The sequence below is a fragment of the Eleutherodactylus coqui genome, chromosome 1 (genome assembly GCF_035609145.1).
Source record: "Eleutherodactylus coqui strain aEleCoq1 chromosome 1, aEleCoq1.hap1, whole genome shotgun sequence".
Taxonomy (NCBI): Eukaryota; Metazoa; Chordata; class Amphibia; order Anura; family Eleutherodactylidae; genus Eleutherodactylus; species Eleutherodactylus coqui.
The window spans coordinates 332,696,955-332,837,978 of record NC_089837.1 but is presented as its reverse complement, the minus strand read 5'-3'; the positions used below and the strand labels follow the sequence as shown (position 1 = coordinate 332,837,978).

Genomic DNA, 141,024 nt, shown 5'->3' with positions numbered 1-141,024 from the left:
GGGGACCGTCGCCAGAAAAGGGGCCGGTCCCGCCAAAAAGCAAACAGGGATGCGGGCGGAAGCGGGGGACCGTCGCCAGAAAGAGGGCCGGTCCCGCCAAAAAGCAATGAGGGATGCGGGGGACCGTCGCCAGAAAGGGGGCCGGTCCCGCCAAAAAGCAAAGAGGGATGCGGGCAGAAGCGGGGGACCGTCGCCAGAAAAGGAGCCGGTCCCGACAAAAAGCAAAGAGGGATGCGGGCGGAAGCGGGGGACCGTCGCCAGAAAGAGGGCCGGTCCCGCCAAAAAGCAAAGAAGGATGCGGGCGGAAGCGGGGGACCGTCGCCAGAAAAGGAGCCGGTCCCGACAAAAAGCAAAGAGGGATGCGGGCGGAAGCAGGGGACCGTCGCCAGAAAAAGGGCCGGTCCCGCCAAAAAGCAAAGAAGGATGCGGGCGGAAGCGGGGGACCGTCGCCAGAAAGAGGGCCGGTCCCGCCAAAAAGCAAAGAGGGATGCGGGCGGAAGCGGGAGACCGTCGCCAGAAAAGGGTCCGGTCCCGCCAAAAGCAAAGCGGGATGCGGGCGGAAGCGGGGGACCGTCGCCAGAAAAGGGGCCGAAACCCGCCAAAAAGCAAACAGGGATGCGGGCGGAAGCGGGGGACCGTCGCCAGAAAGAGGGCCGGTCCCGCCAAAAAGCAATGAGGGATGCGGGGGACCATAGCCAGAAAGGGGGCCGGTCCCGCCAAAAAGCAAAGAGGGATGCGGGCGGAAGCAGGGGACCGTCGCCAGAAATAGGGCCGGTCCCGCCAAAAAGCAAAGAGGGATGCGGGCGGAAGCGGGGGACCGTCGCCAGAATAGGGGCCGGTCCTGACAAAAAGCAAAGAGGGATGCGGGCGGAAGCGGGGGACCGTCGCCAGAAAGAGGGCCGGTCCCGCCAAAAAGCAAAGAGGGATACGGGCGGAAACAGGGGACCGTCGCCAGAAAAGGGGCCGGTCCCGCCAAAAAGCAAAGAGGGATGCGGGCGGAAGCGGGGGACCGTCGCCAGAAAAGGGGCCGGTCCCGCCAAAAAGCAAACAGGGATGCGGGCGGAAGCGGGGGACCGTCGCCAGAAAGAGGGCCGGTCCCGCCAAAAAGCAAAGAGGGATGCGGGCGGAAGCAGGGGACCGTCGCCAGAAAAAGGGCCGGTCCCGCCAAAAAGCAAAGAAGGATGCGGGCGGAAGCGGGGGACCGTCGCCAGAAAGAGGGCCGGTCCCGCCAAAAAGCAAAGAGGGATGCGGGCGGAAGCGGGAGACCGTCGCCAGAAAAGGGTCCGGTCCCGCCAAAAGCAAAGCGGGATGCGGGCGGAAGCGGGGGACCGTCGCCAGAAAAGGGGCCGAAACCCGCCAAAAAGCAAACAGGGATGCGGGCGGAAGCGGGGGACCGTCGCCAGAAAGAGGGCCGGTCCCGCCAAAAAGCAATGAGGGATGCGGGGGACCATAGCCAGAAAGGGGGCCGGTCCCGCCAAAAAGCAAAGAGGGATGCGGGCGGAAGCAGGGGACCGTCGCCAGAAAGAGGGCCGGTCCCGCCAAAAAGCAAAGAGGGATGCGGGCAGAAGCGGGGGGCCGTCGCCAGAAAAAGGGCCGATCCCGCCAAAAAGCAAAGAGGGATGCGGGCGGAAGCGGGGGACCGTCGCCAGAAAAGGGGCCGGTCCCGCCAAAAAGCAAAGAGGGATGCGGGCGGAAGCGGGGGACCGTCGCCAGAAAAGGGGCCGGTCCCGCCAAAAAGCAAACAGGGATGCGGGCTGAAGCAAGGGGACCGTCACCAGAAAGAGGGCCGGTCCCGCAAAAAAGCAAAGAGGGATGCGGGCGGAAGCGGGGGACCGTCGCCAGAAAGAGGGCCGGTCCAGCCAAAAAGCAAAGAGGGATGCGGGCGGAAGCGGGGGGCCGTCGCCAGAAAAAGGGCCGGTCCCGCCAAAAAGCAAAGAGGGATGTGGGCGGAAGCGGGGGACCGTCGCCAGTAAAGGGGCCGGTCCCGCCAAAAAGCAAAGAGGGATGCGGGCGGAAGCGGGGGACCGTCGCCAGAAAAAGGGCCGGTCCCGCCAAAAAGCAAAGAGGGATGCGGGCGGAAGCAGGGGACCGTCGCCAGAAAGAGGGCCGATCCCGCCAAAAAGCAAAGAGGGATGCGGGCGGAAGCGGGGGACCGTCGCCAGAAAGAGGGCCGGTCCCGCCAAAAAGCAAAGAGGGATGCGGGCGGAAACGGGGGACCGTCGCCAGAAAGAGGGCCGGTCCCGCCAAAAAGCAAAGAGGGATGCGGGCGGAAGCAGGGGACCGTCGCCAGAAAAATGGCCGGTCCCGCCAAAAAGCAAAGAAGGATGCGGGCGGAAGCGGGGGACCGTCGCCAGAAAGAGGGCCGGTCCCGCCAAAAAGCAAAGAGGGATGCGGGCGGAAGCGGGGGACCGTCGCCAGAAAAGGGGCCGGTCCCGCCAAAAAGCAAAGAGGGATGCGGGCGGAAGCGGGAGACCGTCGCCAGAAAAGGGGCCGGTCCCGCCAAAAGCAAAGAGGGATGCGGGCGGAAGCGGAGGACCGTCGCCAGAAAAGGGGCCGGTCCCGCCAAAAAGCAAAGAGGGATGCGGGCGGAAGCGGGGGACCGTCGCCAGAAAAGGGGCCGGTCCCGCCAAAAAGCAAACAGGGATGCGGGCGGAAGCGGGGGACCGTCGCCAGAAAGAGGGCCGGTCCCGCCAAAAAGCAATGAGGGATGCGGGGGACCGTCGCCAGAAAGGGGGCCGGTCCCGCCAAAAAGCAAAGAGGGATGCGGGCGGAAGCAGGGGACCGTCGCCAGAAAAGGGTCCGGTCCCGCCAAAAGCAAAGCGGGATGCGGGCGGAAGCGGGGGACCGTCGCCAGAAAAGGGGCCGAAACCCGCCAAAAAGCAAACAGGGATGCGGGCGGAAGCGGGGGACCGTCGCCAGAAAGAGGGCCGGTCCCGCCAAAAAGCAATGAGGGATGCGGGGGACCATAGCCAGAAAGGGGGCCGGTCCCGCCAAAAAGCAAAGAGGGATGCGGGCGGAAGCAGGGGACCGTCGCCAGAAAGAGGGCCGGTCCCGCCAAAAAGCAAAGAGGGATGCGGGCAGAAGCGGGGGGCCGTCGCCAGAAAAAGGGCCGATCCCACCAAAAAGCAAAGAGGGATGCGGGCGGAAGCGGGGGACCATCGCCAGAAAAAGGGCCGGTCCCGCCCAAAAGCAAAGAGGGATGCGGGCGGAAGCGGGGGACCGTCGCCAGAAAAAGGGCCGATCCCGCCAAAAAGCAAAGAGGGATGCGGGCTGAAGCAAGGGGACCGTCACCAGAAAGAGGGCCGGTCCCGCAAAAAAGCAAAGAGGGATGCGGGCGGAAGCGGGGGACCGTCGCCAGAAAGAGGGCCGGTCCAGCCAAAAAGCAAAGAGGGATGCGGGCGGAAGCGGGAGGCCGTCGCCAGAAAAAGGGCCGGTCCCGCCAAAAAGCAAAGAGGGATGTGGGCGGAAGCGGGGGACCGTCGCCAGTAAAGGGGCCGGTCCCGCCAAAAAGCAAAGAGGGATGCGGGCGGAAGCGGGGGACCGTCGCCAGAAAAAGGGCCGGTCCCGCCAAAAAGCAAAGAGGGATGCGGGCGGAAGCAGGGGACCGTCGCCAGAAAGAGGGCCGATCCCGCCAAAAAGCAAAGAGGGATGCGGGCGGAAGCGGGGGACCGTCGCCAGAAAGAGGGCCGGTCCCGCCAAAAAGCAAAGAGGGATGCGGGCGGAAACGGGGGACCGTCGCCAGAAAGAGGGCCGGTCCTGCCAAAAAGCAAAGAGGGATGCGGGCGGAAGCAGGGGACCGTCGCCAGAAAAATGGCCGGTCCCGCCAAAAAGCAAAGAAGGATGCGGGCGGAAGCGGGGGACCGTCGCCAGAAAGAGGGCCGGTCCCGCCAAAAAGCAAAGAGGGATGCGGGCGGAAGCGGGGGACCGTCGCCAGAAAAGGGGCCGGTCCCGCCAAAAAGCAAAGAGGGATGCGGGCGGAAGCGGGAGACCGTCGCCAGAAAAGGGGCCGGTCCCGCCAAAAGCAAAGAGGGATGCGGGCGGAAGCGGAGGACCGTCGCCAGAAAAGGGGCCGGTCCCGCCAAAAAGCAAAGAGGGATGCGGGCGGAAGCGGGGGACCGTCGCCAGAAAAGGGGCCGGTCCCGCCAAAAAGCAAACAGGGATGCGGGCGGAAGCGGGGGACCGTCGCCAGAAAGAGGGCCGGTCCCGCCAAAAAGCAATGAGGGATGCGGGGGACCGTCGCCAGAAAGGGGGCCGGTCCCGCCAAAAAGCAAAGAGGGATGCGGGCGGAAGCAGGGGACCGTCGCCAGAAAGAGGGCCGGTCCCGCCAAAAAGCAAAGAGGGATGCGGGCGGAAGCGGGGGACCGTCGCCAGAAAAGGGGCCGGTCCCGCCAAAAAGCAAAGAGGGATGCGGGAGGAAGCGGGAGACCGTCGCCAGAAAAGGGGCCGGTCCCGCCAAAAAGCAAAGAGGGATGCGGGCGGAAGCGGGGGACCGTCGCCAGAAAAGGGGCCGGTCCCGCCAAAAAGCAAAGAGGGATGCGGGCGGAAGCGGGGGACCGTCGCCAGAAAAGGGGCCGGTCCCGCCAAAAAGCAAACAGGGATGCGGGCGGAAGCGGGGGACCGTCGCCAGAAAGAGGGCCGGTCCCGCCAAAAAGCAATGAGGGATGCGGGGGACCGTCGCCAGAAAGGGGGCCGGTCCCGCCAAAAAGCAAAGTAGGGATGCGGGCGGAAGCGGGGGACCGTCGACAGAAAAGGGGCCGGTCCCGACAAAAAGCAAAGAGGGAGGCGGGCAGAAGCGGGGGACCGTCGCCAGAAAGAGGGCCGGTCCCGCCAAAAAGCAAAGAGGGATGCGGGCGGAAGCAGGGGACCGTCGCCAGAAAAAGGGCCGGTCCCGCCAAAAAGCAAAGAGGGATGCGGGCGGAAGCGGGGGACCGTCGCAAGAAAAGGGGCCGGTCCCGACAAAAAGCAAAGAGGGATGCGGGCGGAAGCAGGGGACCGTCGCCAGAAAAAGGGCCGGTCCCGCCAAAAAGCAAAGAAGGATGCGGGCGGAAGCGGGGGACCGTCGCCAGAAAGAGGGCCGGTCCCGCCAAAAAGCAAAGAGGGATGCGGGCGGAAGCGGGGGACCGTCGCTAGAAAAGGGGCCGGTCCCGCCAAAAAGCAAAGAGGGATGCGGGCGGAAGCGGGAGACCGTCGCCAGAAAAGGGGCCGGTTCCGCCAAAAAGCAAAGAGGGATGCGGGCGGAAGCGGGGGACCGTCGCCAGAAAAGGGGCCGGTCCCGCAAAAAGCAAAGAGGGATGCGGGCGGAAGCGGGGGACCGTTGCCAGAAAAGGGGCCGGTCCCGCCAAAAAGCAAACAGGGATGCAGGCGGAAGCGGGGGACCGTCGCCAGGAAGAGGGCCGGTCCCGCCAAAAAGCAATGAGGGATGCGGGGGACCGTCGCCAGAAAAGGGGCCGGTCCCGCCAAAAAGCAAACAGAGATGCGAGCGGAAGCTGGGGACCGTCGCCAGAAAGAGGGCCGGTTCCGCCAAAAAGCAATGAGGGATGCGGGGGACCGTTGCCAGAAAGGGGGCCGGTCCCGCCAAAAAGCAAAGAGGGATGCGGGCGGAAGCGGGGGACCGTCGCCAGAAAAGGGGCCGGTCCCGACAAAAAGCAAAGAGGGATGCGGGCGGAAGCGGGGGACCGTCGCCAGAAAGAGGGCCGGTCCCGCCAAAAAGCAAAGAGGGATGCGGGCGGAAGCGGGGGACCGTCGCCAGAAAAGGGGCCGGTCCCGCCAAAAAGCAAAGAGGGATGCGGGCGGAAGCGGGGGACCGTCGCCAGAAAAGGGGCCGGTCCCGCCAAAAAGCAAACAGGGATGCGGGCGGAAGCGGGGGACCGTCGCCAGAAAGAGGGCCGGTCCCGCCAAAAAGCAATGAGGGATGCGGGGGACCGTCGCCAGAAAGGGGGCCAGTCCCGCCAAAAAGCAAAGAGGGATGCGGGCAGAAGCGGGGGACCGTCGCCAGAAAAGGAGCCGGTCCCGACAAAAAGCAAAGAGGGATGCGGGCGGAAGCGGGGGACCGTCGCCAGAAAGAGGGCCGGTCCCGCCAAAAAGCAAAGAGGGATGCGGGCGGAAGCGGGGGACCGTCGCCAGAAAAAGGGCCGGTCCCGCCAAAAAGCAAAGAAGGATGCGGGCGGAAGCAGGGGACCGTCGCCAGAAAGAGGGCCGGTCCCGCCAAAAAGCAAAGAGGGATGCGGGCGGAAGCGGGGGACCGTCGCCAGAAAAGGGGCCGGTCCCGCCAAAAAGCAAAGAGGGATGCGGGCGGAAGCGGGAGACCGTCGCCAGAAAAGGGGCCGGTCCCGCCAAAAAGCAAAGAGGGATGCGCACGGAAGCGGGGGACCGTCGCCAGAAAAGGGTCCGGCCCGCCAAAAGCAAAGAGGGATGCGGGCGGAAGCGGGGGACCGTCGCCAGAAAAGGGGCCGGTCCCGCCAAAAAGCAAACAGGGATGCGGGCGGAAGCGGGGGACCGTCGCCAGAAAGAGGGCCGGTCCCGCCATAAAGCAATGAGGGATGCGGGGGACCGTCGCCAGAAAGGGGGCCGGTCCCGCCAAAAAGCAAAGAGGGATGCGGGCGGAAGCAGGGGACCGTCGCCAGAAAGAGGGCCGGTCCCGCCAAAAAGCAAAGAGGGATGCGGGCGGAAGCGGGGGGGCCGTCGCCAGAAAAAGGGCCGGTCCCGCCAAAAAGCAAAGAGGGATGCGGGCGGAAGCGGGGGACCGTCGCCAGAAAAAGGGCCGGTCCCGCCCAAAAGCAAAGAGGGATGCGGGCGGAAGCGGGGGACCGTCGCCAGAAAAAGGGCCGATCCCGCCAAAAAGCAAAGAGGGATGCGGGCTGAAGCAAGGGGACCGTCGCCAGAAAGAGGGCCGGTCCCGCAAAAAAGCAAAGAGGGATGCGGGCGGAAGCGGGGGACCGTCGCCAGAAAGAGGGCCGGTCCCGCAAAAAAGCAAAGAGGGATGCGGGCGGAAGCGGGGGACCGTCGCCAGAAAGAGGGCCGGTCCAGCCAAAAAGCAAAGAGGGATGTGGGCGGAAGCAGGGGACCGTCGCCAGAAAAATGGCCGGTCCCGCCAAAAAGCAAAGAAGGATGCGGGCGGAAGCGGGGGACCGTCGCCAGAAAGAGGGCCGGTCCCGCCAAAAAGCAAAGAGGGATGCGGGCGGAAGCGGGGGACCGTCGCCAGAAAAGGGGCCGGTCCCGACAAAAAGCAAAGAGGGATGCGGGCGGAAGCGGGGGACCGTCGCCAGAAAGAGGGCCGGTCCCGCCAAAAAGCAAAGAGGGATGCGGGCGGAAGCGGGGGACCGTCGCCAGAAAAGGGGCCGGTCCTGCCAAAAAGCAAAGAGGGATGCGGGCGGAAGCGGGGGACCGTCGCCAGAAAAGGGGCCGGTCCCGCCAAAAAGCAAACAGGGATGCGGGCGGAAGCGGGGGACCGTCGCCAGAAAGAGGGCCGGTCCCGCCAAAAAGCAATGAGGGATGCGGGGGACCGTCGCCAGAAAGGGGGCCGGTCCCGCCAAAAAGCAAAGAGGGATGCGGGCAGAAGCGGGGGACCGTCGCCAGAAAAGGAGCCGGTCCCGACAAAAGCAAAGAGGGATGCGGGCGGAAGCGGGGGACCGTCGCCAGAAAGAGGGCCGGTCCCGCCAAAAAGCAAAGAGGGATGCGGGCGGAAGCGGGGGACCGTCGCCAGAAAAAGGGCCGGTCCCGCCAAAAAGCAAAGAAGGATGCGGGCGGAAGCGGGGGACCGTCGCCAGAAAGAGGGCCGGTCCCGCCAAAAAGCAAAGAGGGATGCGGGCGGAAGCGGGGGACCGTCGCCAGAAAAGGGGCCGGTCCCGCCAAAAAGCAAAGAGGGATGCGGGCGGAAGCGGGAGACCGTCGCCAGAAAAGGGGCCGGTCCCGCCAAAAAGCAAAGAGGGATGCGCACGGAAGCGGGGGACCGTCGCCAGAAAAGGGTCCGGCCCGCCAAAAGCAAAGAGGGATGCGGGCGGTAGCGGGGGACCGTCGCCAGAAAAGGGGCCGGTCCCGCCAAAAAGCAAACAGGGATGCGGGCGGAAGCGGGGGACCGTCGCCAGAAAGAGGGCCGGTCCCGCCATAAAGCAATGAGGGATGCGGGGGACCGTCGCCAGAAAGGGGGCCGGTCCCGCCAAAAAGCAAAGAGGGATGCGGGCGGAAGCAGGGGACCGTCGCCAGAAAGAGGGCCGGTCCCGACAAAAAGCAAAGAGGGATGCGGGCGGAAGCGGGGGGGCCGTCGCCAGAAAAAGGGCCGGTCCCGCCAAAAAGCAAAGAGGGATGCGGGCGGAAGCGGGGGACCGTCGCCAGAAAAAGGGCCGGTCCCGCCCAAAAGCAAAGAGGGATGCGGGCGGAAGCGGGGGACCGTCGCCAGAAAAAGGGCCGATCCCGCCAAAAAGCAAAGAGGGATGCGGGCTGAAGCAAGGGGACCGTCGCCAGAAAGAGGGCCGGTCCCGCAAAAAAGCAAAGAGGGATGCGGGCGGAAGCGGGGGACCGTCGCCAGAAAGAGGGCCGGTCCAGCCAAAAACCAAAGAGGGATGCGGGCGGAAGCGGGGGGCCGTCGCCAGAAAAAGGGCCGGTCCCGCCAAAAAGCAAAGAGGGATGTGGGCGGAAGCGGGGGACTGTCGCCAGAAAAGGGGCCGGTCCCGCCAAAAAGCAAAGAGGGATGCGGGCGGAAGCGGGGGACCGTCGCCAGAAAGAGGGCCGGTCCCGCCAAAAAGCAAAGAGGGATGCGGGCGGAAACGGGGGACCGTCGCCAGAAAGAGGGCCGGTCCCGCCAAAAAGCAAAGAGGGATGTGGGCGGAAGCAGGGGACCGTCGCCAGAAAAAGGGCCGGTCCCGCCAAAAAGCAAAGAGGGATGTGGGCGGAAGCGGGGGACCGTCGCCAGAAAGAGGGCCGATCCCGCCAAAAAGCAAAGAGGGATGCGGGCGGAAGCGGGGGACCGTCGCCAGAAAGAGGGCCGGTCCCGCCAAAAAGCAAAGAGGGATGCGGGCAGAAGCGGGGGGCCGTCGCCAGAAAAAGGGCCGGTCCCGCCAAAAAGCAATGAGGGATGTGGGCGGAAGCGGGGGACCGTCGCCAGAAAGAGGGCCGATCCCGCCAAAAAGCAAAGAGGGATGCGGGCGGAAGCGGGGGGCCGTCGCCAGAAAAAGGGCCGGTCCCGCCAAAAAGCAAAGAGGGATGTGGGCGGAAGCGGGGGACCGTCGCCAGAAAGAGGGCCGATCCCGCCAAAAAGCAAAGAGGGATGCGGGCGGAAGCGGGGGACCGTCGCCAGAAAGAGGGCCGGTCCCGCCAAAAAGCAAAGAGGGATGCGGGCGGAAACGGGGGACCGTCGCCAGAAAGAGGGCCGGTCCCGCCAAAAAGCAAAGAGGGATGTGGGCGGAAGCAGGGGACCGTCGCCAGAAAAATGGCCGGTCCCGCCAAAAAGCAAAGAAGGATGCGGGCGGAAGCGGGGGACCGTCGCCAGAAAGAGGGCCGGTCCCGCCAAAAAGCAAAGAGGGATGCGGGCGGAAGCGGGGGACCGTCGCCAGAAAAGGGGCCGGTCCCGACAAAAAGCAAAGAGGGATGCGGGCGGAAGCGGGGGACCGTCGCCAGAAAGAGGGCCGGTCCCGCCAAAAAGCAAAGAGGGATGCGGGCGGAAGCGGGGGACCGTCGCCAGAAAAGGGGCCGGTCCTGCCAAAAAGCAAAGAGGGATGCGGGCGGAAGCGGGGGACCGTCGCCAGAAAAGGGGCCGGTCCCGCCAAAAAGCAAACAGGGATGCGAGCGGAAGCGGGGGACCGTCGCCAGAAAGAGGGCCGGTCCCGCCAAAAAGCAATGAGGGATGCGGGGGACCGTCGCCAGAAAGGGGGCCGGTCCCGCCAAAAAGCAAAGAGGGATGCGGGCAGAAGCGGGGGACCGTCGCCAGAAAAGGAGCCGGTCCCGACAAAAAGCAAAGAGGGATGCGGGCGGAAGCGGGGGACCGTCGCCAGAAAGAGGGCCGGTCCCGCCAAAAAGCAAAGAGGGATGCGGGCGGAAGCGGGGGACCGTCGCCAGAAAAAGGGCCGGTCCCGCCAAAAAGCAAAGAAGGATGCGGGCGGAAGAGGGGGACCGTCGCCAGAAAGAGGGCCGGTCCCGCCAAAAAGCAAAGAGGGATGCGGGCGGAAGCGGGGGACCGTCGCCAGAAAAGGGGCCGGTCCCGCCAAAAAGCAAAGAGGGATGCGGGCGGAAGCGGGAGACCGTCGCCAGAAAAGGGGCCGGTCCCGCCAAAAAGCAAAGAGGGATGCGCACGGAAGCGGGGGACCGTCGCCAGAAAAGGGTCCGGCCCGCCAAAAGCAAAGAGGGATGCGGGCGGTAGCGGGGGACCGTCGCCAGAAAAGGGGCCGGTCCCGCCAAAAAGCAAACAGGGATGCGGGCGGAAGCGGGGGACCGTCGCCAGAAAGAGGGCCGGTCCCGCCATAAAGCAATGAGGGATGCGGGGGACCGTCGCCAGAAAGGGGGCCGGTCCCGCCAAAAAGCAAAGAGGGATGCGGGCGGAAGCAGGGGACCGTCGCCAGAAAGAGGGCCGGTCCCGACAAAAAGCAAAGAGGGATGCGGGCGGAAGCGGGGGGGCCGTCGCCAGAAAAAGGGCCGGTCCCGCCAAAAAGCAAAGAGGGATGCGGGCGGAAGCGGGGGACCGTCGCCAGAAAAAGGGCCGGTCCCGCCCAAAAGCAAAGAGGGATGCGGGCGGAAGCGGGGGACCGTCGCCAGAAAAAGGGCCGATCCCGCCAAAAAGCAAAGAGGGATGCGGGCTGAAGCAAGGGGACCGTCGCCAGAAAGAGGGCCGGTCCCGCAAAAAAGCAAAGAGGGATGCGGGCGGAAGCGGGGGACCGTCGCCAGAAAGAGGGCCGGTCCAGCCAAAAAGCAAAGAGGGATGCGGGCGGAAGCGGGGGGCCGTCGCCAGAAAAAGGGCCGGTCCCGCCAAAAAGCAAAGAGGGATGTGGGCGGAAGCGGGGGACCGTCGCCAGAAAAGGGGCCGGTCCCGCCAAAAAGCAAAGAGGGATGCGGGCGGAAGCGGGGGACCGTCGCCAGAAAGAGGGCCGGTCCCGCCAAAAAGCAAAGAGGGATGCGGGCGGAAACGGGGGACCGTCGCCAGAAAGAGGGCTGGTTCCGCCAAAAAGCAAAGAGGGATGTGGGCGGAAGCAGGGGACCGTCGCCAGAAAAAGGGCCGGTCCCGCCAAAAAGCAAAGAGGGATGTGGGCGGAAGCGGGGGACCGTCGCCAGAAAGAGGGCCGATCCCGCCAAAAAGCAAAGAGGGATGCGGGCGGAAGCGGGGGACCGTCGCCAGAAAGAGGGCCGGTCCCGCCAAAAAGCAAAGAGGGATGCGGGCAGAAGCGGGGGGCCGTCGCCAGAAAAAGGGCCGGTCCCGCCAAAAAGCAAAGAGGGATGTGGGCGGAAGCGGGGGACCGTCGCCAGAAAGAGGGCCGATCCCGCCAAAAAGCAAAGAGGGATGCGGGCGGAAGCGGGGGACCGTCGCCAGAAAGAGGGCCGGTCCCGCCAAAAAGCAAAGAGGGATGCGGGCGGAAACGGGGGACCGTCGCCAGAAAGAGGGCCGATCCCGCCAAAAAGCAAAGAGGGATGCGGGCGGAAGCGGGGGACCGTCGCCAGAAAGAGGGCCGGTCCCGCCAAAAAGCAAAGAGGGATGCGGGCGGAAACGGGGGACCGTCGCCAGAAAGAGGGCCGGTCCCGCCAAAAAGCAAAGAGGGATGTGGGCGGAAGCAGGGGACCGTCGCCAGAAAAATGGCCGGTCCCGCCAAAAAGCAAAGAAGGATGCGGGCGGAAGCGGGGGACCGTCGCCAGAAAGAGGGCCGGTCCCGCCAAAAAGCAAAGAGGGATGCGGGCGGAAGCGGGGGACCGTCGCCAGAAAAGGGGCCGGTCCCGCCAAAAAGCAAAGAGGGATGCGGGCGGAAGCGGGGGACCGTCGCCAGAAAAGGGGCCGGTCCCGCAAAAAGCAAAGAGGGATGCGGGCGGAAGCGGGGGACCGTTGCCAGAAAAGGGGCCGGTCCCGCCAAAAAGCAAACAGGGATGCGGGCAGAAGCGGGGGACCGTCTCCAGAAAGAGGGCCGGTCCCGCCAAAAAGCAATGAGGGATGCGGGGGACCGTCGCCAGAAAAGGGGCCGGTCCCGCCAAAAAGCAAACAGAGATGCGGGCGGAAGCGGGGGACCGTCGCCAGAAAGAGGGCCGGTCCCGCCAAAAAGCAATGAGGGATGCGGGGGACCGTTGCCAGAAAGGGGGCCGGTCCCGCCAAAAAGCAAAGAGGGATGCGGGCGGAAGCGGGGGACCGTCGCCAGAAAAGGGGCCGGTCCCGACAAAAAGCAAAGAGGGATGCGGGCGGAAGCGGGGGACCGTCGCCAGAAAGAGGGCCGGTCCCGCAAAAAGCAAAGAGGGATGCGGGCGGAAGCGGGGGACCGTCGCCAGAAAAGGGGCCGGTCCCGCCAAAAAGCAAAGAGGGATGCGGGCGGAAGCGGGGGACCGTCGCCAGAAAAGGGGCCGGTCCTGCCAAAAAGCAAACAGGGATGCGGGCGGAAGCGGGGGACCGTCGCCAGAAAGAGGGCCGGTCCGGCCAAAAAGCAATGAGGGATGCGGGGGACCGTCGCCAGAAAGGGGGCCGGTCCCGCCAAAAAGCAAAGAGGGATGCGGGCAGAAGCGGGGGACCGTCGCCAGAAAAGGAGCCGGTCCCGACAAAAAGCAAAGAGGGATGCGGGCGGAAGCGGGGGACCGTCGCCAGAAAGAGGGCCGGTCCTGCCAAAAAGCAAAGAGGGATGCGGGCGGAAGCAGGGGACCGTCGCCAGAAAAAGGGCCGGTCCCGCCAAAAAGCAAAGAAGGATGCGGGCGGAAGCGGGGGACCGTCGCCAGAAAGAGGGCCGGTCCCGCCAAAAAGCAAAGAGGGATGCGGGCGGAAGCGGGGGACCGTCGCCAGAAAAGGGGCCGGTCCCGCCAAAAAGCAAAGAGGGATGCGGGCGGAAGCGGGAGACCGTCGCCAGAAAAGGGGCCGGTCCCGCCAAAAAGCAAAGAGGGATGCGGGCGGAAGCGGGGGACCGTCGCCAGAAAAGGGTCCGGTCCCGCCAAAAGCAAAGAGGGATGCGGGCGGAAGCGGGGGACCGTCGCCAGAAAAGGGGCCGGTCCCGCCAAAAAGCAAACAGGGATGCGGGCGGAAGCGGGGGACCGTCGCCAGAAAGAGGGCCGGTCCCGCCAAAAAGCAATGAGGGATGCGGGGGACCGTCGCCAGAAAGGGGGCCGGTCCCGCCAAAAAGCAAAGAGGGATGCGGGCGGAAGCAGGGGACCGTCGCCAGAAAGAGGGCCGGTCCCGCCAAAAAGCAAAGAGGGATGCGGGCGGAAGAGGGGGGCCGTCGCCAGAAAGAGGGCCGGTCCCGCCAAAAAGCAAAGAGGGATGCGGGCGGAAGCAGGGGACCGTCGCCAGAAAAAGGGCCGGTCCCGCCAAAAAGCAAAGAAGGATGCGGGCGGAAGCGGGGGACCGTCGCCAGAAAGAGGGCCGGTCCCGCCAAAAAGCAAAGAGGGATGCGGGCGGAAGCGGGGGACCGTCGCTAGAAAAGGGGCCGGTCCCGCCAAAAAGCAAAGAGGGATGGGGGCGGAAGCGGGAGACCGTCGCCAGAAAAGGGGCCGGTCCCGCCAAAAAGCAAAGAGGGATGCGGGCGGAAGCGGGAGACCGTCGCCAGAAAAGGGGCCGGTCCCGCCAAAAAGCAAAGAGGGATGCGGGCGGAAGCGGGGGACCGTCGCCAGAAAAGGGTCCGGTCCCGCCAAAAGCAAAGAGGGATGCGGGCGGAAGCGGGGGACCGTCGCCAGAAAAGGGGCCGGTCCCGCCAAAAAGCAAACAGGGATGCGGGCGGAAGCGGGGGACCGTCGCCAGAAAGAGGGCCGGTCCCGCCAAAAAGCAATGAGGGATGCGGGGGACCGTCGCCAGAAAGGGGGCCGGTCCCGCCAAAAAGCAAAGAGGGATGCGGGCGGAAGCAGGGGACCGTCGCCAGAAAGAGGGCCAGTCCCGCCAAAAAGCAAAGAGGGATGCGGGCGGAAGAGGGGGGCCGTCGCCAGAAAGAGGGCCGGTCCCGCCAAAAAGCAAAGAGGGATGCGGGCGGAAGCAGGGGACCGTCGCCAGAAAAAGGGCCGGTCCCGCCAAAAAGCAAAGAAGGATGCGGGCGGAAGCGGGGGACCGTCGCCAGAAAGAGGGCCGGTCCCGCCAAAAAGCAAAGAGGGATGCGGGCGGAAGCGGGGGACCGTCGCTAGAAAAGGGGCCGGTCCCGCCAAAAAGCAAAGAGGGATGGGGGCGGAAGCGGGAGACCGTCGCCAGAAAAGGGGCCGGTCCCGCCAAAAAGCAAAGAGGGATGCGGGCGGAAGCGGGGGACCGTCGCCAGAAAAGGGGCCGGTCCCGCAAAAAGCAAAGAGGGATGCGGGCGGAAGCGGGGGACCGTTGCCAGAAAAGGGGCCGGTCCCGCCAAAAAGCAAACAGGGATGCGGGCAGAAGCGGGGGACCGTCGCCAGAAAGAGGGCCGGTCCCGCCAAAAAGCAATGAGGGATGCGGGGGACCGTCGCCAGAAAAGGGGCCGGTCCCGCCAAAAAGCAAACAGAGATGCGGGCGGAAGCGGGGGACCGTCGCCAGAAAGAGGGCCGGTCCCGCCAAAAAGCAATGAGGGAGGCGGGGGACCGTTGCCAGAAAGGGGGCCGATCCCGTCAAAAAGCAAAGAGGGATGCGGGCGGAAGCGGGGGACCGTCGCCAGAAAAGGGGCCGGTCCCGACAAAAAGCAAAGAGGGATGCGGGCGGAAGCGGGGGACCGTCGCCAGAAAGAGGGCCGGTCCCGCCAAAAAGCAAAGAGGGATGCGGGTGGAAGCAGGGGACCGTCGCCAGAAAAGGGGCCGGTCCCGACAAAAAGCAAAGAGGGATGCGGGCGGAAGCGGGGGACCGTCGCCAGAAAGAGGGCCGGTCCCGCCAAAAAGCAAAGAGGGATGCGGGCGGAAGCGGGGGACCGTCGCTAGAAAAGGGGCCGGTCCCGCCAAAAAGCAAAGAGGGATGCGGGCGGAAGCGGGAGACCGTCGCCAGAAAAGGGTCCGGTCCCGCCAAAAAGCAAAGAGGGATGCGGGCGGAAGCGGGGGACCGTCGCCAGAAAAGGGGCCGGTCCCGCAAAAAGCAAAGAGGGATGCGGGCGGAAGCGGGGGACCGTTGCCAGAAAAGGGGCCGGTCCCGCCAAAAAGCAAACAGGGATGCGGGCGGAAGCGGGGGACCGTCGCCAGAAAGAGGGCCGGTCCCGCCAAAAAGCAATGAAGGATGCGGGGGACCGTCACCAGAAAAGGGGCCGGTCCCGCCAAAAAGCAAACAGAGATGCGGGCGGAAGCGGGGGACCGTCGCCAGAAAGAGGGCCGGTCCCGCCAAAAAGCAATGAGGGATGCGGGGGACCGTCGCCAGAAAGGGGGCCGGTCCCGCCAAAAAGCAAAGAGGGATGCGGGCGGAAGCGGGGGACCGTCGCCAGAAAAGGGGCCGGTCCCGACAAAAAGCAAAGAGGGATGCGGGCGGAAGCGGGGGACCGTCGCCAGAAAAGAGGCCGGTCCCGCCAAAAAGCAAACAGGGATGCGGGCGGAAGCGGGGGACCGTCGCCAGAAAGAGGGCCGGTCCCGCCAAAAAGCAATGAGGGATGCGGGGGACCGTCGCCAGAAAGGGGGCCGGTCCCGCCAAAAAGCAAAGAGGGATGCGGGCAGCAGCGGGGGACCGTCGCCAGAAAAGGAGCCGGTCCCGACAAAAAGCAAAGAGGGATGCGGGCGGAAGCGGGGGACCGTCGCCAGAAAGAGGGCCGGTCCCGCCAAAAAGCAAAGAGGGATGCGGGCGGAAGCAGGGGACCGTCGCCAGAAAAAGGGCCGGTCCCACCAAAAAGCAAAGAAGGATGCGGGCGGAAGCGGGGGACCGTCGCCAGAAAGAGGGCCGGGTCCCGCCAAAAAACAAAGAGGGATGCGGGCGGAAGCGGGGAACCGTCGCCAGAAAAGGGGCCGGTCCCGCCAAAAAGCAAAGAGGGATGCGGGCGGAAGCGGGAGACCGTCACCAGAAAAGGGGCCGGTCCCGCCAAAAAGCAAAGAGGGATGCGGGCGGAAGCGGGGGACCGTCGCCAGAAAAGGGTCCGGTCCCGCCAAAAGCAAAGAGGGATGCGGGCGGAATCGGGGGACCGTCGCCAGAAAAGGGGCCGGTCCCGCCAAAAAGCAAACAGGGATGCGGGCGGAAGCGGGGGACCGTCGCCAGAAAGAGGGCCGGTCCCGCCAAAAAGCAATGAGGGATGCGGGGGACCGTCGCCAGAAAGGGGGCCGGTCCCGCCAAAAAGCAAAGAGGGATGCGGGCGGAAGCGGGGGACCGTCGCCAGAAAAGGGGCCGGTCCCGACAAAAAGCAAAGAGGGATGCGGGCGGAAGCGGGGGACCGTCGCCAGAAAGAGGGCCGGTCCCGCCAAAAAGCAAAGAGGGATGCGGGCGGAAGCAGGGGACCGTCGCCAGAAAAAGGGCCGGTTCCGCCAAAAAGCAAAGAAGGATGCGGGCGGAAGCGGGGGACCGTCGCCAGAAAGAGGGCCGGTCCCGCCAAAAAGCAAAGAGGGATGCGGGCGGAAGCGGGGGACCGTCGCCAGAAAAGGGGCCGGTCCCGCCAAAAAGCAAAGAGGGATGCGGGCGGAAGCGGGAGACCGTCGCCAGAAAAGGGGCCGGTCCCGCCAAAAAGCAAAGAGGGATGCGGGCGGAAGCGGGGGACCGTCGCCAGAAAGAGGGCCGGTCCCGCCAAAAAGCAATAAGGGATGCGGGGGACCGTCGCCAGAAAGGGGGGCGGTCCCGCCAAAAAGCAAAGAGGGATGCGGGCGGAAGCAGGGGACCGTCGCCAGAAAGAGGGCCGGTCCCGCCAAAAAGCAAAGAGGGATGGGGGCGGAAGCGGGGGACCGTCGCCAGAAAAGGGGCCGGTCCCACCAAAAAGCAATGAGGGATGCGGGGGACCGTCGCCAGAAAGGGGGCCGGTCCCGCCAGAAAGCAAAGAGGGATGCGGGCGGAAGCGGGGGACCGTCGCCAGAAAAAGGTCCGGTCACGACAAAAAGCAAAGAGGGATGCGGGCGGAAGCGGGGGACCGTTGCCAGAAAGAGGGCCGGTCCCGCCAAAAAGCAAAGAGGGATGCGGGCGGAAGCGGGGGACCGTAGCCAGAAAAGGGGCCGGTTCCGCCAAAAAGCAAAGAGGGAAGCGGGCGGAAGCGGGGGACCGTCGCCAGAAAAGGGGCCGGTCCCGCCAAAAAGCAAAGAGGGATGCGGGCGGAAGCGGGGGACCGTCGCCAGAAAAGGGGCCGGTCCCGCCAAAAAGCAAAGAGGGATGCGGGCGGAAGCGGGGGACCGTCGCCAGAAAGAGGGCCGGTCCCGCCAAAAAGCAATGAGGGATGCGGGGGACCGTCGCCAGAAAGGGGGCCGGTCCCGCCAAAAAGCAAAGAGGGATGCGGGCGGAAGCGGGGGACCGTCGCCAGAAAAGGGGTCGGTCCCGACAAAAAGCAAAGAGGGATGCGGGCGGAAGCGGGAGACCGTCGCCAGAAAAGGGGCCGGTCCCGCCAAAAACCAATGAGGGATGCGGGGGACCATCGCCAGAAAAGGGGCCGGTCCCGACAAAAAGCAAAGAGGGATGCGGGCGGAAGCGGGGGACCGTCGCCAGAAAGAGGGCCGGTCCCGCCAAAAAGCAAAGAGGGATGCGGGCGGAAGCGGGGGACCGTCACCAGAAAAGGGGCCGGTTCCGCCAAAAAGCAAAGAGGGATGCGGGCGGAAGCGGGGGACCGTCGCCAGAAAAGGGGCCGGTCCCGCCAAAAAGCAAAGAGGGATGCGGGCGGAAGCGGGGAACCGTCGCCAGAAAAGGGGCCGGTCCCGCCAAAAAGCAAAGAGGGATGCGGGCGGAAGCGGGGGACCGTCGCCAGAAAAGGGGCCGGTCCCGCCAAAAAGCAAAGAGGGATGCGGGCGGAAGCGGGGGACCGTCGCCAGAAAAGGGGCCGGTCCCGCCAAAAAGCAAACAGGGATGCGGGCAGAAGCGGGGGACCGTCGCCAGAAAGAGGGCCGGTCCCGCCAAAAAGCAATGAGGGATGCGGGGGACCGTCGCCAGAAAGGGGGCCGGTCCCGCCAAAAAGCAAAGAGGGATGCGGGCGGAAGCGGGGGACCGTCGCCAGAAAAGGGGCCGGTCCCGACAAAAAGCAAAGAGGGATGCGGGCGGAAGCGGGGGACCGTCGCCAGAAAGAGGGCCGGTCCCGCCAAAAAGCAAAGAGGGATGCGGGCGGAAGCAGGGGACCGTCGCCAGAAAAAGGGCCGGTCCCGCCAAAAAGCAAAGAAGGATGCGGGCGGAAGCGGGGGACCGTCGCCAGAAAGAGGGCCGGTCCCGCCAAAAAGCAAAGAGGGATGCGGGCGGAAGCGGGGGACCGTCACCAGAAAAGGGGCCGGTCCCGCCAAAAAGCAAAGAGGGATGCGGGCGGAAGCGGGAGACCGTCGCCAGAAAAGGGGCCGGTCCCGCCAAAAAGCAAAGAGGGATGCGGGCGGAAGCGGGGGACCGTCGCCAGAAAAGGGGCCGGTCCCGCCAAAAGCAAAGAGGGATGCGGTCGGAAGCGGGGGACCGTCGCCAGAAAAGGGGCCGGTCCCGCAAAAAAGCAAACAGGGATGCGGGCGGAAGCGGGGGACCGTCGCCAGAAAGAGGGCCGGTCCCGCCAAAGAGCAATGAGGGATGCGGGGGACCGTCGCCAGAAAGGGGGCCGGTCCCGCCAAAAAGCAAAGAGGGGTGCGGGCGGAAGCAGGGGACCGTCGCCAGAAAGAGGGCCGGTCCCGCCAAAAAGCAAAGAGGGATGGGGGCGGAAGCGGGGGACCGTCGCCAGAAAAGGGGCCGGTCCCGCCAAAAAGCAATGAGGGATGCGGGAGAGCGTCGCCAGAAAGGGGGCCGGTCCCGCCAAAAAGCAAAGAGGGATGCGGGCGGAAGCGGGGGACCGTCGCCAGAAAAAGGTCCGGTCACGACAAAAAGCAAAGAGGGATGCGGGCGGAAGCGGGGGACCGTCGCCAGAAAGAGGGCCGGTCCCGCCAAAAAGCAAAGAGGGATGCGGGCGGAAGCGGGGGACCGTCGCCAGAAAAGGGGCCGGTTCCGCCAAAAAGCAAAGAGGGAAGCGGGCGGAAGCGGGGGACCGTCGCCAGAAAGGGGGCCGGTCCCGCCAAAAAGCAAAGAGGGATGCGGGCGGAAGCGGGGGACCGTCGCCAGAAAAGGGGCCGGTCCCGACAAAAAGCAAAGAGGGATGCGGGCGGAAGCGGGAGACCGTCGCCAGAAAAGGGGCCGGTCCCGCCAAAAACCAATGAGGGATGCGGGGGACCGTCGCCAGAAAAGGGGCCGGTCCCGACAAAAAGCAAAGAGGGATGCGGGCGGAAGCGGGGGACCGTCGCCAGAAAAGGGGCTGGTCCCGACAAAAAGCAAAGAGGGATGCGGGCGGAAGCGGGGGACCGTCGCCAGAAAGAGGGCCGGTCCCGCCAAAAAGCAAAGAGGTATGCGGGCGGAAGCGGGGGACCGTCACCAGAAAAGGGGCCGGTTCCGCCAAAAAGCAAAGAGGGATGCGGGCGGAAGCGGGGGACCGTCACCAGAAAAGGGGCCGGTCCCGCCAAAAAGCAAAGAGGGATGCGGGCGGAAGCGGGGGACCGTCGCCAGAAAAGGGGCCGGTCCCGCCAAAAAGCAAAGAGGGATGCGGGCGGAAGCGGGGGACCGTCGCCAGAAAAGGGGCCGGTCCCGCCAAAAAGCAAAGAGGGATGCGGGCGGAAGCGGGGGACCGTCGCCAGAAAGAGGGCCGGTCCCGCAAAAAGCAATGAGGGATGCAGGGGACCATCGCCAGAAAGGGGGCCGGTCCCGCCAAAAAGCAAAGAGGGATGCGGGCGGAAGCGGGGGACCGTTGCCAGAAAAGGGACCGGTCCCGCCAAAAAGCAAAGAGGGATGCGGGCGGAAGTGGGGGACCGTCGCCAGAAAAGGGGCCGGTCCCGCCAAAAAGCAAAGAGGGATGCGGGCGGAAGCGGGGGACCGTCGCCAGAAAAAGGGCCGGTCCCGCCAAAAAGCAAAGAGGGATATGGGCGGAAGCGGGGGACCGTCGCCAGAAAAGGGGCCGATCCCGCCAAAAAGCAAAGAGGGATGCGGGCGGAAGCGGGGGACCGTCGCCAGAAAGAGGGCCGGTCCCGCCAAAAAGCAAAGAGGGATGCGGGCGGAAGCGGGGGACCGTCGCCAGAAAGAGGGCCGGTCCCGCCAAAAAGCAAAGAGGGATGCGGGCGGAAGCGGGGGACCGTCGCCAGAAAGAGGGCCGGTCCCGCCAAAAAGCAAAGAGGGATGCGGGCGGAAGCGGGGGACCGTCGCCAGAAAAGGGGCCGATCCCGCCAAAAAGCAAAGAGGGATGCGGGCGGAAGCGGGGGACCGTCGCCAGAAAAGGGTCCGGTCCCGCCAAAAAGCAAAGAGGGAAGCGGGCGGAAGCGGGGGACCGTCGCCAGAAAAGGGGCCGGTCCCGCCAAAAAGCAAAGAGGGATGCGGGCGGAAGCGGGGGACCGTCGCCAGAAAAGGGGCCGGTCCCGCCAAAAAGCAAAGAGGGATGCGGGCGGAAGCGGGGGACCGTCGACAGAAAAGGGGTCGGTCCCGCCAAAAAGCAAACAGGGATGCGGGCGGAAGCGGGGGACCGTCGCCAGAAAGAGGGCCGGTCCCGCCAAAAAGCAATGAGGGATGCGGGGGACCGTCGCCAGAAAGGGGGCCGGTCCCGCCAAAAAGCAAAGAGGGATGCGGGCGGAAGCGGGGGACCGTCGCCAGAAAAGGGTCCGGTCCCGACAAAAAGCAAAGAGGGATGCGGGCGGAAGCGGGAGACCGTCGCCAGAAAAGGGGCCGGTACCGCCAAAAACCAATGAGGGATGCGGGGGACCGTCGCCAGAAAAGGGGCCGGTCCCGACAAAAAGCAAAGAGGGATGCGGGCGGAAGCGGGGGACCGTCGCCAGAAAGAGGGCCGGTCCCGCCAAAAAGCAAAGAGGGATGCGGGCGGAAGCGGGGGACCGTCACCAGAAAAGGGGCCGGTTCCGCCAAAAAGCAAAGAGGGATGCGGGCGGAAGCGGGGGACCGTCACCAGAAAAGGGGTCGGTCCCGCCAAAAAGCAAAGAGGGATGCGGGCGGAAGCGGGGGACCGTCGCCAGAAAAGGGGCCGGTCCCGCCAAAAAGCAAAGAGGGATGCGGGCGGAAGCGGGGGACCGTCGCCAGAAAAGGGGCCGGTCCCGCCAAAAAGCAAAGAGGGATGCGGGCGGAAGCGGGGGACCGTCGCCAGAAAAGGGGCCGGTCCCGCCAAAAAGCAAAGAGGGATGCGGGCGGAAGCGGGGGACCGTCGCCAGAAAAGGGGCCGGTCCCGCCAAAAAGCAAAGAGGGATATGGGCGGAAGCGGGGGACCGTCGCCAGAAAAGGGGCCGATCCCGCCAAAAAGCAAAGAGGGATGCGGGCGGAAGCGGGGGACCGTCGCCAGAAAGAGGGCCGGTCCCGCCAAAAAGCAAAGAGGGATGCGGGCGGAAGCGGGGGACCGTCGCCAGAAAGAGGGCCGGTCCCGCCAAAAAGCAAAGAGGGATGCGGGCGGAAGCGGGGGACCGTCGCCAGAAAGAGGGCCGGTCCCGCCAAAAAGCAAAGAGGGATGCGGGCGGAAGCGGGGGACCGTCGCCAGAAAAGGGGCCGGTCCCGCCAAAAAGCAAAGAGGGATGCGGGCGGAAGCGGGGGACCGTCGCCAGAAAAGGGGCCGGTCCCGCCAAAAAGCAAAGAGGGATGCGGGCGGAAGCGGGGGACCGTCGCCAGAAAAGGGGCCGGTCCCGCCAAAAAGCAAAGAGGGATGCGGGCGGAAGCGGGGGACCGTCACCAGAAAAGGGGCCGGTTCCGCCAAAAAGCAAAGAGGGATGCGGGCGGAAGCGGGGGACCGTCGCCAGAAAAGGGGCCGGTCCCGCCAAAAAGCAAAGAGGGATGCGGGCGGAAGCGGGGGACCGTCGCCAGAAAAGGGGCCGGTCCCGCCAAAAAGCAAAGAGGGATGCGGGCGGAAGCGGGGGACCGTCGCCAGAAAGAGGGCCGGTCCCGCAAAAAGCAATGAGGGATGCAGGGGACCATCGCCAGAAAGGGGGCCGGTCCCGCCAAAAAGCAAAGAGGGATGCGGGCGGAAGCGGGGGACCGTTGCCAGAAAAGGGACCGGTCCCGCCAAAAAGCAAAGAGGGATGCGGGCGGAAGCGGGGGACCGTCGCCAGAAAAGGGGCCGGTCCCGCCAAAAAGCAAAGAGGGATGCGGGCGGAAGCGGGGGACCGTCGCCAGAAAAAGGGCCGGTCCCGCCAAAAAGCAAAGAGGGATATGGGCGGAAGCGGGGGACCGTCGCCAGAAAAGGGGCCGATCCCGCCAAAAAGCAAAGAGGGATGCGGGCGGAAGCGGGGGACCGTCGCCAGAAAGAGGGCCGGTCCCGCCAAAAAGCAAAGAGGGATGCGGGCGGAAGCGGGGGACCGTCACCAGAAAGAGGGCCGGTCCTGCCAAAAAGCAAAGAGGGATGCGGGCGGAAGCGGGGGACCGTCGCCAGAAAGAGGGCCGGTCCCGCCAAAAAGCAAAGAGGGATGCGGGCGGAAGCGGGGGACCGTCGCCAGAAAAGGGGCCGATCCCGCCAAAAAGCAAAGAGGGATGCGGGCGGAAGCGGGGGACCGTCGCCAGAAAAGGGTCCGGTCCCGCCAAAAAGCAAAGAGGGAAGCGGGCGGAAGCGGGGGACCGTCGCCAGAAAGAGGGCCGGTCCCGCCAAAAAGCAATGAGGGATGCAGGGGACCATCGCCAGAAAGGGGGCCGGTCCCGCCAAAAAGCAAAGAGGGATGCGGGCGGAAGCGGGGGACCGTCGCCAGAAAAGGGGCCGGTTCCGCCAAAAAGCAAAGAGGGAAGCGGGCGGAAGCGGGGGACCGTCGCCAGAAAAGGGGCCGGTCCCGCCAAAAAGCAAAGAGGGATGCGGGCGGAAGCGGGGGACCGTCGCCAGAAAAGGGGCCGGTCCCGCCAAAAAGCAAAGAGGGATGCGGGCGGAAGCGGGGGACCGTCGACAGAAAAGGGGTCGGTCTTGCCAAAAAGCAAACAGGGATGCGGGCGGAAGCGGGGGACCGTCGCCAGAAAGAGGGCCGGTCCCGCCAAAAAGCAATGAGGGATGCGGGCGACCGTCGCCAGAAAGGGGGCGGGTCCCGCCAAAATGCAAAGAGGGATGCGGGCGGAAGCGGGGGACCGTCGCCAGAAAAGGGGCCGGTCCCGACAAAAAGCAAAGAGGGATGCGGGCGGAAGCGGGAGACCGTCGCCAGAAAAGGGGCCGGTCCCGCCAAAAACCAATGAGGGATGCGGGGGACCGTCGCCAGAAAAGGGGCCGGTCCCGACAAAAAGCAAAGAGGGATGCGGGCGGAAGCGGGGGACCGTCGCCAGAAAGAGGGCCGGTCCCGCCAAAAAGCAAAGAGGGATGCGGGCGGAAGCGGGGGACCGTCACCAGAAAAGGGGCCGGTTCTGCCAAAAAGCAAAGAGGGATGCGGGCGGAAGCGGGGGACCGTCGCCAGAAAAGGGGCCGGTCCCGCTAAAAAGCAAAGAGGGATGCGGGCGGAAGTGGGGGACCGTCGCCAGAAAAGGGGCCGGTCCCACCAAAAAGCAAAGAAGGATGCGGGCGGAAGCGGGGGACCGTCGCCAGAAAAGGGGCCGGTCCCGCCAAAAAGCAAACAGGGATGCGGGCGGAAGCGGGGGACCGTCGCCAGAAAGAGGGCCGGTCCCGCCAAAAAGCAATGAGGGATGCGGGGGACCGTCGCCAGAAAGGGGGCCGGTCCCGCCAAAAAGCAAAGAGGGATGCGGGCGGAAGCGGGGGACCGTCGCCAGAAAAGGGGCCGGTCCCGACAAAAAGCAAAGAGGGATGCGGGCGGAAGCGGGGGACCGTCGCCAGAAAGAGGGCCGGTCCCGCCAAAAAGCAAAGAGGGATGCGGGCGGAAGCAGGGGACCGTCGCCAGAAAAAGGGCCGGTCCCGCCAAAAAGCAAAGAAGGATGCGGGCGGAAGCGGTTGACCGTCGCCAGAAAGAGGGCCGGTCCCGCCAAAAAGCAAAGAGGGATGCGGGCGGAAGCGGGGGACCGTCGCCAGAAAAGGGGCCGATCCCGCCAAAAAGCAAAGAGGGATGCGGGCGGAAGCGGGAGACCGTCGCCAGAAAAGGGGCCGGTCCCGCCCAAAAGCAAAGAGGGATGCGGGCGGAAGCGGGGGACCGTCGCCAGAAAAGGGGCCGGTCCCGCCAAAAGCAAAGAGGGATGCGGGCGGAAGCGGGGGACCGTCGCCAGAAAAGGGGCCGGTCCCGCAAAAAAGCAAACAGGGATGCGGGCGGAAGCGGGGGACCGTCGCCAGAAAGAGGGCCGGTCCCGCCAAAAAGCAATGAGGGATGCGGGGGACCGTCGCCAGAAAGGGGGCCGGTCCCGCAAAAAAGCAAAGAGGGATGCGGGAGGAAGCAGGGGACCGTCGCCAGAAAGAGGGCCGCTCCCGCCAAAAAGCAAAGAGGGATGGGGGCGGAAGCGGGGGACCGTCGCCAGAAAAGGGGCCGGTCCCGCCAAAAAGCAATGAGGGATGCGGGGGACCGTCGCCAGAAAGGGGGCCGTTCCCGCCAAAAAGCAAAGAGGGATGCGGGCGGAAGCGGGGGACCGTCGCCAGAAAAAGGTCCGGTCACGACAAAAAGCAAAGAGGGATGCGGGCGGAAGCGGGGGACCGTCGCCAGAAAGAGGGCCGGTCCCGCCAAAAAGCAAAGAGGGATGCGGGCGGAAGCGGGGGACCGTCGCCAGAAAAGGGGCCGGTTCCGCCAAAAAGCAAAGAGGGAAGCGGGCGGAAGCGGGGGACCGTCGCCAGAAAAGGGGCCGGTCCCGCCAAAAAGCAAAGAGGGATGCGGGCGGAAGCGGGGGACCGTCGCCAGAAAAGGGGCCGGTCCCGCCAAAAAGCAAAGAGGGATGCGGGCGGAAGCGGGGGACCGTCGCCAGAAAGAGGGCCGGTCCCGCCAAAAAGCAATGAGGGATGCGCGGGACCGTCGCCAGAAAGGGGGCCGGTCCCGCCAAAAAGCAAAGAGGGATGCGGGCGGAAGCGGGGGACCGTCGCCAGAAAAGGGTCCGGTCCCGACAAAAAGCAAAGAGGGATGCGGGCGGAAGCGGGAGACCGTCGCCAGAAAAGGGGCCGGTCCCGCCAAAAACCAATGAGGGATGCGGGGGACCGTCGCCAGAAAAGGGGCCGGTCCCGACAAAAAGCAAAGAGGGATGCGGGCGGAAGCGGGGGACCGTCGCCAGAAAGAGGGCCGGTCCCGCCAAAAAGCAAAGAGGGATGCGGGCGGAAGCGGGGGACCGTCACCAGAAAAGGGGCCGGTTCCGCCAAAAAGCAAAGAGGGATGCGGGCGGAAGCGGGGGACCGTCGCCAGAAAAGGGGCCGGTCCCGCCAAAAAGCAAAGAGGGATGCGGGCGGAAGCGGGGGACCGTCGCCAGAAAAGGGGCCGGTCCCGCCAAAAAGCAAAGAGGGATGCGGGCGGAAGCGGGGGACCGTCGCCAGAAAAGGGGCCGGTCCCGCCAAAAAGCAAAGAGGGATGCGGGCGGAAGCGGGGGACCGTCGCCAGAAAGAGGGCCGGTCCCGCCAAAAAGCAATGAGGGATGCAGGGGACCATCGCCAGAAAGGGGGCCGGTCCCGCCAAAAAGCAAAGAGGGATGCGGGCGGAAGCAAGGGACCGTTGCCAGAAAAGGGACCGATGCCGCCAAAAAGCAAAGAGGGATGCGGGCGGAAGCGGGGGACCGTCGCCAGAAAAGGGGCCGATCCCGCCAAAAAGCAAAGAGGGATGCGGGCGGAAGCGGGGGACCGTCGCCAGAAAAGGGGCCGGTCCCGCCAAAAAGCAAAGAGGGAAGCGGGCGGAAGCGGGGGACCGTCGCCAGAAAGAGGGCCGGTCCCGCCAAAAAGCAATGAGGGATGCAGGGGACCATCGCCAGAAAGGGGGCCGGTCCCGCCAAAAAGCAAAGAGGGATGCGGGCGGAAGCGGGGGACCGTCGCCAGAAAAGGGTCCGGTACCGCCAAAAAGCAAAGAGGGATGCGGGCGGAAGCGGGGGACCGTCGCCAGAAAGAGGGCCGGTCCCGCCAAAAAGCAATGAGGGATGCAGGGGACCATCGCCAGAAAGGGGGCCGGTCCCGCCAAAAAGCAAAGAGGGATGCGGGCGGAAGCGGGGGACCGTCGCCAGAAAAGGGGCCGGTCCCGCCAAAAAGCAAAGAGGGATGCGGGCGGAAGCGGGGGACCGTCGCCAGAAAGAGGGCCGGTCCCGCCAAAAAGCAATGAGGGATGCAGGGGACCATCGCCAGAAAGGGGGCCGGTCCCGCCAAAAAGCAAAAAGGGATGCGGGCGGAAGCGGGGGACCGTCGCCAGAAAGAGGGCCGGTCCCGCCAAAAAGCAAAGAGGGATGCGGGCGGAAGCGGGGGACCGTCACCAGAAAAGGGGCCGGTCCCGCCAAAAAGCAAAGAGGGATGCGGGCGGAAGCGGGGGACCGTCGCCAGAAAAAGGGCCGATCCCGCCAAAAAGCAAAGAAGGATGCGGGCGGAAGCAGGGGACCGTCGCCAGAAAGAGGGCCGGTCCCGCCAAAAAGCAAAGAGGGATGCGGGCGGAAGCGGGGGACCGTCGCCAGAAAAAGGGCCGATCCCACCAAAAAGCAAAGAGGGATGCGGGCGGAAGCGGGGGACCGTCGCCAGAAACGGGGCCGGTCCCGCCAAAAAGCAAAGAGGGATGTGGGCGGGAAGCGGGGGACCGTCGCCAGAAAAGGGGCCGGTCCCGCCAAAAAGCAAAGAGGGATGCAGCGGAAGCGGCGGACCGTCGCCAGAAAGAGGGCCGGTCTCGCCAAAAACCAAAGAGGGATGCGGGGGACCGTCGCCAGAAAGGGGGCCGGTCCCGCCCAAAAGCAAAGAGGGATGCGGGCGGAAGCAGGGGACCGTCGCCAGAAAGAGGGCCGGTCCCGCCAAAAAGCAAAGAAGGATGCGGGCGGAAGCGGGGGACCGTCGCCAGAAAGAGGGCCGGTCCAGCCAAAAAGCAAAGAGGGATGCGGGCAAAAGCGGGGGGCCGTCGCCAGAAAGAGGGCCGGTCCAGCCAAAAAGCAAAGAGGGATGCGGGCAAAAGCGGGGGGCCGTCGCCAGAAAGGGGGCCGGTCCCGCCAAAAAGCAAAGAGGGATGCGGGGGACCGTCGCCAGAAAGGGGGCCGGTCCAGCCAAAAAGCAAAGAGGGATGCGGGCGGAAGCGGGGGACCGTCGCCAGAAAAAGGGCCGGTCCCGCCAAAAAGCAAAGAGGGATGCGGGCGGAAGCAGGGGACCGTCGCCAGAAAAGGGGCCGGTCCAGTCAAAAAGCAAAGAGGGATGCGGGCGGAAGCGCGGGACCGTCGCCAGAAAAAGGGCCGGTCCCGCCAAAAAGCAAAGAGGGATGCGGGCGGAAGCGGGGGACCGTCGCCAGAAAAAGGGCCGGTCCCGCCAAAAAGCAGAGGGATGCGAGCGGAAGCAGGGGACCGTCGCCAGAAAGAGGGCCGGTCCCGCCAAAAAGCAAAGACGGATGCGGGCGGAAGCGGGGGACCGTCGCCAGAAAAGGGGCCGGTCCCGCCAAAAAGCAAAGAGGGATGCGGGCGGAAGCGGGAGACCGTCGCCAGAAACGGGGCCGGTCCCGCCAAAAAGCAAAGAGGAATGCGGGCGGAAGCAGGGGACCGTCGCCAGAAAAGGGGTTGGTCCCGCCAAAAAGCAAAGAGGGATGCGGGCGGAAGCGGGGGACCGTCGCCAGAAAAGGGGCCGGTCCCGCCAAAAAGCAAAGAGGGATGCGGGCGGAAGCGGGAGACCGTCGCCAGAAAAGGGGCCGGTCCCGCCAAAAAGCAATGAGGGATGCGGGGGACCGTCGCCAGAAAGGGGGCCAGTCCCGACAAAAAGCAAAGAGGGATGCGGGCGGAAGCGGGGGACCGTCGCCAGAAAGAGGGCCGGTCCCGCCAAAAAGCAAAGAGGGATGCGGGCGGAAGCGGGGGACCGTCACCAGAAAAGGGGCCGGTTCCGCCAAAAAGCAAAGAGGGATGCGGGCGGAAGCGGGTGACCGTCGCCAGAAAAGGGGCCGGTCCCGCCAAAAAGCAAAGAGGGATGCGGGCGGAAGCGGGGGACCGTCGCCAGAAAAGGGGCCGGTCCCACCAAAAAGCATACAGGGATGCGGGCGGAAGCGGGGGACCGTCGCCAGAAAAGGGGCCGGTCCCACCAAAAAGCATACAGGGATGCGGGCGGAAGCGGGGGACCGTCGCCAGAAAGAGGGCCGGTCTCGCCAAAAAGCGATGAGGGATGCGGGGGACCGTCGCCAGAAAGGGGGCCGGTCCCGCCAAAAAGCAAAGAGGGATGCGGGCGGAAGCAGGGGACCGTCGCCAGAAAGAGGGCCGGTCCCGCCAAAAAGCAAAGAGGGATGCGGGCGGAAGCGGGGGACCGTCGCCAGAAAAAGGGCCGGTCCCGCCAAAAAGCAAAGAGGGATGCGGGCGGAAGCGGGGACCGTCGCCAGAAAAAGGGCCGGTCCCGCCAAAAAGCAAAGAGGGATGCGGACAGAAGCGGGGGACCGTCGCCAGAAAAAGGTCCGATCCCGCCAAAAGCAAAAAGGTATGCGGCCAGAAGCAGGGGACCGTCGCCAGAAAAAGGGCAGATCCCGCCAAAAGCAAAAAGGTAAGCAGACAGAGGCGGGGACCGTCGCCAGAAAAAAGGGAAGGTCCCGCCAAAAACAAAGAGGGATTCGGACGAAAATAGGGGACTGTCGCTGGAAAGAGGGCAGTCCCACCAAAGACAGAGAGGGTTGCGTATGGAAGTCGGGGACCGTCGCTAGAATATGGACCTTCTGATTTAATATTCAGAGCCAGTGTAGAAAATCCACCTTGAATGCAGGTACTCTTACGTAGCTACAGGCAATATTTTATCAACGACAGCAACAACATTTGTAGAACTGCGATAAAAGCACAAATTCTGGAAAGACGCACAGTTTTTGCCATGTGGTCATTCCTGCTACACCTTCACCGTTTCATGTGTAAATGTGTACCTTAGGCTATATTCACACTGTGTTTTTCTGAAGTGTAGAAGAAAAAAACATGCTTTTTTGTTTTAAATAAACTTTTTAAAAAAACACGTGTTTTTTTTTACTGCAATTTTTTTCACTGCATATCAGAAACGCATGAAACAAGACACAAAAAATGCTCAGTGTGACTGCAGAATAAAGCAATTACTGTACAATCCCCCCATATAAAAGGGCTTCCCATAATATCTAACAATCAGCTGTTCAGTATATAAACATGAAGACACAATTAGTCTAGACAGATGTGAAAAATAAGACGCAGGAAGAAAAACACTTATCTGCGAACGTCCACCTAGAGCGTCCAGGAGCTCCTCTCGCCAGGGATGATGTATGCGGCTATCAGCTGTTATATCCACGTAACGTCCACCTAGAGCGTCCAGAAGCTCCTCTCGGACAGGGATGATGTATGCGGCTATCAGCTGTTATATCCACGTAACGTCCACCTAGAGTGTCCAGAAGCTCCTCTCGTACGGGGATGATGTACGTGGCTATCAGCGAGTATCAGCAGTTATATCCACGTAACGTCCACCTAGAGCGTCCAGAAGCTCCTCTCGGACAGGAATGATATACGTGGCTATCAGCGAGTATCAGCTGTTATATCCATGTAACGTCCACCTAGAGCGTCCAGAAGCTCCTCTCGGACAGGGATGATGTACACAGCTAACGATGAGGAGATGTTAAGGTGTAGCAGAGGCAGCAGAGCTCAGGTGACTGTTGTAGTGCCGATGCTGCAGGAACTGCCTGTGTGGATGGGTTCTATCTGCATCTAGAACTGGAAACCACTGTGACCTCATAAGGTCTCCATGGAAATAGCTGCACAGTGGGCCTGTACTGTCCGGAGAACCCCCAAAACCAGCAAATTTCTATACACATTTTAGGCAAATTTCACACAAATTAAAATTTTGCACTAAAATCCACAACAAATTCTGCACATGATTTTTGTGAGGATTTTGGTGCAGATTTCACTCGTGTTGAGATGAATAAAATACACCCTGAAATATCCACTACATACAGAGCATGCTGGGAATGCGAGAACCGCAGCAAGATGCCAATCCACGGCAGATTTTCCACCCTGTGAGTGAAATCCCCATTCACCAGCATTTTACTGTGCAACCAAATTGATGCAACCAGCACACAATGTGTTAAACCGGACTTCATCCAATATTTGTCTAGAAGTACTAACGAAGTGTTCCATATGTAGACCAGCGTTATGCAATTTATGTCGCCAATTCTGTCAGAATCCTAAAAAACGCAACACTGTGGGGTTTTCACCATTGCAAGATCAGATCCGCATGACAATTCAGGGTAACGCAATCTCATAGGCCAACGCTGCAGGGGGATCACAGCGCAATTTAGCACAAACAGGTGATACATTAAAACAGTGGAGTTTTCGCTTCCGGTGCTACAAGCGTCCTCCACCGCTCTCCTGCCCCCTGATGCCAGCGCTACCAACTTCCCCCACCGCTCTGTTGCCTCCCGATGCCGGCACTACCAAAGTCCTCCACCGCTCTCCTGCACCCTGATGCCGGCACTACCAACGTCCTTTACCGCTCTCTTGTCCCCTGATGCCAGTGCTACCAGTGTCCTCCACCACTCTGCTGCCCCCGATGACGGCGCTGCCAGCATCCTCCACCCTTCTCTGGGATCAAAACTGTCTAAAAGAAACTCTGTCATGGTTGCCCATAGCAACCAATCACAGCACAGTTTTGATTTCTGAAACTGCTCTAGTAAAATGACAGCTGCGCTCTGATTGGTTGCTATGGGCAACAAGGCCTGTTTGTCTTCTAGATATATTACATAAATGAGGCCCTCTGTTCTTCTTGACATGTCCACACCACACGTGACCTCTGCATCCATGCTGTATTGGTGACATGTCTACACCACACGTGACCTCTGCATCCATGCTGTAGTGGTGACATGTTCGTACTACACGAGACCTCTGCATCCATGCTGTAGCCATGGCATGTCTACACCACACGTGCCCTTTGCATCCATGCTGTACCGGTGACATGTCCGTACCACACGTGTCTTCTGCATCCACGCTGTACCGGTGATTTGTCCGTATCACACGTGTCCTCTGCATCCATGCTGTAGCGGTAACATGTCTACACCACACGTGTCCTCTGCATCCATGCTGTAGCGGTGACATGTCCGTACCACACGTGTCCTCAGCATCCATGCTGTAGCAATGGCATGTCTACACCACACATGTCCTCTGCATCCATGCTGTAGTGGTGACATGTCCATACCACACGTGTCCTCCGCATCCCTGCTGTAGTGGTAACATGTCTGCACCACACAAGACCTCTGCATCCATGCTGTAGCGGTGACATGTCCGTACCACACGTGACCTCTGCATCCATGCTGTAGCGGTAACATGTCTGCACCACATGTGTCCTCTGCATACATGCTGTAATGGTGACATGTCCACAGCACGCGTGACCTCTGCATCTATGCTGTAAGAGTAATAGAGAACGGCCGGGGACAAGGGACGTATTGGCAGAGGAGCGGCAAGTATTAATCCTCTTGTTATTTTACACCATTGTAGACTGCTCTTTATTCCTGGGATTGAACAACCCGACTATGGTGCCCACATACCCACATACGATGCGGCGACCCGCAGTAATGGCCAAACCTGCAGGATGCTGCGATTACAAAATAAAGCCTCTGACCCAAGAAACATATGACTAAAGAAGAAAAACCCCAACAGAGGATCCCTGTATTGTTTATGGTGTTCCATATTTCGCTGTTGATCTGCTGCTAACATCCGGCCACAAGGTTTTATGGCAAAAATCACCCAGAAAAACGTCACTGAAAATGCACCTTTAATATGCTGGTGTAAAAGCGTCCTTAACGTGTCTTCACATGTCGCAGTCACAGTGCGGCTGAGAACCACATCAACGACCGCGTGTAGTTTTGCTGTGGTTTCGCGATGTCATCATTTACTTTAGGTTTCATCTGTAAAAATTATTTGGCCAAAACCACGTCTCACATCTGCGGTGAAACTGATGGGATTCTCAGATTTGGTGTGAATATACCCTTACACACAGCGCTCCGCACCACGTACTTTACACTGTATTTACACAGGCGAGTGCGATATAGGTCAGAGAAAATCAAATCTATATCTCAATAGTAAACCTGTGATTTTCAGGCTTCTGTGATACGTTTCCATGTTAGAAATTTGATAATCGCATCACTGCACGTACGTTTTTACGCATGTGAAAAAAAAAACCAACGTGTTCAAATAGCTAAAATAGGAAAAAAGCATTGCACTCACATGCAAATAACATAGCATGTGAGTGTAATGCTTTTTTTTTTCACGCTCCCATAGAAAAGCATGAGCAGTGGAATCGCCCCAAAATAGGACATGCTGCAATTCTTCGATCTGGCACTCAAGTGCACCATGAGGTTTTAACCAGTACATGCGCAATGAGTAACACAAACCTGTCCACGATTACAAAGATACCAAAATTATTATGTTTTGTTTTTCCACTTTTGCATTTTTTTTACCTTGTTGCATTCAGAGTCCCATAACTTTTTTATTTTCCATGGACGGAGGTCTGTGACAGGGCTTATTTAGACGACCGTATATTGGCCGGGTATTCACGCTGGCCGAAAAACGGCATCTCTCTCTGCAGGTGGAGGAGGCTGGAAGAGTCGGCAGCAGTGCTCTGAGCTCCCGCCCCCTCTCTACTTCCTCTCTGGGAATTAGCTCCACCCCTGCCCCACCTCCCCTCATTGCAAATACTGCAGAGGGGCGTAGAGGGGGTGGAGAGTTGGCGGAGAGGGGGCGGGAGCTCAGTGCACTGCTCCCAACTCTTCCAGCCTCCTCCCCCTGCAGAGAGGGACGCCGTATATCGGCCGGCGTGAATACGCAGCCGATATACAGTCGTCTGAATAAGCCCACAGCTTGTTTTTTCATTGGTACCATTTTGGGGTCAAACAGCTTTTCTGACCACTTTTACTGTGTTTTTTGGAAGGCAAAATGAACAAACTAAGCATCTTGCCTCATTTTTTTAGGGTTTTTGTACAGGTCATTATGGATATGATGATACCAAATATGTAAAATTTATTTTTTTATGCAAATGGGAAAGTGCGCAACAAGGCTTTTTGCCGAGTGTTTTTAATCGTTTTTTACATTATTTTTAACTTTTTTTTTTAACATATTTTTATGCCCTTGCAGGGAACAAGAGCTATAAAAGCTCTGATCACTATGATAATGCTTTGCAGTACTTGAATAGCAAGCACAGTCCATGAAAGGCCCAGGCACTAGAGTATGGTGTTTGTTTACCATAGCAACCCATCAGCCCTCCGTTTTCCCACTTTGAACTCTTTAGATGCCACAATGTACATTGATTGTGGCATGCAAGGGGTTGGAGGTTGGGGTTGTGTGGCAAGAGAAGAGACTGGTATTCATAAATTCCTGCTGTAGCAGTGGGAGGCTGGCTATTAGTCACAGCTTGCTGCCACTGTGGTATGGCACGGGATTACTTCTGAACCCGCGCCATCCACAGGACGGGAGCTTACATCCTGTCGCGTTAACTGCCACTCTGTCAGGGTGGAAACTTGGAGTTTTGCCCCCTGTGGTGTTAAGGGGCTAAACTCCAATTACTAAGATATATAACTGTGGAAAACAGAGGACCGTCAATATTATAGAGTTGCTCTTGGATTACTTTACTGAAATGTAATGACAGGTTCCCTTTAAAGGGGTTGTTCCCAATTCTAGCTGTTTGCTGCAGGAAGCAGACTGCTCCGTACATTGTACAGTGGCCCAGGTAGGTACTGCAGGCTGAGACTCATTCACTTCAATAGGGCTCATCCTGCAGTACCAACTTGGGCCGCTGCACAATGTACAGAGCGGTCTGCTTCCTGCAGCTAAACAGCTAGAAGTGGGCTAACTTTTTTAAGAGTGAAAAGCAGCCTAACCGTACCGAGATGTCAGAGTCTGGTGTATTGCAGGATGTGTCTGTGACTTGGCGTACTTTTATATGGAGCGATTATTAGCTGGAATGAGTGAATGACGACCGAGTTATTTGCTTTCAAACATCTGTTTACAGGCGCAGATCATCGTTAAAAATTTTTTTGTAATTTTCTCGTCATAAATTGTTCAGTCAATTGTTGGTCTTGTCTGGGAAGTCTGGGAATGGCTGAGAATCAGGGGCGTAACTGTATAGAGGATGCAGGGGATGCGGTTGCACCCGGGCCCAGGAGCTTTAGGGGGCCCATAAGACCTCTCCTCTCCATATAGGGAGCCCAGTACTATGAATAAAGCATTATAGTTGGGGGCCCTGTTACAGGTTTTGCATCGGGGCCCATGAGCTTCAAGTTACGCCTCTGCTGAGAATGGTCTGGGAACGACTAAATGATAGCCTTTTACACAAAAAGACAGGCAAACGATACATAATTTGTACGTTTACGTAAAATGAACAATATGTGAACGAATTATGGTTCATTATTCAATTGTTGAACAATAATTGTGCAGTGTAAACACGGACGTTTTCGCATGACTCAACGCTTATTTGAACAATAATCGTTCCATGTGAAAAGGACCCTGATTTGGCGCCCCGTTCATCGGCAAGTCTCTGTGTAGTTGCAGGAAGGCCAAAGCTATGAGACAAGATGTTGCCGGCAGCTCCTCCTCAGCATCTGCTCAATGCTGCTCTGCGCTCTGATGCTGCGGGTAGTAAAGATGGGGGACAAATGACTTATTGTAGTAATAAACTATTGTGGTGACCCGAGCGGGAGGCCCGCCGCAACAACCATGGGGAAACAAGATGGAATGTCACAGGTGGCTCTGCGATCTCTCCCATTAGCGGTGCCAGCTTGGCCTAGCTGTACATAAACGTAGTATTAAAGAATTGAATGTCACGTGACGCCAGCACCTCTTTTAGGGCTGTATTCATACGGTGCAAAATAAAGAGTCCACAGTCCAACAATACGTTTTCCAGAAAATCAACCGGAGGTACATGGTTCTACTTTACTCACAACTTTTCAGCTTGGATTCTCCAACAAGTCGTATTGTATTGTGCAGACATCACAATCTTCTTTACAGATATTCACTTCTCTTCCACACCTTCAATGTTACAGGCTTTTTAAGAGACACTCTTCCCTCGAAGTTTAGATGTCTTCAGTCTCAGTTATCTGATAGACCATCCGTGGGGTATGCACTCCCGACTCATTAACAGCATTCACTCAAGTTTTCTATTTGGTTCTCAGACTTCTTAAAGGGGTTGTCCGCCGCCGAAACTGATTTTTTTTCCCCCCATGAATGCCCTGTAGAGGAGAAGCATCACACACTACAGCTTTACCAATAAAAAACTATATTTTGCTCACCTTTTTATTCCTTTCCTTCCCTATATAAAGCTTGCCTGAAGGATTTTTCAAAGATGGCGCCGCTGGGTAGTTCCCATGATGCACTGCTGCCTTTCTCTCCTCAGTGCGCGCTCCCGATGACACCGGTCACATGACTGGAGGACCAGTGTCATGCATGCTTCACTGCTTTGAATGGAGCCGGCCGGCCCCATTCAAAGTAATGATAGGGCAGGGAGAGCAGTGCGATCTGCTCCTACTGCTCTGACAGCAGTAGCAAGAGTTTCCTTCATCTCCCCGGCATGTCCCCTCATCACTGGACACTGTGACAACAGTGTCCCAGTGTCCAGTGATGAGGGGACATGCTGGGGAGATGAAGAAATCTCCTGCTACACCTGTCACAGCAGTAGGAGCAGATCCTGATCTCTAGCGGCACTTTCAATAGCAGACGATGGTCTGCTATTGAAAGTGAAAGTAGCACCAAACATGCCACACACACACACACACACACACACACACACACACACACATATGCCCACCCCCCTTACAGTGCCCCCTCCACAGTGTCCCCCTCCAGTTCCCCCCCCCCCACAGCCCCCCCTTCACAGTGCCCACACACAATGCACCCCCCCACAATGACCTCCCCACAGTGCCACCAGCACCCCCCTACCCCCACACACACACACTCGGCATCTGACAGCCCGGCCGCCGGCACTACTAGCACCCCCCCCCTCCCCCTTTCCCCACTGCATCTGACAGCCCGGCCCCCACCAGCACCCCCCATCCCCCCAAACCCCCCCTTCAGGTTCTTACCTTACCAAGAAGATCAAGCAGCAGCACGTCCCCTGCAGGCAGACCAGAGCTTCCCAGCCGCTGAAGCTCTACTGCACATGCGCAGTAGAGAGAACAACCAGGAAGCAAGAAGCGCGTCCCCGACGTCCCGTCAAGACATGGAGCCGGCCCGACAAGAACAGAAGACTTGTCGTAACCATGGACGACGGAGGAGCAACACGGGGGGCACCCCTAAAGGTAAGTCAATAACTTCTGTTTGCATCATTTTCCATGCACAATGTATATTAAAAAGTGCATGGAAATGGGCAAACAGAAGTAATGAGATGTAATGTTTCTGGCCGGACAACCCCTTTAACCTGGAAAGAGGTTTTCCAGGACTGAAAGAAAACATCTAAAGGGCAAGACTGGGAACACTCAATCACTTACCCGCTCACTTACCTAATAAATAACCAATGTCTTACAACTTCTTGCTGAAATTGTGGGGTAGGCCACAGCTTTATTTATTAAACGGTCTCAACGATAACTTAATTTAACGATCGATCACTATCCATGCTGTCCGTGTTAATTCTTACAGTTCGTAAACCGTCCACTGAGGACGTTTGTAAGCCCCGTTCCTTCGGCTTGCAAACCTTCCTCTATTCCTTAACAGCATGGACAAATTCCGGGCCAAAACCAGCTGTGACAACTTCCGATGACTGTCCTCTCTAACTAGCCCACCTCCTCTCCCTCCCTGACCTTACGGGCGGGTGGGCGGGTGTCTCTGCTCTGTCCTTCTCTCTTCACCGCTTGACTCCTGACTGAAGCTCCTTCCGCTCCCCCCCCTTCTTTCCTGTCTAAACTCCACCCCTTATGCTCGCTCTGCTTAACCCCTACCGTGCCTGTTCCCAGTCATGTGCCGCCTCCTTAGTTAGCTCGCGGCATTCAGGACTGGGAACACTCAATCACTTACCCGCTCACTTACCTAATAAATAACCAATGTCTTACAACTTCTTGCTGAAATTGTGGGGTAGGCCACAGCTTTATTTATTAAACGGTCTCAACGATAACTTAATTTAACAATCGATCACTATCCATGCTGTCCGTGTTAATTCTTGCAGTTCGTAAACCGTCCACTGAGGACGTTTGTAAGCCCCATTCCTTCGGCTTGCAAACCTTCCTCTATTCCTTAACAGCATGGACAAATTCCGGGCCACACGGGATGTGCCGCGTTACTGCGGCTCATTCCGTCCCCACCCCACCAACCCGAGCTAGAGCTTTCTCGACCCCATCCTGCAAGCCGGATAGGAACGTATCCAACCCCACCTCGTTGAGGTGAACACCGTCCCTCCTCAATGCCCCCTTCTCCTTCTCTTCCAACTCCCAATGGCGAACCGCCACCCCTCCAATAGACTGAACAAACTGAGCTATTTTCCTGTTCACCAGCCTCCTGGCTCTATCCACCGCTTCCAGGTTTCTTGCTCCATTCCAGTGTCTCCGTGCCACTATGTCTGACCAAACGATGATGCCTCCATTAAAACATTCCCGAAAACGCAACAAATCCTGTTTCATAATGACCAACAGGTCGCGAGTCTTTACTTTCCCGAGATCGTTTCCCCCGGCGTGAACAACCAAAACCACTCTCCGGGGGGTACTTCTGGCAATGTCCACCACCAACTTCCACATGTCGGGCCATATCAGCACCCGGACTCCGTGCCAGGTTACGGATGTTCCGGTCAGGCCTAGCTCCGATCCTAAAGGCTGAACGGCTGCCCTCCTTTCCGCCCAGTAAATGTAGGAGTGACTGATTATATGCACTTTCCACGGCTCAGCTGCTGCGAACAAATGAAAACCAAACGAGGGCAAAAACTTGAAAACACACGAGCCTACCGCTAAAACAGAAACCGGGATACCGGGTGCTAACTTAAAGGAGATGTCCCGAGGCAGCAAGTGGGTCTATACACTTCTGTATGGCCATAATAATGCACTTTGTAATGTACATTGTGCATTAATTATGAGCCATACAGAAGTTATAAAAAGTTTTATACTTACCTGCTCCGTTGCTGGCGTCCTCGTCTCCATGGAGCCGACTAATTTTTGGCCTCCGATGGCCAAATTAGCCGCGCTTGCGCAGTCCGGGTCTTCAGCTTTCTTCTATGGAGCCGCTCGTGCCAGAGAGGGGCTTTGTGTAGCTCCGCCCCGTCACGTGCCGATTCCAGCCAATCAGGAGGCTGGAATCGGCAGTGGACCGCACAGAAGAGCTGCGGTCCACGAAGGTAGAAGATCCCGGCGGCCATCTTCAGCGGTAAGTATTGAAGTCACCGGACCGCCGGGATTCAGGTAAGCGCTGTGCGGGTGGTTTTTTTAACCCCTGCATCGGGGTTGTCTCGCGCCGAACGGGGGGGGGGGTTAAAAAAAAAAAAACCCGTTTCGGCGCGGGACATCTCCTTTAAATCTCCCACAGTTAGATCGGGTCGCACATATGACTTATATTTTTGTGACTTCCATCTCCCAAGCCGTTTCACACCATCTTTGTTCATCCCTCCCGCATCTGCCGACGTTGCCGCTCCAATTCTAAAAGAATGGGTCCCGAATTCCTTCGGGTCGAGGCCCATAGTCCTCAAAGACGATTTTAACCCCGCCGAAACTTGAAAACGAGTGAGGGGGAGGCCGGACGCATGGACCAGAAATTGCTCCCCTGCCGGCCTTGATGCCATGTAACTGGCTGCCGTATCTACTGAGCACCATCCTGAGCCTAATCGAGTGATCGGCACCCACTCACCCCTGCCATACACGTCGGTTTTTGATTTTTTAATCCTGACGCGTAAACCGTCATCCACCGCTACCACGTCGTCAACCATTAATCCTCCCGGCATAACAACTTGCTCTTCGGCACTAACTCGCCGATCCTGAGCGCCGCAAAAAACGCCAGTAAGAATGCCGACCTGAACAGCAACGCCTCGTGGTCGTTGTAACACGTGACTTGTAAAGAGTCCAATAATTTACACAACAACTGATACGTAATCGGGCGACGGGGAATTTGAACCGACCTTTTCTTTCTTCCACCCGCGCACTATCTGGCGAAAAACGAACTCTGTTGTAACGTCCTTAAAACCGTGCAACTTTAATAAAAATGCCACGCCCGCGAGGTGCTTTTTGCCGAATCTACCGACGCCCGTCTCACCCGCAGAGACGCCAACATATCCAGGGTCGCTGAACGGGCCTTCTCGCCCCCAGCCACAGAACCGTCCACAAAAAAAACAACCATTTTTGCCACACCGTGTTATAATTTTCCAGGTTCCCCACCGCTACGGATGACTCGACAAGCTTCAGCAGCTCTGCTCTACCAGTTACCACAAGAAATGCGAGCAGCGTACCCCCAATGCATCCGCCTGTGGGTGCCGCTCTCTGAACCGCTCCATCTGCGAACGAGAGAGCGCGTCAGCTGCCACGTTTTTATAACCCGGTACATGTTTTGCCAGTAAATATATATTAAGCTGTAAACATCTCAGAACCACATGTCTCACAAGCGCCAACACCGGTGGGAAGATGATGACTGCCGGTTAATAATTTGCACCACTGAAGCATTATCGAACCAAAAAAAACACACCTTGTGGTCTTGTAACTCCTTGCCACCACCAACGGGAAAAACCTCCAACAGAGTAATGTTTTGATTCCATCGTTTCTCCAACCAGGATACCGGCCAGGGTTCCCTGCACCAGTGATTCCGGAAAATTACACCAAAAACTTGTTGATCCCGCTGCGTCCGCGGACAGGCTAAGACCTGTATCCGACCACTCCTCTTTGAGGCACACCGCCTGCCCATTAAAGGCTTCCAAGAAGATTTTCCATATGTGTAAATCCCCTCGTATCCCTGGTGTGACTCTAATGAAGTAATGTGGCTCCTTTATAGAGACAATCTTCTAGAAAAACGGGACCCATGAGCCTGCATGTGACGCAACGTAACTTTTTTACATTGTACGACATCCAATGAGTTCTTTCAGACTACAAAACATCTCATGTGAAAGAACCCATTGGAAACCATGGGCTTCACACACATGACTTTTGAAGTGATGTCGAATTGCTACAAAATCGTACGATTTTCGTAGCCCGTTTGAACGAGGCCTTAAGGCCTCATGTCCATGGGTGGGTCGGATTCCGTATGTAGGAGCCTGCAGCGTAATCCAACCCTGCCCACGGCCGGTGACCCTGCGTACCTATATCTGCAGGCAGCAACCGCGCGGACCTGTATTCTTCTGGAACATCTGTACTGCAGATGGTCCACACAGCTCACTGTTAAAAACGCGCAGTACAAATTTTTTTCCCGCAGATGGGTCGCGAATCGGACTGTTTCCATTGACTTCAATGAAAGCCGTCCATGCGGTAAACGCAGTGAAATGGAACATGCTGCAATTTGTTTTCCGCATCAAAAGATCCGCCAAACAAATCCGCATGCTCTAATTCAGGTGTGGACGCCAATGCTTTTCTATGGGCAGCTTGAATTGCAGATCTTCCGCAAATCAAGTCAACCCATAGACATTGAGCCTAAAACCAACACGTGTAATCTCTACCACTACTTCTTCCAGCATCAGCCCTACAAGTACTCAAACTGCCTCTTCTGATTCATCGTCTCACACGGTTTTTAATTTGCAGTAATTTTATTTGCACATGATATAAAAATGCCCCGTAGAGGCGAGCGTATTAGTGCATGAACCACGGGTTTGTTTTTTTTCCCCTTTGGACTATTCACACACACATAAGTTTGAAAAAAGATAGTGGGAAGATAGGTCCGGCCTTATCTTTCTCGCAAGTAGTATTAACGCGCAAGAATCCTGATAGTGAAAATGAAACCAGTGAAATTAATGGTTTCATTTCATTCCGTTATGCAGCCATGGTTTTCATAGCTGTATAATGGGACTAAAACACGCTCATCTGTTTAAACCCTAACCTCCATAGAAGCATCTCCCCCTGTACACCCAGATCTGTGCTGGCGAGGGCACTGCCCATTGTAACCTATGGTAATACACATCATATATCTGGATAATGAACACTTATAGAATGGAGCAGATAATGACCCTCACAAGGCTTTATTATTCCTAATATTAGTACAATTTGTGGTTTGTTCCTCTATGGGGACCATTTTAATTGTCACACAACTGCAAGTTTCCTAAAACTTGAGCAGTTTGTGATGAACTATGGGCACTGCTGCCAACCCAGACATGAAGTGCCATCCCTGCCCCATCTACTAATATGTGACACTAGCAGAACCAGCCATGAATTTCTCATTTTCTCTGGGCACTAGACCATCACTCATGGTGCCCACATCACTGTGTATATGGCAGAGCAGGGTACTGGCAAGCTGATGTCAACATCAGCTTCAATGACCTTTGACCTCCACTCGGCCAACTGCCATTTCCTTCCAACTGTCAACGGCAGCGATTGGATAGAAAACTGCAGATTGTGAAAAATGGCGTCCACTGGACACAGAGGATATGGCGAAAAACGTAAACGAGAAGAAGAGAGCGTGAGCGGACTCATAGAGATAAAGAAGAGGAAGAGCGGAGAGGATAGGCCTGAGGATGAGGAGCCAAGACTGGGCACCAGCCAGGACCCTGCGCCATCACACCACAGATTTGACATCAGCTGCTTCACCGCCCTTCAGATATTGGGTAGAGGAAGCTTCAGCAAGGTGAGTTTTATTTTCAGTTACCAGCCATTTAATCCACATAGAGAGGCTCAGGATACATTCACACATTATGAATTTTGGTGTTGATCTACACCAAAAAAACGCATCCAAATCCGCTCCAATTCCACTACATGTGAACATAACATTAATGTAGTTTTACAGGACGACTATCGAGCACTTAAGCACCCAACAGCCGTCTCAACGATTACTAAATGTAGGTGGAGCGCGCTGGGGATCTCTTCTAGCCATTCAGAGTAAACAGGTAGTCGCTCATAGATGGACAACTCCCTGTTTAAACACACAAAAATATATACATATCTTTCATTAAAGCGTATAATTAGCATATTGTGCCAATGCTATATGCTGTCTTTAGGCTGGTATGACAGTATAAATCAGACAGTGTACATAGTAGTATATATTCATATGTCCATTATTTTGGCTCTTTATGGTGGTTTTTGGCCAATTTAATATCATTTTTGTGAGATCTACATTTCCCATCTTCCTTGACCGTTCTCGCTGGACTTTAAAAAAAAAAAAAAAAAAAAGTATTTGAAAGTGGATCTCCCAAATATGATGTGAAATCAGCCTTATTGGGTTATAGAATGCCAATGCTGTTTGCTTGGGATATTATTTCAACAATATCCAGTATGATGATAGTCTTTGCGTGGTATAATAGTATTATTTGAAGGATGTATTGTGGCGTTATTTGAGCAATGGATAGCGCTGTCTTTTCTGCATGGTATGATGGTATTAGTTAACATAGTATAGCAGTATTACATGGGAACATTGTGGCGGTATTATTTGAACAGCATACGGTACCATCAGGTGAACAGTCTATTTTATTATTACATTTGTATGGGGAAAGTTATTGTAGGTAGCTATGCATTTTGCGCAGTGTCATACCCTTCCCCTTGCACATTTTGAACCTCCCATAGACTTCATATTGTCTTTTACACAGTAATGGAGCTCTTACACAGTAACTAGCCCCCTTTATGGTTTCCGCACAGTAATTAGCCCTCCTTGTTGCCCCCACACAATAAACAATGGCATACTGTAGCTAGAGGGGGCAGGTGGGCATGTGTCCTGGGCGCAGTAAGGACTGAGAAGGGGAGGCACCAGTCAACAGTTTAAGACACCAGCTGATGCTGCGGCTACCTGGCCCTTTTTTTACAGTAAATCAGTCACCTGTAATGATGAGCAGCAACTACAATATCAGATGATATCTTAAAACGGTATTACGGAGAGGAAAAGTTTTCAGAATTTTTCACCCATCTGCTACATATAGATAAAAAAGATCAAACAAATGCGCGTGTTTTAGTCCTGTTATGTGGCCATGAAAATCACAGATGCATAACGGGAGGAAACAAAACCATCAATATCAATGGTTTAGTTTCCACTGTGGGGCAGGGATGGCACTTCATGTCTGGTTTGGCAGCGGTGCCCATAGTTCATCACAAACTGCTCAAGTTTTAGAAAACTTGCAGTTGTGTGGAAATTAAAATGATCCCGATGGAGGAACCTTTTACATTAATACTACATGTGAGAAAAATGGTGCAGCACCTATCTTCCCACATTTTTTATACCTGCATGCACTAGCGCAGAGTTTGGATAGTCAAAAAAACGTACATTCAGGTTTTGACGCACATTTGCTGTGTGAAACTAGCCTTGAGGCGAGGAATAGCCAGAAGCCCCTACTGATAAATCCCCCATGTAATACATGGATATGATTTCCCCTCTGGCCACTGTCAGTGATCATTTCCTACTTGCTCTCCTCAGGTGGTCCTGGCATCATTCCCCGAAAGAAACACCTTCATGGCCATCAAGGTTATCAACAAGGAAAGAAGCGAAGAACACATCTTAATGAGAGAGAGACGGATACTCCTGAAGGCCCAAGACTGCCCCTTCATATGCCAACTGTATGCCGCACAGCAGTCTGCCAGCCGAGTCTACTTCATCACGGAGTATCTGTCCGGCGGAAGCCTGGGGGCAATGATCAAGATGTGCGGCTGCTTGGACATCAGCAATGTGAGGTGAGTAAATGACTAATCAGGAGACGGGAGGGAAACTCTGAGGGTGACATGACAGGTCAGACATAGAAGAATGGAGGGCGTACAGGCTGCGACAAACAGCGCCTCCTCTCTTCTAGTGCTGACAGACACTTTGATGGTGACATGATGTCATGGAACTGATATCATGTCATTGATACTACACTCTTCTCTCCGTCAGATTCTACACAGCGGAGATTGTATTCGTCCTCCAGTTCCTGCACCGACGCAGCATCGTCCACCGGTAAGCACAACTTTCCCACATTTCTCTGCTTCCTTGCACAGGTGGAGATAATGGACGCAGCTTTCCCAGAGTCCGGAATTAGGACTGGTTTTGCTGCGGTCCATCCCTAAGTCTCCTGCATCACTGAACTGATTTGCATCTTTTCTTTATTGCAGAGATATAAAGCCAGAGAACATCATGCTGGACAGATCTGGACATATCCGCCTGATTGACTTGGGGCTGGCCCAAGACGGCGTCACCTCGTCTAATAAGATCAACGGAATGACGGGCACATTTCAATATATGGCTCCAGAGGTGCTTCTTGAAGAGGAGTACGACGCAGCAGTCGACTGGTGGAGCCTGGGGATTGTTGTATCCTGGATGGCGGCAGGACAGTCCCCTTTCTACCACGGCCCCATCAGAAGAAAGCTCATCAAATCCGTCACCAGAAAGCAGCCCAAATTTCCATCTTGGCTTGATGCTGATGTGAAGCATCTTCTGGAGAGACTGCTGCGAAAGAATCCTGAGAAGAGGCTGGGTGTCTATAAGAACATCAGAGGTCACCCTTTCTTCAACACCATAGATTGGGAAGAACTGGAATGGAAGAAAGCACGGCCGCCATTCAAACCATACAGGAAAGTTCTGGAGAATCGAAACCTGCAGTGGCCGGAAAATAAGACACCCCTTCACCCCATAGACGGATTCTCGTACACTTCACCAAGCTGGACCCGGTAAGATCTTCCTTCTCTAGGGATGATATTCTTCAGTCTGACCTCTGTGTTCATCATCATTGTTCCTCTGGTGTCAGACAGCACAGGAGGTCATATAATAATCTATATTCATGTCCCCATGTCAGTTCCAGGGTCTTCTCTCCCCTCAGCTTAATTATTATTAACTATGTCTCTGCTTCTTCTTAGGATGATGAGAAGAATCCGATTGTGAAGGAAGCGACAACCATCTGGTAAGTACCTTCTATACACACCTACACATGCATATCTGTACACCTAGACATACCTATACGCATAAGACATCTACCATTATAGCCATACATTGTAACAAAACTTCACATACATTAGAAAGTTTAATATTAAAAAAACGTTTCCTCTAAAATAAGAAAAGGCTTTGGGAAAAATATTAAGACCGGCATTTGAAATGCCGGTCTTGTTATTAGCACTGGTGCTAGATGCTCCTAATATATGAAGAAGCACATCGTTCTTCATATATTAGGTGCCTCTCAGCTCCTCTGTTTTCGTACAGAGAAATGTATGCCAGGTACAATCAGGCATACATTTCTGGCATAATTTACACCAGCTTCTGGTTGACAAGTTATGTGGCCTCAATTATGGCTACCAGAATTACAAAACCCCTAATATCAACTCATAATACAGAAATTCACTCCTATTTATATCAGGTTCAAATCAGATCCTGATATAAGTCGTCATGTTAGAGTAGTTCACTTGTTTATATCCACAGCAGGTAAAAGTAACATTTCTCTCATGTCTTGTAGGCTGAGCCTACGCCAACTGTCTCCTGAACCCAAGACTCTGCTGCTGTAGAAGACCTCGGCTTGCCCAAAACATCCTCTCTCCACCAACTGTATGATGCATACTTCCACCAACCCCTGAACCTTGACATCCTCCGGCTGGCATCGGACATCATCCTCTCCTGAAGACACTCTACACCGCCGGAGCGGCCTGTGCTTGATTGGTAACTGGTGAGTTCAGGAAAAATAGCCAGAGCGGCTATTATCCCTGAACTCCTGGTTGCTAGTAAGACCTCAGCACAGGCCGGGTAAGTAGCCCACACCGCATACATTAGGATTAGACACAAGTATAGACACAAACACATACATAGACACAAACAGATACATAGACACAAGTACACTCAGATAGGCGTAGATGTCGGCTTTGATCCTGGGACTTGTTCTGATTGCCATATTTGGGGTCAGGAAGGAATTTTTCCAACTTGTGGACAATTGGCTCATACCTCAAGGAGGTTTTTGCCTTCCTCTGGATCAACTCACAGCCTTAAATAGGTTTAGCTTTTATTTATAGGGAAGTAGCCACATAAATAACGTAATACATACATATAAAAAATAATAAAGAACTTTAGCTTTGTAGAATTTCTAGCTGACATGACATGTACCAGGGAGGTGAGCTGCTGGCGTTTGATCCTGAGATTTATTCTGATTGCCATATTTGGGGTCAGGAAGGAATTTTTTCCCCCTTAAAACAGGATAATTGGCTCTTTCCTAAAGGGGTTTTTTGCCTTCCTCTGGATCAACAGTCTATAAGTAGGTTTAGTTCCTACACTTTATAGTTCACACAAACATATAGTAAATAGTAAGAACAGATTTATTTATTTAGATTCATGAAAACAATAATAATATAATATTTTGGAGAGTCAGATAGGTCAGATGGCGGTTTTGATCCTGGGACTTGTTCTGATCGCCATATTTGGGGTCAGGAAGGAATTTTTTCCCCCTTAAAACAGGATAATTGGCTCTTTCCTCAAGGGGGTTTTCGCCTTCCTTTGGATCAACACAGTCTATAAGTAGGTTTAGTTCCTACACTTTATAGTTCACACAAACATACAGTAAATAGTAAGAACAGATTATATATTCAAATCTATAACTAGAAAACAATATACTTTAAAAAGTCAAATATCGGCTTTGATCCTGGGACTTGTTCTGATCGCCATATTTGGGGTCAGGAAGGATTTTTTCCCCTAGGGTACGTTCACACGTAACAGAAATGCTGTGGATATTCTGAAGTGGAAAAATATGGAACATTTCTGCATCAAAATCCACATCATTAGGGCTTCGACAGACGACCGTGTTTGCGGAAGGTTTTGTGAGCGTGAAATTCACGGCCACAGAATGTGATGAAGCGAAGCCATTGATTTAAATGGTTTTGTTTTCATGAGCGTGTTTCTTGCGCAAGAAAATATAGGACTTACCCTATCTTTCTGGCACATATTTTTTATATATGGGAAAAAAAGATCGATCCTGCCCTATCTCTCTGCTTTTTTTTATGCGTGCAATAGAGCAGAGTTTAAACTGTTAAAAAAAAAAAGGCCGTGGACTTTTCATTCGCAAATATGCTCCGTAGCGACGAGTGTATTTGCGCATGCATTTTTCTGCTTAAGCCCTTAGTGTGGATTCTGACTCGACTTGAGCTGCAGATCCCCCACTGATTTCCATCTGTAACGCCACCCCTCTCACCTTGGAATACTGAGCTCTTACTACAGTCACATCCTTCACACAGCAACCACTACTGAGCCCGTCGCCACCATCGCCATTGGTCAGGGAGTGCGCCCACTCCCACATCACCTGACCAGCAGCGCTCAGTAGCGGTTTCTGGGTGAGGAATGTGCATTACGGTGAGGGCTCAGTATTCCGAGGTAAGAGCGGCGGCGTTGCAGACTGAAATCAGCTGCAGATAAAACTGAGTCTAAATTCGCAATGGTGCAGATTTTGCTGATGTGGAAATGCTGCACATTTTTTCATGGATTTTCTGCCAAGGAAAATCCGCCAAATTTCTGCTACGTGTGAACATACCTTTGACAAAGATTGGCTCATACCTCAAGGGGATTTTTTTCCTTCCTCTCGATCAACTCAGCCTCTAAATTCCCCATTCTAAAATCTACTATTGCCTATAACTTGAAATAAAATCTTCTTTCCCCCCTTATATCTTTGTGTCCGTGTCTTCATTTCCACTGGAAGTCTATGTAGTTTTCCCATGAATGGGCCAAGCTCCCCGATGGTTTCTACTACAAAAGTCAGGTATATGCTCTCCACAAAACCAGCGCCTCTCCATGGGTCGTGTCCAGTCTGTTCTGCAGCTGCTGCTGTCCTGGGCACTGATTCTGTTTAGGGCTTAGACAGATGGCCATGATTTTGTCCCGTTTTGCAGCCATTATAATCACGGCCACATAACGGGGCGAAACGAAACCATTGAGTTCATAGTTTTGTTTTCACTAGCAGTATTCTCGCCCGTTGATACTATGTGTCAGTAATATTGGGCAGGACCTATCTTCACGATTTTTTTTTTTCAAACTTGCATAGAATAGTGCAGAGTTCAAAAGGTTAAAAAAACAAAATATTTCTACTTCTATTCATGCTGAAGCGCACTGTGTAGCAGGGAGCATGAACAAGGTACGCCTGTGTAAAGAAGCCCTTACACCCAGTTTTAGAAATTGAACCCGATTCCTCTTTTTATAGTACATTCGCACAGCATACTGTGACAAATGTGTGAATGTGCTCTTATTTAGGATGGGTTCATTGTAGTCGTACCTCTACCTCAAGGTGTCTTATAAGGGCTGAAGTAGATGGCTGTGATTTCCTTATGTTTTGGCTCTTATTGCGAGAAAAGACAAGGCAGGACCTATCGTCCTGCTTTTTTTTAACCCGTGCACAATAGCGCAAAATTTAAAAAAGTTTAATACATAGCTGTGAGCGTATTTGTGCATGCGCCAGTCTGTTTCAGCCCTAAGTGACCAGCTGTAGTTCGGATATTTGTCTGTAGGGATCAGTTCACTCTACACAATGGAGAAGCAGAGCCCAACCTGCAGAATCCAGATGTTCTGGCACTATAACTCTAAGGGCGCCTTCACATGAGCGTATTTGTGCGCCAAAAATATGCCGAGAATAAAACCCATTGATTTCAATGGGTTCATTCTCAGTACTCTTTTTTATTACCACAGTATGCTCTATTTTTGTGCACTTTTGCACATCAAAAATCACCATAGAAGTCTATGAGAGGTGCAAAATTGCGCAATGCGCTGCACAATTCCTCGGGAAAAGGAACATATCTGGAACTCGTTAGTCTAATTCGCCTTTAACCCCTTAAGGACCAAGCTGTTTTGCACCTTAAGGACCAGACACTTTTTAGAGATTTTACCCATGTGGCGGTTTTACTGCTCTATTTTATTTCCTTTAACTACCAAAATTATTTTTACTGCGTTTTTTTTTTCCATGACAAATAGGGCGACTTTTAAAGTATCTTTTTCACTTACTTTTTTTCCCATTTTTTAGTCTTATTGGGGGTAAAATGCTAAAAAAAAAAGATTTTTTTTTTACATTTATAGATCTTTTTTTCTATTTAGTATATTTATGCTAAAATAAAGTATGGGAACGGGTTCCTCTATTTGCTTTGATATATAGTATGTATGGTTTTGGTTTACAGGCTGCATACGGCACCCCCCCCCCCCCCTTCCCTTCCACTTTCACTTTCAGTACACAGTGCTCATTGAGCACTGTGTACTCGGAGAAGCAAAAGGCAGAAAGGGTTAAAAAACCCTCCTGCCTTCTTCTCTGGATTTTCAGCTGTCACTAAGAGCTGATAACTAGAGATGAGCGAGCCTTCTCTGCCACGCCCCTTTTTCGCCCGAGCACCGCGATTTTCGAGTACTTCCGTACTCGGGCGAAAAGATTCGGGGGGCGCCGTGAGTGAGTGGGGGGTTGCAACGGGGAGTGGGGGTGAGAGGGAGAGAGCTCCCCCCTGTTCCCCACTGCTACCCCCCACGCCGCCACGCCTTCCCCAGCCCCCCGGCGCCCCCCGAATCTTTTCACCCGAGTACTGAAGTACTCGAAAATCGCGGTGCTCGATTGAGTAAATACTCGAAACGAGTAGATTCGCTCATCTCTACTGATAACCCGTTTCTGCCTCTGATTGATTGCAGAGCCAGGAGTCTTAAAGCGCCGCCATAATTTTACTATTGGCGGTGCTTTAAGCCCAGGACCAGGCTCTGTAAATTTACTGTGCCTGGTCCTTAATGAGTTAAAAGCACAGTGGGGGTGAACTGGACCTACAAGTGAAAAAGTCCAAGAGTATGTACAAAAATGCACAAAAAGCGATCGTTCATGGAGCAAATTAGGGGCCCTTATATGTAGGCTTTTGGGGTGTACTGAATGCCTCCCAACAGATATTCAGCCACAGGCTGCACACCACTGCCCCCTAGTGTAGCACACAGACAACTGAAGTGCAGTTCTCACTTTTATAAGGCGGCCCAGCTATAGGAACAGCTTTATAATAAAGTGGGACATGTGTGTTCAGGCTCAGCTGTACAAGGAAACATATTGGCTTGGAAGGATGCTGCCATATCGGTATAAACAGGCGATGGAAACCCGGTGAAATGAAGAAGAAACCAGACAATATTACTGGTTATAAAACGGAAACCTGTTTCATGTCCCTCTGAAAGGAGCCCGACAGGAAATCTGATAATGATTCCTCAGGGCTTAAATACATGGCTGTGATTTAGGGCTTATTTACACAAGTGTATATCGGTTGTGTTTTCATGGCCGGCCGATCTACGCTTCCATCTGAGCAGTACCTTCCTTCCCTCCCCCTCACCGACTCTCTACCCTCTCTCCTCCCCTCCAAACAATTTGCAATGGGAGTGGGCGGGACAGGGGTGGAGCCTGTATTAGATCATGAACATTTTTTTTTAGACTCATTGCTCTGCTCCCAGCCCGTCCCACCTCCTCCCCCTGCAGAGCGAGACAGCGTATATCGGTCGGGTGTGAAAACCTGGCTGATATACGGACGTCTGAATAAGCCCTGATATTAAGTATGTGTGAGAAAGGTAGGGGAGGTCCTATCTTTTTTCCCCATGTACTATTAACGCGCAAGAATCCCGATAATGAAAACAAAACCATTGAAAGCCTAACGAGGTCCGGCAGTCTTGTTTTCCTGCGTTTCTTGCAGTGTTTCACGCATCCTCTTGCTTATTTGCATGCCTGCCATGGACTTCTATGGCAATTTCGCTGCGTAAAACACAGGAAAAAAAGAGGACATATTTGTTTGTGAAAGCAAAATTTGCGCGTGCAAAACATACTTATGAGAACAAACCTAGTGAGATCAATGAGTTCTTTTCTCTGTTTAGAGTGCGCAGATTTTATGTGCACAAAAACCTGCGCAAAATCAATCTTCTGGAGGGCTTATTCACAGGACAGTATTGTTCATCAGTATTTGAGCCAAAACCAGGAGTGGAGAAAAAGTATAATAGAGAGATTTTCAGGTCTTCCTGGTTTTGGCTGACAAATACTGATAAAAAATCCTGACGTGTGAATAAGCCTGAAGGGCGGTTTAAGACGAGCGTTAGCGTAAATACTGTCGCAGCAGAGCCGTGTACTTGCACCTGATTGATGTTTGAAGAGCCTGGTAATCAGGGTGATGCACGTCCCAGCTCATATTATTTGGACTTCTTGCACACTCAGGGACAGTTCACACACGCACAGGTCACTGCCTTTTCATGGGGTTGATTGACTATTAAAGCCAAATAATGTCCATTGTTCTTTTCCTGTATTTTGCGCAGTATTTCAGCTTTCCCCTTACATGGTTACGCACCTGTAATAGACTTCTATGGCAGTTTCACTGCGCAAAGTGCAAGAAAGTAGGGTCAAAACTATTTTTTTTGCGCACACAAAATCTACGGACACAAAACATAGAGGATAGAACCCAAACAGAGAAAGGGATTCTGGCCCATACAAAAGGCGCTGGTGGATTCGGCTAGAGGTCATGTGCGATAACATGTCAGATCTTTCATGAATAAAGTGATCAGTAAGTGCGGTAACTGCACTAATACACACTTTACCTGAAAGGAACACAGAAAATAAAAGTTCCCTGAAGTGCTGCTTTACAGGGTTCATGGATACAGTAGCGCCCATCTGAAACAATATTTCCTTTCTTGATGTATACCTCCACGAGGCTCAGGCTTCTGTAATTACTACTATATATATATATATATATATACACACACACACATATACACACACAGACAACCTGGGGGTTACTTGCTCTCTGGGATCGCCCTCTTCTCCATTCAAGATAGATGGCACCACACGCATCAAGACTCAGGGCCACCGGATTAAGTTTTAGGCAGGAGTGAAAAGATGCTGCAAAGTCATACAATTTCAGTGTTTTAAACTGCAGGGTCCCCGTCACTATCCCCACCAGGGGTGTCTAGAGGGCATCTTCCCCATTGAGACATGCGATGGGTCCTAATCTGGTCCACGCCGGACCTCAGGCTCCCACTTTCTGACGCTGTTACCGCAGCCTCTCACTCTGGCTTTATTATGGGGTGTTCACGTACCAGGGACTCCATGCTCACATAGGTCTGCTTGTAGGGGAAACTCCAGTGAACCCAGGTGCGATCAGCGTGCCAGTGATCTGGTACTCAGTCCGAGCTGCTGCCTCCAGAGCTGCATTCATAACTCTGCTAATTGTTGCTATGCAACATAAAGTTCTGCAATGTTCAACTATACTGGATTTCTGATACAAATCAGTACTTAATCCCCCCTTCCTGCGTACAGCGTTTTGTGCTTGCCCATAGGAACACGGTACGTGGAGGCGGCGCTCGCAGAAACAGGAGGACAAACGGTAATCTGGTTTTATGTTTGGCGCTGAATGGTAATGCGGTTTGTATTTCTTTTCTCTCTGTGTAGAATAACGATCACCGCGGACACTAAAGTGCCGAACGCCTGCCTGTTCACCATCAACAAGGAGGATCATACTATCGGGAATATCATTAAAGGGGTTATCCCGCCCCCAAAACTATTTCTTTTCCCCCTTGAATGCCCTGTAGAGGAGAAGCATCACACACAACAGCCTTTCCCATAAAAAACAATATTTTCCTCACCTTTTTATTCCTTTTCTTCCCCTTATAAAAAGCTTGCCTGAACTTTTTAAAGCCGGCGCCGCTGGGTAGTTCCCATCATGCACTGCTGCCTCTCTCTCCTCAGCGTGCGCGCTTCCGATGATGCCGGTCACATGACTGGAGGACCAGCGTCATGGAGACGCACACTTCACTGCTGTGAATGGAGCCGGCAGCCGGCGGCTCCATTCAAAGCAATGAGAGGGCAGTGCGATCTCCTGCTACTGCTCTGACAGCTGTTAGCAGATTCCTTCATCTCCCCGGCATGTCTCCTCATCACTGGACACTGGGACAACAGTGTCACAGCCTCCAGTGATGAGAGGACATGCTGGGGAGATGAAGGAATCTCCTGCTACAGCTGTCACAGCAGTAGCAAGAGATCCTGATCTGTAGCAGCACTTTCAATAAGCAGAGGATCGCGATCCTCTGCTTATTGAAAGTGAAAGTAGCACCAAGAATGACACACACACACACGCCCCCCCCCTCACAGTGACCCTCCAGTGCCCACACACATGCCCCCCCCCCACAGTCCCCCCCTCCAGTGCGCCCCCCCCACAGTCTCCCTTCAGTGTCCAGACACACACGTGCCCCCCCTCACAGTGCCCACACACAGTGCCCCCTCCAGTGCCCACACAGTGCACCCCCCCCCCACAATGACCTCCCCACAGTGCCCTCCAAAGTACACCCCCTCAGTGCCCCCACCACACACATGCCCCTCCACAGTGCACCCCCCACAATGCCCCCACCACAGTTCCCCCCTCCAGTGTCACCCACCACAATGCCCTCCCACAGTCCCCCGCCACAATGCCCTCCCACAGCCCCCCCCCACAATGCCCTCCCACAGCCCCCCCCCCCAAAGTGCACTCTTGCATCCACCTCTGCCAGAAGTCTATGTGTTAGCACATCCACCTCCGCCAGAAGTCTATGCGAAAGCACATCCACCTCCGCCAGACGTCTATGTGACCGCACACCCACCTCCGCCAGACGTCTATGTGACCGCACACCCACCCCATTAGAAGTCTATGTGTCCGCACACCCACCCCCGCCAGAAGTCTATGTGACCGCACACCCACCCCCGCCAGAAGTCTATGTGACCGCACACCCACCCCCGCCAGAAGTCTATGTGACCGCACACCCACCCCCGCCAGAAGTCTATGTGACCGCACACCCACCCCCGCCAGAAGTCTATGTGACCGCACACCCACCTCCCCGAGAAGTCTATGTGACCGCACACCCACCTCCCCGAGAAGTCTATGTGACCGCACACCCACCCCATTAGAAGTCTATGTGTCCGCACACCCACCTCCACCAGAGGTCTATGTGACTGCACACCCACCTCCACCAGAAGTCTGTGACCGCACACCCACCCCGCAAGTAGTCTATGTGACCACACACCCACCTCCGCCAGAAGTCTATGTGACCGCACACCCACTCCATTAGAAGTCTATGTGACCGCACACCCACCTCCGCCAGAAGTCTATGTGACCGCACACCCACCTCCACCAGAAGTCTATGTGACCGCACACCCACCCACAAGACAGCCCCTGCAAAGTGACAGCTGGCCCGCCGACTCCCGCACCCACCTCCCCGCAAAGTGACAGCCCAAGGCCGACTCCTGATCTACCTCCCCCCCCCAGCCACAAGTGACAGGCCGCCCCCCTCCCACAGCCCAACCACACCCCCTTCTCATTGACTTACCCAGCCCAGAAGGAAGGTCCGCGGGGGAAGCTACTCCTCTTCTGTCTGCCGGAGCCAGGAGAAGCCAGGTGAAGACTGCGCATGCGCCTGCATCAGGCGCGTTCACAGGGACCTGAGCAGCCAGAAGAAGAGCGCCTGCGCGACTGATGGGAGAAGACCGACTGATGGGAGAAGAGCCAAGGAATGCTCGGAGCCATAGGCGTAGCGTCAGAGGGTGCTGGGGTCGCCATGGCGACCCGGCCCCTGCGCTCAGGGGGCCCCGTGGCCGCCCTCCGCCATACCCACATGCACAATCAGTGCATATACCCGGCCCTTGAGCTGAGGGGGCCCGGGGGATCGGCGCTGTCGGCCGCATGATGGCTGAGGAGAGAGACGGGAGGCAGCGCCGCAGGTCGGCAAGAGCAGAGGGGAGGGCTGTTACAGGCTGCAGACTCCCACGGCGCGGCCCTCCAACTGATAGACTGCAGCTGTGAGTGGTCACAGCTGCAGTCTATCAGTCTCTGCCGGTCAGCGATTACCAGGGGGAGGGGCTACTGCGGCTCTACTCCCCTCCGGAGGCATATTACCAAAGGAGGCCTGAGTTCTCCTATGGGGCCGATTCAGCCAATCAGCTGGCTGGAATCGGCACCACGTGACACAGCGGCGTGCCCGCGCATTGCCGTGCACAGGATTGTGCTGCCTGAGTTCTCCTGTGCGGCCGATTCAGCCAACAGCGGCGTGCCCGCGCATTGCCGTGCACAGGATTGTGCTTTGCCCGCGCTTTCACATGCTCAGTGCCTTGCCATGCACTCGTGTGGACACAGGATTGTGCCTTGCCCGCGGTTTACATGCCACTCGTGTGTGTGCACAGACAGTTATTGATTTGGCAGGTATTTTTTGTGCTTTTTGGCAGGTTTTTTTGTGCTTTTGCCAAAGGTGATTATTTCTTTTGCGCACGTGGATTTGGCAGTGGAAGTGTTACATCTTTTGCGCAAGTGGATTTGGCAGCGGAAGTTTTACACAGGAAAGTGGATTTGCCAGTGGAAGTTTTACATCTTTTGCGCAAGTGGATTTGCCAGCGGACGTTTTACACAGGACTACTAAAAGCCAAGGTAAGCTGCTGCATCTGCTCATTTAATTGCGCTCTTACTTCCCCTGCGCGCATTGGCGGAGAGGCGGCCAATTCTGCATGCCGCTGCATTGTCCACGAGCGCGATCCCCAGCATGCCGCTGCATTGTCGCCGCGATCCCCAGCATGCCGCTGCATTGTCCACGAGCGCGATCCCCAGCATGCCACTGCATTGTCGCCATGCCGCTGCATTGTCCACGAGCGCGATCCCCAGCATGCCGCTGCATTGTCGCCGCGATCCCCAGCATGCCGCTGCATTGTCGCCATGCCGCTGCATTGTCCACGAGCGCGATCCCCAGCATGCCGCTGCATTGTCGCCGCGATCCCCAGCATGCCACTGCATTGTCGCCATGCCGCTGCATTGTCCACGAGCGCGATCCCCAGCATGCCGCTGCATTGTCCACGAGCGCGATCCCCAGCATGCCGCTGCATTGTCGCCGCGATCCCCAGCATGCCGCTGCATTGTCCACGAGCGCGATCCCCAGCATGCCACTGCATTGTCGCCATGCCGCTGCATTGTCCACGAGCGCGATCCCCAGCATGCCGCTGCATTGTCGCCGCGATCCCCAGCATGCCGCTGCATTGTCGCCGCGATCCCCAGCATGCCGCTGCATGCATGGTCGCCGCTGCATTGTCCACGAGCGCGATCCCCAGCATGCCGCTGCATTGTCGCCGCGATCCCCAGCATGCCGCTGCATTGTCCACGAGCGCGATCCCCAGCATGCCGCTGCATTGTCGCCGCGATCCCCAGCATGCCGCTGCATGCATGGTCGCCGCTGCATTGTCCACGAGCGCGATCCCCAGCATGCCGCTGCATTGTCGCTGCGATCCCCAGCATGCCGCTGCATGCATGGTCGCCGCTGCATTGTCCACGAGCACGATCCCCAGCATGCCGCTGCATTGCTACGTGTGGAGACGCGGTTACCAGAGATTTGTGCGCTGTGCGCTGCTACGTGTGGAGACGCGATTACCTGAGATTTGTGCGCTGTGCGCTGCTACGTGTGGAGACAACACCCAAGATTTGTGCGCTACGTGTGGTGAGTACGTCACCTGAGATTTGCGTGACGCCACTTGACGCAACCTGTCTTTTTTTGCAGATTTGTGCGCCTTATTGCAAAATAACGTGTGGAGAGGATCCTGACGTTTGGACGCGTTTCGAGAAGAATTTCGCTTCGCTCGGACACCATCTGACATCACTCAGCGAGGTAAGCTGCTGCATCTGCCAAATTTTTCATTGCTTGCATATGCTCATGTGTACATGCATGCGTGCCTGTATGCGTACATGCCTGTATGCGTACATGCATGCATGCCTTATGCGTGCCTGCGTGTATGCGTACGTGCGGGCATGCATGCCGTATGCGTGCGGGCATGCATGCCGTATGCGTGCGGGCATGCGTGCATGCCGTATGCGTGCGGGCATGCGTGCATGCCGTATGCGTGCATGCCGTATGCGTGCGGGCATGCGTGCATGCCGTATGCGTGCGTGCATGCCTGCATGCCGTATGCGTGCGTGCATGCCTTATGCGTGCGGGCATGCGTGCATGCCTTATGCGTGCGGGCGTGCATGCCTTATGCGTGCGGGCGTGCATGCCTTATGCGTGCGGGCATGCGGGCATGCCTTATGCGTGCGGGCATGCGGGCATGCCTTATGCGTGCGGGCATGCGTGCATGCCGTATGCGTGCGGGCGTGCATGCCTTATGCGTGCGGGCGTGCGTGCCTTATGCGTGCGGGCGTGCGTGCCTTATGCGTGCGGGCGTGCGTGCCTTATGCGTGCGGGCGTGCGTGCCTTATGCGTGCGGGCGTGCGTGCCTTATGCGTGCGGGCATGCGTGCCTTATGCGTGCGGGCTTGCGTGCCTTATGCGTGCGGGCTTGCGTGCCTTATGCGTGCGGGCATGCGGGCATGCCTTATGCGTGCGGGCATGCGTGCATGCCTTATGCGTGCGGGCATGCGTGCATGCCTTATGCGTGCGGGCATGCGTGCATGCCTTATGCGTGCGGGCATGCGTGCATGCCTTATGCGTGCGGGCATGCCTTATGCGTGCATGCCTTATGCGTGCGGGCATGCGTGCATGCCTTATGCGTGCGGGCATGCCTTATGCGTGCATGCCTTATGCGTGCGGGCATGCGTGCATGCCTTATGCGTGCGGGCATGCCTTATGCGTGCGTGCCTTATGCGTGAGTGCATGCCTTATGCGTGCGTGCCTTATGCGTACATGCATGCCTCTATGCGTGCGTGCATGCCTTATGCGTACATGCGCGCATTATGCGTACACGCATTATGCGTACACGCATTATGCGTACACGCATTATGCGTACACGCATGCATGCATGTATGCGTACACACATGCATGCCTGTATGCGTACACACATGCATGCCTGTATGCGTACACACATGCATGCCTGTATGCCTTATGCGTACATGCGTGCCTGTATGCGTGCATGCCTTATGCGTACACGCACGCGTGCCTGTATGCGTACACGCACGCGTGCCTGTGTGCATGCATGCATGCCTGTATGCGTGCATGTATGTATACATGCATGTATGCTCACCCACTTACTCAGCCACCCCCTCTCTCTCTCTCACACACTTGCTGTGTTAAATTCGTCTTATTGGGCGAAAAAGACATAACATTAGATTTGAGCATTTAATTCCTTTTTTTAGCAAACGTACAGGTTCCATCCCAATACTGCACCTAATCTGCACTAACTGAACAAACCTTCGGAGAAACATACCAATTGTCCAAATACGATGTCTTTATCTATTAAAGTAGGAGTGAAGAAAAGCAGGGACAGTGCAATAACTATGAAAACCCACGGAATTAAGCCAATTGCAGGCAGGGTTAATTTTTTTTTTCTTCCTCCTTCTAGGTCAGCTGATACGTTTTGGTCAGAATACTGCACTGTGGTAACCGTTTCCGGTGCTCGCAACCACAGAGTTGAATCACCAGAGAGCCAAAAGTTCCCAGATGTTGGCTCAGGAGGACGCTTAAAAGCTGGAAATGGCCCATCACCTGCTATGGAAATCCATCATCAGGATCTGATGGAGCAGTACGATGAAGATTGTCAGGTTGCATGTGATGCCGCTCACTGTCCCTCGTTAGTCGGTTCACAGTTTATACACTAAGCTATTTATCCCCTTAGAGAACAAGCCTGTTTGCGCCTTAGTGACAGACTGAAAACTTGGAACTTTACATGTGTCACTTGACATATCATAAGTCCGTAAAGGTTTTGCATATCCAAGTGACTGACATTTTTTTCTTCCCCTTGTTGTACTTCTGTTAGGTAGTAAAAAAGGACTGTTAAAAGTTGTGTTTATTTATTAAAATTGCTACTTTGCACAATTTTGAATTTTCATTTTTTCACATTGTCAAATGTCATATATAAAATAAGTGCAAACATTCTGTACAAATCTCTGCGAACATATAGATTCCCATCTGTACACTTTATTCTGGAAGCACGGTTTAAAACTTTTGTACATTTATTTTTTCCATCTAGGAGACGTACAAATTTAACATTACTTTTCAGAATTTTGAGGAACACTTAGTTTTCCTACACCAATCCAAGTTTGCAAAGGCTGCTAGGTGTCATAATTAAGGATGAGCGAGTATACTCGCTAAGGCACTACTCGTTCAAGTAATGTGCCTTAGACGAGTATCTCCCTGCTCGTCCATAAAGATTCGGGGACCGCTGCGGCTGACAGGTGAGTCGCAGGGGAGATAGAGAGAGATCTCCCCTCCGTTCCTCCCCGCTCTCCCTCGCGGCGGCCCCCGAATCTTTAAGGACGAGCAGGGAGATACTCGGCTAAGGCACATTACTCGAACGAGTAGTACCTTAGCAAGTATACTCGCTCATCCTTAATTATGACACCTAGCAGCCTTTGTGACATAGACAAAAGGCCGCTGTGTTTATGGGTCTTTTCTGTTTAATGCATTGCAGTAAAATATTGTGCAGTTTTTCAGGATCCTCCGTCATAATTATTTTTTTTAAAAAGCGTATTAAAAACAAGGGAGTCACTGGGAAAAAAACAGTGCATTAAAAGAAGGGTTTAAAGATTGCTGAACGACGAGGGTCTCTTCACTGTCTGCCAGCCTTCCCGTTCTCAAGGACGTCAGATCTGCAGGAAATGACGAGAAATCAGCAGGTTAACAGTCACATCCCACCAGTATTACTGATTCCTAGATCCGCTCAACCCACTTACAATGACCACTACTCCCCCAACCAGGTCAGAAGAATTATGCATGCATCTATGCATGCATACATGCATCTATGCATGCAGGCATGCATCTATGCATGCAGGCATGCATACATGCATCTATGCATGCATGTACACGCATGCGTGCATCTATACATAAATGCATGCATACGCACGTACGCATACAGGCACGCGTGCGTGTCCGCATACAGGCACGCGTGCGTGTCCGCATACAGGCACGCGTGCGTGTCCGCATACAGGCACGCGTGCGTGTCCGCATACAGGCACGCGTGCGTGTCCGCATACAGGCACGCGTGCGTGTCCGCATACAGGCACGCGTGCGTGTCCGCATACAGGCACGCGTGCGTGTCCGCATACAGGCACGCGTGCGTGTCCGCATACAGGCATGCGTGTACACATACAGGCATGCGTGTACACATACAGGCATGCGTGTACGCATAATGCGTGTACGCATAATGCGCGCATGTACGTATACAGGCATGCACGCACGCATACAGGCATGCACGTACGCATAAGGCACGTACGCATAAGGCATGCACGCATAAGGCATGCACTCACGCATAAGGCCCGCACGCATAAGGCATGCACGCATGCCCTCACGCATAAGGCCCGCACGCATAAGGCATGCACGCATGCCTGCACGCATAAGGCATGCACGCATGCCCGCACGCATACGGCATGCACGCATGCCCGCACGCATGCCCGCATGCCCGCACGCATACGGCATGCATGCCCGCACGCATACGGCATGCATGCCCGCACATAGGCATACAGGCACGCACGTACGCATACACGCAGGCACGCATAAGGCATGCATGCATGTACGCATACAGGCATGTACGCATACAGGCACGCATGCATGTACACATGAGCATATGCAAGCAATGAAAAATTTGGCAGATGCAGCAGCTTACCTCGCTGAGTGATGTCAGATGGTGTCCGAGCGAAGCGAAATTCTTCTCGAAACGCGTCCAAACGTCAGGATCCTCTCCACACGTTATTTTGCAATAAGGCGCACAAATCTGCAAAAAAAGACAGGTTGCGTCAGGTGGCGTCACGCAAATCTCAGGTGACGTACTCACCACACGTAGCGCACAAATCTTGGGTGTTGTCTCCACACGTAGCAGCGCACAGCGCACAAATCTCAGGTAATCGCGTCTCCACACGTAGCAGCGCACAGCGCACAAATCTCTGGTAACCGCGTCTCCACACGTAGCAATGCAGCGGCATGCTGGGGATCGTGCTCGTGGACAATGCAGCGGCGACCATGCATGCAGCGGCATGCTGGGGATCGCAGCGACAATGCAGCGGCATGCTGGGGATCGCGCTCGTGGACAATGCAGCGGCGACCATGCATGCAGCGGCATGCTGGGGATCGCGGCGACAATGCAGCGGCATGCTGGGGATCGCGCTCGTGGACAATGCAGCGGCATGCTGGGGATCGCGGCGACAATGCAGCGGCATGCTGGGGATCGCGCTCGTGGACAATGCAGCGGCGACCATGCATGCAGCGGCATGCTGGGGATCGCGGCGACAATGCAGCGGCATGCTGGGGATCGCGGCGACAATGCAGCGGCATGCTGGGGATCGCGCTCGTGGACAATGCAGCGGCATGGCGACAATGCAGTGGCATGCTGGGGATCGCGCTCGTGGACAATGCAGCGGCATGCTGGGGATCGCGGCGACAATGCAGCGGCATGCTGGGGATCGCGCTCGTGGACAATGCAGCGGCATGCTGGGGATCGCGCTCGTGGACAATGCAGCGGCATGGAGACAATGCAGTGGCATGCTGGGGATCGCGGCGACAATGCAGCGGCATGCTGGGGATCGCGCTCGTGGACAATGCAGCGGCATGGCGACAATGCAGTGGCATGCTGGGGATCGCGGCGACAATGCAGCGGCATGCTGGGGATCGCGCTCGTGGACAATGCAGCGGCATGGCGACAATGCAGTGGCATGCTGGGGATCGCGCTCGTGGACAATGCAGCGGCATGCTGGGGATCGCGGCGACAATGCAGCGGCATGCTGGGGATCGCGCTCGTGGACAATGCAGCGGCATGCAGAATTGGCCGCCTCTCCGCCAATGCGCGCAGGGGAAGTAAGAGCGCAATTAAATGAGCAGATGCAGCAGCTTACCTTGGCTTTTAGTAGTCCTGTGTAAAACGTCCGCTGGCAAATCCACTTGCGCAAAAGATGTAAAACTTCCACTGGCAAATCCACTTTCCTGTGTAAAACTTCCGCTGCCAAATCCACTTGCGCAAAAGATGTAACACTTCCACTGGCAAATCCACGTGCGCAAAAGAAATAATCACCTTTGGCAAAAGCACAAAAAAAACCTGCCAAAAAGCACAAAAAATACCTGCCAAAAAGCACAAAAAATACCTGCCAAATCAATAACTGTCTGTGCACACACACGAGTGGCATGTAAACCGCGGGCAAGGCACAATCCTGTGTCCACACGAGTGCATGGCAAGGCACTGAGCATGTGAAAGCGCGGGCAAAGCACAATCCTGTGCACGGCAATGCGCGGGCACGCCGCTGTTGGCTGAATCAGCCGCACAGGAGAACTCAGGCAGCACAATCCTGTGCACGGCAATGCGCGGGCACGCCGCTGTGTCACGTGGTGCCGATTCCAGCCAGCTGATTGGCTGAATCGGCCCCATAGGAGAACTCAGGCCTCCTTTGGTAATATGCCCTCCGGAGCGCTGTATGCACAGGACCTGGGAGAGGACCTGTGGCTGCAGATCACATGACCAGGCTCTGGTCATGTGATCAGCCTGGTCATGTGATCAAAAGACGGGGGACTTTCCATTACAGGCTGCCCAGAGACTGCTGCAGAGGTGAGTAGAGAAGGAATTATAATTATATATGTATAGCTGGTATAAGTTATACCAGCTGTATATATATATATAATTATATACAGGAGATACACAGGTTACACCAGCATGGGGCATACCACTATATACAGGGGGATACACATCCTGTATATAGCTATATGTACCATGCTGGTGTAACCTATGTATCTCCTGTATATAATTATATATGTGCAGCTGGTATAGGTTATACCTCTCCTGTATATAATTATATATGTATAGCTGGTATAGGTTATACCTCTCCTGTATATAATTATATATGTATAGCTGGTATAACCTGGGTATATACTGTATATAATTATATATGTACAGCTGGTATAGGTTATACCTCTCCTGTATATAATTATATATGTATAGCTGGTATAACCTGGGTATATACATGCATTAAAATATAGCACGCCATGCTTTTTCTTCCGTGAGTGGAAAACCGCAATTTCTTTCCGCTCGTGTAGAGAAAAAAAGGCTTTTCCATAACATGCTATGGGCAGTACATGCTGCGGAATCCCTAGGCGGATGCCCGCTCCATATTCCGCAATGCAGATCCAGCCATGTGCAGCCGGCCTTAGGCTAATTTCACAGGAGTGAGTCTGATATCAGGCCGTGACACTCTGCCCCCTATCACACTCACCAACGTGTGTCGTCCCCGCGGATGTGAGCGGTTGTTGTGTTAAAACCAGCTCGCATCACATCATCATATTCTCGTGCGATGCAGAGAAAAACAAAACATCGCTCCTGTGTATGATTGTATTCAAAACAATGGGGTTCATATTCATGTGCGATTTGTACATCTTGCAACGCACAAATCTCACGCAATTTGTGCGGCCGTGTGAAAGCGGCCTAAGACATTACCAACAGGTTTTTTGTAGTCAAGGAAAGGAGTCATAATGAGAAGGCTTACACCAAGGGGCTAGATCATGTTTGTAAATTAGCACGGTTTAGGTATAGGTACGGGTACAGATGGAGGGGGGCCCAGCTGAACTTTTGCACCCGGGCCCCTTAGGCTTTAGGTACGCCCCTGCTCGGAGCCAAGGCAACGGACAGGTAAATATAGGGGGGGGGGGGCAGGTAAGTATATATCTTCTGTATGGCGTATTTACAAAGCACACATTATATTACAAAGTGCTTTGTAATAGCCATACAGAAGTATATAGGGCCATTTGTCACGGTGGGACAACCCCTTTAAGTCGTAAATTTCAGTCATGAAAATCTGATAAAAGTTGGTTGTATATCAGAGACCGTTCACGCCTTCTGTTGGAGATGTATGTCACCTGGCACACCCCTGGCAGAAGGCGCCAATGCATGCCGCTATATAGGCATAGGTCAGGCTTGGATGTAAACAACATATTCTGCATGTCGTTGTTTTGAAAATCTGAAAAGCTGATGTGGCATCAAAGGGGTTAAACTGGTGGGCTGCATTATTGTGCATTAGCAGGTAAGGGTGGTCTCACATCTGCCCTCAGGGTTTTACTTTCCTCGTTTGGGAGCAGGAAAGGGGAATCTCCGCAGCGGAATGCTCCGTGTCTGGATGGAACTGAACAGCATTGGGTGCATCCCATTGACTATTATGGGGTCCGCTCACTTTCGCCTGGCTGCCCGGCTTTTGGACAGAACAAACAGCGTCGCCTGCAGCCCTTTTTCTTCCGGTATTGTGAGCCTCGTGTGATGGAACCTCCAGGTCCGACAGATGTGAAACCGGACGGATTGTTTCTGGGCTGATACCTGCGACCGCTGCAGACAGAAGTGATTGCCCGGGATCCAGTATACTTGTAGTCTGCCCAGTACAGTGACTTATGTCTCCCTGATGCTGGCCAGTGCTCTGCTGCTGTACATTTACTGCTAGCCGTGCTTCTTTTGAAGAAGGTCCCCAACAGATCTCAGTGTGCAGCTCTTAAGGTGCATTTAGACACAAAGATGATCGCTCATAAGATGGCTTTTGAGTGATCATTTTGCATAAACTACTACTTGGTACTAATGCCTATTAGTACCAATTAGTAGCATGTGAGCAGCAATCAGGGGACAGATCACCCGCTGTTCTCTGAATGAATTCTCTTTGTTCTGCAGGCAAGGGTGACAGCTGAGACAATGTAATCAGCGCTCCCCAGGCAGAGCACAGCATGCGGTCCTGCTTATCAGCTCTTCTGCCGAACAATGGATTTCATGCTGAACTGAAATTCATTGTTCTGCAGAGAAGTGAAAGATGGGCACATTTACACACAACGATTATCACTCAAAAGATGGCTTTTGAGCGAATTTTGAGTGATAATTGTTGTCTTAATTGGCTCTTACACACCAGTAGTTGTTCTGCACCATGCAGTCTGCTCCGTGTTGTCTTCCCACCTGTAACCATCGCCCCTGTTTGATCGGTTGCATCAGGAGCCGTCGTGTGTAATGGGAGGAGCACTAGTGGTACATGCAAGGACCATCTCTTTTAGTAGACCTCCACTGATCTAGATCAGAATGTATGTATACTATATATGTATATTCCATCATGCCTCTGAAGACTGTATGCCGTTTTCTATGTATTTTGCAGGCAGCTGTTGAAGGACCCCCAGGTGCTGTTTGCTGGGTACAAAGTACCACATCCCCTGGAACATAAAATTATTATAAGAGTGCAGACGACCCCCGAGTACAGCCCGCAGGAGGCCTTCACCAATGCCATCACTGACTTGATTAGTGAGCTATCCCTGTTGGAAGAAAGATTCCGAGTACGTATTCAAGCAAGTAGATACTGGAAATGGTTCTCTCTGTTTTAGTGTATTTCTTCTTTTTTATAGTCCTTTTTTTGTATTTAGTTGTTCTGCTTTCTTACCAGTCATATAGAACTACCCCTGCGTACAATGCTGTACAAGCTGCTGTGTTTTGCTGGAACCAAATCTGGTTTAACTCTTTTGCTGCCAGGACACTTTTTACACGTTTTGACAAACACAAAACCTGAATTATAGAATATACACTACGGTACTGTGCAAAATGTTAGGCACAGTACTGCGGCGTATGTAGGCACAGTACTGCGGCGTATGTAGGCACAGTACTGCGGCGTATGTAGGCACAGTACTGCGGCGTATGTAGGCACAGTACTGCGGCGTATGTAGGCACAGTACTGCGGCGTATGTAGGCACAGTACTGCGGCGTATGTAGGCACAGTACTGCGGCGTATGTAGGCACAGTACTGCGGCGTATGTAGGCACAGTACTGCGGCGTATGTAGGCACAGTTAGTCTGTAAAGTGCTGCCAGGTAGGAATGCTTTCAAAATACGGTAGAAGTGTTAAAAGTTTATTTTCGTTAGTTAACAAAATGCAAAGTGAAAAAACTTTAAAATGGTGTAAATCGTGGTGACATTATAGTGATGACTTCTGACGTCATTAGCAGCCAATCACTACAAGTTGCTGGCAGATCAATCAGAGCGATCCTGCCCCAGCAATCACTGTGATTGGTCAGTCAATGCTGATAGACCAATTACAGTGCAGAAGAGGAGAACAATTACAATCTCACTCTCCAACCATCGCAGTGCGTCAGCGGTGATTAGAGAACGAGATTGTGAGGAAGCCCTGTGGAGAGAGTCATTTTACAGCGATCCTCTTAGTGTAGCATCTGACCTGTTAGTTTAGTTTGTGCTCACTCTTATTTAATCAGTGTAAAAAATACAATTTTACAAAAGGTTCTGCAGTGTCCCCATCCCACCGATCGTCTGTTCTTTGGTCACCCACCCAGTGATCGCCTGTCATTAGATAGACATAGGTCTTTTTTCAGCCATTAAACACCATATTACTATGGTCCCCCACCCAATACATATTTTTTCCGTGCAGTTTGTACTTCGGTACACACTGGGCACCAGTACATTATTGGTGCACAATAAATTTAATTCACTTGGAGGGGTGACATCTGCTGCAGATCCGCATCAAAACCCACATCAAATGGTGCAGATTGAAACGTGGTTCTTAATGTGGATCCGCACCAAAATTCACAGTGCAAAATATGCCACAGATTTACACCAAAAACCCCAGAGTGTGAACATACCCTAAAAGGGCCTTTACACTCTCCCATTACAGAAGATCCCTGGGCTTCCTAACAGCAGAATACTAGTTTTCAGACTGCAGTGCATGAAATACTGTAAAATAGAATAAAAATGCAGAAGAAACACTGTAAATAGTACTGTGATCGGTTATCTTAACCTCTTCAGGACCACGGAATACATTTAAACATCTTGCAGTCATGAAGTGTGTATGGAATGGCTCAAAAGCCAAGACCACGGAACACCCGGCGGCTATCAGCTGTTGCTGGCAGCCGCCAATAACTGCCACGATCAGAGCTAGCTGTGATTGCGGCAGGTAACTGTTTAGATGTGTGGTCAGCTTTGACCGCAGCATCTAAATGGTCAGCAAGAGGGGGAGACCATCTGCAGCACAATCAGGGGTGCCGAAGCTAGCGTGCCAACCCGGAACCTACTGAAAGCTCCTAGGTCTAATAAAAGTGTAAAAATAAATAAATGGTGTTTTTTTTTTTGTTTTAACCTTTTCGCTGGAGCAGAATTGGTCCGAAAAAGAAAAGCCCTTCACAGACTAGAGCAACTAAAGTACATTTTTATTATTAGAATATTAAAATACATATATAGGGTACCTAGACGAACACTAAGACATAAATATCACAAACTAAGGCTGCCTGTCCATGGGCGTTGTGATATCCCATGGCAGGGAAGCAGAAGCCAGCTGACTGTTCTCCGCACTGAGCTTATCTGACAGGTTAATCGCGGAGAATCGCAGCATGCTGTGACTTGCCGCCCGCGAGCGGAGAATCGCTGTGATTCTCCACTCGTGGACAAGGGGCTGCACTTTCCAAGCGTTCACTGTGTTCCCCACGGTTGGATTATCGCCACGGGAAACACAATGAAGAATCGCCTGTGGACAGGCAGCCTAATTTTGTTACCTTAATATATTGAATTAGGGCAGCTGGCCTTTTTATTATTTATTTTCTTTGATTTATTTTTTCATTTCAGATACCGTATTTTCCGGCGTATAAGACTACTTCTTACCCCAGGAAAATCTTCTCGGGGGTCGTCTTATACGCCGGACTAACTACCTGTAGAAAAAAAAATCAATACTCTCCTCCCTCTGCATTCTGCGATGATCTGGGGCGTTACTGCAGGCTGTCGCTCCCTCCTCCACGCCGACAGAGCATTGCTTTCTGGAGGCGGGGCTTGAATGCCCCGCCTCCAGAAAGCTAATGCTCTGATTGGCTAACTCAGTGCGGCGTCAGTCAATAAAAGCCCTGCATCCAGAAAGCAATGCTCTGTCGGCGTGGAGGAGGGAGCATCAGCCTGCAGCAGGGCCCCAGATCATCGCAGAACGCCGCGGAAGGTGAGTATCATTTTTTTTTCTACAGGTAGTTAGTCCGGCGTATGAGACTACTGTATATTTTAACTGGAAAAGTTGGGGGTCCTCTTATACGCCGGAAAATACGGTCAATCCTATCTCAGAGACTATTGGCCTTGGCTACTATAATTTAGTGACAGCAATTTTCCAAAGAATGAGGAGCTGGAATTCTTGTACAAAAAGGAGTGCTTGCTTTATTGTGTTTGTGGTATATAAAAGAGGATTCAATGAAACGGAGAACGCGTTTCGAACCTTGACCCGGTTCTTGCAAACAGTGGCGAGGGGGGCGGGAGCTCAGTGCACTGCTCCCGTCCCGCCTCCCCTTGCAGAGATGGGCAGTGTATATCGTCCGGGCGTGAAAACCCGACTGATATACGCCTATCTGAATAAGCCCTGATACTAATAAAGACCACAGCTCACCACGCAAAAAGCAAGCTCTCACACAGCCCAATCGACAACAAAAAATAAGAAAGCTACGGGTCTCAGAATATGGTGCCGGTAAGCAATTTTCATTGCTTAAAAAAAAAAATTAAATTCACATTTTAAAACAGTAAAAGCATTTTAAAAAGTTATAAATTTTGTCTTTTTGTAATTATACTGACCCATAGAACCAAGTTCATATGTCATTTTTATTGAATTGTAAGCGCTATAAAAACTACACCCTTCAAAAATGGCGCACTTGCAATTTTTTCATTTCTCCCCACTTAAAAGTTTTTCCATACATTATATGGTACATTTAAATAGTAACATTCTAAAATACAACCTGTCCTGCAAAAATCAAGCCCACATACAGCTATATTAATGGAAAAATTAAAAAGTAGTGGCTCTTAGAAGGCAGCGGCGTAAAAACGAGAAAAATCTCCTAAGGCCGGCTTCACACGAGCGTGACGGGCTCCGCCGCGTAATATTCCGCAGTGAAGCCCGTCACGGCGCCCCCCAGAGACCCCATACTTACCAGCGGAAGATAGCATGAAGACGCTTCCCCGCCCACCGCCGTCGCATCATGTGACACGCCCACCGCGTCTCATGACGCGGCCGGCCGTGTCACGTGAAGCGCCGGCCGCATCATATGACGCGCCGGCCGCGTCATATGACACGCGGCGGTAGGCGGGAAAGCGTTTTTTCACGCTATCTTCCGCTGGTTGCAGCGGGAGATAGCGTGAACGGACGGCTTCCATTGACTGCAATGGAAGCCGTCAGCGCGTACACCCGCGGCAAATAGAACATGCTGCGGGTGAGGACGGGAGATTTCACGGTGCGAAATTCCGCGGTGGAATTCCGCACCGTGAGCATTGTGCTATTAGGTTCAATAGAACCTAATAGCAGGGGGCAACGCAGCGGATTTTTGCCGCGAATTTACGCGGCGTAAATCCGTTCGTGGGAAGGAGGCCTAAGGGCTCCTGTTCACGGACGGATTTGCATTGTAGACGGATTCCGCCTTTGGACTCCGCACCAAATCCAGCCCTATAGCATTCAATGTAAAAACATGATTTCGTGCCCACGAGCGGAAATGGTTTGCAATTTCTCTGCTCGCGGAGAAGAAATTGCAGCATGCTGTAATTTTGTGCAGGCTATGCACAGACGTCTTCCTTTTGAAGTCAATGGAAGCAGTCCGTCCCACGGCCATTCTGCAATAATCATTGCAGAATCGCTGCAGGAGCCGGGTCATCGCTATAGAGGCGTTGTGGCATCCTCTGTACTGTGAGTGCACGCCGAAGCACAGGCCGGCACATCCGCAATACAGAGAAGATGCTGGACAGGTTCGCAGGGGTCCCCAGCTGGGCATCGTGTCGAACTCTGCTGCGGAATTCCCCATGCGGGGTCTGAGCCGCCCGTGGACAGGTGGCCTAAAACTGCTAATTTCATATGTTCATGTCTTTTCCACCATTATTTATGTTTTGCCATGTCTTCTTTTCTTTAGGTTGCCATTAAGGATAAACAAGAGGGAATCGAATAAATCTGTTTGGAGAATGCTTCTTCTGCTATAACTTTATTTCAGCTTGTACATTGCCCTTTTCTGTGTGCCACTAATATGAAAAGTGTGTGTTTTTGTTTTATACATAAATAAAGTAACTTAAAGAGGTTGTCCCGCGAAACAAAGTGGGTCTATACACTTCTGTATGGCCATATTAATGCACTTTGTAATGTACATTGTGCATTAATTATGAGCCATACAGAAGTTATCAAAAGTTATTCACTTACCTGTTCTGTTGCTGGCGTCCTCGTCTCCATGGTGCCCGTCTAATTTACAGCATCTAATGGCCAAATTAGACGCGCTTGCGCAGTCCGGGTCTTCTCCTTTTCTCAATGGGGCTCCGTGTAGCTCCGCCCCGTCACGTGCCGATTCCAGCCAATCAGGAGGCTGGAATCGGCAATGGACCGCACAGAAGCCCTGCGGTCCACCGAGGGAGAAGATCCCGGCGGCCATCTTCAGCAGGTAAGTAAGAAGTCACCGGAGCGTAGGGATTCAGGTAAGCGCTGTGCGGTGTTCTTTTTTAACCCCTGCATCGGGGTTGTCTCGCGCCGAACGGGGGGGGGGGGGGGGTTGAAAAAAAAAAAAAACCTGTTTCGGCGCGGGACAACCCCTTTAATCTAGTTTTGTTTATTTGAGTTTTATTTCTAATTTTTATTAAGGCCTTTTCCCTCCATATCCATACTTGTTACCCTCGGTCAGATCTGAACCTGGACCTTCAGAACTGCAAGGTAACAGTGCAAACAACTAAGCCACCATGCTTTTTCTTCCTTCTTCTTCTTCCTCCTCCTCCTCCTTCCTCTTGCTTCTCCTCCAGAGGAGGATGAGAAATAAGAGGGAAAAGAAGCTTGGTGGCTCAGTGGTTAGCACTGTTGTCTTGCAGTGCTGGAGTTCTAGGTTCAAATCTGATAAAGGGCAACATCTGTATGGATTTTGAATGTTCTTCTTGTTCTCCTCTTCATCCTCCACCTTCAGAGAAGAAATAACGAGCATGGTGGCTCAGCCGTTAGGACTTTTACCTTGCAGCCACGGGATCCTAGGTTCAAACCTGACCAATGGAAATATCTGTATGCGGTTTTTCAAAACCCCTATGACCCGCAGCACTTCAAGGCAACAATTCTAACCACAGAGCCGTGAAACGGAAATAAACGAAAAGCATTCCAGCCGTTTTGGGGTTTTTTTTGTACGGATTTGTTTTATAAATCTGCCCAAAGAGTGGAAAGAATGCTTCCGGCTTATTTCTGTTTCACTTCCACCTTTTAGTAAAACTATATCAATTGAAAAACCGCTAATGAGAACTTAAAGGGGTTGTCCGCCGCCGAAACTGATTTTTTTCCCCCCATGAATGCCCTGTAGAGGAGAAGCATCACACACTACAGCTTTACTCATAAAAAACTATATTTTGCTCACCTTTTTATTCCTTTCCTTCCCTTTATAAAGCTTGCCTGAAGGATTTTTCAAAGATGGCGCCGCTGGGTAGTTCCCATGATGCACTGCTGCCTTTCTCTCCTCAGTGCGCGCTCCCGATGACACTGGTCACATGACTGGAGGACCAGTGTCATGCACGCTTCACTGCTTTGAATGGAGCCGGCCGGCCCCATTCAAAGTAATGAGAGGGCAGGGAGAGCAGTGCGATCTGCTCCTACTGCTCTGACAGCAGTAGCAAGAGTTTCCTTCATCTCCCCGGCATGTCCCCTCATCACTGGACACTGTGACAACAGTGTCCCAGTGTCCAGTGATGAGGGGACATGCTGGGGAGATGAAGAAATCTCCTGCTACACCTGTCACAGCAGTAGGAGCAGATCCTGATCTCTAGCGGCACTTTCAATAGCAGACGATGGTCTGCTATTGAAAGTGAAAGTAGCACCAAACGTGCCCCACACACACACACACTCCCACCCCCCCTCCAGTCCCCCCCCCACAGCCCCCCCTTCACAGTGCCCACACACAATGCACCCCCGCACAATGACCTCCCCACAGTGCCACCAGCAACCCCCCCCCCCCCTCCCACTCGGCATCTGACAGCCCGGCCGCCGACACTACTAGCACCCCCCCCCTCCCCCTTTCCCCCGCTGCATCTGACAGCCCGGCCCCCACCAGCACCCCCCATCCCCCCAAACCCCCCTTTCAGGTTCTTACCTTACCAAGAAGATCAAGCAGCAGCACGTCCCCTGCAGGCAGACCAGAGCTTCCCAGCCGCTGAAGCTCTACTGCACATGCGCAGTAGAGAGAACAACCAGGAAGCAAGAAGCGCGTCCCCGACGTCCCGTCAAGACATGGAGCCGGCCCGACAAGAAGAACAGAAGACTTGTCGTAACCATGGACGACGGAGGAGCAACACAGGGGGGGCACCCCTAAAGGTAAGTCAATAACTTCTGTTTGCATCATTTTCCATGCACAATGTATATTAAAAAGTGCATGGAAATGGGCAAACAGAAGTAATGAGATGTAATGTTTCTGACCGGACAACCCCTTTAACCTGGAAAGGGGTTTTCCAGGACTGAAAGAAAACATCTAAAGGGCAAGGAAAGGTGTAAAATAAGTCATGCTCACCTCTTAAATGCCCTCCCTTGTCCAGCGTAATCACCCTGATACCTGCTGCCTTCATTCTGGAAGAAGCTACAGCACTTGTACCATTTAATTGTATGCTTCTCAGCCAATCACAGGCTTCAGCTGCAGCTTTTTCCAGAATTAAAGCGGCAGGGACCGGGGCTACGCTGGACGAGGGAAGAAGCATTTAAGTGAGAGGCGTATGGCTTTTTTACTTTCCACTATTCCCTGCCCATTATTTACTATTTTTCAATCCAGGAAAACCTCTGGGTGTGTTTACACGGGGCAAAACGTGCGGCATGTCCACAGCAGAATTGGCTGCAGAAAATCTGCAGCGTACTTTAACATTAAGGGCTCCTGCACACTGTCGGATTTGATTTGTAGAATGTGGGGCCAGTGTCTGTCCCCAGATTCTGCAGATGCATGTGCAATGCGATCTGTATACTTTTACTATTGAGGGTAAACACCCACTTTTTGCTCGCGATTGTCGATGGGACTTTCTAATGTTAAAAACTGCAGTCCTGGCTGCTGGCAGATCACATGACTCTGCACCCAAATCCCACTGCGTTTGCCATGTGGACCAGAAGTTAGGCTCTATGCAAGTCTGAGAAACTCACATTGAGGCATACGGGTAAGTGGGGGGTAAGGAAGAGGGAATTGGACCAATAAAAGAAAAATCTTGTAGTGTTTCTTAAGTCCAATATGCTTATTACCTATGGGAACAGATTGCATCCCGAAGCACTGAAGTCACCTTCATGGTGCGGTATATTGGATACAGAGACGTAGACATCTTTTATTTCACATTTTATTAATTCAGTGTAAAATACAGATATAAAACATTGTAATCCCACATGTAAAATGTACTGTACATCGTCATACTGATCTCTGGAAACATTAGTGTTTAGACGTTTTCTACATTCAACTTACAGCAAGACCCAGATACTGTACCTAGAGGTGGTCAGGCTACAGCGAGTATGTACTGCTTGTAACCCAGTGTCTTGACATTGAACACCACTTCTATATCACATTACCATTGGCCTTAGGTCTTGTCAGTTTCAGGACTGTGGGCTGGACGTTTTTCACACCACCCGTAATATGAGGCCAATTTAATCCATAGATGACATTCATGGGAAGGACAGCCTCACCAGCAAAGTCATTAGTGGAGAGCCAATCATGATCCATGACAGTAAAGACAATGCAGGCAGACTTCCTCCGACACTGCTCTGACGAGACTGAGCTGTGGAAGACATTACAGTATATTAGGGGCACGCAGCTTATTTTACATATACTCATCAAGTGGAAAATGTAAAAAGTAAATCTATACAAAGTATACAGAGCAACATCTGCATGGAGGTTGCATGTTCCCTCTGTGCTTACACAGATTTCCTCCCAAACACTAACATACTTAAACGCGTTGTCTACTATGCACGGAGGGGCAAATTTACTATTGAATAGTACACCAGAAAACTGTCTTACATGCTTTACGGCACACTTATGATGTGACTTTTTTCAGTGGATACAATTAAAAAAAATCAATACTTTTCCGGTTAGGAGTTGTGGCTTCACGGGAAAGGAGCACAACCTATCTGTGCCATTAGAAAGGGACCCTCCTAAGGGTGTGGAGTGCTGAAGAATATATCGCTGCCATATAAGCAACAGGAACTACATTTACATAAGGGAACAATGCTGAGATGAAAAATAAAACCATGCTTTCTCTAAGAGCCCTCATCTGCCTCGCATTGCACTTTAGCCTATGGGATTCAGATCTAGGGTAAACCATAACGTAGGTGGAGCATGGGTCATGGAGTAAGCACTTCTAGACTCCTTACATGGTCCATAAAGAGAATGTGTAACAATGAAAACTCCCTTGCAGCTACTATAATGAGTAGAAAGCAGAAGAGCCAGATTCCAGTCATGTCATTATTATATCTGAACTCACTTTCACTCCCCGCAGTAAACCTGCAAACAATTTGTGCTCTGCATTATAATATATCCCCCAGACTCCTAAACTCTGACAAACACCACAGGGGACTCCTAGATGCTTCATTAGAATACAGTGCACAGGCTATTTGCAGACTTGCTGCGGGGGGAGTGAAAGTGAATTCAGAGATAATCATTACATCACTGAAATTATCTCTCTTCAGCTACCCATCTATATATATAAAGACGAAAGCCCTCACTGACTCACTCACTGACTGACTCACTCACTGACTGACTCGCTGACTGACTCACTGACTCACTCACTGACTGACTGACTCGCCAAAAGTTCTCCAACTTCCCGATGTCGTAAAAACATGAAATTTGGCACAAGCATAGATTATCTCCAAAATAGGAAAAGTAATTGGGTCCCAACTCGATTATTCAATTCTAGCGCAAAAGAATTGGAATCGAAATTTAATGTACATAATCTAAATCTCTCACTTCTCAATGTCATAGAAACTTAAAATTTGGCACGAGCATTGAATATGTCATAAATAGGAAAAGTTAATGGGTCACAACTCGATTATTCAATCTATGCGCAAAAGAATTAGCGTCCAAATTTTACGTACGGAATCTAATTCTCTCACTTCCGGGTGTCATAGAAACTCGAAATTTGGCAGGAGCATTGATTATGTCATAAATAGGAAAAGCTAATGGGTCCCAACTCGATTATTCAATTCTAAGCACCAAAGAATTAGCGTCCAAATTCTACGTACGGAATGTAATTTTCTCACTTTCCGGTGTCATAGAAACGTGAAATTTGGCACGAGCATTGATTATGTCATAAATAGGAAAAGCTAATGGGTCCCAACTCGATTGTTCAATTCTATGCGCAAAAGAATTAGCGTCCAAATTTTATGTACGGAATGTAATTTTCTCACTTACCAATGTCATAGAAACGTGAAATTTGGCACGAGCATTGATTATGTCATAAATAGGAAAAGCTAATGGGTCCCAACTCGATTGTTCAATTCTATGTGCAAAAGAATTAGCGTCTAAATTTTATGTACGGAATGTAATTTTCTCACTTACCAATGTCATAGAAACCTGAAATTTGGCACGACCATTGATTATGTGATAAATAGGAAAAGCTAATGGGTCCCAACTCGATTATTCAATTCTATGCACAAAAGAATTAGCGTCCAAATTTTACGTACGGAATGTAATTTTCTCACTTTCCGGTGTCATAGAAACGTGAAATTTGGCACGGGCATTGATTATGTCATAAATAGGAAAAGCTAATGGGTCCCAAATCAATTATTCAATTCTAAGTGCAAAAGAATTAGCGTCCAAATTTTACGTATGAAATCTAATTCTCTCACTTCCTGATGTCATTTTATATAAAGGAAACGTTGCATGGTTACCTCCACGTGGTGTTTCCTGGGTAACGCAAGAGAACTATGCAAAATGGTGAACATATGTTTTTCCGGTATCTCTAAAGTAACCACAACTACATAAGATTTTCCGTGTGAACACCAGATAAACACCAGTACCAAATTAACTCGGGCAAAGCCGTGTATATCAGCTAGTACATTATAATAGTTTAGTGACATTTTCCCTTTAAAATAGAAGAAAACTGTTACTCATATACTTACAAGTAAAACAGCTCATCATACACTGGGTGTAAAGTTTTAGCTTTAACTTGTGTTCGTTGACCTTTCACCATTGGGAAAATATGATGGGGACAGAGATCAAGGATGACGAAGGGATCACTAAGACCTATAGAATATTATAGCATTAGACATAGAAATCATCTGCAGATAGTCGATCACATATAGCATATATCTTAAAGAGGCTCCTAGTATACATAGCATATTATCATATGTACATTATATAATGCTGCAGAGATCATTAGAAGTAAACGGCCTTCTTTAAATTCTCGATACACAGTTGTTTGTGTCAAACTGTCACTTACAGTACTGCTTTTTTGCAAATGCTGGCTGTAGACACAAATGCAACAGCACCCCCTTTCAAATTTTAAAGGGAACCCGTCACCAGTTTTTGAGATAAACAGGGAGCATGATGGTCTAGCAATTTTTACAAGCATTCTACATATGTAGTTATTAAAATTGCAATTGTCTGATTCAACCCCAAAAACATACCTTCACAGCTGCATGTGCAATCTGTTACTTGGGCCCTCGGAGTCACTGTGGTGGAGCCAAAGCCTTCCCAATTGACTGTTTGTACAGGGACCATTCTGCTTACATTGACCCTCCATGTGCTTGTGACATCATACTAGAAGTGCTGCTGTAAAGGTTTTTTGGAGTGAACAGCACGCAGACAATTACTTGTCTGTGTCATTGGGTAAAGCTGCTACCGCTAGGAGATGGACACAGAGCACAATAAGAGTTTGTCCCTCCCACTAGCTATACCCCTCCTGCAGGCACTGAGATACAGTTTACCCCTCCTGCAGGCCCATAGCAGGCGGGCCTTCCTGCTCTCTAGGTCTCTGCGCTTATCCCCTAGCTGGGAGCTGAAATGAAGAAAATAAAGACACGGTGAGTAAACGGGATTCGTAATTATGGCACTACCACCCCTCACCTCCCTACTTCCATCTCCCCCTCCTCCTAAGCAGATAAGAGGAGGTGAACCTCTCACTGGCGCTCCTTTAGGCTCTGACGCTGTGGTTGGCACTGCCTTACCCTGCGACATTACAGTTGCAGATCACTGGTCCTTTCAGGTACCACTAGCACTTTTGGGTCCTGTCATCGCAAAAGTGTAGATTTTTAACCATTTGTAGAGCTGCGCCATTTTATTGCTATGATTGTAAAGGCGGAAATGGCCTTCACTGATGGGCATTATGGACATGTTTTAGATCAGTGGTCCCCAACCTTTTTGGCACCAGGGACCGGCTTCAAGCAAGAACATTTTTACAAGGCCTGGCAAGGTTGGGCGGGACATGGGCGGGGCTTTGGTTATATGGGGCGGGGTTATGAAGGGGGTTGGAGTTTAGTGCATTCTTATTTAATTATGACATTTAGAATGTCCTGGCAGTACACACATAGGGCAGTATATAATCTATCCCTCCCCCAGCACACACATAGGGCAACATATAATTTATCCCCCCCCCCCAGCACACACATAGGGCAACATATAATTTATCTCCCCTCCTCCCCTCCAGCACACACATAGGGCAGCATATAATTTATCTCCCCCCCCCAGCACACACATAGGGCAGCATATAATTTATCCCCCCCCCCAGTAATTAGCAGCCCCCCCAGTAATTAGCAGCGCTTCTCCCTGTAATAAGTAGCCCCCCCCCTCAGTAATAAGCCTCCCCCCCCCAGTAATAGGCAGCCCCCTCCCTTAGTAATAGGCAGCCCCCCTCTGTAGTAAGCAGCCCCCCCAGTAGTAAGCAGCCTCCCCCAGTAGTAAGCAGACCCCCCCAGTAATAACAGTAATAAGCAGCCCCCCCTGCCCAGTTGTAAGCAGCCCCCCCGTAATAAACAGCCCCCCCAGTTGTAAGCAGCCCCCCCCCCCCAGTAACAGGCAGCCCCCCCCAGTAGTAAGCAGCCCCCACCCCTCAGTAATAACCAGAACCCCCCCCCCCCTTCAACCCATATACTTACCTCCCTGCTGTCATCGTCGGTCCCTCTCTGCTTGCCCAGACGTCAGTGTGCAGCCCGGCACGCTTCCTCCCCGAGTCCTCTCCTGCGGAACTCATGAGCAGGGAACTCGGGGAGGAGGTTCCTGGTTGCACACGGAGGTCAGTGTGTGCCGGGACCAGCGCGATTACCAGCGGGGAGCTGGGGCGCCCCCGCTGGTAATCGCATCAGTGGTCAGCGGCGTCGGCACGCTGCGGGCCACATAGCACAAGGCAGCGGGCCCGATTTTGCCCGCAGGCCTTGTGTTTAGAAGAAAAGTTCCGCGGACCGGCGCTGACCTCCTAACGGCCCGGCCCCGGTCTGCGGACCGGTGGTTGGGGACCCCTGTTTTAGATGACGTGACAGCCGTTTGTCATCAGTATTTGCCTTTTGCGATCTACTGGGCAAATGTTGTCGGCATTTGTCCAATAGAAAATAATTGCAATACTGATGCAAATATGCTGATAGATCGTGAAAAGGCTGCAAACCTTCCACAGCAGAATTGGCTGCAGAAAATCCACAGGATTTTACAGAATCAGCAGTGTGGATGAGACTTCAAGGAATCTCAAGCAAACGCTGCAGTGGAAATCCGTCGCGTAAAATAACCTACCGTGCAGATTTTAATTCTGCATCTTGTCAATCCATGCTGCGGATTCTTAGCGCTGATTTCACCGTTTCATAAATGGAGTTGAAATCCATGACAAAGTTGGCCTGATTTGCACCAAAATCCAGAGCGGAATGCTTTACGATGAGGGAATGTAGCCTTTAGCTGTATAATTGGCAATGACCTTTTCTATTCCGTTGTCACCGGCATTTGGTATCTATGCAGTCTTAAAAAGATGTTTGTAATTTTTCAGATTAACAAATGATGAAAGTGATGAAGAAGAGTCGTCTGATGAGGAAGAAGAAGAGGGTAGTAGTGATGCTGCGAAAGGAAGTGATGAAGCCTCTGGAGAGGAGAGTGAGGAGGAGGAGGATGATAAGGCAGCCTGTAGTACACCTGTTGTTTGGAAAGGAGTCAAAAAGAGACTCAGAGACTGAATTGGGAAAACCATGATCGTCACATCCCTCTGTATGAAATCATATATGTATAGTATTTTGTACTGTAAATGTACATGTTGAGTATTAAAATTAATTTAAATTTTCATTAGTCATTACATATTGGGCACTAATATTGATTTGTTTTAACCTTTGGCTGACAGCTGATGTACATCGGATATGCATGGGCTTTGTATGAAGTGGGCCCTATCTGGCTATTAACAAGTAAAGGCCCGTTTAGACAACGATTATCGCTCAAAAGCCGTCTTTTGAGTGATAATCGTTGTGTCTAATTGCACTGACATTGTCCAGTTTTCGTTAAGCAGTCGCTGAACTTTCAGCATGCTGAAAGATAGCGATCAGTTATCAGGCATTCACAGCAGAATACAGCTGATACTATTGTTTCAGTTGTATCCCGCTCTCTGAAGACAGGCGGGGGATATAAAGAACACAGCTGTCCAGCTGTGTTCTTCATCCCCCACTCGGAGCGCTTGGCTGTATAACAGCCGGTCGCTCTGAGCAGGGAACAGCTGGATGCAGAAGACATGCAGCCCCGCTTGTCTTCTGCATCCCCTGCTTGGAGCGCAAGGTGATCGCTCAATGTTTGAGCAATCACCTTGCGCTATAAATGGAAACCCGATTATTGCTCAAAAGACATCTTTTGAGTGATAGTAATTGTGTTTAAATGGGCCTTTACTAGATATGAGCAAGCATGCTTGGCAAGGTCAGTTACTCGAGCGAGCCTCGCTCATCTCGACTAACTGCCCTCTCCTCCGAGCGTGCGCGCGCGGTGGGGGTGGGGGTGGGGGTGGAAGAGAGAGACATCCCGCTCCCCTCCGCTCTTCCCTGCCGACCCCGCTACCTCACCGAGCACGCTCGGAGAAGAAGGCAGTTACTTGAGATGAGCAAGGCTCGCTCAAGTAACTGACCTTACCGAGCGTGCTCACTTATCTCTAGCCTTTACATCTTGTGGTCAGTACTGGCAGCAGCATTTAAGTGGCCCAACAGAAGGGGCTCCCACTGTCTGCCGATCTCTGAGATCTCGGGGTGCCATTCATTGTGGAGGCCCGAGAGCTGCCATGGATTTTCGCCTATAGAATGTCTGCAAAAATACAATATACTGTGATACTGAGAAATTGCAGTATGTTATAAGCATTCAAATGATTGCAAGTTTAAAGTTCCCTGTGGGAACAAACAAAAAAATGTAAAAATTAGAAATCTGTTTACCTTAAGAAAAAAAAGGAAAGTTTCAACCCCCCCTTCTCATTTTTAACATTGGATTTATTAAAGTCCTATCAATGAATTTGTAAAACAAACAAAAAGATTTATCCCACACAGTGAAAAGAAATACACAACACTAAAATTGTGTTGTTTTTGGTCATCCTGTCTCGAAGAAAAGATTTAAGAAGCATTTAAAGAGTCATGATGTATCTGAAAATAATACCAATAGAAACTGCAGGATGTGCTGCAAACAAATGAGCCCTCCTACAGCCTCATCGACAGAAAAGTAAAGTCACGGGGTTAGAAGATGACAATGAAACTTTTAGTACGTAAATTTTTTTTCTTTACAAAAAATATTTTTTTTGAAAGTAGTGAAAGAAAATATGGCCGTATCAAATTTATGCTTTATTCGTCCTGACCCACAGAATAAAGTCAGCTGCACCAGGTACGCCGTAAACACAAGATGCCCCCCAAAATAGCACAAGGGTTTTTTCCATTTCATACCACGGAGAAATATTTAAAAGTTTTTCAGTACGATAAGTTGTACCATAGAAAACTACAGCTTGTCCTGCAAAAAACAACACCTCGAGGCAGCTATGTCGATTGAAAAATTAAATTTTTTTTTAAAGCTGGGCAACCGCTTTAATTTTTTTTTCAACAGCTGTCCATGCAATAAAATAATAAAAAAATACAAACTGTGACCTCTGATTGGCTGCAGTGGTCACCTGACTTCCACTTTCAGTACAATCAGACCTCACAGGAGCTGCTGCACCGTTATCCAGGGGTAGAAGAAAGTTGTTTTGCGGGAAAACGCCTCAATGGAAATGGTGTCCACGGCATCGGGGATCCTGTTTGCTAAGGACACGTCTCCTATGGAGCAGGAGAGGTTGGTCCTATGGATGAGGAAGCCCAAGGTAACAGTAGTGCCGCATATTTCTTGTGTGACACCCTTGTGCTGGTGACATCGACGACGCCTGGAGTTCTGTGGTGTTCGGACGCAGCGCCTACAGAGTGGAAGGGGTCAGTGATGATTGCAGAAGGCCCATGAAACAAGTGCCTTATGGCCACCAGATCGGGGCGTTGCACATGACATGTATATGCTGGTGAGAGACGCCACATGATGGCAAACGCAGCGTATTATGCAGTGAAAAAACTCCATGGGACTTACCCATAAATTGTGATTGTGTAAGGAGATGCCAAGTTATGACACAATTCACACCACATCCACAGCTAAATGGTGCCCATTTGGCTGCAGTTTTTTATTGCAGATCCTAACCCCTGTAGTTCAAGAATTGAATTCTGTAACATAAATGGACATTCTGCAGATTTGTCGCAGAAAATTTCCGCACCGTGTGAATATTTTTGAAAATTCCTGCCTCTGGATTGTACTGTAAGGCTGGGTTCAGATGGGGCGGAAATTCCACCGGCAATCTTAAGGCCGAGCTTAAACACCAAAGTGGCCAAGATTTGCGCAACATGCAATGTCAGTAGCCCATTGATTTTTATTGGGCCACTCATACTTAGGTGTGTGAAAAAACACATCATTCACGTGAAAAAGAACTGCAGCATGCACTATAATGTTTGGAGATTGGCATCACGCAGCAAACAAACATCACTGTGTGGTTGTTGTGCAGCGCGCCGCTTCTCACGGCCATAATAATGGTGGCCAAAAACAATTGTACTATATTTTTCAGTGTATCCTCCATATATATATGGCGGCAAATTCTGAATATGAATTCACATGAAAAATGCGTCAAAAAGACGCGTACTTTTCAGGCAGAATTACCGTGGACATTCACACGTAGTGGAACCAGTGCGGATTTTCCGGAAGGAGAATTTGGACCAAAATCTGCATCAAATTCCATGTAAAAAAACCGCACAATTGGTGTGGACTTCAAAGGGGTGACGTCTGCTGCGGTGCCAAGTCAAAGGGCGAAATCTGTTGCAAATCTGTTTAATAAAATACAAAAAAAAAATCAACAATGGTGCAGAATGTGATGTAAATATTCCGCTGTGGAAAACCTGCATCGATTCTGTTACGTGTACCCTATGGCTGGGTTCACACAATCCAGAATTGCCGCAGAATTTCGGTGCAGACTTTCTGCAAGGAAATTCCACTGGCAATTCTAATCCCGGGATGAAGCAGCAAATTGGACGAGATTTGCAAAATTCTAGTCCACATGCTGCGGCCAAGCTGTGCTGAAATTAACATGGCGCACGGAAATCCAAGCCGCAGCATGTCAATATTATTGCAGTTTCCGCTGCGGTCAACTCTCTTCTTAATGGGGAAGAGCTGGCCGCAGAGGAATAAGCCGCTTGAAAACCCGCTGGACTTCAAGCTGCGGAAATCTTGTGGAATTTCCGTGCTGTCCCACTGCGGAAATTTGCGTGAGATTTCCGCGGGATTTCCATCCTGGGTGACCGCAGCCTAAGGTCTCCCTCACACATGCGTTCCGGTAAGCACCGCGATTTAAATCACGGTGGTTTGCCGCAATTTTACTTTCGCTTTTAGCCTCAGGGAGCTGCGGCTGACAGCGGAGTTTAACATATCTCACCATTGATGAGGTGCGCTAAACAGGCAAAAATAGAACAGCCACCGCTCGAAAATCACGGCACTGCGATGGAGCTGCTGTATAAGCGGTCTCATTGAAAAAAAAATGTAATACAAAGGAAAAAGGGAGGAGTTAATGCAATTTATATGAATAATATCTACAATACATAGGTAAAAAGGATGAAAACGCCTGTGCTTGGTAATTTATGAGAAGAAATTCATCATGAGAAATTAGGGTAATACAATAGTGTTTAATTCATCCATGCATTTTTCAACCTGAACACCATAAGGCATTAAGCCTCAAGAGAGCGGAAAAACTGTATTAAAAAACTCCAGAAAAATGCATGCTGGGTCTTGGCCAAATAGTGCCTATAGTTGAAGAACAGGAAATTGCAAAGAAATTGCAAAACTGAAGCAAAAGATTGTCAGGACAGCACCAGGACTGACGATGAAATGGGTTAACCAGGCGTCCGCCATGTAATGGGACACAGGCAGGATATCATTGCGCAGTACAAGTGTCTCTCCCTCGAGGGTCAGCTGTCTGAGGCTCCACAGTCCATCTTTACGTTGACTTTGGGCAAGAGATTTTGCCAATACTCTAGGACTGCATGATCTTTTCCGAATGTGACTCCCAGGATCTTCATAAAAGTCCAGCTGGATGGAGAAAGGGGACGTACTATGGACTCCAACCTCCCGCAGTTGACTTTGGCTCCTGTAGCTTGACCATATTCCTCACAGGTCCGGATAGGCACCATCACGAAGTTCATTGTCGAGCAAAGACTTGGCCACCTGGCTCTGCATTTCTATGAAGAGACTCTGTAAGGATAAACTCTGTAAAGAAATTCATGACACAAAAAAGAGAGAAGATGTGAAAGAAGGCAGTTTTATCTGAGCACAAAAGAGCCCCAAGGTTATGGACGGAAGCGGGGGACCGTCGCCAGAAAAAGGGCCGGCCCCGCCAAAAAGCAAAGACGGATGCGGGCGGAAGCGGGGGACCGTCGCCAGAAAAGGGGCCGGTCCCGCCAAAAAGCAAATAGGGATGCGGGCGGAAGCGGGGGACGGTCGCTAGAAAAAGGGCCGGTCCCGCCAAAGAGCAAAGAGGGATGCGGGCGGAAGCGGGGGACCGTCGCCAGAAAAAGAGCCGGTCCCGCCAAAAAGCAAAGAGGGATGCGGGCGGAAGCGGGGGACCGTCGCCAGAAAAGGGGCCGGTCCCGCCAAAAAGCAAAGAGGGATGCGGGCGGAAGCGGGGAACCGTCGCCAGAAAAAGGGCCGGTCCCGCCAAAAAGCAAAGAGGGATGCGGGCGGAAGCGGGGGACCGTCGCCAGAAAAGGGGCCGGTCCTGCCAAAAAGCAAAGAGGGATGCGGGCGGAAGCGGGGAACCGTCGCCAGAAAAAGGGCCGGTCCCGCCAAAAAGCAAAGAGGAATGCGAGCGGAAGCGGGGGACCGTCGCCTGAAAAAGGGCCGCTCCCGCCAAAAAGCAAAGAGGGATGCGGGCGGAAGCGGGGGACCGTCGCCAGAAAAAGGGCCGGTCCCGCCAAAAAGCAAAGAGGGATGCGGGCGGAAGCGGGGAACCATCGTAAGAAAAGGGCCGGTCCCGCCAAAAAGCAAAGAGGGATGCGGGCGGAAGCGGGGGACCATCGCCAGAAAAAGGGACGGTCCCGCCAAAAAGCAAAGAGGGATGCGGGCGGAAGCGGGGGGCCGTCGCCAGTAAAAGGGCCGGTCCTGCCAAAAAGCAAAGAGGGATGCGGGCGGAAGCGGGGGACCGTCGCCAAAAAGAGGGCCGGTCACGCCAAAAAGCAAAGAGGGATGCGGGGGACCGTCGCCAGAAAGGGGGCCGGTCCCGCCAAAGAGCAAAGAGGGATGCGGTCGGAAGCGGGGGACCGTCGCCAGAAAAGGGGCCGGTCCCGCCAAAAAGCAAAGAGGGATGCGGGCGGAAGCGGGGGGCCGTCGCCAGAAAAAGAGCCGGTCCCGGCAAAAAGCAAAGAGGAATGCGGGCGGAAGCGGGGACCGTCGCCAGAAAAAGGGCCGGTCCCGCCAAAAAGCAAAGAGGGATGCGGGCGGAAGCAGGGGACCGTCGCCAGAAAAAGGGCCGGTCCCGCCAAAAAGCAAAGAAGGATGCGGGCGGAAGCAGGGGAACGTCGCCAGAAAGAGGGCCGGTCCCGCCAAAAAGCAAAGAGGGATGCGGGCGGAAGCGGGGGACCGTCGCCAGAAAAAGGGCCGGTCCCACCAAAAAGCAAAGAGGAATGTGTGCGGAAGCGGGGGACCGTCGCCAGAAAAGGGGCGGGTCCCGCCAAAAAGCAAAGAGGGAAGCTGGCGGAAGCGGGGGACCGTCGCCAGAAAAGGGGCCGGTCCCGCCAAAAAGCAAAGAGGGATGCGGGCGGAAGCGGGGGACCATCGCCAGAAAAGGGTCCGGTCCCGCCAAAAAGCAAAGAGGGATGCGGGCGGAAGCGGGGGACCGTCGCCAGAAAGAGGGCCGGTCCAGCCAAAAAGCAAAGAGGGATGCGGGCGGAAGCGGGGGGCCGTCGCCAGAAAAAGGGCTGGTCCCGCCAAAAAGCAAAGAGGGATGCGGGCGGAAGCGGGGGACCGTCACCAGAAAAGGGGCCGGTTCCGCCAAAAAGCAAAGAGGGATGCGGGCGGAAGCGGGGGACTGTCGCCAGAAAGAGGGCCGGTCCCGCCAAAAAGCAAAGAGGGATGCGGGCGGAAGCGGGGGGCCGTCGCCAGAAAAAGAGTCGGTCCCGCCAAAAAGCAAAGAGGGATGCGGGCGGAAGCGGGGGACCGTCGCCAGAAAAAGGGCTGGTCCCGCCAAAAAGCAAAGAGGGATGCGGGCGGAAGCAGGGGACCGTCGCCAGAAAAAGGGCCGGTCCCGCCAAGAAGCAAAGAAGGATGCGGGCGGAAGCAGGGGAACGTCGCCAGAAAGAGGGCCGGTCCCGCCAAAAAGCAAAGAGGGATGCGGGCGGAAGCGGGGGACCGTCGCCAGAAAAGGGGCCGGTCCCGCCAAAAAGCAAAGAGGGATGCGGGCGGAAGCGGGGACCGTCGCCAGAAAAAGGGCCGGTCCCACCAAAAAGCAAAGAGGGAAGCTGGCGGAAGCGGGGGACCTTCGCCAGAAAAGGGGCCGGTCCCGCCAAAAAGCAAAGAGGGATGCGGGCGGAAGCGAGGGACCGTCGCCAGAAAAAGGGCCGGTCCCGCCAAAAAGCAAAGAGGGATGCGGGCGTAAGCAGGGGACCGTCGCCAGAAAATGGGCCGGTCCCGCCAAAAAGCAAAGAGGGATGCGGGCGGAAGCGGGGGACCGTCGCCAGAAAAAGGGCCGGTCCCGCCAAAAAGCAAAGAAGGATGCGGGCGGAAGCGGGGGACCGTCGCAAGAAAGAGGGCCGGTCCCGCCAAAAAGCAAAGAGGGATGCGGGCGGAAGCAGGGGACCGTCGCCAGAAAGAGGGCCGGTCCCGCCAAAAAGCAAAGAGGGATGCGGGCGGAAGCGGGGGACCGTCGCCAGAAAAAGGGCCGGTCCCACCAAAAAGCAAAGAGGGAAGCTGGCGGAAGCGGGGGACCGTCGCCAGAAAAGGGGCCGGTCCCGCCAAAAAGCAAAGAGGGATGCGGGCGGAAGCAGGGGACCGTCGCCAGAAAGAGGGCCGGTCCCGCCAAAAAGCAAAGAGGGATGCGGGCGGAAGCGGGGGATCGTCGCTAGAAAGAGGGCCGCTCCCGCCATAAAGCAAAGAGGGATGCGGGCGGAAGCGGGGGACCGTCGCCAGAAAGAGGGCCACTCCCGCCAAAAAGCAAAGAGGGATGCGGGCGGAAGCGGGGGACCGTCGCCAGAAAGAGGGCCGGTCCCGCCAAAAAGCAAAGAGGGATGCGGGCGGAAGCGGGGGACCGTCGCCAGAAAAAGGGCCGGTCCCGCCAAAAAGCAAAGAAGGATGCGGGCGGAAGCAGGGGACCGTCGCCAGAAAAAGGGCCGGTCCCGCCAAAAAGCAAAGAGGGATGCGGGCGGAAGCGGGGGACCGTCGCCAGAAAGAGGGCCGGTCCAGCCAAAAAGCAAAGAGGGATGCGGGCGGAAGCGGGGGGCCGTCGCCAGAAAAAGGGCCGGTCCCGCCAAAAAGCAAAGAGGGATGCGGGCGGAAGCGGGGGACCGTCGCCAGAAAAAGGGCCGGGCCCGCCCAAAAGCAAAGAGGGATGCGGGCGGAAGCGGGGGACCGTCGCCAGAAAAAGGGCCGATCCCGCCAAAAAGCAAAGAGGGATGCGGGCTGAAGCAAGGGTACCGTCGCCAGAAAGAGGGCCGATCCCGCCAAAAAGCAAAGAGGGATGCGGGCGGAAGCGGGGGACCGTCGCCAGAAAGAGGGCCGGTCCCGCCAAAAAGCAATGAGGGATGCGGGGGACCGTCGCCAGAAAGGGGGCCGGTCCCGCCAAAAAGCAAAGAGGGATGCGGGCGGAAGCAGGGGACCGTCGCCAGAAAGAGGGCCGGTCCCGCCAAAAAGCAAAGAGGGATGCGGGCAGAAGCAGGGGACCGTCGCCAGAAAGAGGGCCGGTCCCGCCAAAAAGCAAAGAGGGATGCGGGCGGAAGCGGGGGACCGTCGCCAGAAAGAGGGCCGGTCCCGCCAAAAAGCAAAGAGGGATGCGGGCGGAAGCGGGGGACCGTCGCCAGAAAGAGGGCCGGTCCCGCCAAAAAGCAAAGAGGGATGCGGGCGGAAACGGGGGACCGTCGCCAGAAAAAGGGCCGGTCCCGCCAAAAAGCAAAGAAGGATGCGGGCGGAAGCGGGGGACCGTCGCCAGAAAGAGGGCCGGTCCCGCCAAAAAGCAAAGAGGGATGCGGGCGGAAGCGGGGGACTGTCGCCAGAAAGAGGGCCGGTCCCGCCAAAAAGCAAAGAGGGATGCGGGCGGAAGCGGGGGGCCGTCGCCAGAAAAAGAGTCGGTCCCGCCAAAAAGCAAAGAGGGATGCGGGCGGAAGCGGGGGACCGTCGCCAGAAAAAGGGCTGGTCCCGCCAAAAAGCAAAGAGGGATGCGGGCGGAAGCAGGGGACCGTCGCCAGAAAAAGGGCCGGTCCCGCCAAGAAGCAAAGAAGGATGCGGGCGGAAGCAGGGGAACGTCGCCAGAAAGAGGGCCGGTCCCGCCAAAAAGCAAAGAGGGATGCGGGCGGAAGCGGGGGACCGTCGCCAGAAAAGGGGCCGGTCCCGCCAAAAAGCAAAGAGGGATGCGGGCGGAAGCGGGGACCGTCGCCAGAAAAAGGGCCGGTCCCACCAAAAAGCAAAGAGGGAAGCTGGCGGAAGCGGGGGACCTTCGCCAGAAAAGGGGCCGGTCCCGCCAAAAAGCAAAGAGGGATGCGGGCGGAAGCGAGGGACCGTCGCCAGAAAAAGGGCCGGTCCCGCCAAAAAGCAAAGAGGGATGCGGGCGGAAGCAGGGGACCGTCGCCAGAAAATGGGCCGGTCCCGCCAAAAAGCAAAGAGGGCTGCGGGCGGAAGCGGGGGACCTTCGCCAGAAAAGGGGCCGGTCCCGCCAAAAAGCAAAGAGGGATGCGGGCGGAAGCGGGGGACCGTCGCCAGAAAAAGGGCCGGTCCCGCCAAAAAGCAAAGAAGGATGCGGGCGGAAGCGGGGGACCGTCGCCAGAAAGAGGGCCGGTCCCGCCAAAAAGCAAAGAGGGATGCGGGCGGAAGCAGGGGACCGTCGCCAGAAAGAGGGCCGGTCCCGCCAAAAAGCAAAGAGGGATGCGGGCGGAAGCGGGGGACCGTCGCCAGAAAAAGGGCCGGTCCCACCAAAAAGCAAAGAGGGAAGCTGGCGGAAGCGGGGGACCGTCGCCAGAAAAGGGGCCGGTCCCGCCAAAAAGCAAAGAGGGATGCGGGCGGAAGCGGGGGACCGTCGCCAGAAAAAGGGCGGTTCCCGCCAAAAAGCAAAGAGGGATGCGGGCGGAAGCAGGGGACCGTCGCCAGAAAATGGGCCGGTCCCGCCAAAAAGCAAAGAGGGATGCGGGCGGAAGCAGGGGACCGTCGCCAGAAAGAGGGCCGATCCCGCCAAAAAGCAAAGAGGGATGCGGGCGGAAGCGGGGGATCGTCGCTAGAAAGAGGGCCGCTCCCGCCAAAAAGCAAAGAGGGATGCGGGCGGAAGCGGGGGACCGTCGCCAGAAAGAGGGCCACTCCCGCCAAAAAGCAAAGAGGGATGCGGGCGGAAGCGGGGGACCGTCGCCAGAAAGAGGGCCGGTCCCGCCAAAAAGCAAAGAGGGATGCGGGCGGAAGCGGGGGACCGTCGCCAGAAAAAGGGCCGGTCCCGCCAAAAAGCAAAGAAGGATGCGGGCGGAAGCAGGGGACCGTCGCCAGAAAAAGGGCCGGTCCCGCCAAAAAGCAAAGAGGGATGCGGGCGGAAGCGGGGGACCGTCGCCAGAAAGAGGGCCGGTCCAGCCAAAAAGCAAAGAGGGATGCGGGCGGAAGCGGGGGGCCGTCGCCAGAAAAAGGGCCGGTCCCGCCAAAAAGCAAAGAGGGATGCGGGCGGAAGCGGGGGACCGTCGCCAGAAAAAGGGCCGGGCCCGCCCAAAAGCAAAGAGGGATGCGGGCGGAAGCGGGGGACCGTCGCCAGAAAAAGGGCCGATCCCGCCAAAAAGCAAAGAGGGATGCGGGCTGAAGCAAGGGTACCGTCGCCAGAAAGAGGGCCGATCCCGCCAAAAAGCAAAGAGGGATGCGGGCGGAAGCGGGGGACCGTCGCCAGAAAGAGGGCCGGTCCCGCCAAAAAGCAATGAGGGATGCGGGGGACCGTCGCCAGAAAGGGGGCCGGTCCCGCCAAAAAGCAAAGAGGGATGCGGGCGGAAGCAGGGGACCGTCGCCAGAAAGAGGGCCGGTCCCGCCAAAAAGCAAAGAGGGATGCGGGCAGAAGCAGGGGACCGTCGCCAGAAAGAGGGCCGGTCCCGCCAAAAAGCAAAGAGGGATGCGGGCGGAAGCGGGGGACCGTCGCCAGAAAGAGGGCCGGTCCCGCCAAAAAGCAAAGAGGGATGCGGGCGGAAGCGGGGGACCGTCGCCAGAAAGAGGGCCGGTCCCGCCAAAAAGCAAAGAGGGATGCGGGCGGAAACGGGGGACCGTCGCCAGAAAAAGGGCCGGTCCCGCCAAAAAGCAAAGAAGGATGCGGGCGGAAGCGGGGGACCGTCGCCAGAAAGAGGGCCGGTCCCGCCAAAAAGCAAAGAGGGATGCGGGCGGAAGCGGGGGACTGTCGCCAGAAAGAGGGCCGGTCCCGCCAAAAAGCAAAGAGGGATGCGGGCGGAAGCGGGGGGCCGTCGCCAGAAAAAGAGTCGGTCCCGCCAAAAAGCAAAGAGGGATGCGGGCGGAAGCGGGGGACCGTCGCCAGAAAAAGGGCTGGTCCCGCCAAAAAGCAAAGAGGGATGCGGGCGGAAGCAGGGGACCGTCGCCAGAAAAAGGGCCGGTCCCGCCAAGAAGCAAAGAAGGATGCGGGCGGAAGCAGGGGAACGTCGCCAGAAAGAGGGCCGGTCCCGCCAAAAAGCAAAGAGGGATGCGGGCGGAAGCGGGGGACCGTCGCCAGAAAAGGGGCCGGTCCCGCCAAAAAGCAAAGAGGGATGCGGGCGGAAGCGGGGACCGTCGCCAGAAAAAGGGCCGGTCCCACCAAAAAGCAAAGAGGGAAGCTGGCGGAAGCGGGGGACCTTCGCCAGAAAAGGGGCCGGTCCCGCCAAAAAGCAAAGAGGGATGCGGGCGGAAGCGAGGGACCGTCGCCAGAAAAAGGGCCGGTCCCGCCAAAAAGCAAAGAGGGATGCGGGCGGAAGCAGGGGACCGTCGCCAGAAAATGGGCCGGTCCCGCCAAAAAGCAAAGAGGGCTGCGGGCGGAAGCGGGGGACCTTCGCCAGAAAAGGGGCCGGTCCCGCCAAAAAGCAAAGAGGGATGCGGGCGGAAGCGGGGGACCGTCGCCAGAAAAAGGGCCGGTCCCGCCAAAAAGCAAAGAAGGATGCGGGCGGAAGCGGGGGACCGTCGCCAGAAAGAGGGCCGGTCCCGCCAAAAAGCAAAGAGGGATGCGGGCGGAAGCAGGGGACCGTCGCCAGAAAGAGGGCCGGTCCCGCCAAAAAGCAAAGAGGGATGCGGGCGGAAGCGGGGGACCGTCGCCAGAAAAAGGGCCGGTCCCACCAAAAAGCAAAGAGGGAAGCTGGCGGAAGCGGGGGACCGTCGCCAGAAAAGGGGCCGGTCCCGCCAAAAAGCAAAGAGGGATGCGGGCGGAAGCGGGGGACCGTCGCCAGAAAAAGGGCGGTTCCCGCCAAAAAGCAAAGAGGGATGCGGGCGGAAGCAGGGGACCGTCGCCAGAAAATGGGCCGGTCCCGCCAAAAAGCAAAGAGGGATGCGGGCGGAAGCAGGGGACCGTCGCCAGAAAGAGGGCCGATCCCGCCAAAAAGCAAAGAGGGATGCGGGCGGAAGCGGGGGATCGTCGCTAGAAAGAGGGCCGCTCCCGCCAAAAAGCAAAGAGGGATGCGGGCGGAAGCGGGGGACCGTCGCCAGAAAGAGGGCCACTCCCGCCAAAAAGCAAAGAGGGATGCGGGCGGAAGCGGGGGACCGTCGCCAGAAAGAGGGCCGGTCCCGCCAAAAAGCAAAGAGGGATGCGGGCGGAAGCGGGGGACCGTCGCCAGAAAAAGGGCCGGTCCCGCCAAAAAGCAAAGAAGGATGCGGGCGGAAGCAGGGGACCGTCGCCAGAAAAAGGGCCGGTCCCGCCAAAAAGCAAAGAGGGATGCGGGCGGAAGCGGGGGGACCGTCGCCAGAAAGAGGGCCGGTCCAGCCAAAAAGCAAAGAGGGATGCGGGCGGAAGCGGGGGGCCGTCGCCAGAAAAAGGGCCGGTCCCGCCAAAAAGCAAAGAGGGATGCGGGCGGAAGCGGGGGACCGTCGCCAGAAAAAGGGCCGGGCCCGCCCAAAAGCAAAGAGGGATGCGGGCGGAAGCGGGGGACCGTCGCCAGAAAAAGGGCCGATCCCGCCAAAAAGCAAAGAGGGATGCGGGCTGAAGCAAGGGTACCGTCGCCAGAAAGAGGGCCGATCCCGCCAAAAAGCAAAGAGGGATGCGGGCGGAAGCGGGGGACCGTCGCCAGAAAGAGGGCCGGTCCCGCCAAAAAGCAATGAGGGATGCGGGGGACCGTCGCCAGAAAGGGGGCCGGTCCCGCCAAAAAGCAAAGAGGGATGCGGGCGGAAGCAGGGGACCGTCGCCAGAAAGAGGGCCGGTCCCGCCAAAAAGCAAAGAGGGATGCGGGCAGAAGCAGGGGACCGTCGCCAGAAAGAGGGCCGGTCCCGCCAAAAAGCAAAGAGGGATGCGGGCGGAAGCGGGGGACCGTCGCCAGAAAGAGGGCCGGTCCCGCCAAAAAGCAAAGAGGGATGCGGGCGGAAGCGGGGGACCGTCGCCAGAAAGAGGGCCGGTCCCGCCAAAAAGCAAAGAGGGATGCGGGCGGAAACGGGGGACCGTCGCCAGAAAAAGGGCCGGTCCCGCCAAAAAGCAAAGAAGGATGCGGGCGGAAGCGGGGAACCGTCGCCAGAAAGAGGGCCGGTCCCGCCAAAAAGCAAAGAGGGATGCGGGCGGAAGCGGGGGACCGTCGCCAGAAAAGGGGCCGGTCCCGCCAAAAAGCAAAGAGGGATGCGGGCGGAAGCGGGAGACCGTCGCCAGAAAAGGGGCCGGTCCCGCCAAAAGCAAAGAGGGATGCGGGCGGAAGCGGGGGACCGTCGCCAGAAAAGGGGCCGGTCCCGCCAAAAAGCAAAGAGGGATGCGGGCGGAAGCGGGGGACTGTCGCCAGAAAAGGGGCCGGTCCCGCCAAAAAGCAAACAGGGATGCGGGTGGAAGCGGGGGACCGTCGCCAGAAAGAGGGCCGGTCCCGCCAAAAAGCAAAGAGGGATGCGGGGGGACCGTCGCCAGAAAGGGGGCCGGTCCCGCAAAAAAGCAAATTGGGATGCGGGCGGAAGCAGGGGACCGTCGCCAGAAAGAGGGCCGGTCCCGCCAAAAAGCAAAGAGGGATGCGGGCGGAAGCGGGGGACCGTCGCCAGAAAAGGGGCCGGTCCCGCCAAAAAGCAAAGAGGGATGCGGGCGGAAGCGGGAGACCGTCGCCAGAAAAGGGGCCGGTCCCGCCAAAAAGCAAAGAGGGATGCGGGCGGAAGCGGGGGACCGTCGCCAGAAAAGGGGCCGGTCCCGCCAAAAAGCAAAGAGGGATGCGGGCGGAAGCGGGGTATCGTCGCCAGAAAAGGGGCCGGTCCCGCCAAAAAGCAAACAGGGATGCGGGCGGAAGCGGGGGACCGTCGCCAGAAAGAGGGCCGGTCCGGCCAAAAAGCAATGAGGGATGCGGGGGACCGTCGCCAGAAAAGGGGCCGGTCCCGCCAAAAAGCAAAGAGGGATGCGGGCGGAAGCGGGGACCGTCGCCAGAAAAGGGGCCGGTCCCGACAAAAAGCAAAGAGGGATGCGGGCAGAAGCGGGGGACCGTCGCCAGAAAGAGGGCCGGTCCCGCCAAAAAGCAAAGAAGGATGCGGGCGGAAGCGGGGGACCGTCGCCAGAAAGAGGGCCGGTCCCGCCAAAAAGCAAAGAGGGATGCGGGCGGAAGCGGGGGACCGTCGCCAGAAAAGGGGCCGGTCCCGCCAAAAAGCAAAGAGGGATGCGGGCGGAAGCGGGGGACCGTCGCCAGAAAAGGGGCCGGTCCCGCCAAAAAGCAAACAGAGATGCGGGCGGAAGCGGGGGACCGTCACCAGAAAGAGGGCCGGTCCCGCCAAAAAGCAATGAGGGATGCGGGGGACCGTTGCCAGAAAGGGGGCCGGTCCCGCCAAAAAGCAAAGAGGGATGCGGGCGGAAGCGGGGGACCGTCGCCAGAAAAGGGGCCGGTCCCGACAAAAAGCAAAGAGGGATGCGGGCGGAAGCGGGGGACCGTCGCCAGAAAGAGGGCCGGTCCCGCCAAAAAGCAAAGAGGGATGCGGGCGGAAGCGGGGGACCGTCGCCAGAAAAGGGGCCGGTCCCGCCAAAAAGCAAAGAGGGATGCGGGCGGAAGCGGGGGACCGTCGCCAGAAAAGGGGCCGGTCCCGCCAAAAAGCAAACAGGGATGCGGGCGGAAGCGGGGGACCGTCGCCAGAGAGAGGGCCGGTCCCGCCAAAAAGCAATGAGGGATGCGGGGGACCGTCGCCAGAAAGGGGGCCGGTCCCGCCAAAAAGCAAAGAGGGATGCGGGCGGAAGCGGGGGACCGTCGCCAGAAAGAGGGCAGGTCCCGCCAAAAAGCCAAGAGGGATGCGGGCGGAAGCGGGGGACCGTCGCCAGAAAAGGGGCCGGTCCCGCCAAAAAGCAAAGAGGGATGCGGGCGGAAGCGGGAGACCATCGCCAGAAAAGGGGCCAGTCCCGCCAAAAAGCAAAGAGGGATGCGGGCGGAAGCGGGGGACCGTCGCCAGAAAAGGGGCCGGTCCCGCCAAAAGCAAAGAGGGATGCGGGCGGAAGCGGGGGACCGTCGCCAGAAAAGGGGCCGGTCCCGCCAAAAAGCAAACAGGGATGCGGGCGGAAGCGGGGGACCGTCGCCAGAAAGAGGGCCGGTCCCGCCAAAAAGCAATGAGGGATGCGGGGGACCGTCGCCAGAAAGGGGGCCGGTCCCGCCAAAAAGCAAAGAGGGATGCGGGCGGAAGCAGGGGACCGTCGCCAGAAAGAGGGCCGGTCCCGCCAAAAAGCAAAGAGGGATGCGGGCGGAAGCGGGGGACCGTCGCCAGAAAAGGGGCCGGTCCCGCCAAAAAGCAAAGAGGGATGCGGGCGGAAGCGGGAGACCGTCGCCAGAAAAGGGGCCGGTCCCGCGAAAAAGCAATGAGGGATGCGGGGGACCGTCGCCAGAAAGGGGGCCGGTCCCGCCAAAAAGCAAAGAGGGATGCGGGCGGAAGCGGGGGACCGTCGCCAGAAAAGGGGCCGGTCCCGACAAAAAGCAAAGAGGCATGCGGGCGGAAGTGGGGGACCGTCGCCAGAAAGAGGGCCGGTCCCGCCAAAAAGGAAAGAGGGATGCGGGCGGAAGTGGGGGACCGTCACCAGAAAAGGGGCCGGTTCCGCCAAAAAGCAAAGAGGGATGCGGGCGGAAGCGGGGGACCGTCGCCAGAAAAGGGGCTGGTCCCGCCAAAAAGCAAAGAGGGATGCAGGCGGAAGCGGGGGACCGTCGCCAGAAAAGGGGCCGGTCCCGCCAAAAAGCAAACAGAGATGCGGGCGGAAGCGGGGGACCGTCGCCAGAAAGAGGGCCGGTCCCGCCAAAAAGCAATGAGGGATGCGGGGGACCGTTGCCAGAAAGGGGGCCGGTCCCGCCAAAAAGCAAAGAGGGATGCGGGCGGAAGCGGGGGACCGTCGCCAGAAAAGGGGCCGGTCCCGACAAAAAGCAAAGAGGGATGCGGGCGGAAGCGGGGGACCGTCGCCAGAAAGAGGGCCGGTCACGCCAAAAAGCAAAGAGGGATGCGGGCGGAAGCGGGAGACCGTCGCCAGAAAAGGGGCCGTTCCCGCCAAAAGCAAAGAGGGATGCGGGCGGAAGCGGGGGACCGTCGCCAGAAAAGGGGCCGGTCCCGCCAAAAAGCAAAGAGGGATGCAGGGGCGGAAGCGGGAGACCGTCGCCAGAAAAGGGGACGGTCCCGCCAAAAAGCAAAGAGGGATGCGGGCAGAAGCGGGGGACCGTCGCCAGAAAAGGGGCCGGTCCCGCCAAAAAGCAAAGAGGGATGCGGGCGGAAGCGGGGGACGGTCGCCAGAAAAGGGGCCGGTCCCGCCAAAAAGCAAACAGGGATGCGGGCGGAAGCGGGGGACCGTCGCCAGAAAGAGGGCCGGTCACGCCAAAAAGCAAAGAGGGATGCGGGCGGAAGCGGGAGACCGTCGCCAGAAAAGGGGCCGGTCCCGCCAAAGAGCAAACAGGGATGCGGGCGGAAGCGGGGGACCGTCGCCAGAAAGAGGGCCGGTCCCGCCAAAAAGCAATGAGGGATGCGGGGGATCGTCGCCAGAAAGGGGGCCGGTCCCGCCAAAAAGCAAAGAGGGATGCGGGCGGAAGCGGGAGACCGTCGCCAGAAAAGGGGACGGTCCTGCCAAAAAGCAAAGAGGGATGCGGGCAGAAGCGGGGGACCGTCGCCAGAAAAGGGGCCGGTCCCGCCAAAAAGCAAAGAGGGATGCGGGCGGAAGCGGGGGACGGTCGCCAGAAAAGGGGCCGGTCCCGCCAAAAAGCAAACAGGGATGCGGGCGGAAGCGGGGGACCGTCGCCAGAAAGAGGGCCGGTCCCGCCAAAAAGCAATGAGGGATGCGGGGGACCGTTGCCAGAAAGGGGGCCGGTCCCGCCAAAAAGCAATGAGGGATGCGGGGGACCGTTGCCAGAAAGGGGGCCGGTCCCGCCAAAAAGCAAAGAGGGATGCGGGCGGAAGCGGGGGACCGTCGCCAGAAAAGGGGCCGGTCCCGACAAAAAGCAAAGAGGGATGCGGGCGGAAGCGGGGGACCGTCGCCAGAAAGAGGGCCGGTCACGCCAAAAAGCAAAGAGGGATGCGGGCGGAAGCGGGAGACCGTCGCCAGAAAAGGGGCCGGTCCCGCCAAAAGCAAAGAGGGATGCGGGCGGAAGCGGGGGACCGTCGCCAGAAAAGGGGCCGGTCCCGCCAAAAAGCAAAGAGGGATGCGGGCGGAAGCGGGAGACCGTCGCCAGAAAAGGGGACGGTCCCGCCAAAAAGCAAAGAGGGATGCGGGCAGAAGCGGGGGACCGTCGCCAGAAAAGGGGCCGGTCCCGCTAAAAAGCAAAGAGGGATGCGGGCGGAAGCGGGGGACCGTCGCCAGAAAAGGGGCCGGTCCCGACAAAAAGCAAAGAGGGATGCGGGCGGAAGCGGGGGACGGTCGCCAGAAAAGGGGCCGGTCCCGCCAAAAAGCAAACAGGGATGCGGGCGGAAGCGGGGGACCGTCGCCAGAAAGAGGGCCGGTCCCGCCAAAAAGCAATGAGGGATGCGGGGGACCGTCGCCAGAAAGGGGGCCGGTCCCGCCAAAAAGCAAAGAGGGATGCGGGCGGAAGCGGGGGACCGTCGCCAGAAAAGGGGCCGGTCCCGCCAAAAAGCAAAAAGGGGTGCGGGCGGAAGCGGGGGACCGTCGCCAGAAAAGGGGCCGGTCCCGCCAAAAAGCAAAGAGGGATGCGGGCGGAAGCGGGAGACCGTCGCCAGAAAAGGGGCCGGTCCCGCGAAAAAGCAATGAGGGATGCGGGGGACCGTCGCCAGAAAGGGGGCCGGTCCCGCCAAAAAGCAAAGAGGGATGCGGGCGGAAGCGGGGGACCGTCGCCAGAAAAGGGGCCGGTCCCGACAAAAAGCAAAGAGGCATGCGGGCGGAAGTGGGGGACCGTCGCCAGAAAGAGGGCCGGTCCCGCCAAAAAGCAAAGAGGGATGCGGGCGGAAGTGGGGGACCGTCACCAGAAAAGGGGCCGGTTCCGCCAAAAAGCAAAGAGGGATGCGGGCGGAAGCGGGGGACCGTCGCCAGAAAAGGGGCTGGTCCCGCCAAAAAGCAAAGAGCAAAGAGGGATGCGGGCGGAAGCGGGGGACCGTCGCCAGAAAAGGGGCCGGTCCCGCCAAAAAGCAAACAGAGATGCGGGCGGAAGCGGGGGACCGTCGCCAGAAAGAGGGCCGGTCCCGCCAAAAAGCAATGAGGGATGCGGGGGACCGTTGCCAGAAAGGGGGCCGGTCCCGCCAAAAAGCAAAGAGGGATGCGGGCGGAAGCGGGGGACCGTCGCCAGAAAAGGGGCCGGTCCCGACAAAAAGCAAAGAGGGATGCGGGCGGAAGCGGGGGACCGTCGCCAGAAAGAGGGCCGGTCACGCCAAAAAGCAAAGAGGGATGCGGGCGGAAGCGGGAGACCGTCGCCAGAAAAGGGGCCGGTCCCGACAAAAGCAAAGAGGGATGCGGGCGGAAGCGGGGGACCGTCGCCAGAAAAGGGGCCGGTCCCGCCAAAAAGCAAAGAGGGATGCGGGGGCGGAAGCGGGAGACCGTCGCCAGAAAAGGGGCCGGTCCCGCCAAAAAGCAAAGAGGGATGCGGGCGGAAGCGGGGGACGGTCGCCAGAAAAGGGGCCGGTCCCGCCAAAAAGCAAACAGGGATGCGGGCGGAAGCGGGGGACCGTCGCCAGAAAGAGGGCCAGTCCCGCCAAAAAGCAATGAGGGATGCGGGGGACCGTTGCCAGAAAGGGGGCCGGTCCCGCCAAAAAGCAAAGAGGGATGCGGGCGGAAGCGGGGGACCGTCGCCAGAAAAGGGGCCGGTCCCGACAAAAAGCAAAGAGGGATGCGGGCGGAAGCGGGGGACCGTCGCCAGAAAGAGGGCCGGTCACGCCAAAAAGCAAAGAGGGATGCGGGCGGAAGCGGGAGACCGTCGCCAGAAAAGGGGCCGGTCCCGCCAAAGAGCAAACAGGGATGCGGGCGGAAGCGGGGGACCGTCGCCAGAAAGAGGGCCGGTCCCGCCAAAAAGCAATGAGGGATGCGGGGGATCGTCGCCAGAAAGGGGGCCGGTCCCGCCAAAAAGCAAAGAGGGATGCGGGCGGAAGCGGGGGACCGTCGCCAGAAAAGGGGCCGGTCCCGACAAAAAGCAAAGAGGGATGCGGGCGGAAGCGGGAGACCGTCGCCAGAAAAGGGGCCGGTCCCGCCAAAAAGCAAAGAGGGATGCGGGCGGAACCGGAGACCGTCGCCAGAAAAGGGGACGGTCCCGACAAAAAGCAAAGAGGGATGCGGGCAGAAGCGGGGGACCGTCGCCAGAAAAGGGGCCGGTCCCGCCAAAAAGCAAAGAGGGATGCGGGCGGAAGCGGGGGACCGTCGCCAGAAAAGGGGCCGGTCCCGACAAAAAGCAAAGAGGGATGCGGGCGGAAGCGGGGGACGGTCGCCAGAAAAGGGGCCGGTCCCGCCAAAAAGCAAACAGGGATGCGGGCGGAAGCGGGGGACCGTCGCCAGAAAGAGGGCCGGTCCCGCCAAAAAGCAATGAGGGATGCGGGGGACCGTCGCCAGAAAGGGGGCCGGTCCCGCCAAAAAGCAAAGAGGGATGCGGGCGGAAGCGGGGGACCGTTGCCAGAAAAGGGGCCGGTCCCGACAAAAAGCAAAGAGGGATGCGGGCGGAAGCGGGGGACCGTCGCCAGAAAGAGGGCCGGTCCCGCCAAAAAGCAAAGAGGGATGCGGGCGGAAGCAGGGGACCGTCGCCAGAAAAAGGGCCGGTCCCGCCAAAAAGCAAAGAAGGATGCGGGCGGAAGCGGGGGACCGTCGCCAGAAAAGGGGCCGGTCCCGCCAAAAAGCAAAGAGGGATGCGGGCGGAAGCGGGGGACCGTCGCCAGAAAAGGGGCCGGTCCCGCCAAAAAGCAAACAGAGATGCGGGCGGAAGCGGGGGACCGTCACCAGAAAGAGGGCCGATCCCGCCAAAAAGCAATGAGGGATGCGGGGGACCGTTGCCAGAAAGGGGGCCGGTCCCGCCAAAAAGCAAAGAGGGATGCGGGCGGAAGCGGGGGACCATCGCCAGAAAAGGGGCCGGTCCCGACAAAAAGCAAAGAGGGATGCGGGCGGAAGCGGGGGACCATCGCCAGAAAGAGGGCCGGTCCCGCCAAAAAGCAAAGAGGGATGCGGGCGGAAGCGGGGGACCGTCGCCAGAAAAGGGGCCGGTCCCGCCAAAAAGCAAAGAGGGATGCGGGCGGAAGCGGGGGACCGTCGCCAGAAAAGGGGCCGGTCCCGCCAAAGAGCAAACAGGGATGCGGGCGGAAGCGGGGGACCGTCGCCAGAAAGAGGGCCGGTCCCGCCAAAAAGCAATGAGGGATGCGGGGGACCGTCGCCAGAAAGGGGGCCGGTCCCGCCAAAAAGCAAAGAGGGATGCGGGCGGAAGCGGGGGACCGTCGCCAGAAAAGGGGCCGGTCCCGACAAAAAGCAAAGAGGGATGCGGGCGGAAGCGGGGGACCGTCGCCAGAAAGAGGGCCGGTCCCGCCAAAAAGCAAAGAGGGATGCGGGCGGAAGCAGGGGACCGTCGCCAGAAAAAGGTCCGGTCCCGCCAAAAAGCAAAGAAGGATGCGGGCGGAAGCGGGGGACCGTCGCCAGAAAGAGGGCCGGTCTCGCCAAAAAGCAAAGAAGGATGCTGGCGGAAGCTGGGGACCGTCGCCAGACAAGGGGCCGGTCCCGCCAAAAAGCAAAGAGGGATGCGGGCGGAAGCGGGGGACCGTCGCCAGAAAAGGGGCCGGTCCCGCCAAAGAGCAAACAGGGATGCGGGCGGAAGCGGGGGACCGTCGCCAGAAAGAGGGCCGGTCCCGCCAAAAAGCAATGAGGGATGCGGGCGGAAGCGGGGGACCGTCGCCAGAAAAGGGGCCGGTCCCGCCAAAGAGCAAACAGGGATGCGGGCGGAAGCGGGGGACCGTCGCCAGAAAGAGGGCCGGTCCCGCCAAAAAGCAATGAGGGATGCGGGGGACCGTCGCCAGAAAGGGGGGCGGTCCCGCCAAAAAGCAAAGAGGGATGCGGGCGGAAGCGGGGGACCGTCGCCAGAAAAGGGGCCGGTCCCGCCAAAGAGCAAACAGGGATGCGGGCGGAAGCGGGGGACCGTCGCCAGAAAGAGGGCCGGTCCCGCCAAAAAGCAATGAGGGATGCGGGGGACCGTCGCCAGAAAGGGGGCCGGTCCCGCCAAAAAGCAAAGAGGGATGCGGGCGGAAGCGGGGGACCGTCGCCAGAAAAGGGGCCGGTCCCGACAAAAAGCAAAGAGGGATGCGGGCGGAAGCGGGGGACCGTCGCCAGAAAGAGGGCCGGTCCCGCCAAAAAGCAAAGAGGGATGCGGGCGGAAGCAGGGGACCGTCGCCAGAAAAAGGTCGGGTCCCGCCAAAAAGCAAAGAAGGATGCGGGCGGAAGCGGGGGACCGTCGCCAGAAAGAGGGCCGGTCCCGCCAAAAAGCAAAGAAGGATGCTGGCGGAAGCTGGGGACCGTCGCCAGACAAGGGGCCGGTCCCGCCAAAAGCAAAGAGGGATGCGGACGGAAGCGGGGGACCGTCGCCAGAAAAGGGGCCGGTCCCGCCAAAAAGCAAACAGGGATGCGGGCGGAAGCGGGGGACCGTCGCCAGAAAGAGGGCCGGTCCCGCCAAAAAACAATGAGGGATGCGGGGGACCGTCGCCAGAAAGAGGGCCGGTCCCGCCAAAAAGCAAAGAGGGATGCGGGCGGAAGCGGGGGACCGTCGCCAGAAAAGGGGCCGGTCCCGCCAAAAAGCAAAGAGGGATGCGGGCGATAGCGGGGGACCGTCGCCAGAAAAGGGGCCGGTCCCGCCAAAAGCAAAGAGGGATGCGGGCGGAAGCTGGGGACCGTCGCCAGAAAAGGGGCCGGTCCCGCCAAAAAGCAAACAGGGATGCGGGCGGAAGCGGGGGACCGTTGCCAGAAAGAGGGCCGGTCCCGCCAAAAAGCAATGAGGGATGCGGGGGACCGTCGCCAGAAAGGGGGCCGGTCCCGCCAAAAAGCAGAGAGGGATGCGGGCGAAAGCAGGGGACCGTCGCCAGAAAGAGGGCCGGTCCCGCCAAAAAGCAAAGAGGGATGCGGGCGGAAGCGGGGGACCGTCGCCAGAAAAGGGGCCGGTCCCGCCAAAAAGCAAAGAGGGATGCAGGCGGAAGCGGGAGACCGTCGCCAGAAAAGGGGCCGGTCCCGCCAAAAAGCAATGAGGGATGCGGGGGACCGTCGCCAGAAAGGGGGCCGGTCCCGCCAAAAAGCAAAGAGGGATGCGGGCGGAAGCGGGGGACCGTCGCCAGAAAGAGGGCCGGTCCCGCCAAAAAGCAATGAGGGATGCGGGGGACCGTCGCCAGAAAGGGGGCCGGTCCCGCCAAAAAGCAAAGAGGGATGCGGGCGGAAGCAGGGGACCGTCGCCAGAAAGAGGGCCGGTCCCGCCAAAAAGCAAAGAGGGATGCGGGCGGAAGCGGGGGACCGTCGCCAGAAAAGGGGCCGGTCCCGCCAAAAAGCAAAGAGGGATGCGGGCGGAAGCGGGAGACCGTCGCCAGAAAAGGGGCCGGTCCCGCCAAAAAGCAATGAGGGATGCGGGGGACCGTCGCCAGAAAGGGGGCCGGTCCCGCCAAAAAGCAAAGAGGGATGCGGGCGGAAGCGGGGGACCGTCGCCAGAAAAGGGGCCGGTCCCGCCAAAAAGCAAAGAGGGATGCGGGCGGAAGCGGGGGACCGTCGCCAGAAAAGGGGCCGGTCCCGCCAAAAAGCAAAGAGGGATGCGGGCGGAAGCGGGGGACCATCGCCAGAAAGAGGGCCGGTCCCGCCAAAAAGCAATGAGGGATGCAGGGGACCATCGCCAGAAAAAGGGCCGGTCCCGCCAAAAAGCAAAGAGGGATGCGGACAGAAGCGGGGGACCGTCGCCAGAAAAAGGGCCGGTCCCGCCAAAAAGCAAAGAGGGATGCGGACAGAAGCGGGGGACCGTCGCCAGAAAAAGGGCCGGTCCCGCCAAAAAGCAAAGAGGGATGCGGACAGAAGCGGGGGACCGTCGCCAGAAAAAGGGCCGGTCCCGCCCAAAAGCAAAAAGGTATGCGGCCAGAAGCAGGGGATCGTCGCCAGAAAAAGGGCCGATCCCGCCAAAAGCAAAAAGGTAAGCAGACAGAGGCGGGGACCGTCGCCAGAAAAAAGGGAAGGTCCCGCCAAAAACAAAGAGGGATTCGGACGAAAATAGGGGACTGTCGCTGGAAAGAGGGCAGTCCCACCAAAGACAGAGAGGGTTGCGTATGGAAGTCGGGGACCGTCGCTAGAATATGGACCTTCTGATTTAATATTCAGAGCCAGTGTAGAAAATCCACCTTGAATGCAGGTACTCTTACGTAGCTACAGGCAATATTTTATCAACGACAGCAACAACATTTGTAGAACTGCGATAAAAGCACAAATTCTGGAAAGACGCACAGTTTTTGCCATGTGGTCATTCCTGCTACACCTTCACCGTTTCATGTGTAAATGTGTACCTTAGGCTATATTCACACTGTGTTTTTCTGAAGTGTAGAAGAAAAAAACATGCTTTTTTGTTTTAAATAAACTTTTTAAAAAAAACACGTTTTTTTTTTTACTGCAATTTTTTTCACTGCATATCAGAAACGCATGAAACAAGACACAAAAAATGCTCAGTGTGACTGCAGAATAAAGCAATTACTGTACAATCCCCCCATATAAAAGGGCTTCCCATAATATCTAACAATCAGCTGTTCAGTATATAAACATGAAGACACAATTAGTCTAGACAGATGTGAAAAATAAGACGCAGGAAGAAAAACACTTATCTGCGAACGTCCACCTAGAGCGTCCAGGAGCTCCTCTCGCCAGGGATGATGTATGCGGCTATCAGCTGTTATATCCACGTAACGTCCACCTAGAGCGTCCAGAAGCTCCTCTCGGACAGGGATGATGTATGCGGCTATCAGCTGTTATATCCACGTAACGTCCACCTAGAGTGTCCAGAAGCTCCTCTCGTACGGGGATGATGTACGTGGCTATCAGCGAGTATCAGCAGTTATATCCACGTAACGTCCACCTAGAGCGTCCAGAAGCTCCTCTCGGACAGGAATGATATACGTGGCTATCAGCGAGTATCAGCTGTTATATCCATGTAACGTCCACCTAGAGCGTCCAGAAGCTCCTCTCGGACAGGGATGATGTACACAGCTAACGATGAGGAGATGTTAAGGTGTAGCAGAGGCAGCAGAGCTCAGGTGACTGTTGTAGTGCCGATGCTGCAGGAACTGCCTGTGTGGATGGGTTCTATCTGCATCTAGAACTGGAAACCGCTGTGACCTCATAAGGTCTCCATGGAAATAGCTGCACAGTGGGCCTGGACTGTCCGGAGACCCCCCAAAACCAGCAAATTTCTATACACATTTTAGGCAAATTTCACACAAATTAAAATTTTGCACTAAAATCCACAACTAATTCTGCACATGATTTTTGTGAGGATTTTGGTGCAGATTTCACTCGTGTTGAGATGAATAAAATACACCCTGAAATATCCACTACATACAGAGCATGCTGGGAATGCGAGAACCGCAGCAAGATGCCAATCCACGGCAGATTTTCCACCCTGTGAGTGAAATCCCCATTCACCAGCATTTTACTGTGCAACCAAATTGATGCAACCAGCACACAATGTGTTAAACCGGACTTCATCCAATATTTGTCTAGAAGTACTAACGAAGTGTTCCATATGTAGACCAGCGTTATGCAATTTATGTCGCCAATTCTGTCAGAATCCTAAAAAACGCAACACTGTGGGGTTTTCACCATTGCAAGATCAGATCCGCATGACAATTCAGGGTAACGCAATCTCATAGGCCAACGCTGCAGGGGGATCACAGCGCAATTTAGCACAAACAGGTGATACATTAAAACAGTGGAGTTTTCGCTTCCGGTGCTACAAGCGTCCTCCACCGCTCTCCTGCCCCCTGATGCCAGCGCTACCAACTTCCTCCACCGCTCTGTTGCCTCCCGATGCCGGCACTACCAAAGTCCTCCACCGCTCTCCTGCACCCTGATGCCGGCACTACCAACGTCCTTTACCGCTCTCTTGTCCCCTGATGCCAGTGCTACCAGTGTCCTCCACCACTCTGCTGCCCCCGATGACGGCGCTGCCAGCATCCTCCACCCTTCTCTGGGATCAAAACTGTCTAAAAGAAACTCTGTCATGGTTGCCCATAGCAACCAATCACAGCACAGTTTTGATTTCTGAAACTGCTCTAGTAAAATGACAGCTGCGCTCTGATTGGTTGCTATGGGCAACAAGGCCTGTTTGTCTTCTAGATATATTACATAAATGAGGCCCTCTGTTCTTCTTGACATGTCCACACCACACGTGACCTCTGCATCCATGCTGTAGTGGTGACATGTTCGTACTACACGAGACCTCTGCATCCATGCTGTAGCCATGGCATGTCTACACCACACGTGCCCTTTGCATCCATGCTGTACCGGTGACATGTCCGTACCACACGTGTCTTCTGCATCCACGCTGTACCGGTGATTTGTCCGTATCACACGTGTCCTCTGCATCCATGCTGTAGCGGTAACATGTCTACACCACACGTGTCCTCTGCATCCATGCTGTAGCGGTGACATGTCCGTACCACACGTGTCCTCAGCATCCATGCTGTAGCAATGGCATGTCTACACCACACATGTCCTCTGCATCCATGCTGTAGTGGTGACATGTCCATACCACACGTGTCCTCCGCATCCCTGCTGTAGTGGTAACATGTCTGCACCACACAAGACCTCTGCATCCATGCTGTAGCAGTGACATGTCCGTACCACACGTGTCCTCTGCACCCATGCTGTAGCGGTGACATGTCCATATCACACGTGTCCTCTGCATCCATGCTGTAGTGGTAACATGTCTGCACCACACAAGACCTCTGCATCCATGCTGTAGCGGTGACATGTCCGTACCACACGTGACCTCTGCATCCATGCTGTAGCGGTAACATGTCTGCACCACATGTGTCCTCTGCATACATGCTGTACTGGTGACATGTCCACAGCACGCGTGACCTCTGCATCTATGCTGTAAGAGTAATAGAGAACGGCCGGGGACAAGGGACGTATTGGCAGAGGAGTGGCGAGTATTAATCCTCTTGTTATTTTACACCATTGTAGACTGTTCTTTATTCCTGGGATTGAACAACCCGACTATGGTGCCCACATACCCACATACGATGCGGCGACCCGCAGTAATGGCCAAACCTGCAGGATGCTGCGATTACAAAATAAAGCCTCTGACCCAAGAAACATATGACTAAAGAAGAAAAACCCCAACAGAGGATCCCTGTATTGTTTATGGTGTTCCATACTTCGCTGTTGATCTGCTGCTAACATCCGGCCACAAGGTTTTATGGCAAAAATCACCCAGAAAAACGTCACTGAAAATGCACCTTTATTATGCTGGTGTAAAAGCGTCCTTAACGTGTCTTCACATGTCGCAGTCACAGTGCGGCTGAGAACCACATCAACGACCGCGTGTAGTTTTGCTGTGGTTTCGCGATGTCATCATTTACTTTAGGTTTCACCTGTAAAAATTATTTGGCCAAAACCACGTCTCACATCTGCGGTGAAACTGATGGGATTCTCAGATTTGGTGTGAATATACCCTTACACACAGCGCTCCGCACCACGTACTTTACACTGTATTTACACAGGCGAGTGCGATATAGGTCAGAGAAAATCAAATCTATATCTCAATAGTAAACCTGTGATTTTCAGGCTTCTGTGATACGTTTCCATGTTAGAAATTTGATAATCGCATCACTGCACGTACGTTTTTACGCATGTGAAAAAAAAAAACCCAACGTGTTCAAATAGCTAAAATGGGAAAAAAGCATTGCACTCACATGCAAATAACATAGCATGTGAGTGTAATGCTTTTTTTTTCACGCTCCCATAGAAAAGCATGATCAGTGGAATCGCCCCAAAATAGGACATGCTGCAATTCTTCGATCTGGCACTCAAGTGCACCATGAGGTTTTAACCAGTACATGCGCAATGAGTAACACAAACCTGTCCACGATTACAAAGATACCAAAATTATTATGTTTTGTTTTTCCACTTTTGCATTTTTTTTACCTTGTTGCATTCAGAGTCCCATAACTTTTTTATTTTCCATGGACGGAGGTCTGTGACAGGGCTTATTTAGACGACCGTATATTGGCCGGGTATTCACGCTGGCCGAAAAACGGCATCTCTCTCTGCAGGTGGAGGAGGCTGGAAGAGTCGGCAGCAGTGCTCTGAGCTCCCGCCCCCTCTCTACTTCCTCTCTGGGAATTAGCTCCACCCCTGCCCCACCTCCTCTCATTGCAAATACTGCAGAGGGGCGTAGAGGGGGTGGAGAGTTGGCGGAGAGGGGGCGGGAGCTCAGTGCACTGCTCCCAACTCTTCCAGCCTCCTCCCCCTGCAGAGAGGGACGCCGTATATCGGCCGGCGTGAATACGCAGCCGATATACAGTCGTCTGAATAAGCCCACAGCTTGTTTTTTCATTGGTACCATTTTGGGGTCAAACAGCTTTTCTGACCACTTTTACTGTGTTTTTTGGAAGGCAAAATGAACAAACTAAGCATCTTGCCTCATTTTTTTAGGGTTTTTGTACAGGTCATTATGGATATGATGATACCAAATATGTAAAGTTTATTTTTTTATGCAAATGGGAAAGTGCGCAACAAGGCTTTTTGCCGAGTGTTTTTAATCGTTTTTTACATTATTTTTAACTTTTTTTTTTAACATATTTTTATGCCCTTGCAGGGAACAAGAGCTATAAAAGCTCTGATCACTATGATAATGCTTTGCAGTACTTGAATAGCAAGCACAGTCCATGAAAGGCCCAGGCACTAGAGTATGGTGTTTGTTTACCATAGCAACCCATCAGCCCTCCGTTTTCCCACTTTGAACTCTTTAGATGCCACAATGTACATTGATTGTGGCATGCAAGGGGTTGGAGGTTGGGGTTGTGTGGCAAGAGAAGAGACTGGTATTCATAAATTCCTGCTGTAGCAGTGGGAGGCTGGCTATTAGTCACAGCTTGCTGCCACTGTGGTATGGCACGGGATTACTTCTGAACCCGCGCCATCCACAGGACGGAAGCTTACATCCTGTCGCGTTAACTGCCACTCTGTCAGGGTGGAAACTTGGAGTTTTGCCCCCTGTGGTGTTAAGGGGCTAAACTCCAATTACTAAGATATATAACTGTGGAAAACAGAGGACCGTCAATATTATAGAGTTGCTCTTGGATTACTTTACTGAAATGTAATGACAGGTTCCCTTTAAAGGGGTTGTTCCCAATTCTAGCTGTTTGCTGCAGGAAGCAGACTGCTCCGTACATTGTACAGTGGCCCAGGTAGGTACTGCAGGCTGAGACTCATTCACTTCAATAGGGCTCATCCTGCAGTACCAACTTGGGCCGCTGCACAATGTACAGAGCGGTCTGCTTCCTGCAGCTAAACAGCTAGAAGTGGGCTAACTTTTTTAAGAGTGAAAAGCAGCCTAACCGTACCGAGATGTCAGAGTCTGGTGTATTGCAGGATGTGTCTGTGACTTGGCGTACTTTTATATGGAGCGATTATTAGCTGGAATGAGTGAATGACGACCGAGTTATTTGCTTTCAAACATCTGTTTACAGGCGCAGATCATCGTTAAAAATTTTTTTGTAATTTTCTCGTCATAAATTGTTCAGTCAATTGTTGGTCTTGTCTGGGAAGTCTGGGAATGGCTGAGAATCAGGGGCGTAACTATATAGAGGATGCAGGGGATGCGGTTGCACCCGGGCCCAGGAGCTTTAGGGGGCCCATAAGACCTCTCCTCTCCATATAGGGAGCCCAGTACTATGAATAAAGCATTATAGTTGGGGGCCCTGTTACAGGTTTTGCATCGGGGCCCATGAGCTTCAAGTTACGCCTCTGCTGAGAATGGTCTGGGAACGACTAAATGATAGCCTTTTACACAAAAAGACTGGCAAACGATAAATAATTTGTACATTTACGTAAAATGAACAATATGTGAACGAATTACGGTTCATTATTCAATTGCTGAACAATAATTGTGCAGTGTAAACCCGGACGTTTTCGCATGACTCAAGGCTTATTTGAACAATAATCGTTCCATGTGAAAAGGACCCTGATTTGGCGCCCCGTTCATCGGCAAGTCTCTGTGTAGTTGCAGGAAGGCCAAAGCTATGAGACAAGATGTTGCCGGCAGCTCCTCCTCAGCATCTGCTCAATGCTGCTCTGCGCTCTGATGCTGCGGGTAGTAAAGATGGGGGACAAATGACTTATTGTAGTAATGAACTATTGTGGTGACCCGAGCGGGAGGCCCGCCGCAACAACCATGGGGAAACAAGATGGAATGTCACAGGTGGCTCTGCGATCTCTCCCATTAGCGGTGCCAGCTTGGCCTAGCTGTACATAAACGTAGTATTAAAGAATTGAATGTCACGTGACGCCAGCACCTCTTTTAGAGCTGTATTCATACGGTGCAAAATAAAGAGTCCACAGTCCAACAATACGTTTTCCAGAAAATCAACCGGAGGTACATGGTTCTACTTTACTCACAACTTTTCAGCTTGGATTCTCCAACAAGTCGTATTGTATTGTGCAGACATAACAATCTTCTTTACAGATATTCACTTCTCTTCCACACCTTCAATGTTACAGGCTTTTTAAGAGACACTCTTCCCTCGAAGTTTAGATGTCTTCAGTCTCAGTTATCTGATAGACCATCCGTGGGGTATGCACTCCCGACTCATTAACAGCATTCACTCAAGTTTTCTATTTGGTTCTCAGACTTCTTAAAGGGGTTGTCCGCCGCCGAAACTGATTTTTTTTCCCCCCATGAATGCCCTGTAGAGGAGAAGCATCACACACTACAGCTTTACCAATAAAAAACTATATTTTGCTCACCTTTTTATTCCTTTCCTTCCCTATATAAAGCTTGCCTGAAGGATTTTTCAAAGATGGCGCCGCTGGGTAGTTCCCATGATGCACTGCTGCCTTTCTCTCCTCAGTGCGCGCTCCCGATGACACCGGTCACATGACTGGAGGACCAGTGTCATGCATGCTTCACTGCTTTGAATGGAGCCGGCCGGCCCCATTCAAAGTAATGATAGGGCAGGGAGAGCAGTGCGATCTGCTCCTACTGCTCTGACAGCAGTAGCAAGAGTTTCCTTCATCTCCCCGGCATGTCCCCTCATCACTGGACACTGTGACAACAGTGTCCCAGTGTCCAGTGATGAGGGGACATGCTGGGGAGATGAAGAAATCTCCTGCTACACCTGTCACAGCAGTAGGAGCAGATCCTGATCTCTAGCGGCACTTTCAATAGCAGACGATGGTCTGCTATTGAAAGTGAAAGTAGCACCAAACATGCCCCACACACACACACACACACATATGCCCACCCCCCTTACAGTGCCCCCTCCACAGTGTCCCCCTCCAGTTCCCCCCCCCCCCCACAGCCCCCCCTTCATAGTGCCCACACACAATGCACCCCCCCACAATGACCTCCCCACAGTGCCACCAGCACCCCCCCCCCCCACACACACTCGGCATCTGACAGCCCGGCCGCCGGCACTACTAGCACACCCCCCCTCCCCCTTTCCCCACTGCATCTGACAGCCCGGCCCCCACCAGCACCCCCCATCCCCCCAAACCCCCCCTTCAGGTTCTTACCTTACCAAGAAGATCAAGCAGCAGCACGTCCCCTGCAGGCAGACCAGAGCTTCCCAGCCGCTGAAGCTCTACTGCACATGCGCAGAGAGAGAACAACCAGGAAGCAAGAAGCGCGTCCCCGACGTCCCGTCAAGACATGGAGCCGGCCCGACAAGAAGAACAGAAGACTTGTCGTAACCATGGACGACGGAGGAGCAACACGGGGGGCACCCCTAAATGTAAGTCAATAACTTCTGTTTGCATCATTTTCCATGCACAATGTATATTAAAAAGTGCATGGAAATGGGCAAACAGAAGTAATGAGATGTAATGTTTCTGGCCGGACAACCCCTTTAACCTGGAAAGAGGTTTTCCAGGACTGAAAGAAAACATCTAAAGGCCAAGACTGGGAACACTCAATCACTTACCCGCTCACTTACCTAATAAATAACCAATGTCTTACAACTTCTTGCTGAAATTGTGGGGTAGGCCACAGCTTTATTTATTAAACGGTCTCAACGATAACTTAAAGGGGTTGTCCCGAGGCAGCAAGTGGGTCTATACACTTCTGTATGGCCATATTAATGCACTTTGTAATGTACATTGTGCATTAATTATGAGCCATACAGAAGTTATAAAAAGTTTTATACTTACCTGCTCCGTTGCTGGCGTCCTCGTCTCCATGGTGCCGACTAATTTTCGCCCTCCGATGGCCAAATTAGCCGCGCTTGCGCAGTCCGGGTCATCTTCTTTTCTGAATGGGGCTCCGTGTAGCTCCGTGTAGCTCCGCCCCGTCACGTGCCGATTCCAGCCAATCAGGAGGCTGGAATCGGCAATGGACCGCACAGAAGCCCTGCGGTCCATGAAGACAGAGGATCCCGGCGGCCATCTTCAGCAGGTGAGTATGAAGACGCCGGACCGCCGGGATTCAGGTAAGCGCTGTGCGGGTGGTTTTTTTAACCCCTGCATCGGGGTTGTCTCGCGCCGAACGGGGGGGGGGGGGTTAAAAAAAAAAAAAAACCGTTTCGGCGCGGGACAACCCCTTTAATTTAACGATCGATCACTATCCATGCTGTCCGTGTTAATTCTTACAGTTCGTAAACCGTCCACTGAGGACGTTTGTAAGCCCCGTTCCTTCGGCTTGCAAACCTTCCTCTATTCCTTAACAGCATGGACAAATTCCGGGCCAAAACCAGCTGTGACAACTTCCGATGACTGTCCTCTCTAACTAGCCCACCTCCTCTCCCTCCCTGACCTTACGGGCGGGTGTCTCTGCTCTGTCCTTCTCTCTTCACCGCTTGACTCCTGACTGAAGCTCCTTCCGCTCCCCCCCCCTTCTTTCCTGTCTAAACTCCACCCCTTATGCTCGCTCTGCTTAACCCCTACCGTGCCTGTTCCCAGTCATGTGCCGCCTCCTTAGTTAGCTCGCGGCATTCAGGACTGGGAACACTCAATCACTTACCCGCTCACTTACCTAATAAATAACCAATGTCTTACAACTTCTTGCTGAAATTGTGGGGTAGGCCACAGCTTTATTTATTAAACGGTCTCAACGATAACTTAATTTAACAATCGATCACTATCCATGCTGTCCGTGTTAATTCTTGCAGTTCGTAAACCGTCCACTGAGGACGTTTGTAAGCCCCATTCCTTCGGCTTGCAAACCTTCCTCTATTCCTTAACAGCATGGACAAATTCCGGGCCACAAGGGATGTGCCGCGTTACTGCGGCTCATTCCGTCCCCACCCCACCAACCCGAGCTAGAGCTTTCTCGACCCCATCCTGCAAGCCGGATAGGAACGTATCCAACCCCACCTCGTTGAGGTGAACACCGTCCCTCCTCAATGCCCCCTTCTCCTTCTCTTCCAACTCCCAATGGCGAACCGCCACCCCTCCAATAGACTGAACAAACTGAGCTATTTTCCTGTTCACCAGCCTCCTGGCTCTATCCACCGCTTCCAGGTTTCTTGCTCCATTCCAGTGTCTCCGTGCCACTATGTCTGACCAAACGATGATGCCTCCATTAAAACATTCCCGAAAACGCAACAAATCCTGTTTCATAATGACCAACAGGTCGCGAGTCTTTACTTTCCCGAGATCGTTTCCCCCGGCGTGAACAACCAAAACCACTCTCCGGGGGGTACTTCTGGCAATGTCCACCACCAACTTCCACATGTCGGGCCATATCAGCCCCCGGACTCCGTGCCAGGTTACGGATGTTCCGGTCAGGCCTAGCTCCGATCCTAAAGGCTGAACGGCTGCCCTCCTTTCCGCCCAGTAAATGTAGGAGTGACCGATTATATGCACTTTCCACGGCTCAGCTGCTGCGAACAAATGAAAACCAAACGAGGGCAAAAACTTGAAAACACACGAGCCTACCGCTAAAACAGAAACCGGGATACCGGGTGCTAACTTAAATCTCCCACAGTTAGATCGGGTCGCACATATGACTTATATTTTTGTGACTTCCATCTCCCAAGCCGTTTCACACCATCTTTGTTCATCCCTCCCGCATCTGCCGACGTTGCCGCTCCAATTCTAAAAGAATAAGGTCCCGAATTCCTTCGGGTCGAGGCCCATAGTCCTCAAAGACGATTTTAACCCCTCCGAAACTTGAAAACGAGTGAGGGGGAGGCCGGACGCATGGACCAGAAATTGCTCCCCTGCCGGCCTTGATGCCATGTAACTGGCTGCCGTATCTACTGAGCACCATCCTGAGCCTAATCGAGTGATCGGCACCCACTCACCCCTGCCGTACACGTCGGTTTTTGATTTTTTAATCCTGACGCGTAAACCGTCATCCACCGCTACCACGTCGTCAACCATTAATCCTCCCGGCATAACAACTTGCTCTTCGGCACTAACTCGCCGATCCTGAGCGCCGCAAAAAACGCCAGTAAGAATGCCGTCCTGAACAGCAACGCCTCGTGGTCGTTGTAACACGTGACTTGTAAATAGTGCAATAATTTACACAACAACTGATACGTAATCGGGCGACGGGGAATCTGAACCGACCTTTTCTTTCTTCCACCCGCGCACTATCTGGCGAAAAACGAACTCTGTTGTAACGTCCTTAAAACCGTGCAACTTTAATAAAAATGCCACGCCCGCGAGGTGCTTTTTGCCGAATCTACCGACGCCCGTCTCACCCGCAGAGACGCCAACATATCCAGGGTCGCTAAACGGGCCTTCTCGCCCCCAGCCACAGAACCGTCCACAAAAAAAACAACCATTTTTGCCACACCGCGTTATAATTTTCCAGGTTCCCCACCGCTACAGATGACTCGACAAGCTTCAGCAGCTCTGCTCTACCAGTTACCACAAGAAATGCGGGCAGCGTACCCCCAATGCATCCGCCTGTGGGTGCCGCTCTCTGAACTGCTCCATCTGCGAACGAGAGAGCGCGTCAGCTGCCACGTTTTTATAACCCGGTACATGTTTTGCCAGTAAATATATATTAAGCTGTAAACATCTCAGAACCACATGTCTCACAAGCGCCAACACCGGTGGGAAGGTATCCAAGGAGGCGGCAGCATCAACGGTGTAAAGTTGTAAAAAAAGGGTTTTATTGCTCCATAAAATGGCGACGTTTCGACTTAATCTAAGTCTTTTTCAAGTCTATTTCTACTAACACCGGTGGGAAGATGATGACTGCCGGTTAATAATTTGCACCACTGAAGCATTATCGAACCAAAAAAAACACACCTTGTGGTCTTGTAACTCCTTGCCACCACCAACAGGAAAAACCTCCAACAGAGTAATGTTTTGATTCCATCGTTTCTCCAACCAGGATACCGGCCAGGGTTCCCTGCACCAGTGATTCCGGAAAATTACACCAAAAACTTGTTGATCCCGCTGCGTCCGCGGACAGGCTAAGACCTGTATCCGACCACTCCTCTTTGAGGCACACCGCCTGCCCATTAAAGGCTTCCAAGAAGATTTTCCATATGTGTAAATCCCCTCGTATCACTGGTGTGACTCTAATGAAGTAATGTGGCTCCTTTATAGAGACAATCTTCTAGAAAAACGGGACCCATGAGCCTGCATGTGACGCAACGTAACTTTTTTACATTGTACGACATCGTTTACCGTCTGCCGAAGGCGGGCCATTTTTTCTATCGGTAGTCTAAAAACCATTTCCTCGGTGTCTATCTTGATCCCTAGGAAAATCAGCCTAGTCACCGGGCCCATCGTTTTTTTCTCTGACAATGGGACCCCCGCCTCATGCATCAGCGACCGGAAAGTATGCAACAAAAAACCCCAGGTGCCCGATGATACCGTACCGATAAACAGGAAATCATCCAGGTAATGGGTCACCGATGTGATGCCCGTTTCAAACCTGAGCCTCCATTCCCGGAAGGAACTGAAAAGCTCGAAGTAATAGCATGAAATCGAACAGCCCATCGGCAGGCACATGTCGTAGAAGAACTGGTTATCTACCTTGCATCCCAACAAGTGGAACCCTCAGGATGAATCGGCAGCCGCCTAAAAAAACCGACTCAATGTCGGCTTTAGCTAAATGTGCCCGCTTACCTGCTGCTCTAACCAGAGCGACCGCTTGGTCAAAGGACGCATAAACCACCGATGCTTGTTCTTTTGTAATGCCATCATCTACCGACTCCCCTTTTGGGAAGGATAGATGATGTATCAGTCGAAACTTGCCTGTCTCCTTCTTAGGGACTAACCCCAATGGGGAGACCCGCAAATTCACAAATGGTGGTTCGTCGAAAGGGGCTGGCCATGCAACCGGCCGCCACTTCTTTATTAACCTTTTCTTTCACTAGCTCTATATTTTTTTTTTTTTTAAAGCCGATTTTAAATTTGCGCACATAATGGAAGCCGCCTGAAAGGAAAACGGGATTAAAAAACCGTAGGTAAAACCCTGTCTAAGGATTCTTGCTTCCTCACCCTTGAAAAGTAGGTTTAGAGGGCGTTGCGCTAAGATGAGTTGCAACCATACGCCGAAACGCGCCGACGAAAGTCCTCGTCATAGCGCCACCACACGACCCACAGGCGAGTCCCGAGGAATCTGAAAACCGTAAACCATCCTTGACCGACTCTTCGCTTCTCCCGCTCGCCACCGCTGACGAGTCCCGGGCGCGTGAGTTAAATTACCAACCACGGGAAAATTACCAACCACGGGTGAGCCTCGGCTCCCCGCCACTAAAAAATTGGATCAGAAATCGTAAACCATCTTTTACCGACTCTTCGCTTTTCCCGCTCGCCACCGCTGACGAGTCCCGGGCGCGTGAGTTAAATTACCAACCACGGGCGAGCCTCGGCTCCCCGCCACCAAAAATTGGATCAGAAAGCGTAAACCATCTTTTACCGACTCTTCGCTTTTCCCGCTCGCCACCGCTGACGCGTCCCGGGAGCCTGAGCCACATTACCAACCACGGGTGAGTCTCGTCTCCCCGGATGACCATAAGACACTTTTTTGTATATACGAGTCAACATCACCACTGGCTGCTAAGCCACCACCCTCCCGCCCCGCAGGCGGGCCCGAGCCCCCTGGGGATCCACAGGACACCGATAACACATCACTTTTATCCATTTCATTCAACACCTATTTCAACACCAAAACCAAATCATTTTTCTCCGCTGCCTTAGCGGGATCCATAACATTCTTCCATGCATTTAAACAATGTAACTCACCGGCATGACTGTCCTCCGGCACCGCCAAGGGCAAGGTCCCTGCCATCCTTTCTCCGGGGCTCCTGCCTCTGCTATACGATGGCTGCCGCGTACTCACATGCGGAGCTTCTCTCGTTGCAGAACCATTTGCTGTACAAAGGTGGCCCTGCTCCGGCCGTTCTTGTGGTGTATCCCGCCTCGCGTGGCGTATATTGTGCATACTTGCTGTATAAGGTGACGGAGGTGCTGCTTGGCGGTAGGTTTCCTGGTGATACCGCTGACCTGGATCCCTTGCCCCTTCGCCCAGAGCCTCTCCGCTTGGTCTCCTCCTGTTTTCGCTTGCCTCTGCCCCTAATCTAGCAAGCTCGCTTTCGCGCCTTTTCTGGTATCTCCCTCCTGGCTCTCTCTTGCTGTCTACGTTCTGCACCCACACCTTGTCTATTGCCGCTAGCGCGACTGGCGTACCCCTGCGATGAATCACCCCCCCCCCCGGAAGATGGGGCCACCACGAAACGTGGATTGACATAGCGGCGCCTATGCGTGCTAGTGCCTGCGATTGCTTGCTGCTGTAAAAAATGTCTGCGAGCCACACGGCTGCTATGCTCGCGACCCTGGGTGCTGCCTGCGTACCCGGTGCCAGCGGGTGTGATATATGGTATGTGCTGGCTATGGCGCCGCCTATGTGCGGAGTGACCGACATAGGCCCCTATTGGGGGGCCCTCCGTAATGAGTGCCACCCCGGACGTCCCACTATCTCCTGATATCTCCCCACTTTCCCTGCATCCCTGTGCGCTCCCTGCCCTAGTGCCTACACTACTAGCAGAGCTGGTGGCCGGGCTATAATCCCTATCCCTCCCCCCCCCTGTGTTTCCCCTCCCGGGCAATGGGTTTAAGGGCCTGGCCACCTGCTCCCCTGGGGCTTCTCCTCCCCCCCTTCTCCCCGGTACCTGACGCTGCCGCATCGCTGTGCCGCCATCTTGAGAGGGCCTGCTTTCCCGCCATGCCTCCACACGTGTCTCGTGCCTCCTCAATTGCTCCGTGCTATGTCCTGCTGCAGCCGTGCGCCCGACTGCGCGCTGGCTCCTGGACGCGGAGCCTCCGCTTAATGCTGCCGCTGTGCCTCTTCTGCCTTGCGGACTGCCAATCGGCTGTTCCCGCTGCTCCTCCGCGGGCGCTCCAACTGCCGCGCGGTTTGAATCTCCCGCCACACACCTCGTGGCGCGTCCCGCCGCCGCGACCGCTCCTGCGGCCGACCCTCTTAGCTGCGGGGCTTGGGCTAAGCCTCGCTGGGGGTTTTTTTCTTCTCTTCGGGCGGCCTCGCCCGGCATCCCCCGTTTGCTCCGCTCCTCCGCTTGCCGCCGGAAGCCCTGCAGCCGGCCCGACTGGCCTCCCGACTCCGAGCCCGATCGGCAACTTGCCATTATTTCCTCCAGCCACTCAGCGCCGTCCCGATGAATCGCCTCCTGGATCTGCGCACGCCGGTCAGCCATCCTCGAATCTTGGGGCTTCTGGATCCCACGGACTTGATGGTGCTCCTTTCTTCCCACTTGCAGGTACTCTTTTCCGCGCCTCCCTTCTTCTCGCTGCTCCTTCTCTCTGTTGCACTCTCGCTGCTTCAAAAATCCTCTTTTTCTCCTTGAAAACTTCTTATGCTGCTGTCTCTGCTCTGTCCTTCTCTCATCACTGCTTGACTCCTGACTCCACCCCTTATGCTCGCTCTGCTTAACCCCTACCGTGCCTGTTCCCAGTCATGTGCCGCCTCCTTAGTTAGCTCGCGGCATTCAGGGAAAGGTGTAAAATAAGTCATGCTCACCTCTTAAATGCCCTCCCTTGTCCAGCGTAATCACCCTGATACCTGTTGCTTTCATTCTGGTAGAAGCTACAGCACTTGTACCATTTAATTGTATGCTTGTCAGCCAATCACAGGCTTCAGCTGCAGCTTTTTCCGGAATTAAAGCGGCAGGGGGGGCTACGCTGGATGAGGAAAGAAGCATTTAAGTGAGAGGCGTATGGCTTTTTTACTTTCCACTATTCCCTGCCCATTATATACTATTATTCAATCCAGGAAAACCTCTGGGTGTGTTTACATGGGGCAAAACGTGCGGCATGTCCACAGCAGAATTGGCTGCAGAAAATCTGCAGCGTACTTTTACATTAAGGGCTCCTGCACACGGTCGGATTTGATTTGTAGAATCTGGGGCCAGTGTCTGTCCCCAGATTCCCCAGCTAATAACGCTAATTGTCTTCTATGAAGAGCCGCTGCTTTCTGCGCATGACCGGAAATTTCCGCTTGTGGCAGGAAAAATGCAGCATGCGATTTTCAGTCCCGCGGCCCTTTTACAGTGAGCACTGCAGTAGAGTCGCGGGATCTGCCTAATCGCCTAGCGACTGCACAGCCTTTTCTCTACTGCCCATGCGTGCCAGCATGACGGCAGACGCTCCTGCAGTACAGACAAAGAAGAACCCGGACGGGCACAGAAGTCCTAAAGTGAATGGTATTTTATGGAATACCATTCACATGTTGCGGAAACAATCCGCAACCGAATTTGTAAAACCCCCTTCAGGTTCTTACCTTACCAAGAAGATCAAGCAGCAGCACGTCCCCTGCAGGCAGACCAGAGCTTCCCAGCCGCTGAAGCTCTACTGCACATGCGCAGGACCAGCGACAAATAACCTTAACTCTATGCTCGCTTACTTAACTAACATAACTAAAATAACCATTAGACCTTCTGTTGGGTAAAATTGTGGGGTAGGCCACAGCTTTTATTAAACCAACGCTTATCAAAACTTTATTCAATTAAGAAAACCTTTTATGAGAAAAAACCTTTTCCATGCCGTAAACGTCCAACTTTGAGTCCACAATAGTCCCGAGGAAATTCGTGAGCCCAGGTCCTTGGCTGCTAACCTTCCTCGACTCTCCTTCTCCAGCATGGAAAAAACTCCAGGCCTAACGTAGCTGTGACAACTTCCGAGAAAAAACAAAAACAGAAAAAACCTTGATCCGAACTGAAAAAACAAATAACTTCGACGTCGCTCATCTTCCTCACCCTGCCTCGGGGCGGGCGGGTGGGTGCTTCTCTTCTTAGCTCCTTCTTCCACGCTGTTCACCGCTGCACTGAGCTCCACTTCCTTCTTCTCCCCTTTTCCCTTTCCTGTCCTAGCTCCGCCCACCTTCGCTCGCTTCTCCTTTAACCCGTTCCTATCCCCCTTGTCGCTCGTCCCATGCCGCATCCTTAATTCAGTTCACGGCATCAGAGACCAGCGACAAATAACCTTAACTCTATGCTCGCTTACTTAACTAACATAACTAAAATAACCATTAGACCTTCTGTTGGGTAAAATTGTGGGGTAGGCCACAGCTTTTATTAAACCAACGCTTATCAAAACTTTATTCAATTAAGAAAACCTTTTATGAGAAAAAACCTTTTCCATGCCGTAAACGTCCAACTTTGAGTCCACAATAGTCCCGAGGAAATTCGTGAGCCCAGGTCCTTGGCTGCTAACCTTCCTCGACTCTCCTTCTCCAGCATGGAAAAAACTCCAGGCCACGCGGAATGCGTCGTTTACTCCTACGCATGCCGCCCCACCCCACCAACTCGTGCCAAAGCCATCTCCACCCCATCTTGCAAACCCGAAAGAAAAGTGTCCATACCGACATCGCTCAGGTGGACTCCATCATCTCTGAGTGCTCCTCTCTCCTTTTCTTCCAACTCCCAATGTCTGATAGCGATGCCACCCAGTGACTGTACAAACTTTGAAATTTTTAAGTTGATTAATCTCCTGACCCTGTCTATCGCTTCCGGATCGCGTACTCCTCGCCAACTCCTTCTGGCCACTATATCTGACCAAACCAAAATTCCTTCTTGGAAGCAATCCCGGAACCTTAGCAAGTCTTGCTTCATAATAACCAGTAAGTCTCTCATTTTCATCCTTCCTAGGTCATTCCCCCCGGCATGAACCACTAGTACGACTCTTCGGGGGGTCCACCTGCTGATGTCCATAACGATCCGTAACAAACTAGGCCATTGAAGCCCTCGGACTCCGTGCCAATTTACGGCAGCTCCGGTTAAATTCAGACTCCGACCAGCCGGCCGTACGGCTGCTCTCTTTTCAGCCCAGTAAATGTAGGAATGTCCTATGATCCACACCTTCCACGGCTCCGCAGCTGGAAGTAAGCACAGAAAAACCACAAGAGAAACCTCGAAATGGCTAGGAAAAAACCCTAACGAGCAAAAGAAAAATTTCACGGCCGACGAAAATTCATATAACCATCAGATCTGGCCTCACATATGATTTATATGCCTGAGACCTCCATCTTCCCAACCTTTTTACTTCTACTTCGTTCATCCCGCCTAACTCGGCCGTCGTTGCCGCACCTATTCTGAAAGAATGAGTGCCAAACTCCGAAGCCTCTAGGCCTACCTCGCGCAAAGACGCACGTAACACCGACGAAAATTGGAAGCGAGTAAGCGGAAGACCTGACGCATGAACCAAAAATTGCCCGCTTGTGACTCTTGAAGCCAAATAACGCCTAACCGTGTCCACCGGACACCAACGCGCACCCAGGCTGCCAATTGACAGCCATTCGCCTCTGCCATAGATGTCCGTTTTTGACCGACTGACGCGCACGCGTAACGTATCATTTAAAAGTAGCACGTCGTTAAAAAGGAGGCCTCCCACTTTTTTCTTACTTGCGGGAACTAGCTCGCTGATCCTTAATGCTGCGAAAAAGGCTAACATGAATGCCGCTCTAAATAACAACGCCTCCTCTGCATTGACGCACGTGACTTCCAAAACGTCCAGCAGCTTGCATAATAAATTGTACGTAATGGGCCGGCGGGCATCCACCCGCCGCTTGTCCTTCTTCCACCCGCGCAATATTTGCCGTATGGCAAAGTCCTTTGTCACGTCCTCTATCCCGTGCAACTTCAACAAAAAGGCGACACCTGCCAAATGTTTTTTGGCGACATCAAATGACGCTCGACGAGATCGTAGCGCGGATAACATATCCATTATTGCCCCGCGCGCAGCGGAGCCCCCCGCAACGCGGCCACCTGTGAATGCCAACCATGCAGACCAGACCGTATTGTAACTTCTCCATGTTCCCTTTGAAACCGACGCTTCCACAAGCTTCAACAACTCCTCTCGACTAGGCTCCATAAGAAAAACGGGCAACATAACCCCACGGTCTCCGCCCGCGGGTGCCGTTCCCTGAACAACTCCATCTGAAAACGAGAGAGTGCGTCAGCTGCTCCGTTCAAAAACCCCGGCACGTGCTTCGCGCGTAAATATATATTCCGTTGCAAACAAATCAGCACGACGTGTCTCAATAAAGCCAACACCGGCTGAGACCCCGAAGACTGTTTGTTGATAATTCGTACAACTGCCGCGTTGTCAGACCAAAAACAAATCTTGCTGTCCTGGAGCTCCGCTCCCCAGAGCTCCAGGGCCACCACCACCGGGAAGAATTCCAGTAACGTAATATTTTTTACCAGCTGATGCTGTATCCACGACCTTGGCCAGGACTCCCTGCACCATTGGTCTTTAAATATCACTCCGAAACCGTCCGATCCGGCCGCATCAGCAAACAGGTTGACGTCGGCCCCGGACCATTCCTCCTTTTGACACAACACTTGCCCATTGAAAGTCTCCAAAAAAATTCTCCACATATGCAAGTCATCCCTAATCCCGCGCGTGACCCGAATAAAATGGTGGGGCTCACTGACCCCCGCCGTGGCTAAAGACAACCTTCTAGAAAACGCGCGGCCCATGGGGATGACCTTGCATGCAAAATTGAGCAGCCCCATGAGTACCTGAAACTGGCGCAGCGTGGCTTTTTTACACCGTTCCACGTCCGCTACTGCTTGTCGAAGCCGTGCAATTTTTTCCGTTGGTAACCGAAAAACCATTTCAGCTGTGTCAATTTCAATGCCCAAAAAGGTTAAACAAGTAACGGGGCCCATTGTCTTTTCCGCCGACAACGGGACCCCCAACCGCTGCATGAGATCCTGGAAAGTATTCAACAAAAACCCGCAAACACCGGACGCTTCTGTACCGATAAACAAAAAATCGTCCAAATAATGCGTCACCGACGTGATGCCCGTTTCATACCTGAGGATCCATTCCAGGAAGGAACTAAACAGCTCGAAAAAATAACACGAAATCGAGCAACCCATGGGCAGGCACATGTCATAAAAGAAAAAATTATCGATCATGCAACCCAAAAGGTGAAAACAATCCGGGTGAACCGGCAATAAGCGGAAAGCGGATTCGATATCCGTTTTCGCCAATTGCGCCCGCTTGCCCGCCTTGGTAACCAAACGAACCGCATGATCAAAAGAGGTATAAACCACTGAGGCTTGCTCTTTTGAAATACCATCATTCACCGACTCCCCTTTTGGGAAGGACAAATGATGGATCAGGCGGAACTTGCCCGACTCCTTTTTTGGGTACCAAGCCCAGCGGAGACACCCGTAAATTGGGAAAAGGCGGTTCAGGGAAAGGGCCCGCCATGCGCCCCATTTCTACCTCTTTAAACAATTTTTCAATTACGAGCTCTCGATTTTCAACCGCGGACTTTAAATTGCGAGATAACGTGACGGCTGACTGCTCAACAAAAGGAATAACAAAACCAGTGGAAAAACCTTGCTCAAGGATTTTTGCTTCCTGCCTCCTGTGGTATTTGTCTAACCACGGAAGCAGGCGCTTGCTTCTCACCGGTGTTCGTTGTGCCGCTGGCACCCGCCACTGCTGGCGTTCTCTGCTTTCGGAAACAGCGAATCGCCGCGTGTTGCCCTCCGCAGACAGAGCACTCGTGCCTGTACCTGCAGGAGGCATGAAATCTGCAGTGGCCCTCGTTGAAGAGCCAACAAGAACCGTTAGGTCGGGTTGCGGCCGCAGCGGGCTGTTGATTTCCCCCCGCGGCTCCCCCTTGAAAAGGCGCTTTTTGCGGACGCTGCGACAAGATCAACTGGATCCACACGTCAGTCGCTTTTGACGCCCAACTGACATGACTCACACCTGATACACGGCGCCGAAAATCCTCATCATACCGCCACCACGCGGTCCCGCCGTGTAATTTGTAAGCACTGAAAATCGTATTCAAATAAACCATCAATTCAGGGCCTTTTTTCGGCTGATGTTGACAAACAACATAAGCCAACACGGAAAAGGCCTGTAACCAATTACCGAACGTTTTAGCAACCTTTTGTTTCTTTTCCGTGTTGCGTTCGGCTAATCGTTCTTTATCAACAGTAACATGATCCGCGGATAACAACGACCAAATATCAATGTATACACCTTTGCGGATTTTCTCCAACACATCATCCGTTAAACCGACCCCTAATGGGGCAACACCACAGAATAACGAATCCGCATATCTCAAACCTTCCAACGGATCTGTTTCAGAAACCATCTCAACCGCAGCTGGGCCCTCGCCCCCCGCTGCGCTTGAGTCAACCTTGGTCAATAATGACTTTAAAACCGTAACCCGATCATTTTTGTCCGCTGCTCTCGCGGGATCCATCACATTACACCAAGCTTTTTTATAGTCACACTCACCGGCTCGACCGACCTCCGGCATCGCCAAGGGCGTGGTCCCCGCCAGTCGACTCCCGGTCCTGCTGTCCTGTCTGTTTGATGGCTGCCGATCCCTCGAACGTGTAGCCCTCTGCGCCGCTCCTGCTTGTGTAGCTCCGGGATAGCCCCCATATGGCCGCTCCTGCTCGTTCTCGTGCCTCCTGCGGCGTATGTAATCCCCGCTCGGGATGGTTGATGACGCCGCCACCGGCTGACGTTGGCTCTCTTGCTGGTAAAACGCCTGACGCGCCCTACGCCTATCGCCTCTGCGCGCCTCACGCTCTCTAAAAGCTTCCCTACCGCGCTCTGGGCCTACCCTACCTAGCTCGCTGTCACTGTCGCCCGCGAAGCCCTCTCTACCACTCCTTTCCTTCTGCCTGCGCCTAGCATTTTGCCCCTGGCGTCTGTCACTGGTGTGGCTTGCGGGGCTATGGGAAGAGTAACCAGAAGGGTCAGCGGCCGTGAACACATACTTGGGGTTCACATAACAAAATCTATGGGACCTACTGGAGGCGGGCTCACCTCTCGATGGCCGGAGGTCACCTGGCATATGGCGCTGTGAAACCTCGTGGGTACGATCGTGGGATGCTGGCCGTGGGCGGGTTTGCTGCTCGTAAACTGACCCCTCAGAACTAGAGGCATACAAAGGGTTAATTACCCTATGGCCCGATACCTGAACGGGGCTGCGGCGGTACCGCGGGCTCTCACTGCACACCCGCGGGCTGACCCCCCCTCTATGTGCCGCTAACGCGCTGCGTGCTGTGCTGCTTGCGCTGCTACACTCGCTATGCGATGGGCTATTTGGCTCCCTCCCCCCTATGCCCCCCCTGGCGACTAACCCCCTACGCCTTTTCTCCCTCCAAGCTGAGGTGGCCCCTCCCCCTTGCGCTCCTACCTGCTCTGCTCTACACGCGGCGCCGCCATCTTGCCTGAGCCTGCGGCCATACCGCGCGCTCCCCGACGCTTCCTCCGCTCTGCTCCGCTCCTCACCTCCTCCGGTTCGTGTCGTCCTGCGCCCGACAGCGCGCTGCTCATTCGCTCCGGATCCCGCTGCCGCTGACAGACCCATCCTCCGCTCCATGCTCCCGACCGTAGGTGACCGCTGGCTCCTTGCACGCGCTGCTTCCGGTGCGCGGTTTGAATTTGGCGCCTTCTTCCTGCCGACCGCTCCAGACTCCTTCGCTCTCTCGTCGCCCCTGCTTGTTCTGTCGCTGCGCCGTTTTGCCGCCGGGCTCGGGCTGAGCCTCGCTGGGGGATTTCTTCGCCTCTTCGGACGGCCACGCTCCTCTTCGCGCTCTTGGGCTGCGCTCCTCTCCGCTTCCTTCTCCGGTGCCTCTGACGCCTCCGGGATTCCAGCCTCCGACTCGGCTCTGCAGGATCGCAGTAAGTCCTCCAGCCATGCTGTGCCGTCTTCCCGCACCGCCTGCTTTATTTGTGTTCTTAGCTCCTCCATCTTCTGTTCTTCTCCCGCTGCCGCTCACGCTGTCTCCGACTCCCGATCTTCTTTTCTTCCTCCACTCGACTGGACTTCTGTCCCCGGTCTCTTCTTCTGCTTGCTTGTAGAAAACAGTCTTCTGTCCTTGTGACAAATTCTTTCTTCCTTCTTTTCTCAAACTGGCTGCTTGTTCCTTCTGCTTCTCTTCTTAGCTCCTTCTTCCACGCTGTTCACCGCTGCACTGAGCTCCACTTCCTTCTTCTCCCCTTTTCCCTTTCCTGTCCTAGCTCCGCCCACCTTCGCTCGCTTCTCCTTTAACCCGTTCCTATCCCCCTTGTCGCTCGTCCCATGCCGCATCCTTAATTCAGTTCACGGCATCAGAAGAGAGAACAACCAGGAAGCAAGAAGCGCGTCCCCGACGTCCCGTCAAGACATGGAGCCGGCCCGACAAGAAGAACAGAAGACTTGTCGTAACCATGGACGACGGAGGAGCAACACGGGGGGCACCCCTAAATGTAAGTCAATAACTTCTGTTTGCATCATTTTCCATGCACAATGTATATTAAAAAGTGCATGGAAATGGGCAAACAGAAGTAATGAGATGTAATGTTTCTGGCCGGACAACCCCTTTAACCTGGAAAGAGGTTTTCCAGGACTGAAAGAAAACATCTAAAGGCCAAGACTGGGAACACTCAATCACTTACCCGCTCACTTACCTAATAAATAACCAATGTCTTACAACTTCTTGCTGAAATTGTGGGGTAGGCCACAGCTTTATTTATTAAACGGTCTCAACGATAACTTAAAGGGGTTGTCCCGAGGCAGCAAGTGGGTCTATACACTTCTGTATGGCCATATTAATGCACTTTGTAATGTACATTGTGCATTAATTATGAGCCATACAGAAGTTATAAAAAGTTTTATACTTACCTGCTCCGTTGCTGGCGTCCTCGTCTCCATGGTGCCGACTAATTTTCGCCCTCCGATAGCCAAATTAGCCGCGCTTGCGCAGTCCGGGTCATCTTCTTTTCTGAATGGGGCTCCGTGTAGCTCCGCCCCGTCACGTGCCGATTCCAGCCAATCAGGAGGCTGGAATCGGCAATGGACCGCACAGAAGCCCTGCGGTCCATGAAGACAGAGGATCCCGGCGGCCATCTTCAGCAGGTGAGTATGAAGACGCCGGACCGCCGGGATTCAGGTAAGCGCTGTGCGGGTGGTTTTTTTAACCCCTGCATCGGGGTTGTCTCGCGCCGAACGGGGGGGGGGGGGGGTTAAAAAAAAAAAAAAACCGTTTCGGCGCGGGACAACCCCTTTAATTTAACGATCGATCACTATCCATGCTGTCCGTGTTAATTCTTACAGTTCGTAAACCGTCCACTGAGGACGTTTGTAAGCCCCGTTCCTTCGGCTTGCAAACCTTCCTCTATTCCTTAACAGCATGGACAAATTCCGGGCCAAAACCAGCTGTGACAACTTCCGATGACTGTCCTCTCTAACTAGCCCACCTCCTCTCCCTCCCTGACCTTACGGGCGGGTGTCTCTGCTCTGTCCTTCTCTCTTCACCGCTTGACTCCTGACTGAAGCTCCTTCCGCTCCCCCCCCCTTCTTTCCTGTCTAAACTCCACCCCTTATGCTCGCTCTGCTTAACCCCTACCGTGCCTGTTCCCAGTCATGTGCCGCCTCCTTAGTTAGCTCGCGGCATTCAGGACTGGGAACACTCAATCACTTACCCGCTCACTTACCTAATAAATAACCAATGTCTTACAACTTCTTGCTGAAATTGTGGGGTAGGCCACAGCTTTATTTATTAAACGGTCTCAACGATAACTTAATTTAACAATCGATCACTATCCATGCTGTCCGTGTTAATTCTTGCAGTTCGTAAACCGTCCACTGAGGACGTTTGTAAGCCCCATTCCTTCGGCTTGCAAACCTTCCTCTATTCCTTAACAGCATGGACAAATTCCGGGCCACAAGGGATGTGCCGCGTTACTGCGGCTCATTCCGTCCCCACCCCACCAACCCGAGCTAGAGCTTTCTCGACCCCATCCTGCAAGCCGGATAGGAACGTATCCAACCCCACCTCGTTGAGGTGAACACCGTCCCTCCTCAATGCCCCCTTCTCCTTCTCTTCCAACTCCCAATGGCGAACCGCCACCCCTCCAATAGACTGAACAAACTGAGCTATTTTCCTGTTCACCAGCCTCCTGGCTCTATCCACCGCTTCCAGGTTTCTTGCTCCATTCCAGTGTCTCCGTGCCACTATGTCTGACCAAACGATGATGCCTCCATTAAAACATTCCCGAAAACGCAACAAATCCTGTTTCATAATGACCAACAGGTCGCGAGTCTTTACTTTCCCGAGATCGTTTCCCCCGGCGTGAACAACCAAAACCACTCTCCGGGGGGTACTTCTGGCAATGTCCACCACCAACTTCCACATGTCGGGCCATATCAGCCCCCGGACTCCGTGCCAGGTTACGGATGTTCCGGTCAGGCCTAGCTCCGATCCTAAAGGCTGAACGGCTGCCCTCCTTTCCGCCCAGTAAATGTAGGAGTGACCGATTATATGCACTTTCCACGGCTCAGCTGCTGCGAACAAATGAAAACCAAACGAGGGCAAAAACTTGAAAACACACGAGCCTACCGCTAAAACAGAAACCGGGATACCGGGTGCTAACTTAAATCTCCCACAGTTAGATCGGGTCGCACATATGACTTATATTTTTGTGACTTCCATCTCCCAAGCCGTTTCACACCATCTTTGTTCATCCCTCCCGCATCTGCCGACGTTGCCGCTCCAATTCTAAAAGAATAAGGTCCCGAATTCCTTCGGGTCGAGGCCCATAGTCCTCAAAGACGATTTTAACCCCGCCGAAACTTGAAAACGAGTGAGGGGGAGGCCGGACGCATGGACCAGAAATTGCTCCCCTGCCGGCCTTGATGCCATGTAACTGGCTGCCGTATCTACTGAGCACCATCCTGAGCCTAATCGAGTGATCGGCACCCACTCACCCCTGCCGTACACGTCGGTTTTTGATTTTTTAATCCTGACGCGTAAACCGTCATCCACCGCTACCACGTCGTCAACCATTAATCCTCCCGGCATAACAACTTGCTCTTCGGCACTAACTCGCCGATCCTGAGCGCCGCAAAAAACGCCAGTAAGAATGCCGTCCTGAACAGCAACGCCTCGTGGTCGTTGTAACACGTGACTTGTAAATAGTCCAATAATTTACACAACAACTGATACGTAATCGGGCGACGGGGAATCTGAACCGACCTTTTCTTTCTTCCACCCGCGCACTATCTGGCGAAAAACGAACTCTGTTGTAACGTCCTTAAAACCGTGCAACTTTAATAAAAATGCCACGCCCGCGAGGTGCTTTTTGCCGAATCTACCGACGCCCGTCTCACCCGCAGAGACGCCAACATATCCAGGGTCGCTAAACGGGCCTTCTCGCCCCCAGCCACAGAACCGTCCACAAAAAAAACAACCATTTTTGCCACACCGCGTTATAATTTTCCAGGTTCCCCACCGCTACAGATGACTCGACAAGCTTCAGCAGCTCTGCTCTACCAGTTACCACAAGAAATGCGGGCAGCGTACCCCCAATGCATCCGCCTGTGGGTGCCGCTCTCTGAACCGCTCCATCTGCGAACGAGAGAGCGCGTCAGCTGCCACGTTTTTATAACCCGGTACATGTTTTGCCAGTAAATATATATTAAGCTGTAAACATCTCAGAACCACATGTCTCACAAGCGCCAACACCGGTGGGAAGGTATCCAAGGAGGCGGCAGCATCAACGGTGTAAAGTTGTAAAAAAAGGGTTTTATTGCTCCATAAAATGGCGACGTTTCGACTTAATCTAAGTCTTTTTCAAGTCTATTTCTACTAACACCGGTGGGAAGATGATGACTGCCGGTTAATAATTTGCACCACTGAAGCATTATCGAACCAAAAAAAACACACCTTGTGGTCTTGTAACTCCTTGCCACCACCAACGGGAAAAACCTCCAACAGAGTAATGTTTTGATTCCATCGTTTCTCCAACCAGGATACCGGCCAGGGTTCCCTGCACCAGTGATTCCGGAAAATTACACCAAAAACTTGTTGATCCCGCTGCGTCCGCGGACAGGCTAAGACCTGTATCCGACCACTCCTCTTTGAGGCACACCGCCTGCCCATTAAAGGCTTCCAAGAAGATTTTCCATATGTGTAAATCCCCTCGTATCACTGGTGTGACTCTAATGAAGTAATGTGGCTCCTTTATAGAGACAATCTTCTAGAAAAACGGGACCCATGAGCCTGCATGTGACGCAACGTAACTTTTTTACATTGTACGACATCGTTTACCGTCTGCCGAAGGCGGGCCATTTTTTCTATCGGTAGTCTAAAAACCATTTCCTCGGTGTCTATCTTGATCCCTAGGAAAATCAGCCTAGTCACCGGGCCCATCGTTTTTTTCTCTGACAATGGGACCCCCGCCTCATGCATCAGCGACCGGAAAGTATGCAACAAAAAACCCCAGGTGCCCGATGATACCGTACCGATAAACAGGAAATCATCCAGGTAATGGGTCACCGATGTGATGCCCGTTTCAAACCTGAGCCTCCATTCCCGGAAGGAACTGAAAAGCTCGAAGTAATAGCATGAAATCGAACAGCCCATCGGCAGGCACATGTCGTAGAAGAACTGGTTATCTACCTTGCATCCCAACAAGTGGAACCCTCAGGATGAATCGGCAGCCGCCTAAAAAAACCGACTCAATGTCGGCTTTAGCTAAATGTGCCCGCTTACCTGCTGCTCTAACCAGAGCGACCGCTTGGTCAAAGGACGCATAAACCACCGATGCTTGTTCTTTTGTAATGCCATCATCTACCGACTCCCCTTTTGGGAAGGATAGATGATGTATCAGTCGAAACTTGCCTGTCTCCTTCTTAGGGACTAACCCCAATGGGGAGACCCGCAAATTCACAAATGGTGGTTCGTCGAAAGGGGCTGGCCATGCGGCCGGCCGCCACTTCTTTATTAACCTTTTCTTTCACTAGCTCTATATTTTTTTTTTTTTTTAAAGCCGATTTTAAATTTGCGCACATAATGGAAGCCGCCTGAAAGGAAAACGGGATTAAAAAACCGTAGGTAAAACCGTGTCTAAGGATTCTTGCTTCCTCACCCTTGAAAAGTAGGTTTAGAGGGCGTTGCGCTAAGATGAGTTGCAACCATACGCCGAAACGCGCCGACGAAAGTCCTCGTCATAGCGCCACCACACGACCCACAGGCGAGTCCCGAGGAATCTGAAAACCGTAAACCATCCTTGACCGACTCTTCGCTTCTCCCGCTCGCCACCGCTGACGAGTCCCGGGCGCGTGAGTTAAATTACCAACCACGGGAAAATTACCAACCACGGGTGAGCCTCGGCTCCCCGCCACTAAAAAATTGGATCAGAAATCGTAAACCATCTTTTACCGACTCTTCGCTTTTCCCGCTCGCCACCGCTGACGAGTCCCGGGCGCGTGAGTTAAATTACCAACCACGGGCGAGCCTCGGCTCCCCGCCACCAAAAATTGGATCAGAAAGCGTAAACCATCTTTTACCGACTCTTCGCTTTTCCCGCTCGCCACCGCTGACGCGTCCCGGGAGCCTGAGCCACATTACCAACCACGGGTGAGTCTCGTCTCCCCGGATGACCATAAGACACTTTTTTGTATATACGAGTCAACATCACCACTGGCTGCTAAGCCACCACCCTCCCGCCCCGCAGGCGGGCCCGAGCCCCCTGGGGATCCACAGGACACCGATAACACATCACTTTTATCCATTTCATTCAACACCTATTTCAACACCAAAACCAAATCATTTTTCTCCGCTGCCTTAGCGGGATCCATAACATTCTTCCATGCATTTAAACAATGTAACTCACCGGCATGACTGTCCTCCGGCACCGCCAAGGGCAAGGTCCCTGCCATCCTTTCTCCGGGGCTCCTGCCTCTGCTATACGATGGCTGCCGCGTACTCACATGCGGAGCTTCTCTCGTTGCAGAACCATTTGCTGTACAAAGGTGGCCCTGCTCCGGCCGTTCTTGTGGTGTATCCCGCCTCGCGTGGCGTATATTGTGCATACTTGCTGTATAAGGTGACGGAGGTGCTGCTTGGCGGTAGGTTTCCTGGTGATACCGCTGACCTGGATCCCTTGCCCCTTCGCTCAGAGCCTCTCCGCTTGGTCTCCTCCTGTTTTCGCTTGCCTCTGCCCCTAATCTAGCAAGCTCGCTTTCGCGCCTTTTCTGGTATCTCCCTCCTGGCTCTCTCTTGCTGTCTACGTTCTGCACCCACACCTTGTCTATTGCCGCTAGCGCGACTGGCGTACCCCTGCGATGAATCACCCCCCCCCCCCCCGGAAGATGGGGCCACCACGAAACGTGGATTGACATAGCGGCGCCTATGCGTGCTAGTGCCTGCGATTGCTTGCTGCTGTAAAAAATGTCTGCGAGCCACACGGCTGCTATGCTCGCGACCCTGGGTGCTGCCTGCGTACCCGGTGCCAGCGGGTGTGATATATGGTATGTGCTGGCTATGGCGCCGCCTATGTGCGGAGTGACCGACATAGGCCCCTATTGGGGGGCCCTCCGTAATGAGTGCCACCCCGGACGTCCCACTATCTCCTGATATCTCCCCACTTTCCCTGCATCCCTGTGCGCTCCCTGCCCTAGTGCCTACACTACTAGCAGAGCTGGTGGCCGGGCTATAATCCCTATCCCTCCCCCCCCCCCCCCCTGTGTTTCCCCTCCCGGGCAATGGGTTTAAGGGCCTGGCCACCTGCTCCCCTGGGGCTTCTCCTCCCCCCCTTCTCCCCGGTACCTGACGCTGCCGCATCGCTGTGCCGCCATCTTGAGAGGGCCTGCTTTCCCGCCATGCCTCCACACGTGTCTCGTGCCTCCTCAATTGCTCCGTGCTATGTCCTGCTGCAGCCGTGCGCCCGACTGCGCGCTGGCTCCTGGACGCGGAGCCTCCGCTTAATGCTGCCGCTGTGCCTCTTCTGCCTTGCGGACTGCCAATCGGCTGTTCCCGCTGCTCCTCCGCGGGCGCTCCAACTGCCGCGCGGTTTGAATCTCCCGCCACACACCTCGTGGCGCGTCCCGCCGCCGCGACCGCTCCTGCGGCCGACCCTCTTAGCTGCGGGGCTTGGGCTAAGCCTCGCTGGGGGTTTTTTTCTTCTCTTCGGGCGGCCTCGCCCGGCATCCCCCGTTTGCTCCGCTCCTCCGCTTGCCGCCGGAAGCCCTGCAGCCGGCCCGACTGGCCTCCCGACTCCGAGCCCGATCGGCAACTTGCCATTATTTCCTCCAGCCACTCAGCGCCGTCCCGATGAATCGCCTCCTGGATCTGCGCACGCCGGTCAGCCATCCTCGAATCTTGGGGCTTCTGGATCCCACGGACTTGATGGTGCTCCTTTCTTCCCACTTGCAGGTACTCTTTTCCGCGCCTCCCTTCTTCTCGCTGCTCCTTCTCTCTGTTGCACTCTCGCTGCTTCAAAAATCCTCTTTTTCTCCTTGAAAACTTCTTATGCTGCTGTCTCTGCTCTGTCCTTCTCTCATCACTGCTTGACTCCTGACTCCACCCCTTATGCTCGCTCTGCTTAACCCCTACCGTGCCTGTTCCCAGTCATGTGCCGCCTCCTTAGTTAGCTCGCGGCATTCAGGGAAAGGTGTAAAATAAGTCATGCTCACCTCTTAAATGCCCTCCCTTGTCCAGCGTAATCACCCTGATACCTGTTGCTTTCATTCTGGTAGAAGCTACAGCACTTGTACCATTTAATTGTATGCTTGTCAGCCAATCACAGGCTTCAGCTGCAGCTTTTTCCGGAATTAAAGCGGCAGGGGGGGCTACGCTGGATGAGGAAAGAAGCATTTAAGTGAGAGGCGTATGGCTTTTTTACTTTCCACTATTCCCTGCCCATTATATACTATTATTCAATCCAGGAAAACCTCTGGGTGTGTTTACATGGGGCAAAACGTGCGGCATGTCCACAGCAGAATTGGCTGCAGAAAATCTGCAGCGTACTTTTACATTAAGGGCTCCTGCACACGGTCGGATTTGATTTGTAGAATCTGGGGCCAGTGTCTGTCCCCAGATTCCCCAGCTAATAACGCTAATTGTCTTCTATGAAGAGCCGCTGCTTTCTGCGCATGACCGGAAATTTCCGCTTGTGGCAGGAAAAATGCAGCATGCGATTTTCAGTCCCGCGGCCCTTTTACAGTGAGCACTGCAGTAGAGTCGCGGGATCTGCCTAATCGCCTAGCGACTGCACAGCCTTTTCTCTACTGCCCATGCGTGCCAGCATGACGGCAGACGCTCCTGCAGTACAGACAAAGAAGAACCCGGACGGGCACAGAAGTCCTAAAGTGAATGGTATTTTATGGAATACCATTCACATGTTGCGGAAACAATCCGCAACCGAATTTGTAAAACCGCAGCATGTAAATTTCCGCTGCAGAAATCTGCAGCATATTTTATAAAATGCACCTTCATAGAAGCATCGGGAATCTTGAGGTCCTATCTGTCAGGCCAGCTCAGCAATAGTTGGGGCATTTTAATACATATGTGCTGGGGAAGTCGAGGTGTATAATCCTTGTTTTATGTGCTATAAGACACTGCAGGAGGATTGCACAGTGCATTCGTCATTTTTCCATTCTGCCGAGCTCGACACGAAACAGTGTGACATTGAGAGTCTAATGAGGCCGAGTTTTCCCAGTGAGGTCCTGACTCAGAATGAAATTGCCTCTACATATACAGGGGAATGGTGGGTGATAGGGAATTTAGGGGATAGGAAGGAGAGAAGTAGTAGAGGGGGGTCAGAGGGAGAAAAGGTATAAGCGTGAAGAATAAGGAATGGAGGAGTAGAGAGGGGATGGTGGGTGACAGGGAGTATAGGGGAAATTGGTAGGTGATAGGGATAAGATGGGGGTACTGAGGGAGAGAAGTAGAGGGGAAATGGTGGATGATGGAGTAGAAAAGGAAGAGAGAGGAGGAGTAGAGGGCATAGTGGGTGACTGAGTAGGGGGGGAACAGAGGGAGAGATCGTGGATGATGGGTAGTAGTGGGGGGGATGGTGGGTGACAGAGGTGATAGAAGGAGTAAAGCGGGAGATGGTGGGTGACAGTATGGAGGGGAAGAGTAGAGGGGGGATTATAGGTGTGACTATCCAAAAATGATAAAATATTAAATAAAAAAAAAAAAACCTATACATCATTTAAATTATAGAACAGGTCCCAACATACCACAGGCCAGCCAACAACAATCACAAGAAGGTTGGGGGAGTTTTATCAGAAGAAAGAAGGGATGGTAAGTCACAGAGTATGGATTTTGAGCAGCCCGGCCCATCACCCTCTTCAGCCATCCTGCAAAGAAGATCAAGAACACAGCGCCAGCAACCAGTACATCTCATGCCAATTCACGTCCAGAGTCAGGATGACAACAACCTGGGCAGCAGAATGTGGAGGCGGAAGCGCTTTCAACGAACTGTCATGTAAATGAGATGGATTATTGGGATTGTATTGAGATTGAGTTATCTGCCAGAACATCATCAGTGGGCATGAATCCCAGTCCTGTGTTTCGTAATAGACATCTTTTCATTAAACAACCTCAGAGCTGATCCCTTAGATCTAATGGTCCACATATGGAATCGAATTTAGTCTTTAATCTTCTGGAGCTTCCTTTAATTCCTCTATGTAGTCTTTCCCCTCAATTCCTCCATCTTCTTGTCTTTCTTACCTGAACACCCCTTCTGCTACTTCTTTTCAAATCTTGACTTATCTGGCACCATAAGGCCTGTTTTACATGGGTTAAAAAATTGCACGATTTTGTAGCAATGCAACATCACTACAAAACGCATGTATGAGAAGCTCATGGTTTCCAATGAGTTCTTTCAGACTACAAAACATCTCATGTGAAAGAACCCATTGGAAACCATGGGCTTCACATACATGACTTTTGAAGTGATGTCGAATTGCTACAAAATCGTACGATTTTCGTAGCCCGCTTGAACGAGGCCTTAAGGCCTCATGTCCATGGGCGGGTCGGATTCCGTATGTAGGAGCCTGCAGCGTAATCCAAACCTGCCCACGGCCGGTGACCCTGCGTACCTATATCTGCAGGCAGCAACCGCGCGGACCTGTATTCTTCTGGAACATCTGTACTGCAGATGGTCCACACAGCTCACTGTTAAAAACGCGCAGTACAAATTTTTTTCCCGCAGATGGGTCGCGAATCGGACTGCTTCCATTGACTTCAATGAAAGCCGTCCATGCGGTAAACGCAGTGAAATGGAACATGCTGCAATTTGTTTTCCGCATCAAAAGATCCGCCAAACAAATCCGCATGCTCTAATTCAGGTGTGGACGCCAATGCTTTTCTATGGGCAGCTTGAATTGCAGATCTTCCGCAAATCAAGTCAACCCATAGACATTGGGCCTTAAGCCAACAAGTGTAATCTCTACCACTACTTCTTCCAGCATCAGCCCTACAAGTACTCAAACTGCCTCTTCTGATTCATCGTCTCACACGGTTTTTAATTTGCAGTAATTTTATTTGCACATGATATAAAAATGTGTGACGAGTATTCCACAAGCTTATTGGACATGACTGTAACCTTCTGCTTGCACATCCTCAGTCTGTAGTAAATCACTAAAGGTACGTTCACATGGGGTGGAAACGCTGTGGAGTGTCCGTTGCAAAAAATTCCACAGCAAATTGGGCAGCTTTTCCAATCTGGAAAATATCCACAGCTGACGTTAGTAGCTACATCGCTCCCCCTCAAAATAGACACTCCAGCACAGACCCCTTGGCAGCCTCTAGTGAGCGCGGACCACCGGTCAGCACCTACGGTGCTCAGCCGCACACAGCAAGGGTGTCACAGGAATGCCTCCATAACATTGTCACACTTCTGTGGTCTTCCTGATTGCCAGATTTATAGCATAGAGAACATTTCTGGGACCATCTGGGACACCAACTTCAACAGCCTATGAGTTTGCACGATCCAGAGGCTCAGTTATAGCAAATGTGGACTGATATGCCGTAGGATACCATAATGAACCTGTATGCCTCCATGCCTGCCCGTAGAGGCGAGCGTATTAGTGCATGAACCACGGGTTTGTTTTTTTTCCCTTTTCACACACACATAAGTTTGAAAAAAGATAGTGGGAAGATAGGTCCGGCCTTATCTTTCTCGCAAGTAGTATTAACGCGCAAGAATCCTGATAGTGAAAATGAAACCAGTGAAATTAATGGTTTCATTTCATTCCGTTATGCAGCCATGGTTTTCATAGCTGTATAATGGGACTAAAACACGCTCATCTGTTTAAACCCTAACCTCCATAGAAGCATCTCCCCCTGTACACCCAGATCTGTGCTGGCGAGGGCACTGCCCATTGTAACCTATGGTAATACACATCATATATCTGGATAATGAACACTTATAGAATGGAGCAGATAATGACCCTCACAAGGCTTTATTATTCCTAATATTAGTACAATTTGTGGTTTGTTCCTCCATGGGGACCATTTTAATTGTCACACAACTGCAAGTTTCCTAAAACTTGAGCAGTTTGTGATGAACTATGGGCACTGCTGCCAACCCAGACATGAAGTGCCATCCCTGCCCCATCTACTAATATGTGGCACTAGCAGAACCAGCCATGAATTTCTCATTTTCTCTGGGCACTAGACCATCACTAATGGTGCCCACATTACTATGTATATGGCAGAGCAGGGTACTGGCAAGCTGATGTCAACATCGGCTTCAATGACCTTTGACCTCCACTCGGCCAACTGCCATTTCCTTCCAACTGTCAACGGCAGCGATTGGATAGAAAACTGCAGATTGTGAAAAATGGCGTCCACTGGACACAGAGGATATGGCGAAAAACGTAAACGAGAAGAAGAGAGCGTGAGCGGACTCACAGAGATAAAGAAGAGGAAGAGCGGAGAGGATAGGCTTGAGGATAAGGAGCCAAGACTGGGCACCAGCCAGGACCCTGCGCCATCACACCACAGATTTGACATCAGCTGCTTCACCGCCCTTCAGATATTGGGTAGAGGAAGCTTCAGCAAGGTGAGTTTTATTTTCAGTTACCAGCCATTTAATCCACATAGAGAGGCTCAGGATACATTCACACATTGTGAATTTTGGTGTTGATCTACACCAAAAAAACGCATCCAAATCCGCTCCAATTCCACTACATGTGAACATAGCAGTAAGGTAGTTTTACAGGACGACTATCGAGCACTTAAGCACCCAACAGCCGTCTCAACGATTACTAAATGTAGGTGGAGCGCGCTGGGGATCTCTTCTAGCCATTCAGAGTAAACAGGTAGTCGCTCATAGATGGACAACTCCCTGTTTAAACACACAAAAATATATACATATCTTTCATTAAAGCGTATAATTAGCATATTGTGCCAATGCTATATGCTGTCTTTAGGCTGGTATGACAGTATAAATCAGACAGTGTACATAGTAGTATATATTCATGTGTCCATTATTTTGGCTCTTTATGGTGGTTTTTGGCCAATTTAATATCATTTTTGTGAGATCTACATTTCCCATCTTCCTTGACCGTTCTCGCTGGACTTTAAAAAAAAAAAAGTATTTGAAAGTGGATCTCCCAAATATGATGTGAAATCAGCCTTATTGGGTTATAGAATGCCAATGCTGTTTGCTTGTGATATTATTTCAACAATATCCAGTATGATGATAGTCTTTGCGTGGTATAATAGTATTATTTGAAGGATGTATTGTGGCGTTATTTGAGCAATGGATAGCGCTGTCTTTTCTGCATGGTATGATGGTATTAGTTAACATAGTATAGCAGTATTACATGGGAACATTGTGGCGGTATTATTTGAACAGCATACGGTACCATTAGGTGAACAGTCTATTTTATTATTACATTTGTATGGGGAAAGTTATTGTAGGTAGCTATGCATTTTGCGCAGTGTCATACCCTTCCCCTTGCACATTTTGAACCTCCCATAGACTTCATATTGTCTTTTACACAGTAATGGAGCTCTTACACAGTAACTAGCCCCCTTTATGGTTTCCGCACAGTAATTAGCCCTCCTTGTTGCCCCCACACAATAAACAATGGCATACTGTAGCTAGAGGGGGCAGGTGGGCATGTGTCCTGGGCGCAGTAAGGACTGAGAAGGGGAGGCACCAGCCAACAGTTTAAGACACCAGCTGATGCTGCGGCTACCTGGCCCTTTTTTTACAGTAAATCAGTCACCTGTAATGATGAGCAGCAACTACAGTATCAGATGATATCTTAAAACGGTATTACGGAGAGGAAAAGTTTTCAGAATTTTTCACCCATCTGTTACATATAGATAAAAAAGATCAAACAAATGCGCGTGTTTTAGTCCTGTTATGTGGCCATGAAAATCACAGATGCATAATGGGAGGAAACAAAACCATCAATATCAATGGTTTAGTTTCCACTGTGGGGCAGGGATGGCACTTCATGTCTGGTTTGGCAGCGGTGCCCATAGTTCATCACAAACTGCTCAAGTTTTAGAAAACTTGCAGTTGTGTGGAAATTAAAATGATCCCGATGGAGGAACCTTTTACATTAATACTACATGTGAGAAAAATGGTGCAGCACCTATCTTCCCACATTTTTATACCTGCATGCACTAGCGCAGAGTTTGGATAGTCAAAAAAACGTACATTCAGGTTTTGACGCACATTTGCTGTGTGAACCTAGCCTTGAGGCGAGGAATAGCCAGAAGCCCCTACTGATAAATCCCCCATGTAATACATGGATATGATTTCCCCTCTGGCCACTGTCAGTGATCATTTCCTACTTGCTCTCCTCAGGTGGTCCTGGCATCATTCCCCGAAAGAAACACCTTCATGGCCATCAAGGTTATCAACAAGGGAAGAAGCGAAGAACACATCTTAATGAGAGAGAGACGGATACTCCTGAAGGCCCAAGACTGCCCCTTCATATGCCAACTGTATGCCGCACAGCAGTCTGCCAGCCGAGTCTACTTCATCACGGAGTATCTGTCCGGCGGAAGCCTGGGGGCAATGATCAAGATGTGCGGCTGCTTGGACATCAGCAATGTGAGGTGAGTAAATGACTAATCAGGAGACGGGAGGGAAACTCTGAGGGTGACATGACAGGTCAGACATAGAAGAATGGAGGGCGTACAGGCTGCGACAAACAGCGCCTCCTCTCTTCTAGTGCTGACAGACACTTTGATGGTGACATGATGTCATGGAACTGATATCATGTCATTGATACTACACTCTTCTCTCCGTCAGATTCTACACAGCGGAGATTGTATGCGTCCTCCAGTTCCTGCACCGACGCAGCATCGTCCACCGGTAAGCACAACTTTCCCACATTTCTCTGCTTCCTTGCACAGGTGGAGATAATGGACGCAGCTTTCCCAGAGTCCGGAATTAGGACTGGTTTTGCTGCGGTCCATCCCTAAGTCTCCTGCATCACTGAACTGATTTGCATCTTTTCTTTATTGCAGAGATATAAAGCCAGAGAACATCATGCTGGACAGATCTGGACATATCCGCCTGATTGACTTGGGGCTGGCCCAAGACGGCGTCACCTCGTCTAATAAGATCAACGGAATGACGGGCACATTTCAATATATGGCTCCAGAGGTGCTTCTTGAAGAGGAGTACGACGCAGCAGTCGACTGGTGGAGCCTGGGGATTGTTGTATCCTGGATGGCGGCAGGACAGTCCCCTTTCTACCACGGCCCCATCAGAAGAAAGCTCATCAAATCCGTCACCAGAAAGCAGCCCAAATTTCCATCTTGGCTTGATGCTGATGTGAAGCATCTTCTGGAGAGACTGCTGCGAAAGAATCCTGAGAAGAGGCTGGGTGTCTATAAGAACATCAGAGGTCACCCTTTCTTCAAAACCATAGATTGGGAAGAACTGGAACGGAAGAAAGCCCGCCCGCCATTCAAACCATACAGGAAAGTTCTGGAGAATCGAAACCTGCAGTGGCCGGAAAATAAGACACCCCTTCACCCCATAGACGGATTCTCGTACACTTCACCAAGCTGGACCCGGTAAGATCTTCCTTCTCTAGGGATGATATTCTTCAGTCTGACCTCTGTGTTCATCATCATTGTTCCTCTGGTGTCAGACAGCACAGGAGGTCATATAATAATCTATCTTCATGTCCCCATGTCAGTTCCAGGGTCTTCTCTCCCCTCAGCTTAATTATTATTAACTATGTCTCTGCTTCTTCTTAGGATGATGAGAAGAATCCGATTGTGAAGGAAGCGACAACCATCTGGTAAGTACCTTCTATACACACCTACACATGCATATCTGTACACCTAGACATACCTATACGCATAAGACATCTACCATTATAGCCATACATTGTAACAAAACTTCACATACATTAGAAAGTTTAATATTAAAAAACGTTTCCTCTAAAATAAGAAAAGGCTTTGGGAAAAATATTAAGACCGGCATTTGAAATGCCGGTCTTGTTATTAGCACTGGTGCTAGATGCTCCTAATATATGAAGAAGCACATCGTTCTTCATATATTAGGTGCCTCTCAGCTCCTCTGTTTTCGTACAGAGAAATGTATGCCAGGTACAATCAGGCATACATTTCTGGCATAATTTACACCAGCTTCTGGTTGACAAGTTATGTGGCCTCAATTATGGCTACCAGAATTACAAAACCCCTAATATCAACTCATAATACAGAAATTCACTCCTATTTATATCAGGTTCAAATCAGATCCTGATATAAGTCGTCATGTTAGAGTAGTTCACTTGTTTATATCCACAGCAGGTAAAAGTAACATTTCTCTCATGTCTTGTAGGCTGAGCCTACGCCAACTGTCTCCTGAACCCAAGACTCTGCTGCTGTAGAAGACCTCGGCTTGCCCAAAACATCCTCTCTCCACCAACTGTATGATGCATACTTCCACCAACCCCTGAATCTTGACATCCTCCGGCTGGCATCGGACATCATCCTCTCCTGAAGACACTCTACACCGCCGGAGCAGCCTGTGCTTGATTGGTAACTGGTGAGTTCAGGAAAAATAGCCAGAGCGGCTATTATCCCTGAACTCCTGGTTGCTAGTAAGACCTCAGCACAGGCCGGGTAAGTAGCCCACACCGCATACATTAGGATTAGACACAAGTATAGACACAAACACATACATAGACACAAACAGATACATAGACACAAGTACACTCAGATAGGCGTAGATGTCGGCTTTGATCCTGGGACTTGTTCTGATTGCCATATTTGGGGTCAGGAAGGAATTTTTCCAACTTGT

At 54.2% G+C, this 141,024-nt stretch overlaps 2 protein-coding genes and 3 long non-coding RNA genes across 6 annotated transcripts in view; 4 read left to right on the top strand and 1 right to left on the bottom strand.

The window, feature by feature from the left end:
* Positions 1 to 45,803, top strand: part of LOC136588752 (protein kinase C theta type-like) — a 61,369-nt gene extending 15,566 nt beyond the window's left edge. The window contains exons 2-6 of the mRNA XM_066588230.1: positions 43,679 to 43,932; positions 44,129 to 44,191; positions 44,347 to 44,901; positions 45,088 to 45,131; positions 45,678 to 45,803. Of these exons, the coding sequence (XP_066444327.1) occupies positions 43,679 to 43,932; positions 44,129 to 44,191; positions 44,347 to 44,901; positions 45,088 to 45,112 (897 nt within the window). The 3' untranslated portion in view covers positions 45,113 to 45,131; positions 45,678 to 45,803. The remainder of the gene's footprint in view (positions 1 to 43,678; positions 43,933 to 44,128; positions 44,192 to 44,346; positions 44,902 to 45,087; positions 45,132 to 45,677) is intronic.
* Positions 45,804 to 54,839: 9,036 nt separating this feature from the next.
* Positions 54,840 to 58,963, top strand: LOC136576324 (uncharacterized). The gene is made up of 3 exons (XR_010786343.1): positions 54,840 to 55,614; positions 56,729 to 56,836; positions 58,502 to 58,963. It is a non-coding gene; the product is annotated as an uncharacterized lncRNA (long non-coding RNA).
* A 130-nt stretch (positions 58,964 to 59,093) lies between these two features.
* LOC136576315 (uncharacterized) lies at positions 59,094 to 62,405 on the bottom strand. Of its 2 annotated transcripts, XR_010786342.1 has the most exons (3): positions 61,983 to 62,405; positions 60,761 to 60,868; positions 59,094 to 59,747 (listed from the first exon to the last, which is right to left on the bottom strand). It is a non-coding gene; the product is annotated as an uncharacterized lncRNA (long non-coding RNA). The 2 variants fall into 2 exon arrangements; XR_010786341.1 differs by lacking the exon at positions 61,983 to 62,405 and having other exon boundaries at positions 60,761 to 61,052.
* A 9,901-nt stretch (positions 62,406 to 72,306) lies between these two features.
* Positions 72,307 to 140,737, top strand: LOC136576337 (protein kinase C theta type-like). The gene is made up of 7 exons (XM_066575543.1): positions 72,307 to 72,418; positions 133,953 to 134,033; positions 138,565 to 138,818; positions 139,015 to 139,077; positions 139,233 to 139,787; positions 139,974 to 140,017; positions 140,563 to 140,737. Exons 1-6 carry the CDS (start codon positions 72,335 to 72,337, stop codon positions 139,996 to 139,998), a joined length of 1,062 nt encoding a protein of 353 aa, XP_066431640.1. The 5' UTR covers positions 72,307 to 72,334; the 3' UTR covers positions 139,999 to 140,017; positions 140,563 to 140,737.
* LOC136576351 (uncharacterized) lies at positions 76,542 to 79,319 on the top strand. Its single transcript, XR_010786345.1, has 2 exons — positions 76,542 to 77,086; positions 79,030 to 79,319. It is a non-coding gene; the product is annotated as an uncharacterized lncRNA (long non-coding RNA).
* Positions 140,738 to 141,024: the final 287 nt, after the last annotated feature.

Bases quoted from the DNA above. Each gene is read 5' to 3' on its own strand.
- LOC136576337 (XM_066575543.1), top strand. From the start codon at position 72,335: ATGGAGCCGGCCCGACAAGAAGAACAGAAGACTTGTCGTAACCATGGA. The intron at 134,034-138,564 runs GTAAGTCACAGA...TGCTCTCCTCAG, and splicing joins ATCAGAAGAAAGAAGGGATG to GTGGTCCTGGCATCATTCCC. The intron at 139,788-139,973 runs GTAAGATCTTCC...GCTTCTTCTTAG, and splicing joins ACTTCACCAAGCTGGACCCG to GATGATGAGAAGAATCCGAT.